Here is a 127,277-nt window from a genome sequence, read left to right on the forward strand (position 1 = left end):
CCATGGTCAAGGCCGGGGGAGTGGCCTGGTTGATCAGACCCGCGCGTCAGTGAGATAGGGTAGGGCGAGGGTGAGTAGATCTATGGTTTTGTAGGGCGAGGGTGAGTAGATCTAAGCTTTTCCTAGCAGGTTTCAGGAGAAATAAATTAGGATGTTTTAGAAATTAGTTTTAAATCCAGTTTTCATCTTTAATTCATTATAATTTGTAGAAGTGTCGAAAATCAGTGAAACTAATTTTTTTAGGTTTTTTATTTTTATTTTATGTATTAAAATTCTTAAACCCTAAGAAAAATAATAAAAATTAGGTGTTTATTTAATGCCTTGTATTTAAGGTATTTAATTAAATACTTTGTCTTTATTAAAGGTATAAAAATTCTAAATAATGTTTTATTATTCACAAATGCCTATTAATTTATAGGAATTAAGTTTTAAGATTAGCATTTCATATTAATGCTTTTCTAATTAAAAGAAAAGGCTTAAGGGTAGGTTAGCTAAGAAATAAATTGAGGCTTATCATGAAGATAAGTTGCATAGTCAGTATTTTCAAATAAGTTGCATAGTCAGTATTTTCAAAGTTTAGTTTTGCATGTTCTAACCATGACTTCTATCATATCATAGAATCTGAACCTCCTGAGGTGGAATTTGTGGAGTTATCTGAAGAACCTCAAGAATTCGAAGAGGTTATTGAGGTTGCTGGTCTTCTGAAGATACTAACTTTTTTTGACCCAAGGCAAACCCCAAAGCATCTACACCTGTTACTTTTAGAAATTCATATTCATGTGTCCAAATTACTGGTTATTTCCTGATGAGGACATCACCTATTTAGATACAATCACATTAGCAACTTTTGATTCAAAGGTGAAATAATTCTTTATCATGATTGTATTTGATACATTTGATGAATTGATGCTACACCATGACGTGTGTTCATTGTCATTTTCAGAAATACATACATGGATAAAAAGAGTGTTAAACATAAATGGAAGGCATAGAGGTCCAAAGAAGTTGATTGGGGATCAAGTCCAAGAATTCCCAGCGTTCCCCACCAGGCGACCACATCACTTTTTGGTCTGAGGAAAGAAAGAGATCAAATCCAACACGTTTCAGAGTTAGATTCGGACTGCAAAACAATACTAATTTGTGACAGTCACCACGGTCGCATATGGACTCGGATTGGAGCGTTCAAGTACTTCATGGAAACCTTCTATTTTCATATGGATTCGGACTCATGTCCATAGCTTTTCTAAGGTGGCCGCAATCATCGATTTACTACAGAGGCCTTTTTTGTCTATGGTGTTGTATTACCTTATTTTGATCCAATGGATCGTGTATCAAGTTGGATCCATTAGGGATGCGTTCTAGGGTTGGAGCATGACTCCAACACCCTTGTGGTCATCCTCCCATGTTCATATACCCCTTAGCCGCCACCAAGAATAGTTAGGTACGAAAGTTTAGCTACTGCAACTTCCTTGTAAACGTGTGTGTCGATTAGACCACCTGATTTACTTGATTCAAAACCCCAAATTTGAGTGTATCAGATTCATCTCTTGGCAAGATTTGTACACTATTTGCTTGTCCACTTGTTCTTGCTTGTTCTTTGATTTGCTTGCAGGTTCAAGATTGTTCTTGGCATAACAAGAACAACAATAAATTGAAGCCGGTGTAACTGTCGCTAAGGCGCATCACCCCTGTTGGTTGTTGTAGTTGGGTAGCACAATATTGGATCCACCCCAAATCGAGTTATCCCCCACTCAACAAAAGATCGGGAACAAACCCTAGCGGGTTCATATCATTTCCTACTTATGCATTAAGTCTAGGAGTTGATTGAAAACTTACTTCCTCACATACATGTATAAATGGTCTACGTGGTGACCCTCTCATGTGTATATACCTTAACTTAGTAGTTATATATTAACAATGACATAAATAGGTAATTTAGATAACTTAGTATTTTTATATTAACAATGATATAAATAGGTAATTTAGAATCATATATTAGTTTAGTTTTGGATATTTTTGTATGATGCACGTAAAGATAATTAGACTAAGATGTTTACTTCAAGATATTTTTAAGAAATGACATATGTGGTAGCTTAGATATAAATTTAGAATGGTCTTTTAAGTTATGCTTTATAATGATATGCATGAGTAAATTGGATGAAGATTATAGATTATTTTTATAATGGCAAAGGTGAGGCACTCACAAAACTGCTAAATCTGTGGAAAAGATTGACGTGCTTAGATAGTTTTGGTTGCAAGGTGTAGTATGCACTGACTCCTATTGTCCATATGTGCATATATAAGGAAATGATTTAAGATAGTCAAGCTAAGGTAGAGCAATCTATTAAGAAAATATTGGAAGCGGTTAGTAAATTTGGGGTGACATGTGTTCTCTTTTCCTATGTGATCAAGTGTTTCCAACAGCAGCACAACTAACTGTGAGAGGAAGCAGTGCGCTACATCACGAAATTAAGGGGGGAAAATTAGAGAGTAGACAAAATGCTACAATGGAACAGGGTCAGGTATGACCGTATGAATAAAAGAACTGACAGTGAAACTCAAATTCGTATCAACTTCCAGTGAAAAATCTTAAATTAGATTATATGGTCATAACAATTTGCTTCACAAATTGAATAACATTAGGAAAAGCTTTAACTCTGCGAATTAAAAATCACATGGAGCTTCGTTCCTTACCCACGAAACTTGATTCTGTTGCAGACATATGACATAATCTGGATAAGAAACGAAAATTACTGACTATAGAAGCTCTCGACAGTTATCGCTACAATGACTAACTGCAGTTACAAAACAAAAATAACGGAAAATAAGAGCATTCAGGGTGCGATTAGACGTCGCTACATTATGACAAAATCCCATATATTACCTTTTTTTTTGAACCGAACAGCAGGGGAGGCTCCTACTGGATTTTTTTTCTATATATAAAAGGGATATTTACAAATTACAAGACCATAGGTCCAAAGAAGATCCTAACTAGTAGAGGGGAGAGCACTATGTTAGATTACATAACCAAATGTTCAACTCCTGCTTCAAAGAAGGTTTAGCCCTGTGCATAACCAGAGAAAGTTCCTCCTTGAAAACCATCTTCCATCTATCCAGAGAGAGGGTGGCACCATCAAAATAATGCCGTTTCTGTGCAGCCATATGCACCTGCAAGCGACCATCGAGATTTCTCTGAAGATTTTTGATCCAAACTTCTGACGAGCATCAATGATCAAATCCACCATCGAGAGGGATGATCCTATGCAACCCCAAGCCAGTTGCAACAAATAAGACTGAAAGGGCAAGTGAAGAAGAGGTGGTGCAGAGTTTCTTCAAGTCCAGAAGTGCAGAGCGCACAAGTATAATCATTCAGAACCATGTGTTTCCAATGGAGGAGATTGCGAGTGTTCAAACGATCTTTGAGTAGCAGCCAAAAGAACTTGTGTTTGCCTTGTGTACTCGATTTCCACATCCATTTAAAAATCGGTGAGACAGTAGCATTTCCTTTGAGCACAGCATAAGCTTTTCTGGAGAAATAGTTGTCATTACCCCGGATATAGGACCAGGAGTCAGACCCATTCTCATTAACATCCACACCTAGAACTCTAAGACTGAGTTCTTGTAATTGTTCAGAAGCAATCCTTGAGAGGGGAGTGTAGAAATTTTGATGAGCATCCTGCCTCAAGAACAGCGCGGCTGAGATGTTTTGATTCCTGACAAAGGAAAAAGAGCTGAGGATAAGGAATCTGAAATTTAAAAAATCATAAATCTCAAACCGATTATCCAAATTAAATTCTGATTGCATTATTGTGTTTATTGCAATAAAATCTTCAAAATAAGACCACAATTGACTATGTTTGGACGATATATTTTTACAAACAATTTTCTAAAAAGCTTGAACATTTTTTGCTAAGACATACGAATATTTGAACCGTAGGAACAAATGACTGATTTCTGTGAACAAAATATCAAATAGAGCGCACAAATAATTTAACATTCCGAACAAATTAGTCGACAAACTGAACAATTGACTCAGTCCTTGCACTTGGAAAACAAATAGGTCCATGCTGCGTACAATTTCAGCCTTCAACACCAAAAAAACAATTTAACACCATGAACAAATGAGTCTACAAGTAAACAAATCATTTCACATTACGAACAAGTTATTCTACAGAACAAAATACATCTGCATCGCGAATAAATTACTGCGAGCGAACAAAACATGTACACATGGCAAACAAGTTTGTAGAATCAAAACAAAACTTAAAAAAGAAAATAAAGAAAAATAAAAAGAAAAAAAGAAAATATAAATTAGAGAAATTAAGGAGAAAATAAAAAAAACTAGTTCATAATATCATAGGAAAAGATAACAATTTGTGGAAGAAAAGGAATTTAAAGGAAAATAAGCAAAGAGGATCGGATAAAGGAAAATTTTAAAAACCGTTGCATCCATAGGATCAGATGAAAAGAAAAAAAACAAAAAGAGAAAGGGAATAAGGTAGTAAAAAATAATTTGTTGGGTCTAAATCGGTTATGGGCCGATTGAAGGAAAAACCCGCGTGAAGTCGTCACGTCACAAACACGCATGCCAGATGATGGGTGAAAAAATCAGTCAAATAGTGGGGCCTGAATCAGTTATGGGCCGAATTGAAGGAAAAGCCCACGCAAAAATTGTTTCAGGCGATAGATGATGTGTACTACTCCGTATCACGTATGCCATATATATACATAGCGTTCACCGCATTAGCGTGCTATGTGTCTCGGCCTCTCGGGGTTGGCCCAAGTCGGAGGACCACAAGTAGGAAAAACAATATTGAGGTATACGTCTTCCTACACCGTTTACGTAAAACTATGGCCTGCGTCTTTTCATCAGTCGTGCGCGCTGGTGCCTTGTCTTCCGCCTCCGCAGTCCTCGGCACTGTGTGGGTGTGGGTGTGGCCGTTTCCCATCGCCGCACCGCCTCGGCGCCTCCACCCCTCCCTTTACCGCCGCACCGCCAATGGCTTCGCGCCTCCGCCTCTTCGCCGCCGGTCCGACCCCAGGCGCGGACGGAAACTCCGACCCTAACCCCGGCATCTCCGGCAAGGCGGCGGCGGGGGAACGAGAGGGGGGGGCGAAGCGGCCGGAGCCGCCGCGGCGGGAGGTGACTGACCTGGGCGGCGGCAGCGAGGTCGTGCACGTCCAGCGGTTCGTGGACCGCGAGAAGGCGTGGGAATGGTTCGACTACCTCGACAAGACCATCCCCTGGAACCGCCCCGAACTCCGCGTCTTCGGCCGCACCGCACAGGTCCGCGCCGTCTCGATTAGCCATTTCCTCAGTTCAGTTCATCCGCGTTCGGTTAGGGTGACTAAGCATTGGGGATTATCGGAGTTGTGCTACCCGATACGCATGTTCCTTCTAGGCAAATCGGTAGCCCTGCTGTTGTTTTGGCAAAATGATCAGGTGCTAATCTTGCGAGTCCCGTAGCTGTGGTACCCGATTGAGATTTTTTTTTATTTTCCTTTAGGCATTGCCGCACTGTTCCGTCTTTGGATAAGCAATGTATGTCGTTTTGGTAAAGCATCACGTTCCAGTGGGTTTAGCAATCTAGCAAAACCTGATCATACAAGGGGCTCGAGGTTGTGCCGCATGGTTAGATATGCCTTCCTGGGTTGGGTAATTGGAACATTTTTCTTCATAAATTATCTTAGCTATATGTGAACTTGCAATTGATGTAAAATGGATGAAAACGATGGGCTTTTGGGTAAGCAAACTAGGATAACCCAAAATCTTTGAAAAACAGCATAATGCATGGCTATGTCATAGTTCAATGGACCAAACTTTACATCAAATTGCGAGCAGGGACTCATGAATTGTAAACACCAGTGTCAAGCAGTAGTGGGCGCGCTAAGCTGTGGTTGAGGACAGGCTAAGGGTGGAGCCATATGTCGGGTCACTGCAACAAAAGTCTCCAGTGATACAGTTTAGGAGTGTGGGACTCCTTGCCAATTGTATTACATCATTTTGATATTTTGTTATAGAAACTGGTAGATACACTGGCAGAAGAAAGGAAAACTAGTCGAGTAGAAAAAGAGATGTGTGATTCTTCGAATGCTGGAGTGATAATAGGGTTGCGACTAGTTGTTGAAGTAAATGTGTATTTTGGTAGAGAGCCGCTAATCCAATTATCTTTTCCTCTTCTTTTTCTGCAGCCTAGAGATGTTTGTTATGTTGCAGATGAAGGGCTACCAGATTTGAAATATAGTGGTCATCAGCCTCATGCCCATTCTTGGGATGAATTCCCCGTGCTCAAGGACATCCTGAAAGCAGTAAGGAGTGTTCCATAGATACCCATTGTATTGTTAGCTTGTATTTGTCAAGACAGTAGGAACGTTACAAAATATATCAGCATTCATCATTTCTAGTGATTCGCTGATTCATTAACGTTCATTAGGTGCATGAAGCCCTTCCCGGGAGCTGTTTTAACAGCTTGCTCCTGAACAGATACAAGACCGGTGCAGACTATGTTTCATGGCATGCTGACGATGAGCCACTCTATGGACCAACTCCAGAAATAGCATCTGTGAGCTTTGGTTGTGAACGCGACTTCGTACTTAGGAAAAAGCCTACCAAATCACAAGGTACCTCCTGTTTTGTTTTGTCGCTCATTACCTGTCCGGTATTGATCGCTCCCAACATCTTACCAGCCGCTTCTGGATCCGGAGAAGCTGCTCGAAAGCGGCTCAAGCTCGCTGCTCCTCAACAGCAGCATTCTTTCTTCCTGAAGCATGGCTCGCTGCTTGTGATGAGAGGCTACACCCAGCGGGATTGGCAGCACTCAGTTCCGAAGCGAGCCAAGGCAAGCTCACCAAGGATCAACCTGACTTTCCGGCATGTACTGACCTAAACATCCTGCTGCGTCCAAGTTTTGTGGTGTTGCCCAGCGTAACTTTTATGGCAATGTTAAACGTATGATCTACATTACCCATTTCGTTTAGTTTTCTTGCGCTTGCTCAGTGTAACTTGTGGCAATGTATACGGTGCACATCACCCCATTTCGTTTCTGGGCGTGATTGTTTAGTGTTGTATGAGGCTCAGCTAGCTTTAGCAGTAAGCTCACTGGACATGCCTAACAAGCTAACACGTTGCGCAAAATTTTCTTCCTACACAGTTAACTGGCTGTGGAAATACGCACGACTCAGTTCGAGGTTATAAAATAAAAATGTTGCATCCGTGAGATCGTGCTCATCAGATAGATGCCAACTTCTCGGGTGACGATGTATTGCTTCCTAGGTTCAAAATGCCGTTGCCCCAACAAAAGCCAAGACTATAGAATAACAATGAGCAAAGAATATGTTGTGAACCAAACAGTACAACAGTTTCTGAATCATTTTATATTAACTGTGTTGAATTTAAGCTCTAAATTCAAGCGACAGCTTCGTACCAAAAAAATACGAGTAACCATACTGCAGAATTATATGCTAACAGTATAAAACAAAACTATACTAACACACCTTATCAAATCCAATTACTACATCTCCAGCGTCAGATTATACATCCAAAGTACGGTTCTTTAGAACGAGGACCACAAATTGGATGCCCACAGCTAGTTTTACAACACGTGCCACTAGTTTATTGCCTACGACATTTCCGCATCAGTTCAACAACAAGGCACTATCTCCTGCAAAAGAACTAACAGATATGTTACATAGCCTCTGACCCCTCTCCTCTTAAGGATATACAAGACAACCCGGGGATGCCATGCCATAGCTTAATGGGCAAACAAGTGCCCGCATCTAATAACATTACAAGCAAATCCTATTCCACTGTTCTTCTATACTAACGTGTTGCTATTGAAACGAACATTTTCTACATTACAACTGTCAATTGCGAAAGGTCAATCAATGAGATATCCACATTCCCGAACTGCTGCCTGTGAAATCTGCATCCTACTATGAATGGTCAGCTGAGAAAGCAAGACTATGTTGCTTTTGCTGTGCGTTTTTTCCACACGCTCTGCACATTCAAAACAAAGCAAATTGGTAAGAAACATAAATAGCAAGATGAGAAGATTAGGTCCAGTATGGAGACATAGGCTAGCACATAGGAGTGCACTCACAAGGGTTTCATTGTCCGATTCCTCCTTGTTGCTCAAACTATGGTCATCCTGCTGTTCTGCCTCTTCCATTTCTGCATCTTTGGACTCTTTCCCTGCCTTTTGTTTCATTTTTACATCTTTGGACTCCTTTCCAGCCTTCTCTTTCATCTCCACATCTTTCGAGTCCTTCCCTGCCCTCTCTTTCACTTCCACATCTTTGGGCTCTTTCGTTGACTTGTCTTTCATTTTTACATCTTTTGAGTCCTTCCCTGCCTCCTCTTTCCCTTCCACATCTTTGGACTCTTTCACTGCCTTCTCTTTTATTTTTACAGTTTTGGAGTCCTTACCTTCCTTCTCTTTCATTTCCACATCTTTGGAATCCTTTCCCACTTTCTCTTTCATTTCCGCGTCTTTGGAATCCTTCCCTGCCTTCTCTTTCATTTCCACATCTTTGGACCCCTTCCGTGCCTTCTCTTTTATTTTCACATCTTTGGAGTCTTTCCCAGCCTTCTCTTTCTCAGCTGAGCTGATTACTACTTCTTCATCCATTTGGCCATCTGTTGTATAAATGAACACATTAGGCTCATCTATGAAAGAAAAGGCATGCATTCAAGAAACAACGGGTCCATATAATCAAAGCTAACTCATTAAGCAATCGTACCAGATTCTACATCTTTATCCACATCTGAGTGGGCAAGGGAATTGTATGAATCTGAATCATTACCACCAGCTCCACTGCTCCCTACAACAGACTTGATTCCTCCTGCAGTCTTTCTACGTTTGTTCTTTGGCTGCCCTTTCCTCTTTGGAGGCAAGGACCTAGAAAGATGAATTAAACAGATGAATTACACCATGGTTTCGACTCTGAATCATTACAGCATTTCATTCCATTTGGGCTTACCTCTTTTTTGACTTCTGTTGGCTAGGCGGAGACTTGCTAATGCTGGTTGTTCTCTCCTGTGCTCTGCAAGTTGATTAGAGACCAATGATTTATAAATGACACCATAGGTTAATATAATTACAAATGACTTCAATACTTCTGGTAATTCCATGATATAGGCATAAAAGAAAAATCTATCTTTAATTATTTAAGTTGAATCCGATGCTTGAGCCTGTTTCCTTAGATCCCAACAGTTGCACAGCACAGCAGTTTACTAAAGTGTACTCCCTCCGTTCTTAATTATAGGTCGTTTTAACTTTTCTAGATATATATATATTTGGCTACGTATGTAGACATAATCTATATCTAGATGCATAGCAAAAATCATGTATCTACAGAAGTCAAAACGACCTACAATTTGAAACGGAGGGAGTAGATTCTAGGGAAAGAAAAATATCAGCTTACCTTCCTTGGTTTGTCACAAGATGGTCTTTCTTTTGCTTCTGCCATATTGAGCAAACTAAAGTGAATCAAACAGTTTCTTCTACATTGAAAAGACAATGAAAGAACTAGAAATATTCTACCTTAACTGATGAATCATTACTTTCAACTGGCATCCATTTCTCTTTAGCCAAGTTAAGCACTTCAACATCTCCGTCATCGTATAGCACCTATTTAAGTATTTAGGGAAGTAAAATCATATAAGCACATCTGATGCACCTACAAATTTCTACCGGTCTGGACTTAAATTATCATTTCTACAACTTCAACGTGTTGAGATGGCAACTAGCTCATACTACACATAATTGAAAGTTGCTACTGTGAGCACCAAGCACTCTGTACAATCCAGTGGAATATAGCAGGCATTACTGCAGTTATACCAGTGTTACAGAATTGTTCACCTTTTGGAAAGTAAACCTATAGCTTAAATAAACCTATAGTAAACCTATAACATTTTAACTGAGACAAATTGAAGCTACTTAAGTGTTGAATAAACAACAAAGTAAGAAGACACTGCATATCAAACATTAAAAAGGAACCACATATTCACAACAGCTTTAGATGCCATGTCCATGGCTTTACAATTTACAATAATTGTGACTTAAAACATCAGTATAAACAAATCTTTTTTTTCTGAGGCAGTAAAGTTTTTAAGCAACAACAGTATTTCCTTCTTAATCAATAACAGTCCACAAACAATCCGAGGCAGACTGGAAAACATACATCATAAAAACCTTCAATTACATCCATAGAAATAGACAAGGTGTCCAAACACAAAGCAAATTGCTGCTCTTTATGGTGGTACTTGCAGCAGTAAAAATGGATTAATCATTACAGATAATGAATTATTAATGCATTGTTCAAATTTTGGGGAGCTTACCGTATGTTTTTTCTTGGATGAATCATATGATTGAACAAGACCTTGATAAAATCTAATAAAAAAACAAACTCTTAAAATTAGCCCCACCTTCAGGAATCAACTAATTGCAATAACAGCATATGTTCAGATAATGTTAACTAGAGAATATACCTCTTATCCAACGGCCACCAAACTTTTATTCGGTGTCCTACCAAGTCTGTGCTGCTTGAATCATGCGTTGAGCACTACAGGTATAAACAAACTCTTAGCAGACACAAGACACTAGAAGGTAACTTGCTTGCACAAATTTTTCTCGAACACGCAGGAGAGCTGCGTATCTTTGATTAAGAGAGAATAAAGGTCCAAATTACAGGACATCACCCCACCTTGGACCAGGATGAGGGATGTAAACCATTGGCACTAATCTTTCGTATCAAAAAAATGCACACAAGAACCTGACCGGACTAAACCCCTGTTTTAAACTCTAGATCACCACCCTTTCTAGGTGCAGGGCAGCAAGCCCCTTGGCTCCAGCTACCTGCCACAAATGTGCTTCATCTATGACCAAGAACATATATGCTTCCTTCCAGTGATTGGTATGATTTGTACAAAAACTGCGACTAATTCAATTTGTGTCGTGGTTGGCCAGCACTACAGGCACCAGCCCAAGCAGGTTGGCTAGCTGGGCCCCACCTAGGGCCCATAAGGATTTTTCTTAATTCAAATTGTAATTGGGACATTGTAGATATGATTGTAACTAGGTTTGATTCTCTACAAGGTCCAATCTAGGTAGTTGGCTTAGGGGACAAGTAACTTCCTCCATGAATAGAGGAGGGCTACCAGTAAAGATTAAGCAGATAGAAGGAATTTCCCTTTCTCCATCTCTCTCCCTGATACTGTCCATGCGGTACTGTTCAGATAAAGAGTGCCTCCACTGCCTTCCCTCTCTTTGTCCAACAAATCTAAGCCCATAACAATGTGGCTTACAGAATAAAAGACTACTTTGTCCATACAAAATATGCAACTCTCCTTCATGTCTGAGAAAAAAATATAATTGAATAATAACTATTACCTTTACTAAACCAGAAACTGGTTTTGGTTTCTGTCTTTTGAGTGACCCATTTAGACTTCTCGGTTCAACAGTTCTCTTAGTACTGTCTGCATCAGCAGACTTCTGAAAAAGATGAAAAAGAATGGACAAATCAGAAACTAAACTTCATAAGTTTTACAAATATATAAATACGATAGAGATGGAAGAAATTACCTTTAGACCACTATTCAAAATGTCAGTATGGGATTTCTTAGCACCCTTATTTCCTTTAGATACAGGGGTTTTACTACTAGGAGAAACTAACAGCTCTGTATCATTTGAATCATGTCTGCCTTTCTTCTCCTTCAACTTAGTTTCCAATGAGTTATCAGTCCTACCTTTGTTGGGAGTATGCAATAGACGCTCATCACTGTTTTTACTACCTTTTGCTGAATGTGGTCTATTATTAGAAATCGATCTTTTGCGTTTAGGTGAGGAAAAATCAAGTGGCTTCTCGTTACTCTCTTTTGACTCAGTCTGACGCTTCTTAGGCTTACTCTTTTGTGATTCCCCCAAATCTCCTTGGTTGTCCAAGTTAATTTCTCTTACTAAACCCAGGACATCATCATCATTCCCTGCATTTACTGAACTTGATGGTGTCTTCTGCTTTCTCCCCGCCTTCTTTTCTCCTTGTGATTTAAGAAGTTTGACAATTTTCCCAAGAGGAACTTCATTTCCAAATTCATCAGTCTCATCAATAAGCATCTTATGTTTGGGAGATTTAACCTGGAAACACATAAAAAGAAAGAAACTAGTGCAGTTGAGACATAACAGGCAAAGGTGAGCTATATTCATTACGGCGCTGCAAGCGCCCGGACATCCGATGGGAAATTTCCCATCGGACGCTCCGACGAAACATTAAAAATTACCTAGTGCAACATTAGCGGTCGTAATTTGCAACATGATAAAATAATGTGTAAAAATGACTACGTCATTCGACTCTAGGATAGAAAATTCCCACCGCAACATGAACACTATGTTTATGCAACATTCACTGTCCAAAAACATGCAGAAACAATAGTTGAAACATCGATGCTTAACTATTGCAACATATGTCGAGCCGTCCGATTTTTTTAAGATTCCGGACATCTGTTCCATAGCATTACTGTATTCATTATCCATTTCATACCTTATCAACGTTTGCTGTCATTACAGCCTCGAAATGTGCCAGTACTTTCTCACATCCCAACCACATCTTCTCGTCATTTTCCTGCAAATTATTAGATAACTATCAATAATGGAAGCCTTATTAACTATCAAGCAACTCTTTCATGCTTTGTTGGAGCACATACCACAGAATTTTCATTTTGGTTATCCTGAAGTGGTGTGTAAAGTTGAGCAGGCAATGGAACTGTTTGAGCTTCTGATAAATCTGTTTGATCATTGCACAACCTCTTTGCAATAAGGGTACCAAGATCACATATAGCATGCAGAGTCTGTGAACAGCATGCAGAACATTAAGTCGTACTGAGTAGCCACGAATATGTACATCAACCCAAATGAAGGAAAAAAAAAAGTCAAACACATCGCTACCTTGGTCTTATTTCCATCAACCACATCTTGTGAATGTTTGATACTTTTGAATATAGATATTAATGTAGTGAAGCTCTCCTTTTTCATGCCTGGAACACCATGTTGCAAACCCTTTTCTCCCAGGAGAATTGAAAGAATCAGATGCAATCGCCTGGAAAAAAAAGCTTCTTGATAAATATTTGCACGTACAAGCACACGACTATTTCAGCTAGAAGGGTTAAGATAAGCACATTGTCTTTTTATTCATGTAGCCCAATAATTCCAAGCTATACAAAATAAACTAGACCGGACCTTAGATTATAACATCTAAAGGTGCATCATTGGGAATAAACCACTTAAAACCTAACCATTTAACCAATATGTGAGGCCTGGTTGGCCTATGTCAAGAAAATTCTTCACAACCTTGAAGCCCATTTTTTGGCCAATAATCTACGGTTTCAAGAGTATAGCAGACTGCAAAGCCGTGAACATGACAAAGGCATGCAACATTCAAGCAATGCTATCAAGTAAAATAGAATAGAGCAACGTTACAATGGTAAAAACTAGAACATATGTTAAGAATTATATCACATATTATTGCATCCAATATATGATATTCTAATACATTTCACTGCAAGGGTGCAGATTATGAAATAATATTTTGTGGACAAGTAAAATCGTGATAACAAGAGAGCAGCATAGAAAGAGCTATATTAGATACCAGTAGATTGGACCAAATGCTTTGACATTCTCATGTTCCTCAATGTCTGGGGATGAAGGATCATGAGCAAGCCCATGAACCAAAAAGGAAATTATATATTCTGGGTAAGCCGTCGGCAAATTCATATCTGCTTGGACCGAAAGTTGGCGCATCTTAACTTGTTGGCATATCTGAACTACTTCAATCAGATTGTGCTTGAACTGAGAAATGCATGGAAACAAGAGAAACTCAGTGAGACATAATTGATTATCTTTCAAAAAAAACCAAGAATGAATTTGTAGCGTGTTTAGAATATGAACCTCTTCGTACTGAGGGGCATGATAATCATTAACGCCAAACAAGAAGGCACAAGCATATTTTGCATCCAATGTCCTCTCCTTGATATATTGATGTACTTTACAAAGAAATAATTTCCTCACCTGAGGAAAATCATCCTGAAAATGAATAGAAATATGAATCTCCAAAGTTGATGACCTAACACACAGAACAACGAAGGCCTGCAAGCAGCATTGTGCCCAATGAAATACCTGTGAAATCCTGAGGGTCAAATAAAATACATCAACAGGTACTTTGTGGTCCCATTGTCTTGATAAGCGGAGAACAGCTTTCGCTGCTGCAAGCCTCAAGTGGGCCTTATCAGCAGCACTGCATGTAGAGCAGCAAGATAAAATGTTATACAGGGCAGAATGTTCTACAATGCAATTGAAGGGTGTGTATCTACAAGTACCTTGAGACCATATTTGGAGAAATATCACCATAGGTAAGAATATTCTTCAGAATATCAAATAACTTTTCTATTCCAGGGTGTGCATGAGCATCTTTGCAAGGTAGATAGCTCTTCACCAAAGTTTTGATGCCATAAATCTGCAAAAAAAAAAAAGAACTAACAGTCAAGGAGCATTGATGATTGGACTGTAAGTCAGACCTTGAATACCATAACTTCACCAACCTTCAGCAAGCAATTCTGTGTACTATCACCCCATTCAGATTTATGAGAAGAATTTTCAACCATATCCTGCTGACACTTGGAATTGTGATGACAACGGTATAAAAGATAGAATAGAAATGATAATTCAAAGAGAAAAGGTCTTACATCATTGCACTCAAGAATATTTTTAGTTATGAAATTTATTATCTCTTCTTCCCGCGTTTCAAAAATTGGCATGGATATCTGAGCTATACACCCCAAAGATTGCAAGATGGATGGTAAATGCACTTTCTTCTCTTCCAACAAATCCACAAGCCTCTACAAGGTTACAAATGCAACATTTAATTTTCCCAATATGCCAATTATACACTGTAGCACAAGAAATAACTAACAGGAGAGAATTAAATTTGTAACTGATACCTTGTAAAGAACAGATAGTGACATAAGACCATCATCTTTTGTAATTGCAGCAAGTGCATGAACAGAGTATTTAGCTTGTCTCCGCGTGCCCTCTAAGCATAAACGCTCTAATAAAAGATCAAGGGAACTGAAATAGAGCCACATCAATTTACTTCCATAACCTTAGTAGTTAATATTAAGATAGATCGCAAAATTAAGAGGCTCCCAAGAAACTGCACCTTGATGAGGCTAGCTGTTCACGAATATTGCCACCAGCCTTCGATAAGACATGAGCAATGCCCTCTTTAAGCACTTCATTATCCTCCTTCAGGAGTTCAATAATGTCTTCTTCAAGTCCAGACAAAAGGGATGGAAAGAAACTAGAAATTGCCTGCACACAAAAAGGATTAAGACATAAGCTTTAAAATAATATTTGAACGAAGGGAAGTCAGACTATACATAGGAGACAGAAGTATTCCACTAAGAAACATCATTATACCTGTTGTTACAGAATTTTTTTTTACATAAACATGAGTAATTTAGTCACTGGTGTTAGGAGATGCTAAGAGTACAGTGTTATGTTCTTGGGATTTGGTTACAGTGAGCGAGATAACCACTGGCGCTGGGTACAAGATCCCACGGGCAGCAAGGACTTCTCGTTCTATTCATTATTGAACTTTATTGAACGTCCTACCTAAATATAGAGACATTACTTGAAATCCAAGTAACTCATAGTTGGATCTAATCTAATCTAGCTCCAAGCAATTCATAAATTGGATCTAATATAACCTGGCCAATGTTTTGTCTGCCAGGGACCCATGCATCATAACATCTCAATAACATGTTTGACCATTCATCAGCAGCTGCCAATACCAAATTATTCATCCATGTATATTATTAGAGGTTGTGATGAATTGTCATGAGACACTTCAATTAATTCCAGTCCTCAGTAAACCAAATAGCAGGAAAACAAGCCACATCTTAAACTCAAGACAAAGGCCATTAGCCTGGGCTGGCAATGGCATATGCATCATTAAGATTGCACAGTAGAAACAGAACAATTGTTTTTGGATCATGAATCCATATGTGCAGATTTTATAAATGATTTGACACCCTAGGCCTTTGTCATCAGTCATCGCAAAAGAATAAAGGCCTTTGTTTATTGGTAACCATGCCGCACCACTGCATTTTTCTTCCTGCAGTGCTGCCACGAGTTATCGGACCATGGAAAGCTACAAGTGTGGTTAATTCTAAACTTCAGTGACTTGTCTCACTGTACCCTATCTTTCTACTCTAAATTTCTGATGGATGTACAAGCTAGTAAGTGTCCAATAAATCAATTGCCTGCTTTTAGCTACATTATATCCAAAGCATCAGATTACAACAAATGAACAGACCTAAGAAATTTCAAACATTCAAAGAAAATCCTCTGACATACAAGCAACTCCTGAAATTGCTCAGTACGTTTATGCCAAAATATGAACAAAATAATAATTCATCAAGGATACAACATGGCCGATAAATGATCTATTAAAAAAATGAACAGTGATTCAGGAAATTGAGTTACCGTTAGAAGATTCATGCATGCCGAGATGAGCTTTGTATTCCCAGAAGTCTTCTGTTCAGAAGCTTCTGACAGGATCTCTTTGGCATACTCCTTGTTTACAAGTAAATATGAACATTTCATTGCTAATGCGCCCACAAAATCATAAAGTGCATGTTTTTCACCAAGTATCTTAAGCAAATCTGCCTGCAGATTACACATAAATTCAAATTGTTTAACTAGGGCATATTCAGAAAACAAGTCAAGCAGGTTTAATCATTGCAAACATTTTCAACCACTGGCAGGCAAACATCTCGTCTTTATGTAGCAATTGATGAAACAAATGGAATGAAAAGTGGCAAAAGCTTGGATCAGGAACAGGACAGAGGCATTTATTTCTCACTTCTCCTTTCTATTTTACATCTAACTTACAAAAAGAAAATGAAATGGAATGTACCCGAAGAGACCAAGCTTTCTCGAATGTACTTGAGCAATCCAGCAGGCTAGTGAATATTTTCCAGATATTGCCATCTTTTAGCTGATGAAGCATGTTGAAGTTCTCCTCACACTTTGCAGGGTCACTGAATAAGCGAGACATGCTTCGGAAACATCCAACGATTCTTTTTTGCAGATCAGGGGCATCTTCCTGCATTACAAAAGGAATTAACAAGGTAACCTAATCGATCACACAGTCACTTTATAATACATTCAAGATTCACACTAACCTGGCTTAGTTGCCGAAGGGACATGTATTTCAGCATTTCTTGTTGCACTCTGATAATTTCAGGGGGAGACACACATATCAAAACCACTTTCAGAAAGAGCTCAACATCAATTTAAGCAATCTATAGACGGAAAATCACACCTTTGCTTTTGCAGAAGAATCGATTCGAGAGCTTTCATATCATTTTTATCGAAGTACGTAACAGCTGTAACCCAGTGCTTCACTCTTCCCTTCGTTGGAAACTCCGGTGGAAACAAGGAAGCACACAAAATGGATTCGATTGACTCTTGCCTGCACCAAATAATAAAGCCATCATATGGGCGATCTCATAGGCTCACACCCCATGACCCAAATAACCCAATAAACAGTAGGGGCTTCCCTTACTTCATTTATATTAAAAAAACACCTGACAAAAACTCACTTCACCTCAAGGAAAAAAGCTATACCATTTGACAAAGTAACAGGAAAGAAACTAAGAATGCACACATCTGATGTCCACACTGGGCTAAAAATGAATATACGCACAACAGAACTTGCACATAAAACACTACATAACTATGCAGGGAGAAAGTACTCACTCCTGTTAGGCAGATCCCAAGAGACATGGGAAACCAAAACCAGCAATAAACTTACAAAGAAATTACAGAACGAGCATGTCTTACTGGTAAGAAAGGATAAGTAGGACTTTTGGCATATGTAAGCATATATGCTGTAGTACAAGTGTATAACTGCACTTTTACCACACTTTGGATGACCATCACACTTCGCCGCACTAGGCATGTCAAGCGTGGGAGCCACACACGCACATAATTGGATATTTTTAAAAGCATAATTGAACAAGTGCAGCTAGGCACACAAATTGAATACATTGTCCTGTTTGAATGCCTATCATGATTTGCTGGCTGCTGCACAAAGTTGTAGCAAACGCGCAGACGCAACTTTTGAGGTGACCAAATCAGACACCACCAGTTAGGCAGAGTTTAGCAAGAAAATGTGTCTATCATGACACAATTCAATGGGGCCAAATGATACGGCAAGAGAAAATATAAGCCAAGAATAGTCATGCTCTTACCTAAAATCTTTGTCATAAATGCATCTTAATATTTTTCCAGGTATCCACTCAAAATCATCAGAACTTGCTGAGTTATCAGGACCCCTCTGGCAATATAGCTTATAAATATCTGCCAACCTCTCCACAGTATAGCACTTCACAGACAGCTGCAATTTTTTCAAGAATACACATACTTTAAAGTAAATCATACAGATAAAAATAAATGGAAAAAATTGAAGTGTGTGAAGAAGAGCAAAGGAAAACTAACCGATTTATCACGGACACGCTCTGCTACTACTTTAATTGTGTCGATTGGAATAGCATCAGGTGAATGGCAAGCTACATCACAAAGTGCGGTCACCACTCCCTTCCGCACATTTTCTTCATAATCACGCAATCTGTCACAAAGTGCCTCTGCCAGGAAGACAACCATCAGGGATAAGCAAAATTTATTGATCAGTCAAAATTAAATGAGCGCAACTAGGGGGGGGGGGGGGAGGAAGATGATTCTTACTAATGATTTCAGGAGCTTCAGCTCGGGAAGGATCCGATATTAAACATCTCTTCAAATGCTCAACCATAGAAATACGGATTTCAACTACTCTATCAGTCAGTCTCTTCAGAAACTCAGCGAAGAGAGTCTTGAAATGTTCCACAATAGGGACTCCAGGTAAAGAAAAAATTTCCCCAAGTAATTCAACTGACTTAGACCGAACATCTACTTCATCTGCCTAGAAAATATTAAATATGACTTTAATCAACAAAGTATGACAATCCAAAAGAAACCAGTCGCTTAAACTCAGAACTATAGCATTTTATTATGAATCGATTTGAGAAAAATGTGGACAGTTTCTGTTCCCAACATTTATTCCAAGTGATTGCTCCAGAGTAAGATCGTACCAGCAATTCCCCAGTAATATAAGGCACGATCACCTTAAGAACCTTCGGAGCGCACTGATAAACATCAAATACGATTCCATGGTGATCAATTTGATCATTCAAAGAACTGCCATCCCCAGTCCATGATGATGTCAGAAACTTCTTTATGTATGGTTCAAGTTTTCCAGCAGAATGCGCGATGACACTGCGAGCAAGCTTACGTCCGGACATTGCAGCCCCCTAGTTATCAGAAGTCGCAGAAATAATAATTCAGAGAAGTAAATCAAACATAAGAATAGGTGAAACAGTAGATGAAGCTAACAGCGATCCTCTGAAATTTGTAAAATATCCCTGAAACACCTTAAAAGGAAAGGTACTCACAGTTTTCTTCTGCCCCAATGCTGACAACAGCACACGCAGAAGACTCTCCTGTATATCTTCACTCTCATCTATAATAAGGGTCATTATTGTCTGCATTGACTTTACAATGTTTTCTTCATGACTGTCACTGCATCACATAAGAAAACTGAAGTCAAACAAGGGAAAATAAAATATAACCTAATATGTGGTGTATGCACTTCTATCAAGAATGACAGGGCTAACAGAAATGTTGCATGAAGAAAGTTATCTGGCATTGTTCACAATAATATTTAATCATATGCAAGGAAATAAACCTTTGAGTTTCTGCTTAGGCACAGAACAATATTCCAACCGTTTGTTAACCAAGTTTCACAAAAAAGTATGATACTAGTAAAATTATATGGAACCGCGAGAAATTATGTTCCAGCTCTAGATCAATATTACTGCAACCTCTTTGGCCAGCTAAAGTGTTCAAAAAGATCAGCAGTTATGGATATCAAGGCTGCTAACCTACATACTTAATACATATGTTGTTAAGCAGTATATCTTTTGAGGATTTTGAAATGCTACTGGACTGAAAATACTACAGCCATTTATTTAGCAATAAGGACTTTGAAATTCAGGCCTCAGTACACACTTCTAAGTTTAAAAATAAACACGGACAAAAGACCAAAAGGAAATCATATTCATTGTGAAGTTGCAGAAATCATGTTCAAAGAAGAACAAGTATAGATTTTATTGGAATACATTTTGTTGGATTTCTTTACAACACAACCAACAGTGAGAAAATAAAGCAGCAATAAATGAATGAACATTCATGCTCTACCACAAGGCACTGACCTAGTTGACAAAGTTGAATTATTAAATTACCTGACAACTTCTAAGAATGTTCGAAACATGTCTGTGATAAGATCGTCGCATTCAAGATCTAACATCACAACACATGCTCGGTATCTAGCAACTGTTTCGAGAATAGCAACTCTCCTGCCAAAGGTTTGACTATTAACATCACTGAGTCCGCGAAATGTACCTACAATTAGATAGAATATGTCCTGCACAAGGAAAAAAATCTCAAATGCCAAAGAAACGTTGTAAACTCAATACAAGTTATCTAAACCAGTCATTTGGTGCCTTAAAGGATATGATAGTTACCCTTAAAACATCATCGTCGTAGGGAGCATCAGGTGCAGTTATTCTTGTAATTTCACAAAAGCAGGTCGCCAAGAGAACTTTGACATCTTCATCCTCATGTTTCAGAAATTCTTCTCTGGTGACAGCCTTTAAACTTGGTTGAATAGCTTCCATCACCGAGAGCCCCGGCGACTGCTCTATTCCATGTAAGCATTCCGCAGCTTTCTGCAGTAATATTAGCATCAATAGAGTATCTAGGGCATAGTTGCCATGAAGAAAAAGATCCCAATTTAAGTATCAAACCAGTATGTATGACTAACCAATTTCATACTTAAAAACAACATAACAGTGCCTGCTTTTGAGAGATTGTATCATCACGCAGTTAATTCCTGGTGCCATAGTGGTACACTAACTCTGGTGACAGTTATCTTGGTGGCATAGTGACTTCGATTAGGATAGTTATTATGTATGTGTGCAACTGCACACACCTTTTTAATCGTAATCACAAGATACCACAATAGCTACAAATTATACTATTTACCACCAAAATGTCGAACCCATGGTCCTCTCCATATGAGAACACACATGTAGTACCTCACCCATGGCTGTTTTCAGAGCTATGCATGCTGCAGGCATGTCCTGGGTAGCTGGCCTTCAGGGCCTTTCCACAGTCCTGCAGCTCGAGAAAATTTCTTCTTACTGCAATACCTTGGGAGAGTTTCTCCCTAGGACTGAGTTTTTATGGACCTCTTCACATCCAAAACTCTAACAGAGAGCAGTCGACACCAGAACACACAAGACCCAAATGTGTGACCCTAAGAGTACAAGATTCAGTTTCCTTCTCTGACAAGTTGAATATCATTTGCTGTTTACTCGGACAAGCATAGGTGCGTTTGTGTTCCAACACATGCACAGGTGGCCTGTCCATGTGGTTCTAAAAGGCATGATTCGAGGGCAAACCGAATAAAATAGTCTCCTGCGATAAATAGTATAAAGAAATTACCAAAATAAAACTGTCATATAACCACAGCATTCAAGGTACTGCTAGACAAAGCGGTACCCTGATCACAGCATTTCCATGAAGCATGCCCTAGGTTTAACAAAACGTATTGACATAAACTGCCACCAAAATGATTCATGGAACAAATCTGCAGCTTCCCTTAGCTACTGTCCCTCCTCTAGTGTAATGGAAACAACTAGCATAACTGAAACAACCACCAGCCGCCAGAAAGAAAGGTGAGGCCTCTTGTCCGCTAAAACCCCATAAACCCTAACCAATCGCAATAACACAGCAGAAATTAAAACTTTGGGTGCCTAGCTGCAACAGTGCAATTCAGCATAACGATCAAGCTGCACTCTTGTTCCACTCGTGCCATTCACTCCTCTAGTGTAACGGTAACAACTAGTGTAACTGAAACAACCGCCAACCACCAGAAAGCTGAGGCCTCTTGTTACGCTAAAACCCCATGAACCCTAACCAACATTAATCCTCTCTTCAACACAGCAGAAACTAAAACTTTGGTAGCTGAACTGCAACAGTGCAATTCAGCATCCAAAACTCACCAAATTGCCCAAGCTGCACCCGGTGCTTCCCCCAACCAAAGCAACAATCCCTGCCAGAACAAGTAAAACCCACCTCGAATCTCGCGAATTCACGAGGCACGACAGCATCTACAGCACAATCTTGCCAAAACCTAACCTTTTGCCACCTAAATTAACCAGCCCTCCCCGCAAAAGCTCACTCCCCGAAAACCCTCCCCAACGCTGAATTGACGCCCAACCATCCAAACCGCGGACCCGCCGCCCCCAATTCGCAAGCGAAACCCTACGGCCAGCACCGTACCTTCCAGCGCTCTAAACCCTAAACCTGCCGAATTCCCTCGCCTTGCGCACAGATCCACCCGAACCCCACCCGGCGCCACCCGCCGCCACGGCTCGGGGGCGCGAGGAGCCACCCCCCGAGCACGAGAGCTTCCGAAGAGTCTCCACGGTCTCACCTCGAGGAGCTTGGCGAGCTCGTCCGCGGGCGCCGGCGCCGCCGCCTGCAGCTTCTCCCCCAGCTCCTTGAGCTGCTCCGCGGCCGCCATCCCCGGCCGCCGCGCCGGATCGACGCCCAATTCGCGCTCGAAGCTCCCGCCTTGCGCCCTCTCCTCTCTGGGTGTCGTTCTAATCTGAGGCGGAAGGGCTCCCTCGGCTTTTGGCTGCTCTCGCGCTGTTTCGAAATTGGCGTGGGAGGGGGTGGGGTGGTGGAAGAGAGAGAAGAGAGAGGCGGAGAGCTCGTGAGCGGAATGCCAAGGCCCCGCCTGGGTTGGGATCGAGTTTGTTCTCGGTTGGCTTGGGTCTCGGAGTCCAGCCCACAGCCAGTGTGCTGTCCGGGCGTGCTGCCACGCTGCCTGCCGATTTAGAAATCGCGGCGCCCATCTGTCACGCGGCACCTGCGCTTCGGGTGCGGCTGAGGTGTGGCGCCGACGCCGCGCGGGACCCGTGTGTCGGGGGCTGGTGCGGGTCCGCAGACGATGGGGGAGGGGGTTTCCGGGGCAGGTTTAGGACACTGTTCACTGATTCCGGTGGAGGCGTGCGCCGATGGGGTTTCAGTTTTAACTGCGACGATGCCATTTGTTGTCTTGCTAGGAGTGTTGGAGTTTAGCATCACTGAGGCAGAGGCATCTATGGCTCTAGTTGGGTCCCGCTAACTAAACAAAGTTTAGGTCACTAAATTTTACTAGTTGAGAAGTTGTTGAATGCTTAGGCAACTCGTTGAATCCTTAAGCACGTCAGCGTCAGCGGGTTTATAGGTCGTCTCATACAGTGCCATGCTACATAGGATTTTTGATGATGTGGAAGAAAGAGAGAGGAGAGAGAAAGAGGTTGTTGTTTCGCGAAAAAACCGCCTCATGAGCTAAATTGTAGGACTTCGAGATAACTTAACAACCATTGTAGAAACTATTGGCGCCATGCAACTCATAATTTTTCCTTTTTCATATGCACAAATTGAAAAATTATATAGCTCTACCAGACAACTTATAAAACAACCCATTGTACGGTTTGCCTATTGAGTTGTCTTAAGATTACGTGTAAATACATGAGACCGTCTATTAAACAACACCAATGTACTTGCTCTAACTAAAATTTACCCAGCTAAAATTTAGCTATTTAGCTTAGTGCTCCAAGCTAAACAGCTAAACTTAAGGAAATAAGGAAATGTAAACATTCTATTTGATTATATCATGAATCGGAACTCAAGGACACATGTCATTAGGTGACTCTTGCAGGTGGAGTTGCAAATGAACCCTTTGATTTAATTGGATCTGAGAATATTCTCAATGTGCCATATGATTAGTCTTTGATTTATTGTTGTTACTTTTTCATGGTATCAATTGAACCTGAATGTCCATGATATATGTTTTTTACTAATTTTTCAATGATTTTTCTGCTGATCTATTGGCTAATCCATGCACTAGAAATGCACATCCCCCTAAATAGCAATAATAGCACCGGTAGTTTTGCATCAGTAAAAATAGTTGGAGTTTTTCACGTGCAGAAACAGTCCCGTGAGAGATATGAGCAAATAAATATAATCTCAATCAAGATTAAGTTAATATTTTCTTATAGTATGAGATCAAATATAGAAAGGTTTAGACATATGCTTCAAAAGTTCTTGAGAATATAGGAAGAAAGTTTAGATGTGCATCTTTAAAAGTTGATGATGCGAAAGTTCGTAATATCTATATGCAAAAAATTTGCATTTATGTTTTTAAAAGCTATCAGTTTAGAGATTTTTCAACAATGGTTACAAAGATTCTAGCTAACATTTATGCATGAAAGTTTTGCATATGTGATTTGGAGATTTAAAAACATGCAAAGTTTTTTCAATGCTGGCTACATGGTTTTTAATATGAATTTTTAATGATTTATTAAAATATTTTAGATGGTTGATTTAAAAGTTTTTTGAATTTCAAAAGCAAATCTTTTTCAATGGTGTGTTTTGTTTTAGAAAAAAATTGTGTGCCCGAATATACAAAGGTTTTCATATGGGGATTAGAAAGATGAAGATGTAGAAAGTTATGAATTTTTTATTTGAAAGTTTATTTTTAAATTTTCAAGTGTAATGGTTTAGTTTGCTACTTCAAAATAGAGAAGTAAGAAAGTTTTGAATATGTGATTTCTAGAGAAATTTTAATCTATCCACCAAAAGTTCTCATACTATAAGATATAGGAAGTTCAAAATATGTCATTTGAAGGTTTATGAATTGTGGGTACAATGATTTTCGTGACGTATGACTTTGAAAGCTAGAGATGTAGGAAGTTTTAAATAGATGACTTAAAAGCTTTTAACTCCTTGTTACAAAGAAATAGCATATATTTCTTTTTGTTCAAGCTGACACATTTATTTCTTTGTCACTTCATTTAAGATGTTTTCATTGTCTTACTATGAGGATAAAGAAACATGTTTAAACCACCACTTATGCATTCACATATATTAAAAAAAATCCACCCATCTGTTTCACTACCCTCACACTCATTATTCTAGATATGCATGCCAAATTGTAAGAGGTCAATGTTGTACTTAAACTGGTTGAAGCTAGATAGGGAACTGCGAAAAGATAACAGGTGGTAATTAATTGGTGTCGATTGCTTGCTTCATGCGTTGCAACAGGCATCACGTAGGTTGCAGCGTGTGCTCACGTAGTTTTGCATGGATCGGTGATAATCTGGTTAATAAATGTTGATAATGGGGAAATACAATAGTGGGAAATCAGTTCAGTAGTCACCCCTACGAATGCATATATGCACACTCTATCTATATGAGAACCTTCAAAAGACACGACTAGCGGAGTGATAAAGTCACTAAAGACATTCTGTTTGCCGAGTTCATGTACGGATAGATTTTCTATCCACGATAAGAAAACTGACCAATTGAGCTAAGTTTAGTTCATGATTCAATACTTAGACCATAAGAGTGCGTATGCCTCAAGGGTTAGTGCGTTTACTTAACCTCATTCAAAATATAAGTTGTTCTCGATTACTTTAGATAAAGGTAATTATTTAATATCCATTTAGATAAAGAATAAATACATCGTTGGACAATCCTTTTAAGCTTTGACCTTAATACAGAAGAATAAGATTTCTTAAGATAAACAAAATTGTTCCTATCTCCTTAGTGTGAGATGCACAAAGTCCATAAAAACATGTAACACCCCGTCCTCCAAAGCCGCACCGCCCAACCCTTCTGAGGGGTGGGCACGCGTACACATAGCACCCTGCTTACACTTTCGTCCTCGCTTCGTGTAAAAGGGTTAACCCGAAGGTGCTATGGCTGGTTGACGAAGGTTTATAAGTTGCCTCCACCCTTGCTAAACTAGCAATGTGGTACTAAACACGCGCACCTGCGCTAATGGGCCACACTGGGCCAACCAAATTGGGCCGGGTGTCACATTCATCCCCCCTCAAAGAACCCGACGTCCTCGTCGGTCCAACTCACCCACGCATGGGCAAATGTCCAGGAACGTTCCCTCTAAGCGCACGACCATACGTCCAGTGCCGGCGCAATATGCCATGCCGTGTGTCCCATCTCAGGCCCACACGCGCCATGCGCCATATGCCCGCACACTAACCCGTACGCGCAAACGTGAGGGTCGGCTCTGATACCATTTGTAACACCCCGTCCTCCAAAGCCGCACCGCCCAACCCTTCCGAGGGGTGGGCACGCGTACACATAGCACCCTGCTTACACTTTCGTCCTCGCTTCGTGTAAAAGGGTTAACCCGAAGGTGCTATGGCTGGTTGACGAAGGTTCATAAGTTGCCTCCCTTGCTAAACTAGCAATGTGGTACTAAACACGCGCACCTGCGCTAATGGGCCACACTGGGCCAACCAAATTGGGCCGGGTGTCACAAAACACTTCAAGAAAATTGACATTACTAGATAACAAGTAAATTCGTCATGAAAGTGCTTCCACTATATGTTGTTTTATTTTAAAAGACATACTCTTATAAAAAAATCTAGGCAATTCTTCGTACATTAGAGGACATATATCTGCTGCTTAAGAGACTCTACACATAGACCCACCCAGCACTCAACAAATTATTTAATTTTTTTCTTTCTTTTCATTTCTCCATTGTAGTAGCCAGCGATTGTAATATGAACCTTCAGAATAATGCTACTATATATTTCTAGAATAATTTTGTTATTCTGAAATTTATTTTTTGACCAAAATGTTTTGTTTTTTTCAGCAGTTATTGCAATAGCTTGTCAGTGAGATCATTTTCGTTCAAATGACCTATGAGGTTGGAGAGGCGAAGAGGCAACCAGAGTAGCTTCCAAAGTGATTGTTTTTTTTTCTACCGACGGTTATTTTCCTCCCACCCAAGCTAAAACCAGGACCCCTAAAGACAGTCCCCAAGCGTGACAAGCCATAGCTTCTATCTTTTTTATTTATTAATCCCTTGATATCGCTTTATGTAATTAGTGAAGATTTCTACTTTGTAGCTTGCTACGCACGTTCAACTATTTACAAAAAAAACATTTTTGTTGCAACAATTTGTGAGATACAACCCAACGATTGGAGAAAATCTTAATCAACACATTTTAGCATTTGCAATATTTTTTTTTGTCAAACAACATATGCAACAATTAGTGACATTTAATTCAAGAATTTTCCAAGGTGTACGTGTACCCATCATTTATAAGTACGAGCTTCTGCAGATAGTATTCTTTTATTTGTGCAAAAATTGTAAACTTTAATTATCTACTCTCCCCCGTCCCTAAAAGAAAGTCAGTCTAGAAAAGCTCGGATAAATCAGTAAAAGTATGGAATGACCATGCTTGTCCTACCTATTAGCTAAATCTGGCGCTACTTGACTGTCAAATGCATATGCACATACTAAATGGGTAAGAAGGACAAGAGTTGTGGGATGAATTTTCAATCACATAATGACCAATTTTTAGGGTCGGAGGGTATTTTAAAAAAAAAGAAAACTCAATAAGCAACTAAACCATGTGTAGGCAGTATATGCATTTGTTTTGTTCAATTAGTTGGGACTTGGGACTATATCGCGGTTGAATCTCTATTGCCAAATCGTGCATTCAGTTTAAAAGATAAACGCATCTCAATCACACTAGATTTCCTTTCATGGCAAGCCAAATGGTAAGAAACATACTATACGAGGTCTTAGTTTTATGCGAGTCATTAATGCACTGTGACAAAAAACTATTTGACAATCGACACTAGCGCCGCTTTATCTACGCATCTTGCAGCGAGTGATAGGCTCCATCTCATACCAATCGTCCTCTGCCATCCCGTCGCCTTTCGACGACGAATGGAGAGGGGAACCGAAGGATCCGAAGAGGAGAATCACTGATGAGGTGCAATGCTCTTTTGTTTGGTTTACGTTGCTGTGCAGCCAGGCTGACAAGAGCTTCACTAGCACACCAGCCGCTTTTGTCTGTCTGCACGGTGGCCCAAGGGCTCGCACCTGCATTGCGCCCGCCAGGCTATGAGGAAACGAAGGTTTCCTGCGTATCTCGGGAGCCAGGCACTGGATGGCCTTTTGCACCCCGCGGGACAGGCTCCATGGCTGGCTCAGGTAACCAATCAGACGGACATTGCATCCGGAGAGCCCCCTTAAATCTCCATGCACAACGTGTTTTACTTGTAGTAGCTAGCTTCGTTCCTTTCTTCTCACCGTTTCTCATACAGGCACTGGTCCTTGGCAGAAGGCATCTTGTGGTCATGTCTTGGAAGCCTATGAGGATTACGAGCTGTGGCCCCTGTAGAGTCTGGGCGACGGGCTTCCTCTCCGGTGTCTGTATCGTGTATCTGTTCGGCGTCGTCCTCCTGCCGCCCGGATTCACGCAGAGCCGAAGCGGACCAGCAGACTACCCACTGCGGCGGCTAGTGAGCACTGGTTGATCCTGGTAATCTCAGTGAGCTGCTTCTAGTCTTGGAATTTATACATACATTAACATTACCTCTTCAATTCCTTTTGCTTTTAAAAATAATTTTTCAAAATTCAGGTTCTGTTTGTATTTCGTTTAGTCGTCCCTGCGTTAAGCATTACACGAGTTCTTAATTTTGGAGCAGAGCGGGCAGCATCAACAAAAGAGTTAACTCCTCGTGTACAAGAAAAGATACAAAGACCTAACGAGAATGTGGGGATCACCGAAGCAAGGACACAACACACCTATTCAACGCCTGGACCGCCTTGCTGAACACCACCAGCGACGATGCCCTGAAACGTCCTGATGTGCCGCGGCCGCCTCATCTGGAGAACTGCAGGCTCAACGTGGAAAAGAACAAGAAATTTGACGGTCGCGGTGACGACGGCGCATTCCCTCCTTGGACGCTGTGGAAGGGGTCACTTGGGCTTGAACTCTTAAAACAAGGCTAGCTTACGTGCCAAGAAGAGAGCTGCAAATGCAAATCCCGATGGACAGTATCCTCCTTGGGTATGCAAACTTGCCTGCATTCATCCGAAACTGTTTCTTTTCCTTGTACAGTATGCCACACATTTTGTATGCAGACTGAATTATCTTTGGAACGACAACGTTATCACAGATCGCAGGATCAGATGAGGAGAACTATCCACAGACCAGGCGAGTGCAGAGGGATATATGGGTTCACCAGCATCCTCCAGACTGCAGCGATCCAAGCTTGCAGTTCCTGGTTGCAGACTGGGAGAGGATACCCAGGCTCCGCATCGGTGCGCAGGTCGTTGCAATGTCGGGGCTCCTCGCCATTGCCATGAAAGAGAAGAGGATCCTGGTTACGGGATACTACAACCGGGCTGATCACGACGGTTGCAAAGGTGTCGTCTGCTAGTCTTGTTTGCCTCGAAGATTTGTACGGCTATATGAATGAGTTGCTGTTTTTTTTGTACACAAAAATAAAAAAAATGTAAGATCTGTTGAGAGTTCATCTTTTATCTTGTGATTATTAGGTGCTTCAGGACCCAGCTGGTCCTGCTACTTCTTTCCGGAGACATCACTGGATTGCCAGAGGCGAGCTTTCGAGCTCATGCGAAGCAATGCTTTTTGGCAAATGGCGCTGTGCGAGTGAAAGAGAGCTATAACTCCAGGAAGATGTGGGCTGCAGGTGTACCTAGGTGCCATTTCAGTGTGGTCATTATTCTTCTTCTCTGAATATATGTATTCTTCAATCTTCATTGGCAGCATACATGGTCTCTGCTCGTCCTGCGAAGTTTCTCTTTCTACGCTCGTCAGAGTTGCCCTGTTCTTTCAGTAAGGACCTGTTTGTGCTGCAGGCTATGGGGGGAGCCTTGGAAATACATGCAGCCAACAACAGAGGTAAATGGCAGCTTAATCAGACATCACCGTAGAAAGGATACGAGATGGTGGATTGCACAGGTGAGTAGAAGTATCAAGATTGTCTTAGCAAAAACTTTGTCATAATATTTAATAACTAATAGAAATGCATTTTCTTTTTTTTTTGAGAACATAGAAATGCATTTTCCTTAGCCATGCTCAACGCCAGTTCATCAAAACTAACGATGTCGTTCCGTAACTTTCGGAAGGCGACGTTACTGGCGATCCTGAAGGTTATTTCGATCCCCTGCTAGATTTGGCCAACTCCGGCCCGATCTTCTCTGCTCCGTCGCCGGCCACCGTGGCTGCGACGTCCACGCCATCCGCCGTCGACACTCCAGTTGCCGGCGCCCACCGCAAACCACCACCGGTTAGCCTGTTCCTGCGCTGGTGTCCACAAAGCCCTAGGTTTTCCCTCTTGGGTTGTAGAAGAGCCGCTTAGGAACCCTAGATTGGGATCGATTGCTTGTGAACGATCGGTTTTCCCGGTCGGTGTCACGCACTTGTTTTTTTGTTTCGTGATCGTCCTTCCTCCATGGCGGCGACTGGACGATCCGGAACCCGCCCTGGTCCGGCCGGATCCGGAAATGGCGATGGTGTTGCTGAAATCCTGGAGAGGTTGAACTTGACCAGACATGAGGAAGTGGTCGCGGCCTTCAGCGACGACGAAGAGGAGATTACTCGGGGGGATGCGGAGTGGGCGATCATCGGCAAGGTTCTGTCACCTTCCGTCCTCCACATCACCACGATCAGGAGTGCGATGAAGTCGGCATTGGGCAACCCGTTCGGCCTCAAGATGCGATCGGTGGGTGACAAGCCTGAAAACTTGTTCATCGCTGAGTTTGGGGGATTACAGGATAAAAACCGTGCTCTGGACGGCTCGCCATGGATGGTAGGCAGGCATGCAGTGATCTTAAGGGAGTACGATGAACACTTAAAGCCGTCTGATGTTAGTTTTGCAAAAATGGAGTTATGGGTGAGGATCCTAAACCTTCCCTTTGGCTGGATGAATGAGAAGCGAGGCCTTAGGGCAGCGGCGCTTATTGGTGATGTGATCAAGCTAGATGTTGATGAAGATGGTAAAGCTACTGGAGCATTCCTGCGGGCGCGAGTGGCCGTGGAGATCGACACGCTCCGCCGGCTGGGATAGAGATGAATTTGGCTCGGTAAAAAAAGAGCTGAATACGCTGAGGCGACGGCTGGAGGCGTTGAGAGGCCGTGCACTTAATTCTGGGCCAACGCGCGAGGAGGGGTCTGTCATGAGGTGTATGTCCGAGCTGCTAGCCCGCGAGGAAGAGATGGACCGGCAGCGATCCAGAGTTAATTTGGTTGAAGGAGGGGGGACAGGAATACTGGTTTCTTCCAAGCCAAGATGAGAACCAGATCACGTACAAATAGGATAGTGTCTCTCCGTCGCGCCGACGGCGCTGCCTGTTCCAATCAAGAAGAACTGGAGGAGCTGGCCACAAGTTTTTACAAGACGTGGTATGAGGCTCAAGATAATACAGAACCAGAGGAGGTGCTGCAGCATGTGCCACAAAAGTTAACTGACGAGATGAATGAATTGCTGTGTGCCCCTTTTTCTGATGATGAAATAGAGAAGGCATTGTCTATGATAGGACCGGACAAATCCCCGGGTCCGGATGGCTTCACTGCTGGTTTCTATCAGCGACATTAGCACTTGTTGAAGAAAGATGTCTGTACAGCGGTCCTCAACTTTCTAAATGGTGGCGATCTGCCTTTTGTGGTTAACAACGCTGTCTTGGTACTTATTCCCAAGATAAAAAAAAAACACCACAGGAGCTGTCTCAGTTTAGACCGATTGCATTATGCAATCTGTACAAGATTAAGACTGTGGAGCAAACAGATTAAGACTCATTCTGGATGAGATTATTTTAGAGGAGCAGTCAGCCTTTGTGCCAGGGAGACTCATCACAGACAATGTCCTCGTGGCTTATGAAAGCATCCATTATCTGAAGAAAAAGAAGGGGAAGGTTGGTGCTTGCGCAGTAAAACTCGACATGGCAAAAGCCTACGATCGGGTTGAATGGAACTACCTGCAGGGAATCATGCTCAAACTTGGCTTCCGTCAGGAATGGGTGGAGCTGATCATGAGGTGTGTAGAAATAGTATCTCTTTCTGTTCAAGTCAATGGTCAGGTGTTTGAAACTTTTCACCCATCGAGAGAAATTCGACAGGATGACCCGATTTCCCCCTACCTCTTTCTTTTGTGCAATGAAGGTCTGTCCTGCCTTCTCAAATTCTCTGAGCCTCATTTTCTTGCAAAGGGGGTAAGGGTGGGGATCCATGCTCCATGGGTGTCACATTTACTCTTTGCTGACGATTGTATTATTTTTACCCAAGCTTCAGGTGGAGGAGGGGAAATATTGGTGAATGTACTTCAAAGGTACCAGAGGTGCTCTTGTCAAATGGTTAACATAGCCAGATCAGCTATCTTCTTCAGTGCCAATTGCAAGGAGGGCGTCAAAGAGGAGATGAAACAAATTACTGGTATAAATTCAGAAGCTCTTTGTGAGAAATATTTGGGACTACCGACTGCGGTTGGCTGATCAGCCAAAGATGCTTTTGAACATATTCTTACCAGAATTTGAAGCCTCATGGGAGGATGGGGAGAAAGGCTCCTGGGTTGTGCTGGGAGAGAAACTCTGATTAAATCTGTTGCTTAGGCGATACCAACATACTCAATGAGCTATTTTTTGTTGGCCCCTGATAGATGCAAGAAAATCACCAGTTCCGTTTTGAATTATTGGTGGAGCAGTGGTGTTGACAAGAGGAGTATTCGCTGGAGAAGTTGGTCGGAGTTGAATCAGCTAAAATCTGCTAGAGGCATTGGTTTCAAGGATTTCAAGCATTTTAACATTGCTATGTTGGGCAAACAAGGTTGGAGAATGCTCACTACTCCAAGATCCCTATGTGAAAAAGTCTTGAAAGGGAAATATTTTCCCAACTTTGATTTTATGGGTGCAAAAATAAAATGAAATTGCTCCTGGACCTGGAGAGCAATCGTGGCTGGGAAGAAAGCCCTAGAGTATGGCTTGATCAGACGTATTGGCAACGGTGAGACAATCAGTGTTTGGAATGATCCCTAGATTCCGGATGGAATTGGAAATAAGCCGGTTTGCCGGTAGGATGGTGCTACTGCTATAACGGTTGTCGATCTGCTATCCTCTGATGGCAGATCATGGAACCACAGTTATTGGGACCGGATCGGACCGGCGGTCCGACCAGTAAAAGACCGAACCAGAGCCTCGGCCGGTTCGGTCCGCCAAAAAGATTGGATAAGCAATCAAACCGGGAAAAACTGGTTGAACCGGCGGTTTCTAGCAAGAAACCGGTATAAAACCAGACAAGAAACTGGTACAGACCGGAGAAAACCGAGCGCAAGGAGAAAAAACAACATGCAGGGAAGAAAATGGGAGGAAAAATGGCTTGGCTGGGGTTTGAACCCCCACCCTTGCCTTCGGCAATGTGGATAGCAACCATCAGGCTGCAGTTGTGTTTGTGATTTTAGTTGATAAGTTACCATATTTGAACCGTGTTGAACCGGTGGTTCAACCGGTTGAACCAATCAAACCGCGAACCAAGAGCTCGACCGGTTCATTGTCCGGTCCGGTCCTAATGACTATGCATGGAACGAGGATGCCCTCAAGGATAATCTCGTGTATTTTGATGTCGAGGCAGTGAAGCGTATTTCGCTGGGAAGGATGCAGGAGGATATGTGGGCATGGACTCAGGAGAAAACTGGGATCTATGTAGTACGATCAACTTATAGGTTGATCTCATCTCGGGAACATCAAGCCAGGGACTTTACACAGTCCCGTGCGTCCTTGTCTGAAGGAGAAAACTAGCTCTGGAAGAGACTATGGCATCTGCCTGTTCCACCAAAGGTTCGTGTATTTTGGTAGCATTTCCTGCATGAGTATATCGAATCTGCATAGGAGGTATATTGATCCGATAGCCACTTGTGAGATATGCGGTGCTGCTGCTGAAACTATATGCCATGCTCTTGTTTTTCCGAAACGAACCAGGTAGGAGAGCTGTCGATTATATTAAAAAGAGGATACACCCAGACTGGGCACAACAACAAACAGTAGAACAACAACACCGTCCGGTTGGATTGGGACATCAACACAGTCGCACAACTCCACGCGAAACACCAACTCAAAACAACAACCAGTTGGATTGAGACATCAACACGACTACAACTCAACTCAACTCCACCCAACTCACCACACCGCACCACCACAACCCGGGAGAAAAGCCGATAAGTGACACTCATCGCAAGCGTCGTCATTCCTGACGATGTCCCACGCCAACCAGCCGCTGCCATGAAGAACTGGTCGCCGCAGTCCGCTGCAAGCCATGTAGCTACCACGACTGTTCCACCATGCCACTGTCATCTTTAGGCCACACACACGATCGTTGATCTCCCAACCACAATCTTGCATTGGTAGAAGTCAGAAGAGAAGCCCGCCACACCTCACCGAAGAGGCCACCGCCATGCAGGACCCCTTGCCGAAGTACCGCTGTTGCGCCTTACACGCCAAAATGACCAAAGCACTGCACCGGATCCTGAACCTCAAAGGCAACGCAGAATGCATGTGGGCCTCACCACATCCATCACCGCACACCACTCATCGGACACACCACCTTAAAGCGCATGGGGGCCTCGCCTCTCCCGCTGCTGGACTCTCCGAGGATCCGGGTTTGCTTCGTTGTCAGGGGTGACTTGGTACCACCGAGCCGCTCCAGAAACTTCACCTTTGCCTTACCATCACTGGGATCACAGCTGCACCACACATGCGGACCCAAAGCTTCCAGCGAGCATGAGCCCTCCGCTCCTTCTCACTGACACGGTCCCTTCCCGCACCTCCTCACTTGCAGCCGCCTCCTCTCGCATGTCGCCCAAGCAACCGCCGGCGCGGGTAACCTCGTTGCAGTTCGCAGCCGCTTTGCCGTGCGCGGGCATCCACCGTCACTACCACCACCACCATCAACCACCTCCACCCTTGACTGCCTTCCCCCACCACCGGCGCCACAAGCACTGCCGCAAGCCAAGTCGGGTCTCAAGAAGCGACGCCTCTAAGGAGGGCGTGACGCCAAAAGCGCCGCCGTCGCTCGTACGTGCTGGATAGGGTTTTCACCTAAAGACACCCTATGCAGCAGGCGTGGAAGCCCCACAATGACGCCCCTAACGGGGAGAATGACGCCCGAGGGCGCCACCGGCAAGAACACCGGCATAGGCTTTCGCTCGGAGCACCACCCCATGCTTGCTTCACATACACAGCCTACCCTCGGTGGACGCCTCACGACTTGTCACCGGGTATCGCTTGCGGCAGCTTCTCACTCCCGACGCCTGTGCCAGAAGGATGGCCCGGCACATCCCGCATCACCACCATGATGCCACGAGCGTACCCTGCACTGATGCCAGCACAGGCCACCCTGGCCCCACCACCACGGCGGTGCTGCAAAAGTGCAGACCTGCATCGCCAACAAGGAGAGGAGAAGGGGAGCACCGAGGTGGTGTCTGGCACCATTCCAGCCACCTCGCCTCCGCTTCCACCACCAGCTGTCTCGGCGCCGACCCGCACGCAGCCACAGTCGCGCGGCCGGGCCACCCAGCACCCGCCACGCTGGCCGGGGACCAACTTGCCGCAACCATTGTACATCGCGTTCACAACTTCCCGCCACGCGTTGGCCGCCGCACACCGTAGATCCCGCAGCCGGAGGGCCGGATCTGGTCCTCAGGACCCCGGATCCGCCGCCCCGCGCCGCCACTGTCACCCCGGCCGGCGGAGCCGCTCTTCACCGCTCACCCGCCCGGAACCGACACGCGCTACCGAAAATGCCCTGCTGACACCGTCCTAGGGGCCCGTGTGGACTTTCGGCATGCCCCTCCGACGACGGCAGGGGAGGGGGAGGGAGGGGCGGCGGAGGCCGGCGGCGCGGTCGCCGCTCGAGCGGAGGCGACACGGGCGTCTCTATAGGCAAAGCGTTCTTCGCTTCTTCTCTGCTCTTCCACTACCATGCTCTTGTTGAACGTACGTTTGCGAGACAGTTTTGGCACTGTCTGAAACTCTCTGAAGGAATAAAGCTCCCAGCACTGTCCCCGGTTTCATGGGCAGCGGACTTGATCAGAGGTGACCTGATTGAAGAAGACAAGCTAGGAATTATTTTGTGCGGCATGTGGTCGTTGTGGTGCTCCAGGAATGATCGACGCCACGGCAAGGATGCAATTGAACATCGACTAGCTATCAAGTGGGCAGTTGATGCTTGCGCTCTACTAAAGCCTGACCGTAAGATACCATTGGGTGCAAATCGACTGGCATCGCTGATACGGTGATCCCCTCCTGCAGGAACAATTAAAGTAAACACAGATGGTGCTTTTGTTTGCTCAAGCCACCAAGGGGCAACGGGTGTGGTCATCAGGGGAGCAGAAGATGACTTCTATGTGGCAGCAGCTAGGTGGCTCCCTGCGGTAGCCTCAGCGCTTGTGGCAGAGGCGGAGGCATGCCGCGATGGCCTGCTTCTCCTTCAAGGCGACGGCAGGTGCCATGTCATCATCGAGGTGGACTCGAAGGAGCTGGTCAATCTCTGGGCGAACAGGAACTCCAGGTCGGAGATTGGGACGATCTTAGAGGACATTAGGGAGCTGAGTCGTCACCTGCAATCTTTTGAACTAGTGCTTGTAAATCGTAGCGCGAATTGTGTAGCTCATGCTTGTGCTCAGCAGGCTGTTGTTAGCAGGGCTAGCAATGTGTGGTCTGGCGATGCGCCTGCTTTCTTACTGCAGGCTCTGCACAACGATTGTAATCATGTTGATTAATCAATGAGAAGCTGAGTTATCCCAAAGAAAAAACTAATAGAAATGCATGAAAGACCTATTTTGTAACAATATATTGTTGTTGTTGTTTAACCTTTCCTCGGCTTGTCCTCAACTTGCACGCAGGCCACGAGATACCTAATGAGGTTCCCAACAGCGTACATGTGCGGACTACTGAATTCGGCCAGGCACTGTGCTTTCGGAATGAAGCAGCAAAGCTAGTTCTTGAAAGCATCCAGGCCTTGTTTACTTCACCCCCAACTCCTAACTTTGGCACTATGCAAAAAGAAGATTCCCCGTCACATCAAACTTGCGGTACACGCATGGAGTACTAAATGTAGATGAAATTAAAAACTAATTGCACAGTTTTGTTGTACTTTGCGAGACGAATCTTTTAAGCCTAATTAGTCAATGTTTGGACAATAATTCACAAATACAAACGAAACGCTACAGTGTGCTACAGTGCCGGAACAGTAATTTTGGCACTCCCAATTTTGGCAACTAAACAAGGGCCAGAATGACTCACCAAAGGTTCTCGCAACCCCAAAAATCTGGTCACCTGACCATTCCTCGAAAATCTATCCAAGGCCTTGTTTAGTTGCCCAAAGTACTGTAGCAACACTGTAGCGTTTCGTTTGTATTTGTGAATTATTGTCCAAATATTGACTAATTAGGCTCAAAAGATTCGTCTCGCAAAGTACAACAAAACTGTTCAATTAGTTTTTGATTTCGTATACATTCAGTACTCCATGCATGTACTGCAAGTTTGATGTGATGGGGAATCTTCTTTTTGCATAGTGCTAAAGTTGGGATTTGGGAGTGAACTAAACAAAGTCCAAGAAAGAACAAGCATACGAATGATTTCGTGATTTCGAGGTGTTTCAAAACTTTAGCACCTATCATATCGGATGTTTGATACTAATTAGGAGTATGAAACATAGTCTAATTACAAACTAATTGCATAGATGGAGTCTAATTCACGAGACGAATCTATTAAACCTAACTAGTCCATGATTTTGACAATGTGGTGCTATAGTAACCATTTGTTAATGATGCATTAATTAGTCTTAATAGATTCGTCTCGTGAATTAGACTCTGTAATTACCTTATATTTAGCATTCGAACGTTCGACGTGATCCTCCTAGAATTTATGGGATCGCTGGTACCAACTCCGACGACAACGACATCGAACGGCTAGTGTGGTCAGACCGCAGACCATACCTGCCGAGGCCGCTCCTCAGCGTGCACGTGAGGATGGGCGACAAGGCCTGCGAGATGGCAGTGGTCGGCTTCGACTAGGGCCATGTTTAGTTCCTCAAAACTCCCAATTTTGACACTATGCGAAAAGAAGATTCCCCATCACATCAAACTTGCGGTACATGCATGGAGTACTAAATGTAGACGAAATCAAAAACTAATTGCACAGTTTTGTTGTACTTTGTGAGGCGAATCTTTTGAGCCTAATTAGTCAATATTTGGACAATAATTCACAAATATAAACGAAACGCTACAGTGTACTATAGTGCTATAACAGTAATTTTGCACCTCCAAACTTTGAGCAACTAAAGGAGCTGGCCGGCCGCCTCCGCAGGCGGGGTTCCCAAGCCTCAGGAGCATCTGGCTCTCCACTGAAATGCAGGCAAGCCAACTTTTCCTGCAGATTTTCAGTTGGTTTAATTTCTTCAGCAGATTCAGGCGTTCAGCCTAACATTATAGCATCACATGATGGAATCATCTGAAAACTAACCATGTTTTTGATGAAATCCGATTCAATTTCTCCTGACACTTGTTGCCGCAGGAGGTCGTCGACGGGGCTGGACTTTACCCTGACTGGAGATTCTACTTCGCGCGTGGCGCGCCAGAGCGGCAACTCGTCCATGGCCGCCTACGAGGCCAGCCTGGGGCGTGAGGCCAGCACGAGCCACGCCCTGGTCAATTTCATGATGGCCACGGAAGCGGACTTCGTCGTCGGGGCGCTGGGGTCGACATGTTGCTATCTCATTGATGGGATGAGGAACACCGAAGGGAAGGTCATGTCTTGGTACCTGTCCGTGAACAAGGATCGGTTCTGGTGAGGAATTTGACAGCGAGATCCATGTAAGAGAAACTTCATCTACGCTCAGGAATTGTTTAGGGGCTTGTTAGCGACCGGAAGGAAGATGTGGATAGAATTGTGAAACTGGGGAGAAGCAGGAACGAGGAGAGGAGAACAGAGCGGAGGCAGGCACTGAATCTTCTTCCTCCCAAAACGGAAAATGGTTGGTACACCTCGCACTCATGCAGGTTTTTATCCTGGTTGATATTTTATCGATTCCCGTGCAATCTTGTTCTTTCTATATGTATTTGCTTTGTATTGTAATTTTTTCTCAAAAACGTATGTACTGGCGTCAGGAATCTTAACTGAAGCTCCATAACCGAGCACACTAGAGCGATCGAACCGTGACTGCTAGAACTAAAATCGAACTCCATAGACGCGTCGAACTCAGCTCGCATCTGTTCTTATGCAGTTGAATAAAATATGCTCTTTTACAGTCCATTTTAAGTCTCCTGCAGCAAGGATAAAGAATGGGCAGAAGGAGAGAGTATCTTTATTAGCTCGTGGGACCTATACACAGTAGCCACTGAACAAACTTTACGCTGTTACGAGTGTTGGGTCACACGGAAGTTTAGTCCCACGCTATCAAATATTTAGATACTATTAAATATAGATTATTTACAAAACTAACTATATATAAATGAAGGTTAATTCACGGGACAAATTTATTAAGCTTAATTAATTCATGATTAGCACATATTTACTGTAGCATCACATGATCAAATCATGGACTAATTAGATTTAATAGATTCATCTCGCGAATTAACTTTCATTTATGCAATTATTTTTATAATTAACCTATATTTAATACTCCTAAACATTCGATGTGACAGAAACTGGACTTTAGTCCATGTACCAAACACTCCTTTAGTTTGGTTCGAACCAGCACTTGAGGTGCTCTCAGACATAACATAAAGCTGCATAGTACATATGAGAAAGAAGACAGATGGAGTAAGGCCCCACCTATGACCCGTGTGATTTATCAACTGCAATGATCATCGAGGGGATTTTTCACATCCATGACTAATTCAAAATTCAAAATATTACCATTGCACATAGAACCTTCTATATCATTTACAATGTTGTACAGTCATGGTACACAAGTGCACACTCAAATAAATCAATCTCGATTGCCTTAGCACATGCTACCTTCTATATTATTTACAGTATTGTACAGTCACAGTACATCAGCATACACTCAAATAATTCAAGTTGCATGTTGAGATGAATGGGACCAAGAAAGAGCAACAGGTCGAGATGCACATATTAAAAAAAAAGAACCAAGCTCTATACATCTCTATACACATGCTCTGTACCTAGTAGAAGGGCAGGCTGCAGACCAGCAGCACAGCAAGACCGTCGACGGGGATTCCAACCACGACGGGTGGTGCTATACACAAATGCACAACCTGATGATCATGAGTGCTTAGCCTCTCCCAAGAACAAGGTGAAAAGGTGAAAACCAGCATGTACATTAATATGTACGACAAATATGTTCCAAATTACAACCAGCATAAAAAAATTAGTTCGGCGGCACTTCAATCTCGTTATCCTGCGCGGTTGAGGAGCAGCTAAGGAGAACGGCCGGTGACGCGGCGTCCTGGTGCTGCTTCCACTACCTGCGGCGGGAGAGTCCATCAGCAGCACCCCCTCCTCGTCGTGCCGAGCCCGCCGTCGTTGCTCCGCGTAGGGAAGACGAGGCGAGCGGGGAGCCCCAGCCTCCTACCGCACCACGACAGATGCCTGAGCTTGCCCATGTCGCTGTCGTAGGTTATGCCATGGCCCTTGCCACGCCATATCCGGCCACGGAGGGTGAGGATCGGCTCACGCCGGAACTGAGCCCGGTCGCTAGGTCTCCGCCACCTCGTTGCTCCTCCGCCGGCGGGCGTCGAGGCTCGGGCCAGGCCCCATCGCAGCTGCTTTACTTGAGCTGACCACCCTGGTAAGCCCATGATGATCGGGGGCTGGTGCGCGCGCTCTTAGCTGTATCGACCGCCTTGGAACTAGCTGCCACGCCATGGGACCCCCGCCTAGGCTCCGTGCCCTGGCGCAAACCTCGCGAAACCTATTTTCATCGGCTGTCGTGCCCTGGCGCCACCCTCATTGACCGGCACCAGCACGTCCCGAGCGCCGTTGTTATCCCACCCGTGGGGTCAACGGCCAAGGCCAGTGCCGCGCTGCCGCTGCCCACGGGTGGCCCCGCACCCTGGGGTTGATGACGGCTACTGCTGCAATGAGTGAGCGTCGGGCACTGCGCGCCATAGGGTGGATAGGCCGTCATGGATATGTGCCAAGACAAGCTTCAGGATGAGGAAGAGCTCCCTCATGGCCGTGGTCGTTTAGGTTGGGTGCTTGGAGTTTGGCCTGTGGGACAGATGACCGTCGCGCATCCAACGGTGGGGTCACGTCATGCCGACCCCGCGCCTCATGGTTCGGGCAGGAGCTGCCGTGCTATTGCTGGGAAGAGAGGATTTTGGATCTAGATCTCAGAAGGAGAGAGATGGGGATGGGAAGAGAGAGAGGAGGATCTTTTCAAGTGATTTTGAATCGGAGAGAGGGGGGAAGGGGTGGTTTTATTACGTATGCAATCTGTGCAGTACATGGATCCCATGGTACAAAATACTTGATGGGACATAATTCAGAGCAACATGTACACTGACAGTGGTCAAGCACCAAGAGCGGGGATCCGATGGGATCCCCTTTTAGAGATTTGGCCTGGGGGTTAGTATGTGTGAAGGGATTCAAGATGCGTTGAGGGGATTTTTTGGATGATTGCTCTCAAAGGGGTTTTTAGAAGGGTTCAAGCAGCTCGAAAGCGTAATACCCTACACGTCCTGTGTGTTGTGTTGCTTAGAATTCCCTATCTCTATTCGTATAAGGGTCGACCTTTTATAGGCCAGGCCCATGGGAAGACTGATCGGGGCAAGCCTTGTGCCCCAATCCTTTCCTCTGCCTCGTGTGTGAATGCGGCGGCCCAACGGCTGACCTCCTTGCTACAGTCTCCTGACATATCGTCCATTTGCTCTGACAGCCCTCGCCTTGACGTGCACGGCTTCGGGGTGTTCGGACCGGGTCCTTTGTATGTTAATCCCGTTTTTTACCATCTTATACTGGTAATCTTTGTTCTTCTCAGTCGGGCCCTACCATCTTGGGGAAGGGGGCGTTGAATCTGGCTCCCAGGATCCTTCCTGAGAGACCGTCACCGCTTCCCGGGTCGCGGTGTGGGCGCCCCAGTCGGGAACCAGGCGAGCACTGTTGACACGAGGGTGGCACCCACCGCCTGTTGAACGGGACGCATGAGGTTGTTAGTCCCCGAGGAGCCCAGGCGCGTCCCCATCAATCGTAATGATGGTGTTTTTACGAGGACGGGGCGCATGCTGACAACCTGCCTCGACTGTCATGCCCTCTTGTGCCGGGATACGCCACTATTTGCTTCACCTTGAAGCGAGCCTTCCTGGGAGGCCCTTCCGGGTGCGTCCGGCTCTCTGCTGCGTGGGCCCTGTGGATCCCGCTGTGCGGGCGTGATATTTTCCTTTTCTTCCTAGGGCCTTGGATTTTTCGACCCATCTCCTTATTTGGGCTCCATGAGGAGGGAGCCCTTTTCTGCAGGCGGGCTCTACTTATAAGGGCCTCCTCGGGGGACCCCGCTCCCATGGTGCGTACACCTTGCACATCTCGAGATGGTAATGGAACAATTGATGTACATGTTTGTTTCTATCATAGTTCTAGGAAGCATATAATCTTAGTCCCTCCCAAAAGCCAACCCAATCATCTGCTCTTGTATGGCTCTATAGAAATATGTAGGACCTGTAATTGCTCCTGATACATTTGGGTTGCGAAAATCTTCTCTGAAAATAGTTCAATTCTCTCTGGAGACAAAATCTTTATTTAGTAAACTGTTTTGAAATACTGCTTAGGAGCAAGGGTTGTGAAAATACTTCACAAGGATCTTTTTCCAATATCCGTCCATAAATATATGACATTTAAAACTGCTTAGGAGCAAGGTTGTGAAAATACTTCACAAGGATCTTTTTTCCAATGTCCGTCCATAAATTGACATTTAGTATAGGGAGTAGTTGTCATGGCTAAATAAGTTGCAATTTAAGCGCAAAACTTTTTCTAAAGCTACGTGAGCTAATACAAAGGTCCCTCAAAATTTCTGAACCTCAACTCCTTGAAAACCTGCCTGAGCATGAGCATGGGGTGGTAGTGGTGCATTTCTGAATGCTGCTGCCACGTCACTTGTGCAGTTTGGACCGCACTTGGGTGTTGGGCCGGGCCCATCAACTCAAATTCTCTTCTCCGCGAGTACTCCCGTACGTGGCAGCTGCACCGGGACGCCAAGTGGGATCGGTGTCGCTGCTACTGACCGAGCCCAAGCGCGAGAAGAAAGCAGACAGCGCCAGCTGCGTCCAGCGAGGCACCGTGTACCAATTCAAAGGGCTCGATCCGTCGCCCCCAGTTGAGACGGGGTGACGTGGACGTAGCTGCCCAGTAACCGAGAGAAGTCAACCGTCAAAAGCTAGCTGCAACCACAAGCTTTTACACTCACCTCCCTCAGTACACCACACATTCGCACAATGTGCCGTCTGCTTTACTCCAGGCCTGACGGGCGCGGGCCAATAATCTTAAGCCCTGCCAAGTTGGCGACTGACATGAACGGGTGTGAACGGGACGGGCAGTGTAAACGCGCGACGGTGGACGTACGTGCTGGGATTTTTTTTACATTGTCACGTCGTAGGTTCGGATGCTAATTAGAAGCATCAAATATGAGCTAATTATAAAATTAATTGTAGAACCATGTGCTAATTCGCGAGACGAATCTATTAAACCTAATTAATCTATTATTAGCAAATGATTACTGTAGCACCACATTGTCAAATCATAATTAGTGTTAATAGATTCGTCTCGCGAATTAGACTTCAGTGCAATTAATTTTGTAATTAGCCTATATTTAATACTCCTGATTAGCATCCAAACATTCAATATGACAGGTGTTAAACTTTAGTGGGTGTATCCAAACACCATTAATCGCGGCCGGAGCTTTGTCCGGTTTCGAGCACGACTGGTAGAGTGTTTTCTTTTTCTCGGGAGACATATGGGAGCTGTCATATCATATCCTGCCATACGCGGTTGACATTCGACGGATCGGCGCACGGGCATCAGGAGGAGGAGGGAAATGGACCGACGCTTCGGCAGCGGCCAGCTCGGATCCGATGCCCAGAAAGGATAAACAACCGCCAGGAGTAGTAGCACGCCACCTAACGGAGAGCCGCGAAACTGGAACCAAATGCAAAAGTTCAGCTGTTAAGATGCTGGTGAGGATTATAAAATCTGTTTTTTTTAAGTTTGTGGGATTGTAAAAGATGAGTAGTAAAAGTTAAATGAAAAGCTAGCCTATTTTAACAAGCAAAGTTAATAAAAAGCTAGATAACCAGTTTGTGGGGTTCTAAAACTTGGGTTCTGTTCGGCTGGACTTATAAGCTAGCTGAAAAGCTGAAACGGCTGATTTGTTGTGAGAGAAAAATACTGTTCGGTGACTGATAAGCTGAAGCGAACAGGCTGTTGGATTATAAAAGTAGATGAAAGTAGAGTAAAAGCTAGCATGTTTGGGTCACAAGCTGAATTGCAAAGGTTGGTGGATCCAAATCGCTGTAGAATCTTCTAGAAGCAAACTAAATTATCTTCTGGCGAGCTCCTGAAAATGGATCTTTTACAATGAATTCGTTGCAAATTCAGAGCATAGCCACGAACACAATCAAACCAGAACAAAAAAAAGAGGTGATTTTTTTTTTCGTCTCCCCAAGTAGGAGTAAACAACCCCCTCCACTCCACCGCAGCCTACAGATTCCCGAGCGCCAGCGAAGCGCTTGCTTCACCACCGACGTGCGCCCCTGCCCTTGCGTTTCCACGCTGTCCCCGTCGCCGCTCGCCCACTCCCACTCCCACCGCCGGTCAAACCCCCGGCTGCCCCGCCGCTCGCCACACGGCCACCCCATACTCGCCCCCACTGCCCGCCGGACCCCACCCGCGCCCTTCCCGCTCCGGCCTACCGGCCGACCCGGGGGCCCCGCCGGCCGCGCGGCTCACATGCGCGCCGCCCGGGCCCCGAGAACGGCCGGGTAGAGGGGATTTTTAGGCGCCTTTTCCCTTTTCTTTTCTCTTATTTTTTTTTACGGGGAGGAGAGAAATACTCCCTCCACTCGAGGTAGTACAAGTTCTCTCTCCATCAACCGCTTCTCTTTTCCACCTCGATTCGCCGTCTCCGCTCTTATCCCCGCTGTGCCCTGTGCCTTTCCTCTCCGTCGTCGTCTTCGTCGTCTCCTCCCACCCGCAACCGCAGGACTTTTCCCAGCGGATCGGGACCTCTGCTCCGCGCAATCCATCCATGGCGGTAAGTGCCGCTGCTCTTCGCTGGCTTTGGCTTCTTTTTTTCTTTTGTCGCCCGGTGATGCTAGCTTGTGGAGTTGGTGTTTGTCGTCTGGATCGAGGCGGGCTCGCCGTGTGCTGAATTTCGGGATAGGTAGTTTGGAGCAAAGATTAGTTTGTTCTGTTTGTTGGCATGCAACTTGTGTGGCGGAGTGGGGAAGGCTTGCGCAGGATGCGATGGGACTACTAGTTCGATGATTCTTCTTTCTCGTGTGGTTGTCTTAGGTTCAGATGATCAATGACTCCTTCAAGTGTTGGGAGACCTATGTGTAGGGAGGAGTTCAGTTCCACCGGATGGGTGGGCGTTCTTCATTTTGCTTTGGATGAAAGCGATTGATAGGGAATGCAAGGTTCACCATAACAGAAACAAAATCATTTAAAGGCCCAGAAGTTAAATTGTCGTGTATATGCAGAGAAGGAAATTCAGCTTAAGCGGATTGAATTATTTGTTTGTCACAGTTGTTGCTAATACCATCGGCTGGAGTTCTGTTGATCAAACATTAGAGTACCATGTTAAAAGTTATGTGAAGTTTGCGACACCAATGCAGATGCTGAGATGTGAATTGGAATGGATGGAGATGGGTACATGACTTTGGGGGGACCTTCTGTTCATCGAATATGTGCAGAGCTGGCTTTTTAATTTTTACTCCCACATACTGAACAGCTAATTGTCGTTCAAGAGGCCTGATGCCTTACTAGGTTAAATAGAAAAATAGTTTAGTTAGTAAAACTTACATTGGTTGCTTCTTGTTTTTCTGAATAGCATGCTTGGCGAGTGTGGTTTACACCATCATGGAACTTGATTATTGGTTTCGTAATGGAGTAGTAGGTTGTCCTTAGGGAAGGTACTGGTGGATCTTGTTTTGTATTATAGCTCAGTGATCAATTTATCAGTTACAAGTACAAATAATGACACGGCACTTGATTATTGGTTTCGTAATGGAGCGGTTGGTTGTCCTTAAAGAAGATACCGGTGGACCTTGTTTTTGTATTGTAGCTCAGTGATCAATGTTACAAATACAAATAGTGACACTACAGCCTATCCTTCATATCAAAGATGAACTTTGTTACTGTTTGAAGGGGCTGTCAATAGAATCATGCCTGGAAATATCAGCATGACAGCTGGATCTTCCCATGAAGCTGTTCAACAGCTCAATGTTACCGAATCAATTTTGGAAACTAGATATACTACTACTTATTGTTGTCAGTTGGATCTCTCTCTTTCTGGTTGGATATGAACTGTCAGCTATCAAGATGTGCTCGTGCCACAAGCCCATAACTTCGTACACAGTGTATTTGGTGCAAATGAAATTTGAGCCGCAAATACTTCCCCATGCTGGCATGCTATATTCGTGATCAGAATACATAATTCATGGGTGCTGCAAGGCTATTCTCTGCCCTTTTCTGAATAATTTGTTTTGTCCGCATCATCATTCCCAGCATCAATATGCTGCATATGATGGATGGAGGACAGACATTATTAGATGCATCTGCCCAGCATTAGGACACCTGCATATTTAGTGGAGCCCAATCACCAAAGTCTTGTATGGTATTTGACGTTTCTGTCTTTTCCTCAATGGTCTCCTTTTGTACCATGTCTGCATTTTGCTGCTTGCAAAAGCCGGTGTTTACTTTATTACTAGATACATATATTTTGCATGCTGACACAAGTTCAGCATCTCTGATTTCTAATAACAGCAGTTGCTTGGGCACCAGCAACATAATGCAGTATTTCACCATTATGCTACTCTCAATACAGAATTACAAGTAGATTCACTCTTTTAACATGGATAATGGTGTTGTTTCCCAGGAGGAATCAGGTCGCCCCTTGCCTAAGTTTGGTGAATGGGATGTGAACGACCCAGCTTCTGCTGATGGATTCACAGTGATATTCAACAAAGCCAGAGATGAGAAGAAGGGTGGGAATGGACAAGAGACCGAGTCTCCTTCGAAGGACACCAGGACCGAGAGGGTGGAATCTTATGCCGCCAAGCCGAACTCGGTACGTTTCTTTGTGACTTGGATCAGTGCTCCTCTTTGAACTCCACTGGATCAGTGCTATTCTTTGATTATTCCAGTTATCACTAACGGTATTCTTTGCGTTTGCAGAAGAAATGGTTTTGCTGCGTGACATCCAGCCCCACACAATCTTGAGGAAGACAACCACCCGCTTGCGGAAATACTGCCCCTTTAATTTTTTCTATACATACTATCCATAAGACAATGTAGGGATACCCAGGGCTCTCCGGGCTCCAGGATGGGTATCTCGTAAAACTCTGGAGTGCGTGTATGTATGTGTGGGTGTTGTCGACACACATTTGCAAAGTGGACTTCCGAGTTATGAATTGTAATTGTAGTCCTCCATCAGTCTTATCCTTGTTGGTCTCGCTACCTCAGTGATGTGGTCTGTGGATTGGTAGAAAACAGTAGCGATGCAGTAGGGAGCGTTAGTTCTACCAGTATATGCACTCAATCTTGTCTGGGTGTTATTTTTACATTTCACGGTGGGGACTTGTAGTGGCCACTGGCCAGCTGCTGATACCTCGTGTCTATGGCATAGCAGGCACGGGCACCCAAGATCGGCAGATAGCCATACATTGCAGTTCAGAAAGGTGAATGCTTGTAGTGATGAACCGTTGCTATCTGTCTATACCCCACGAGGAATCACACAAAATGTTACGTAAAATGTTTGATCTGTGATGTGACGTCTCTAGTTTAGCTAATATCAACAGAAAAATCTTTCGCAAAAAAATAACAGGAAAAATGTTTTTCCAAATAAACGATCGGTGAAAGAGAAATGGCCAAACAAGAACAAATACTCTCTCGAGCCGGGGAGCTCCTATATGGCTTCCACGAGCCAGATAAGCATGTTAACTTTAAAGCCCATTAAACCTAAATTAGAATTTTATTTCAATATTTTAACATGGCATATTCAACATTTTTTGGAAATTACACCAACATTTACGAGCAGCTGATTCAACATTTTCTAAGAATATATCAACATTTGCCCAAAAAAACCACATTCAACATTTTCTAACATCTATTTCAACATTTTCAAAAATTAGATTCAACATTTTTTAAATCTAATTCAACATTTCAAAAAAATTGTCCAGTTGTTTCTTCTTTGTCGAAGCGCATCACTGGCGGCGGCACGCATGGCATCATCGGCGGCGGCGGCAGCAGCGACGGCACGCACGGCAGCGGCGGCGGTGGAAGTAGCAGCAGCACTGACGGCGACGCGCACAGCAACGGCCGCGGCGGTGGCGTTTTCCGCTCGAGCCGTGCCTCCTGGGCCATCAACATTCGTGGCCCTCGCTTTCCTCCGGCCCGCAGGCCCACGCTCTCGCGGTCGGTCTCGCCCGTTAGTCCATTTTGACAGGAAATTAATTCATTTTCTAAACATCCCGTTAACACGAAGCATCTCCGCTCCCGGCCACGAAGATTTTTCTCGGTGCAGTGAGTTCACGCGCTAGTCCATTCCTCTGCGCGCGTGCTTCCGAGCTCGACTGCTCGGCTGCTCCGATCGCGAGCGCGGGCGTCGACCGGCCGATGGCGGAGACGGTGGTGAGCATGGCGCGGGCGCTGGTGGGCATTGCCGTCAGCAAGGCCGCCTCCGCCGCCGCCGACGAGGCGAGCCTCCTGCTCGGCGTCCAGAAGGAGATCTGGTACGTGCGCCCCCGTCCATCTCGATCCTCCTGCACAGCGTGACCTCCCCCGCTCCTGCACGCCGCCGTCCTAGTCCTAACCGGGCGGCCGCTGCGTCGTGCTGCCCCCACCGGCCACCGTGGATTGGTGTAGAGGGTAGTGGAATAGGACCGCAGAGCCAACGCCTGAACAATTTAGAGAAATTGCAAACAAATTAAGATGGAAATTACGAATTGACCCGACGAGGCCTCGTTACGGCTTCATCCGGCCTTGGCCCACCGCGTGTCGGAGCTAAACTTGTTAATGTGGGATCAGTTGAACGGGCACAATTTTTCACTCTCGAAAATGTACACTATCGGTACTAGTTCCCGACTAGTATGCGCACGCCTGTATGATTCTTCTGTGCTCGATTATAATAAAAAGGCCAGGGATTCATCGTGCGTAGCAATTCCACAGTCTCAGATTCTATTCATGATCTTTGGCAGCTAGAAGGTATCATTGCTTATTTGCTGTATTTGATTATCATGGGATTCATGGACAAGGTGTTTGATTATGCAATCTCCATGTGATGCACAGCCACCACCACCACATCTGTTTCGCGGTTACTGCTGAGTTGAGAGACAAACCGATGGCCTCGTATGCTTGACACAGTTTGCCAGTGAACTTCAGCACACATAATGTTCATTTGCTGGGCCACCTTTTTAGAGATGGGTTTGTAGGCAGCTATGTTATTAATTATGACTTTTTTTTGATAAAAAGGCGAGGGCCCTTCTGGGACCAAGCACCAATGCTGTGGACAAATCAACTAATATAGTTTATTACCTATTCCTGCTTCTGTAGGCAGTAGGCACAGATAGAAAGGGTGTTTATGTGCGGAGACTTAGGGCCAGTTTGGCAGGGCTCCGGCTCCGGCTCCGTGCGCTTACCGAAGCACGGAGGAGCCGGAGCCGCACCAAACGGCATTGACCGCGGAGCCATTTTTTGGCACATTTGGGAGGAGCCGGAGCCGTTTTAGGCCTGCATGGAGGAGCTCAAAAAAGTGGCTCCACGGCTCCGGCTCCGGCTCCGGCTCCGCACGAGGAGCCCCTCGCGAGGAGCCCTGCCAAACTCGCCCTTAGGAAGAGGAAGAGTCGAGAGATATGGTCCAAGATAATTGTGTCCGTTCATGGAAAGTAGCAGTTGAATTTCACTGAGATACACTGATGTCGTAACTACTGCAAGGGCAGAGGATACGTGTCCATTAGTGATGCTTCTTGTTAGTTGAGCTAGGCAGCCCCAATACAATATTGTGAATCACTTGCACTAGTTCAACTGAAAATAAGTATCGGTGATCAACACAAAAGAGTTATAAATTAAGTACTGTCATAATATATCTGTATAAATAGATAAAATGAATGCTATTATGCTATTATAAAACTTTTTGGGTTATAAAATATACTCATTTCTTTTATTGTTTTTGGCATTGAAAGTTTAATTCTTGTGCCACTTACTGTGGGTTTCTCAAAGGCAATTCTGAATGGATTTTGGACTTACGTTAAAAGGCTTCTTTAATTTTCTATGAACCTATGTATTGTAGGTACATCAAGGACGAGTTAAAAACAATTCAGGCATTCCTGAGAGCTGCTGAAGTAGAGAAGAACAAAGATGAGTTACTAAAGGTATGGGCAGAGCAAGTACAAGATCTGTCATATGACATTGAAGATTGTCTAGACGAGTTTAAAATTCATGTGAAAAGCCAAAGCCTGTCTGGCCAACTGCTGAAGCTTGGTGATCGCCATCGGATTGCTGTTCGGATTCGCAACCTCAAATCAAGAGTTGAAGAAGTGAGCAACAGGAACACACGGTACAGCCTAATAAAGACCACTTCCTCTAGCAGCGCAGATGAGAGGGATTCTTACATGGAAGACATTTGCAACCAATCAGCTAACAACATAGATGAGTCAGAACTTGTAGGCTTTGCCACTCCTAAAATGGAGTTGCTTAAGCTGATAGATATCAGCTGTGATGATGGTCCAACTAAGGTAATCTGTGTTGTTGGTATGGGTGGTTTAGGCAAGACTACTCTGGCAAGGAAGACCTACGAAAGCAAGGAAGATATTCCAAGCTACTTCTCTTGCTGTGCTTGGGTGACTGTATCCCAGTCATTTGACAGGAAGGAGATTCTAAAAGATATGATCAGGCAACTTTTGGGTGCTGATTCATTGGACAAACTCTTGAAAGAGCTCCAGGGGAAACTGCTGGTTGAAGTGCAACATCTTGCTGATTGCTTGGTATATGGTTTAAAGGATAAAAGGTACTTTGTTGTGCTTGATGACCTATGGAGCATAGATGCATGGAACTGGATTAATGATATTGCTTTTCCAAAGATTAACAACAGAGGTAGTCGCATATTAGTAACAACACGAGATGCTGGCTTAGCTGAGAGATGTACTTCTGAACCACTGATTTACCACCTTGAACCCCTTCAGATAGATGATGCTGTACATTTGCTACTAAGGAAGACAAGCAAAGGACAAAAGGTCATGGAAACAGGTGAGAACATGAAGAACATAGTTACAAAACTAGTAAAAAGGTGTGGTTGTTTACCACTGGCTATACTCACTGTAGGAGGCATTCTTGCCACTAAAAAGATAGCAGAGTGGGGAAAGTTTTATGAAGAACTCCCTTCAGAACTTGAGAGCAATACAAACCTCGAAGCAATGAGGAGGATAGTTATCCTAAGCTTTGCCATCTCATCTTAAGCCATGTTTTCTATACCTTAGCATCTTCCCTGAGGATTTTGTAATTCAAAGGAAACGTCTGGTGGATCTGTGGATAGCAGAGGGGTTTGTTAAAGCCAGGGATGTGGTGAACATTGAGGATGTTGGAAATAGTTACTTCAATGAGCTCATCAACCGAAGTATGATTCAACCATCAGCAGTCAATATAGAAGGAGTGGTTAAAAAATGTAGAGTCCATGATATCATGCGTGATATCATGGTTTCAGTTTCTAGAGAGCAAAATTTTGTACTCTTGATTAAGGATAATGTTACTAGCGTAGAAGAGGAGACCATCCGCCATGTTGCATTCCATGGTAACCAGTTCTCAGAAATATGCTTGGACTGGAGCAGTGTTCGTTCAGTATCTGTATTTGGTGACAGGCCCATGGAGCCGGTGCCTTCATTTTGTTCACCACAGTTGAGAATGTTGAGGGTCTTGGATTTGGAAGATGTGAAATTTAGACTGACCCAAAAGGATGTCAAGAATATAGGATTATTGCACCACATGAAATATCTGAACATTGCAGGAGGTTCCTATGATTTTGCACTTCTGAGATCCATAGGGAAACTGAAATGCCTACAAACCTTGGACATGAGGGAAGCAAATATTTCAGCACTGACAACTGCGATAGTGGAGCTCAGGAATCTCCGTAGCCTCCGTTGCAGCAAAAGGTTGGATTATGGTTATTTTAATTTAATAGACAACCCAAAAGGATGCCTGACTATCACGATGTGCTTTCCCATGATATTTACAACTCTTGTTGGTTTTAGCGATCGGGCCAATTTAATTGCTGAGATACAGATGGCCTGTTCTACCCGTTGGTCTGATACAAAAGGTGTAAGGTTGCCAAGAGGAATCAAGTCCCTCAAAAAGTTACAGATACTAGAGGTTGTGGACATGAAAGGAACTAGTAGGGAAGTGATCGAGGAGCTCGGTGAACTCAGTCAGCTAAGAAAATTAAGTGTGACATCAAAAGGTGCCAGTGAGAACAAATACAAGATATTTTGTGCAGCTATTGAAAAGCTTTCTTCACTCCAATCTCTCTATGTGGATGCTGAGGGATCCTCAGATGTTGGAACACTAGAGTGGCTGGACTCTATTTGCTCTCCTCCACCCCTCATAAGGAATCTAAAGTTGAATGGATCTCTTTTGGATCTGCCAAAGTGGTTTGGTAACCTTAAGCAGCTGGTGAAGATGCACTTATCAAGGAGTAGGCTAAAGGAAGGTAAAACAATGGAGGTTCTTGGGACGCTGCCCAATCTCATGCTCCTTCGTCTTTATCGGAATGCTTATGTTGGGGAGAAATTAGTATTCAGAAGGGAGGCATTTCCAAATCTGAAGGAAATTGATATTTACTTCTTGAAGCAGTTGAGAGAGATGAGATTTGAGGAGGGCACTGCACCCCAGATGGGAAGTATTGAAATCTATGGTTGCAGGTTGAAATCAGGGATTGTTGGTACGAAACATCTTCCAAGGCTTAAGACTATTGCAGTTCAAGACGGTGGTGATGTGGCAAACTTTGATTTGCTACGCGCGGAAGTGGTTGCACACCCAAATCATCCTTTATTGCAAGTGTCAAAGGACCGAGGCCACAATGATTTGGGAGGCATTGAAGGATCCAATGTAGCAGCTGAAGCAACGGAATCCCTTCCTGATGATGAAGTTGACGGTTCATAATCCTGACCTGGCTTTCATGGACGATGTGCCACAAGCCCACAACCACAACAATGCACCCATGAACTGTCAAGTTATCATGTTGATAACGAGAGACCTACAAGTTTGTGTAATCATCAACTGAGATGACCTTATGTTTGCTGTTCTTCTACCAGTTTTCAGTAATCTGGAGATAGCTTAAATATTGTCAACAGTAGAATGGTGATTCTTTCTTGTTTCAAAGTAACCTGTGCTCTCTAAAAAAAACTCGACCAATCTAGGAGGAGCTAAGTGGCATTGTAAATAAGAAGAAATAAGCACTCAATTTGAGTCGGAGAGAACTCAAACTTCAGATGAACTAAGTGGTATTATAAATAAGAAGAAATAGGCACTTAAATTTGAGTCCGAGAGGATATACACAGTGGCGGAACCAGGAGGGGCGCTGGGGCCACGGCCCCTCCTATCACGGTGAAAATGAACATACCTACAGGAGGGTGCGGGAATTGGTCATAATCATATTTTAGTGCATGGAACAATGCGGGAATTGGTCATAATCATATTTTAGTGCATGGAACAACACATTGGTGTCATGCATAGATCCAGGCTATCCAATAGATGCATATGTGTATCGCAAGTCAAAATCAATAACAGCAAGAACATTTAGTGTCGCTTTGCCACTTTGGCCAATATATCTTATGAGGTCATGAGGAGGTGGTGTTGCCAAAATATGAGTACCATCTAGTGCACCAATGCAATCTTTGAAATGTGGCATCATCCTACGAGCATTACTGATCCTTGAGTGTGTAGTATTGAAGTGAAGTTAGGATGAATAGACCTTATGTAGTCCTTACACATACCCACTACACAATTCAAAACCTCCTCGAATTTTCTACTGATGGTCTCTAAAGAATGGTTGAATATACCATCAATAGCATAGATCGACATACCTTGGCCACACACAAGTAGGAACATAGCAAGTGATTCTATAAAATTAATGTGAACAGATGACTCGAGACCATATGAACTCGCTAGCAAATCATGCAGCTGGTAGAATAGGTGTGGGTCCATCTTGAACATCTTGAGGCTCTATCCTAGAGTCTGAAGTTTTTCCATAGTCCAACCAAAGCCACTTTGTGATGGAGGTCTATTCTTATTTTTGTCATGATATATGAAGAAATATTTGGAAGCAAAAACAACAGTCATAAATTGAATATTTTGAGCACCCCTCAATAATGCAAGAGTTTTCACAGTCCATTCATGACTATCAGAAGCACTATCATCAGTCTCATGAGAAGAATTATCAGATCTGTTCATTACACAAAGAACAATCATTAAAATAGTATCATTATTACAAGTCCAAATACTAGCAGTGGAAAGTCATACAGAGCCTACAAATCATACAAACTATTAAACTAGAACCAATCGAAGCAACAAATAAATAGTACTAATTGCAAGGACACAGTGGTTGCTAACACCTAGAAATGCTCTACTTAGACACATCATTTCTAATCATCCAATCATGCTTTCTAGTCAACCAATCAAATCTCTCTTCAGGTGTATCCAATGTCATGAACATCTCTCTTTCAACCTTTTTTTGGTAAAAACAAGAGATGCAATGAAATGTTCATTTGTTCCTGGAACAGCACCACATTCCTTCACCAATTCCATAACATCCTAGATGGAACAACCAGATTTATCCTCCCTCCTTGCAATGGACTCATAAGATGCAGTTGTTCGCTCATTCATCTCCACAATCTTGCCCATTTGTTCTTGAAACCAAAGATCTGCACTTGTCTTAGGTTTCTTTCCCTTCTTGTTATCAGCCCCTCTACCTCTCTTCCCTCTCACACTAGTAGGTGTCACCTCCTCCGATTCACTGTCATCGTCATTGTCAGCTTCATCTTCATCATCAAGGTTAATGGGAGAAGCATCACAATCCAAATTTGTTTGACAAGGTCTTGCACCACTAGAAGCACACCAATGATCATCCCCGGTGTTACGAAGATCTTCGAACATAATTCCCAAGCTTTCCTCATTTTGGAGCCCTCTGTGCTTGAATCTAGTACTGTAACAACTCTGCCTTAATTAGGTGTAATTGAACATAAACAAGTCCTTGGTCACTAAGCAAAAGAGGTGAAATGTCCTTTTTGACCCTAAGAAGCTCCTTTTGGAGTTAAATATAAAACTTGAGATTTTATATACAAACTTAAAATTTTTCCCAAATAAGAGTTGTAAAACTTTTAATTTCAAATAACTTTTGTTAAAGATACTTTGGCTAATTCGGAGTGGGAGAAGGTCAAAAAGAAGAATCAAAATAGGAGTGTTATAGAACCCTACAAACAACCTAAGTCCTGAAATTCAAGTTTTTCTTCGACTTTGCAACCTGTTATCTCACAAGTTCACATCTAACCTCGAGTCAGACCTTCAATAAAAGTTGTAGTCCCTTGAGTATGTTCCCAACTTTGCTACACTGACCCATGTCTAAATCGTAATCGAACCTGCTCAAAATCTTGGTTAAAGTCGGGTAAAATAGTCAACTCAGCCCTCTGGGCGTTCCAGCTCTAAGTCTGGAAGACCGTCCAGAGTGCGCCTCTTGGCGAGGGTGTTCCTCCAAATTTTTGAACTAAACTCGAGAAAAGCCCTTACTAGAAGTTGAAGTCCTAAGACCGAAGAGCAACTCCTTCAATAACACCTTGGTCCTTTTCAAACCAAAAACTGCCCTAAAGTCGAGTCAAGTCAAATTCCTGAAAGTTCACCAACATGGCTAAAATGCCAAAGTCCAAAAACTCTGGTTTTTGGCAGACCTTGGCTCAAGTTTTCTCCAAATCCTTTCAAAATCTAAGCAAACCCTTTAAATAAAGTTGAACTACGACCACAGTACTACAAGTTTGACAGTACTACAATTGTTTAAGGGTCTTTTGAATGTTTAGTTTGAAAATTATGAGTGGAAGGTCCCTAAAGCCGGCTGGGTTTTCTGCCTGAGGTTGCCTCGACGCCAGCTGTGTTGGCCAATCGCCGTCGAGGTTGTTCCCCTCCCCCTGCGCGTGAGCCGCTCCGCCCAACCAGCGCCCGCGTCTTCCTTCCCCTCGCATGCCATGCCACCGCTGGGTACCAGTCGTGCCGCCCCCCCAATCCGGCGCTTGACGCGTCCAGACGCACGCCCGGCCTCACCAATCCTTCCGCCCAGCAAAACCGCACTTGCCAGACGCTATCTCCTTTGCCCAATGCCCGAAGGATCTTGTCCCCGGAACTCCGCTTCTCCAGCCAATGGAGGCGCCAACCAATCTCCGCCGCGACAGAGCACTTCCTTCTCCCTCGATCTTATCCTCTCGCCCACTCGAGCTCGTTTCCTTCCTCCGAACACTTCCACGCATCTATAAAACGGTACCAAAGCCTCTTACCGGAGTTCCTTTCGCCATCACCACCTTTGCCACTCTACTTGCTCTGTTTTTCTCCACCGCACTCACCGCCGCACTTGGAGCTGCCACTCCGGCCAGCCCTGTGCAGCGACTCCTTCATCGTCAGCTTCTCCTTAGTCGCCTAGAGCTCGTCGACCTGCTCAAGGAGCCTCTGAGGCCCCTGTCTCGCCGGATCGCCGCCGCCAGTTTCCGCGACACCGACCTGAGCCGCCGCTGTTCCTCGTTCCACCCCGGCTTGTTTCTTCCCGACCCCAAGACCTCGTCCGTAGGACCGGAGGTGAGCTGCCGACCCCTTTCCAGCTCTTCCCGACATTGATTTGTCTGTGAAAGCGACCGGACCTTGTCCGCCTCGCCTGAGTGGTGTCCGCCTCACCCGAGTGCTGTCCGCCTCGCCCGAGGGCTCGGTTGAGTTTTTTTTCTTTTGACCGAGGGTATCTGTGTTAAATTCCGAGGACTTCTCTGTATTAAATCTGAGGATCCCGGTACAATTTTTGCTTAAGTCTAAGGGTCAGATCGTAAGTTTTCCCCGATCCAACTCTTTTAACTCATTTTAAATCGACAGGAACTTGGAAATTACATCTTAAATCAAGAAAAAATTAGAAAAATACCAAATCACTTTTGTTGGAATCCTTATTCTGTCTAGTTTCTTACAAAATAAGTTTGCTCATGTTACTATTGTAAATAATATCTTATGGTTTTATTCCTTATTTAGGCCTTTAAAATCATAGTAAATAGAAGAAAAATGCTAAATAGGTAAATCCAACTCTGTAGTGAATGTTTCTGTGAGTTAAAGCTCAGAGAAATGTTTAGAACCCTGGAGAAGAACTTAAAGTTACTGTTTTAGCTTTACATTTGAAATCTAGAGTGAAATCTTACTTTTTGCATAAGTATTAATCCAGAGCTGAGAAAAATAAGAAATTTTGGGGAAGAGGACGTAAAAACTTTCAGAAGTAAATAACTCTCCTATTGCACTTGAACCATCCCAAACACAACCTCCCTCTCTCTTTGTGGAAATTCTAAGTTGCAAGCATCTAAATGTGTACATAGTCACCATCAAAGTCAACCACAAGTTTAAACCCGACCTCACCTTCCTTTGTGAAGTTAAGAGAAGTTAAAAACCTTGTTTAGGTGAATGTGGCTTTTAGGCAACTTCCTTTCTACCGTAATCCATGCCGTGCATCGTCCGTGTTCGCGCCTGGTTGAAACTAAACTCCTGCATGTGCATGTCGTGTAGAAGCAAATCTCACCGACGGAACCTACGAGCTCCACCCCGCACCGGAGGAAGAACCTGCCGCGGAGCTTCATCACTTGGAAGGAGAGCCCGAGCTAGATCAAGACCTCGAAGAACCTCTATCCCTTCTTGAAGGCAAGCCCCAGTACATGTTTCCCTATTTTAAATTATGCAATATGTTGATGCTTAGGATTGTGCATTTACGTTCATAGGAGTTGGATGACACCTTAGATGCATGAACTTAGTACCCTTCTGATCTGAACACTAGCATGATAAGTCGCGTAGATGCAATGCTAAATAGGACTCGGTAAAAGTCGAGTGATTGACTGTCACTCGAGAGTTATAGGAGTTGTTTGTTTACTCTCGCTGCAACTATAAGAATGATGGACGGGGCCGGGCTTATGTTCGGTTCTTGGTGGTTTGTCCCATCTGTCTACACGAAAATGGACTAAGGTCGAAATGTGTCGGTGTTCGTGATCAAGTGTTTGAAAGTACTAATCTCATACCTAGTATGGGATAGGGAAGCCTAGTACTTGATTGAACTAGGGCGTGGCATACCCTCCAGCTGTCCTTGGAACGTCGTTCCCATGGTGCATCATGTGGGTGCAAGTGCGGTCATAGTACGGCAGAGGTCGGGATTATGGAGCATTGCATGCTAAAGGAAGTTGGCTCTGACACGTTCCTAAGGGATCGACGGGGCCGACTGACAAATGAAGCATCCCTTCGTGGTACGCGGATGTCGTGAGATTAGGTTCGCCATGCATGGTTAATAAATTCGAATTGATTCATCTGCCTCTCACAGTTTGGGATTGCTTGATCGCTATTCTGCACTGAGTAAAGATGGAACATGATGATGATATTAATCTTGATGCTTGTTCCATAATTGTTTGGAAAATTATGCTTGCTTAGCATAAGTTGCTAATCTAGACTGGTTAATGAACGTAGAACCTGAGTTAAAACATTGAAAGTAAGGACCGACTATAGGTGCTTTTGGCAAAACAAACCCAAAGCCAAAAAGGCCTTGCATGTAGAAGTTGGTGATAGTATTTATCACTGGACGGGTCAGTCTTGCTGAGTATTAATTGCTCAGTCTTGTTGTGGCTTAACTTTTCAGGTGATGTCAATAGTTTAGCTGCTGGCACCACTTGACCAACCCAGCTCCCTCCAGGCTGGACAGTCGAGTGAGATCCCTCCTCGGATGACGAGGGCAGGGATTATTGATGTCATGATCGGCTTCATCATGATATTGTGTACCGACGTTTAGCTTCCGCTTGTTTACTTCGTCTGGTTGAACCTTACAAACTTGTTTGAATTTCGGAAACTCTGATGTAATAAATGTTGAACTATGTTAATATGATGGGAGTGTTGTAACCTCTGTGCTACTCACCTTCGTGTGAGCAATGCTTCTCGATCCTGTAAGTGGTTTATCGGAGAAAATCTGACGGTCGACCAAGTTGACTTGCTTAAAGTGCATGATCGCGTGTCCGGCGATTTAAGTGCATTTTAGTCAAGTTAATTTGGGTGGTTCCGCTACAGCTACATCCCTTTATTTTCTGTAATGCAAGGAATAATTATCAGTATGAAAATAAAGCATTCACCAACACAATGGAGCATTGTTAAGCATGAAAAATAACTTGCACTTACTCTTGCTGTTTCCTTCCACCAACTCTCTAGCATAACTATATTTTTTCGTGATTCATCCCATCCTATGGCAGTCTCTTTATTGGTCAGTTGCTTCCAAATTCCATAATCAATTTTCAATTTGTCCCATTTATTCTTGAACTATTTTCTAGTATACATAGTACCGGTCCTCTCATGAAACCTTTGTATCACATTCTTGTAACCGATCTTATTCAAATGAGTGCTTGACCGATTTCCTTTTTGAACTTCGTCTGCAAAAATCTCACAGACTATTCTAGTGTTCTCATCACACCAAGCGGCATCTCTGTTGCAAATCAGTACCATAAGTACCAAATATCAAGTAAGATATACTATTTTCACCTAGAGATGTATGACATTCTACAAGCACCAAATAATCAGCATCACATTCCAAGCATACTACTAACGTCGACGGTTCCGTTCTCACATATAGGTGTATCACACAATTCCAAATAATCACCATCACAAAATCCATTTTCACACCCAATTTCACATTCCATTTATGCTCAATGAATTGCTAGCATCAGAAATAATTCTTACCTTGGATCGTCGACGGTTGCAAGGGCAGCAGGGATCGGAGCTGTTGTTCTAGGTGCCCGGCCACCGTCCTCCTCCACGACGAGCAGAGGCTCCTCGAACTGGCACTGACATTGCCTCCTCGAACTCATTCCTGGCCGATGCCGGCGGTGATGATGATGCCAATATGTTAGACAGCCACTCCGGCCCAAGAGCCACGGCCGCTGCTGCGCTGCTCCACCAATCCCGCCCCATTCCGCCGCCCGCCGTGGAACCAGCACCTGCAAGCAGGTCGCCGCCGACAGCAAGGGGGGCCGCCGCCAGGCCACGCTCCTTCACCCGCGGTTGAAGCCTGGTGAGCCGCTGGGCCATGCTCCTTCTCACCCGCTAACTGGCCAGCCGCTTGCTGCGCTCGACGTTGGCTGACCGCTGCCGGTCCGGGAAGGGCCGCCGCCGGCCTAGATGCGGCGCCTCCGCCTCCCCCAACCCCCGGATCGAGGTCAGCCAGGCTTGATCCGCTGGTTTCCCCGCTCGGAGGACCTTCCTTGCGCGCCGCCGTTGCCCACCGACCCTGGTTCATGGCGCCGCCTGCCCTGCTGTGCGACGCGAGGCGAGGAAAAGAAACGGCGCCAGGAACGCATGCGGAGAAGGGCAGAATGCGTGCGGTTGTATGCGGTGGCATTTTGGGTATAAATTTGAGCAACTCCGGGGGCAATCTCGTAACAGTAGGCCTGCGCGCCGGAACCAAAAATACTGGCTCCGTCCGCCCAGTAAAAAATGGCTCCGGCTCCAGGGGGCTCCTTGCTAGGAGCCGTTTCATTTTGAGCCAAGGCTCCGGCTCCAGGGAGCTCCTTGCTAGGAGCCGTTTCATTTTGACCCCTTTGGCTCAGCTCCGGCAAAAACGGCAAAAAGGGCAAAAACGGCTTGCTAGGAGCTGCCAAAGGGCCCTAAGAGCAAGTACATTGGTGTCGTCTAATAGACGGTCTCATGCATTGACACGTAATCTTGAGACGATTTAACAGGCAACCTGTACAATGAGTTGTCCTATAAGTTGTCTGGTAGTGGTATATAATTCCTTAATTTGTGCATAAGAAAAATAAAATATTATGGGTTGCATGGCAACAATAACTCGTACAATGGTTGTTAAGTTATCTCGTAGTCCTACAATTTAGCTCATGAGGTGGTTGTTTCGCGAAGCAACGACCTCTTTCTCTCTCCTCGCTCTCTCTCCTCCACATCATCAAAAATCCTACGTGGCACTGCATGAGACGACCTATGAGACCGCTGACGTGTAGCAATGTACTTGCCCTAAGCCTTTTATTTCCACCCAAGTTGGTAATCGTGCTCAGGCTCAGAGTCGCAGGTGACCAGATCCGTCTTATCCGCTGAGGCACAACCGATTCATCAGTTAGAGCTACCAGGCAACGACCAACTGGTTTGTTTATCATCTCTGTGCATATGGATAATGATAAAGCAGAAGAGGTAGTTGACTAGGCAGCCAGAGATTAGATGCATGCAAATTGTGAACTTTAACGACTAAACTTTGCCAACCAAGTTAATAATTAAAACAAGGGGTTCAGCCACGGTTTTGCAGAAACAGCTCAAACGTATCGAGGTATTCCTATATAAGAATAGGAATATTTCAAACAGGTCCATGGCTCAAACAGCACATGTCTTGTATGCAAATCATCAAAACTATTGGGACCTGAACGACCTTCGGACAGGTCCTTGTCTTGTCCGCAGAATTCCCTCTGTATCTTATACGATACATGTGGACCAAATAATGAAATTACTCCCTCGTCTGTTCCAAATTGTAGGTCGTTTTGAATTTTCTAGATTCATAGATATTATTATGCTTCTATTCATAAACTATATCTAGATGTATAATAATATCTATAAACCTTAAAAACCTAAAATGATCTACAATTTGGAATGGATGGAGTAATATATATCGGCTTTGTATCGATGTAACAAGGATCACTCTCTTTTCCTAGTCACTGGGTTATCGGCACAAAGCCATGCAACAGGCGCAGTTAAGTTTGGTCCCATATAACCATGACTAATTCAATTGTTAGAGTCTTCTCTCAAAGGCAAGAAACATGTTCCAAATGAACACCAGGTTGCCAAAAGTTGTGCGAACAATGCTTTGATCTATATATGGTGTTGCAATGGTACGGTAATCATTTGGAATTTTAGATCAACTGTCTAAATAATTACGGTATTCACTTATTAGGATGTCAGAAATTCAGAAGCTAAGCGATTAATAAGGGCAGTCCCAATGGGACATTGATGATAGTTTCTATCCATCTTAATTATCATGCCAACTAAGCAATTTGCTGATGTGGCAGTAGATTTATTATGGAGAGAGAGAAACCATTTCTTAGAGAGGAAACCAAGTCCTCACGCGCACCATGAGCCAAGAAACCAGCGAATCTGCATTGGGGAGACCCAAGTAGTTTATTCTTACTTACTGCCGGATCCTTTGCGCTTACACTGCTGCTACCCATCACTCGAGCTCCTTTACATGATGCACAGAGGATCTGGTACTAGAAGGGAGAATGATTGGTTGGATTTTTGTTTAGACTCTAGATAAAAAGGTTGCTGTGAAGGATGATTTCTTGATACAATATCCTAAACTATGGAAACTAGGTTGGTTTCTCCCATTGGGACTGTCCTAATCTCGCTTGGAACCCTTCCGAAAGTTGGCTATAAATGCAACCCACTGCAGCCTAGCTTGGTTCACCAAACCAGAAGTCCCACTCCTGAACGACCTGCTACCGCGAGAGCCTGGTTGTTCCAGGAGCAACCGCCCGAGATGCTGGAGACAGTGCTCAGCATGGCGAGGTCCATGCTGGGCAGCGCCATCAGCAAGGCGGCCGCTGCCGCCGCCGAAGAGATGAGCTTGCTGATCGGCGTGCAGAAGGAGATCTGGTATGTGCGCGCGGTTACGGACTTCCTTTTTTCTCATTTTTAAAGAAAACATCACAATTTTTTTTAAAACGAGACAAAAAAACATCACAAATATACAACTTGCATGATTACTCTTGAAAAACGCCATAATTGTTCTTGAAATTTCGTGTTTGCTCCCTCATTTCAAACTAGCAAATTTACAAAAAATAATAACCGCTTTGGTGTCACTCTGCTTCTATGGGTGTGTATGAAATCTACATCATTTTCACAATTAGTTCTCACTCCTTTGTGTAAATAACATCAAACCAAACGGAAAAATGGAGGAGTAAATAAAGCTATGTGGGCTGCTGTTTTCTCTTGTATCAATTCCGTTTATTATAAAACATTGGAATCCGAATACCAATGCATTTTTTTAAGACTTACTCCTCAACTGAGGAGCATAAGTATTTGAATCATTTGATGCAAATCTCTATTAGAAATTGAAATACGTATTTGGGGTTACCTGTGGCCTGTGGGACAAGAGGGAGCTCCGAGTTGCTCGCGCGGACAGCAGTGAAAGTGGGAGACACAGCAGAAGAGCGGAGGTGGGCCAGGCGGTGGGGGACCATTGCTGGGGGGTGGGGATGGGGCGTTTGCCCGACGGTGCGTGGGGCAGCTGTGGAGGTGGAGGCAACTTGGGCTACAGATCTGGTCAAGACAATGACATGGTGGGCTGGGTAGGTTGCGAAGTTGATAAAGATGGCAACACGGTGAACACAGAGGACAAGGGTGAGGAGAGATGGGAGGCCGAGGGGCTACACCAGCAAGTTGTGCCACTGCCAAGGTGGTTGTTGGGTGAGGAAAAGCATCGTATGGATGGAGTAGAAGGTATCGGCATGGTTGGTGAATAGAGAGGCCAAATGATAGGGGTGCAGATCCGAGCTGTTGAATCGAGATCTAACGGTAAAAAGAGTGTGATCGATGGAAAAGGAATTTGAGTTGATTGATTATGGGATTAGCAAAGCAGGATTGTAAGTTCATAGAACAATGCAATCCCACAAGTTAACAGTCCTAAATTTTTTTAACACTTTGGTTGACAGGTTCATGAAGGACGAGCTAGAAACCATGCAAGCATTCTTGGTGGCCCCTGAAGTGACGAAGAAGAAAGACAAATTAGTGAAGGTCTGGGCAAAGCAAGTACGGGATCTATCATATGACATTGAAGATTGCCTTGATGAGTTCACAGTCCATGTGGGAAGCCAAAGGCTGTCACGTCAGTTAATGAAGCTCAAAGATCGTCATCGAATTGCTGTTCAGATTCGAAACCTCAAATCAAGAGTTGAAGAAGTGAGCAGGAGGAACGCACGCTACAACCTAATCAGGATGGACGCCTCCAACAACACCACTGATGAGACAGAATCCTACATGGAAGATATTCGCAATCACTCGGCTAGCAACACAGATGAAGCACAGCTTGTCGGCTTTGCTGCCACCAAGCAAAAGTTAATTGAGATGATAAACATGCATGGCGATGGTGGTGGTCATGCTCGTGTCATCTGTGTTGTTGGCATGGGCGGATTGGGTAAGACTACTCTGGCAAGGAAGACCTATGAGAGCAAGGAAGACATAGCAAAGCAGTTCTCATGTTGTGCATGGATCACTGTATCACGGTCATTCTCAAAGGCAGAAATGCTCAAAGACATGATCAGGCAATTGTTGGGCAACGAGGTATTGAAGGAATGCTTGAAAGAACTTGAAGGGAAGGGATTACAAATAGAGGACCTTGCTAGCTACCTCAGGAAAAGGCTAAATGAAAAGAGGTATTTTATTGTTCTTGATGACTTGTGGTACATACATGACTGGGAATGGATCAGTAGTATTGCTTTTCCTAGTAATAACAACAAAGGGAGTCGGATAATAGTAACCACTAGAGAAAATGGCTTAGCTGAGGCCTGCACCGCCAAACCATTTATTTACTCCCTTATGTTAGGAACGAACGGCGTATGGAATATGAAGTAAAGAATCAAACCGCAAGAAGACACACGATTTACGTGGAAAACCTCTTCAATGTGAAGAGGAAAAACCACGGGCACCAGCCGGCAACAATCTCACTATATCAAGAGTTTAGGGTTACACGCCTATGGCGGCTTACAAGAGAATCTGATAATCTCTCTCTCTTCTCTCTTCTGTCTGTCGCATGAAACCCTAGCAAGGGTGTCGGTATATATTGTACCGAAACCCCAGACAGGGGGTATTGAGCGGTACGGACTCTTAGTCCCGTGCGAGGATGGAACTCCTCCTCGTCCGACCTTGAGTCCTTCGTCTTGGAGTCGGGTGCGCCTGGGACTTCGCCTCGTCCGACCTCAAGCCTGGGATCGGATGCGCCTGACCCCTTGAGGGTCGATCTCCGACTCGCCCGACCCCGAGTCCTGGGGTCGGGAGATGCTCCGACTCGCCCGACCCCAAAGTCCAGGGATCGGGAGACGCTCCGCCTCGCCCGGCCCCGAGTCCCGGGGTCGGGAGATTCTCCTCCTCGCCCGACCCTAAGTGTAAAGGGTCGGGAAGGTCGGCCTTTATCCTGGAGTGAATTTGGAACAACTCCAACAAACTCCACCTTGAGACAAATTCATCTTGTATCATCATCCCTTCATCCTGAACAGAACAAAGATAAGGAAAACCACTGGTGCCAACAATAGTCTCTTGGACTATCCGATTAAACCAACTAAGCCCGAGCACAGCTCAAACTTAGTAACAGGAACAGGCTTTGTCATCATATCAGCAGGATTATCATGAGTACTGATCTTGCATACCTTCAGCTTACCTTCTTCAATTACATCACGCACAAAATGATACTTGATATCAATGTGCTTAGTTCTTTCATGGAACATTTGATCTTTAGTGAGGTAAATTGCACTTTGGCTGTCACAGTGCAAACTTATGCAAGCTTCAACTCCACAAAACTCGGCGTACAAACCTTTCAGCCAAATCAGTTCTTTGCATGCTTCACAAATCGCCATATATTCTGCTTCAGTAGTAGACAAAGCAACAACCGACTGTAAAGTAGCCTTCCAACTCACAGCACAACTGCCAACAGTAAACACATAGCCTGTGAGTGATCTTCGCCTGTCCAGATCAGCAGCATAATCTGAGTCCACATAGCCAACGAGACCCTCATCAGTTCTTCCAAACTTTAAACAGGAATTTGCTGTGCCTTTGAGGTATCTGAAAATCCACTGAACTGCCCTCCAATGTTCTTTGCCGGGATTAGACATATATCTACTAACAAGACTCATAGCATATGACAAATCTGGGCGAGAGCAAACCATGGCATACATCAAGGACCCAACAGCACTAGAATAAGGAATCTTTGACATGTCTTTGACCTCTGCATCTGTACTAGGACACTGAGCAGCTGACAACTTGAAGTGAGGTGCAATAGGAGTACTTACAGCCTTAGCATCTTGCATGTTGAAACGCTGAAGAACTTTCTTGATATAATTCTGTTGACTAAGAAATAGCAAACCAGAATTTCGGTCTCTACTAATTTCCATACCAAGAATTTTCTTAGCACTACCAAGATCTTTCATATCAAAACCACTACTCAATAGTTTCTTTAACTTATTGATTTCATTCTTACTCTTGGCAGCAATCAGCATATCATCAACATATATCAGCAAGTATATAGGTGATCCATTAACATGCTTGATATAAACACAGCTATCATACTTAGATCTTTTAAAACTGTGTGATAACATAAATGAATCAAACCTCTTGTTCCACTGTCGAGGGGACTGTTTCAAACCATACAAGGATCTCTTCAACTTGCACACATATTTCTCCTTGCCAGGCACTGTGAAGCCTTCTGGTTGGTCCATGTATATGTCCTCCTCGAGCTCTCCATGCAAAAACGCAGTCTTCACATCTAACTGCTCAAGCTCAAGATCATGTGAAGCAACAACACTAAGGAAAGTGCGAATTGAACTGTGTTTTACCACTGGAGAGAAAACATCATTGTAGTCAACACCCGGAATTTGGCTGTAGCCTTTAGCAACTAACCTTGCCTTATACTTTGGAGGCTCTCTTGGAGATAAACCCTCCTTTCTCTTGAAGATCCACTTGCAGCGGATGGCCTTCTTATTCTTAGGCAAAGGTACAAGTTCCCATGTACTGTTCTTCTCAAGAGATTGCATCTCCTCATGCATAGCCGAAATCCAGTTTTCAGTATCATCACAATGAATAGCTTCTTTATAGGTTGCTGGCTCATGAACATTCTCCACCTGTTCAGCACAACTCAAAGCATGGTAAGACAAGTTACATTCTTCAATAAGACGGTTAGGAGGGACAACAGTCCTTTTGGACTTGCGTTTAGCAATGGGTAGATCCTCCTCTGGAGTTTGCTGGACATCATCATGAGCATCAGCCGACCCCGAGACTGAGGGGTCTGGCGCATCAGCAACAGCCGACCCCAGAGCCAAGGGGTCTGGCGCAGCAACATCCGACCCCGGAGACAAGGGGTCTGGTGCTTGAGCATCAGCCGACCCTGGAGCCAAGGGGTCTGGCGCATCCGACCCCGAGACCAAGGGGTCGGGGTTATCAGCATCATCACGTGCGTTCTCCACCTGCATGCGCATACGCTGCAGTTCTTTGTCTGGAACTTGGTCTGAGGGCAAGCTGTCAGTAAACATCACAGATTCATTGAAAATAACACTTCTGCTCAGAAAGGTCTTTCCTGTTTCCGGGTTCCACAATTTATAGCCTTTGACACCCGAACCATAACCAAGGAAAAGACATTTAACAGCTCTAGGCTCCAATTTTCCATTATCAACATGAGCATATGCAGTGCATCCAAAAACTTTCAACTGTGAGTAATCAGCAGGCGTACCAGACCATACCTCAATGGGAGTTCTTTTATTTAGTGGAATAGAAGGCGACCTGTTGATCAAGTAACAGGCAGTATTAGCAGCTTCAGCCCAAAAACGCTTGCTCATCCTGGCATTGGACAGCATGCAACGGGCCTTGGATATGATGGATCTGTTCATGCGTTCAGCCACACCATTCTGTTGTGGAGTATGGGGTATGGTGTGATGCCTTACAATGCCTTCTGATCTGCAATAATCATTAAATTCACGCGAACAAAACTCTCCACCATTATCAGTGCGAAGCAATTTCACCTTCCTTTCAGTTTGTCTTTCAATCATGACTTTCCAGTCCTTAAAGGCGGCAAAAGTATCATCTTTCTGTTTCAGAAAATAAGGCCAAACCCTTCTAGAGTAATCATCAATAATTGTGAGCATGTAACGAGCACCACCAAGCGAGGGCTTACGAGAAGGTCCCCATAAGTCAGCATGTATATAATCAAGAGTACCTTTTGTGGTGTGAACAGAAGTGTTGAAACGTACCCTTTTATGCTTCCCGAAAACACAGTGCTCACAAAACTTCATTTTACTCGAAGTGCAGCCATCCAGTAGGTTTCTCCTCATCAATTCAGCCATACCAAGGTGACTCATATGTCCCAGACGCATATGCCAAAGGTTAGTTTTACTAGGTTCCTCATTAGTAACAGCAGCAACAGCGGAATCAGAACCAGGTAAAGTACACCCTCTAAGGACATATAATTTTGCAGAATTGAGATCACCTTTTAAGCAGACGAGATTACCTCTTGATACCTTCAGAATACCATCTGAACCGGAATATTTGTAACCTTTTGCATCAAGCGTGCTCAATGAAATAAGATTTCTGGACATCCCTGGTATGTACCTGACGTTTTTCAGAGTGCGTGTCATGCCATCATGAGTCTTGATCTGAACTGATCCAATCCCCACAATATCACACGGGCTATTATCTCCCATCCGCACAACATCCCCTTTCGGCATAGCCTTGTAAGAGCTAAACCAATTTCTGTTAATGCAAATATGAAATGAACATGCGGAATCAAGGATCCACTCATCATGACCAGCAACACAACCGGCAAATACAACCAGATTATCTCCAGATTCTTCATCAGACACGGCAGCAGCAACAGAGACCTTACCAGCCGACTTGTTTTTCTTCTTCTCCTTATTCTGTACTTTTCTGCAATCCTCAACATTGTGATTTGTTAGCTTGCAATAAACACAGAATTTTTTGTTACCATGCGGCTTGGACTTTGAACGGCCTCGTCTTTCATAGTTTTTTCTTCCATCATCATTGGAGGATCTGTTATCAGTTCTGCCTCTCACAAGCAAAGCATCGCCTCTGGAGGACGACGTCCTGTCATTCTGCACCATACCTTTCATCTTCTCCCTTGATTGGAGAGCCTCATAAACTTCCTTTAAGGTTAGTTCATCACGGCTCAAGAGTATGGTGTCACGAAAATTTGTATACGAAGTTGGCAAAGAACATAACAGTAAAAGACCTAAGTCCTCATCATCATACTTCACCTCCATTGATACTAGATCGGCGACGATCTTCTTGAATTCAGCGATGTGGTTTATCACTGAATCTTCTTCCTTCATCTTCAAGGTGAACAGCTTCATCTTCATCTGCATCTTACTGGTTAGATCCTTGGACATACAGATCGATTCCAGTTTCAGCCATAATTCTGCAGCAGTTTTTTCTTTCAGACACTCCTGCAAAATGTCATTATGAAGATGCAACTGTATTAAGGCGAGAGCCTTCTGATCCTTGCGGATCTCTTCTGGAGTCCACTCGGCCTTCGTCTTCTTCCCGAAGCTTTCCAGCGCCTCATCATAATCATGAGTTTGCGCCAGAATTCCCCTCATCTTGACTTGCCATAGCGAGAACCGCGTGTCGTAGTTCAGTAGCGGTAGATCAAACTTCATCGACGTCGACATGAAATCCAAACAGCAACCAAAGCTCTGGTACCACTTGTTAGGAACGAACGGCGTATGGAATATGAAGTAAAGAATCAAACCGCAAGAAGACACACGATTTACGTGGAAAACCTCTTCAATGTGAAGAGGAAAAACCACGGGCACCAGCCGGCAACAATCTCACTATATCAAGAGTTTAGGGTTACACGCCTATGGCGGCTTACAAGAGAATCTGATAATCTCTCTCTCTTCTCTCTTCTGTCTGTCGCATGAAACCCTAGCAAGGGTGTCGGTATATATTGTACCGAAACCCCAGACAGGGGGTATTGAGCGGTACGGACTCTTAGTCCCGTGCGAGGATGGAACTCCTCCTCGTCCGACCTTGAGTCCTTCGTCTTGGAGTCGGGTGCGCCTGGGACTTCGCCTCGTCCGACCTCAAGCCTGGGATCGGATGCGCCTGACCCCTTGAGGGTCGATCTCCGACTCGCCCGACCCCGAGTCCTGGGGTCGGGAGATGCTCCGACTCGCCCGACCCCAAAGTCCAGGGATCGGGAGACGCTCCGCCTCGCCCGGCCCCGAGTCCCGGGGTCGGGAGATTCTCCGCCTCGCCCGACCCTAAGTGTAAAGGGTCGGGAAGGTCGGCCTTTATCCTGGAGTGAATTTGGAACAACTCCAACACCTTAAACCACTAGAAGAGGAATGTGCCATAGATTTACTCCTAAGGAAGATGAAGAAAAGTAAAGAAGACATGGAAAGTGATAAAGCCCTGAAGACCACAGTTACAAAACTAGTAAAAAAGTGTGGTGGTTTACCACTAGCCATACTCACAATAGGAGCTATGTTTGCTAGCACACAAATATCAGAATGGGAAAAGCTATTTAAGCAACTTCCATCGGAGCTTGAGAGCAATCCAAACCTTGAAGCAATGCGAAGGATAGTGACCCTTAGCTACAGCCACTTGCCGTCTCATATTAAACCATGTTTTCTATACCTCAGCATTTTTCCTGAGGATTTTGAGATTAAGAGAAGGAGTTTGGTTGACAGATGGATAGCAGAGGGGTTTGTTAGAGCCAGGATTGGGATGACCATTGAGGATGTTGGAGAATGTTACTTTAATGAGTTAGTTAAACGAAGTATGGTTCAACCATCAAGAGTGAATCTAGAAGGACATGTTAAGAGCTGTCGGGTCCATGATATTATGCGTGATATTATAGTTTCAATTTCTAGAGAGGAGAATTTTGTTTACTCATCAGAAGATAACATACCAAGAACAGTAGAGGAGAACTTCCACCATGTAGTGTTCCATGGAAGCAACTACCCAACATTAAAGATGGATTGGAGCCGTGTCCGATCATTAACTTTCTTTGGTGAGAGACCCATGGGGCCTGCACGTTCATTTTGTTTTGCCCAGTTGAGGATGCTAAGAGCGTTGGATCTTGGGAGTGCAGAATTTGCATTCACACAAAAGGAGATAAACAACATAGGATTGTTACCGCACTTGAAATATGTAAATGTTCGGTGTGGTCAAGGCTATTCAAATATTTATGCACTTCCAAGATCCATAGGAAAATTACAGGGATTACAAACATTGGACATAAGATACAGCCATATCTCAGCACTGCCAACTGAGATATGTAAACTCCAAAGTCTCCGTAGTCTCCGATGCAGGAAGATTGCATGCTATGAGTGTTGCGACCTCCCAAAGGTTTGCATGACGGAGGCGTTGTGCATTCCCAAGATATTCACAGCTTTAGCATATTCTGAAGAGCGGGAGGAAATTATTGCTGATCTACACATGGCCTACTCTAGCCGTTGGTCAAGAACATATGGAGTGAGGATTCCAATAGGAATCAGCAAATTAAGAGAGCTGCAGATCCTAGAGGTTGTGGACATCAAAAGAACGGATACCAAATCGATTGAAGAGTTGGGTGAGCTGTGTCAGCTACGGAAATTAAGTGTATCAACAAAAGGGGCCACGGACAAAAAGTGCAAGAATTTTTGTAAAGCCATTCAGAAGCTATCCTCCCTCCGTTCTCTCTCCGTTGATGGTACGGACGATTCAGTTGCTGGAACACTTGAGTGGATGGGTTCTGCTTTCTCCCCTCCACCCCTGCTGACAAGCCTAAGGTTGTATGGATATATTGGTGAGATGCCAAACTGGTTTAGGAACCTTGCACAGCTGGTGAAGATTTTATTATTCGGAAGCAAACTAGAGGAAGGTAAAGCAATGGAGATACTTGGGGCGCTGCCCAACCTCATAGTCCTTTGTCTCTATGAGGAGGCGTACGTTGGGGAGAAATTAGTGTTTGCAGAGGGAGCGTTCCTCAGTCTCAGGAAACTTGACATAAGGAGTCTGGACCAGCTGAGAGAGATGAGATTTGAGGAAGGCGGCTCCCCCCAGATGGAAAGCATAGAAATATGGTCTTGCAGATTGGAATCAGGGATAACTGGTATCAATCACCTTCCAAGGCTCAAGGGCATCTCTCTCGGTTACAGATCTAAGGTGGCGAGGCTTGGTACGCTGCAAGAGGAAGTGAATGCACACGGCAATCAACCCGTGCTGCGACTGCAGGAAGACCGAAGCTACCATGGTCTGAGAGAAGTCGAAGGATTCGATGTGCTAGTGCAAGCAACAGAACCCGTTCCTGACCACGCCCAAGTGGACTAGCAAGTGATCACTGAGAGCGAATCAGGTGGGTCCTGCGTAGCAGCAAATTCTCATCTTTTTCCTGCGCTTGTCATCAACTGAGATGTCCTATGCTTACTGTTTTAGCATGTCTCACTTTCTTGTCCACAGTTGAACCCAACAACGAGGGTGCTTGATGCCTGCGTTTCTGATCACCACCCCAAATCTGTGCTGCTCGTCAAGTGATCGGAGATATTTAACAGGTGAGTCCTGCTCCTGTACTGTTAAGTCATCCAAATCATCAGCATGCATGTGAGCTGGATGATAGTACGCTACACACCCACCCTCTGATTTGGGCAGGAGATGCATAATATCCGATCAAATGGGGGCGCACTGATCCACTGCAATGCTTCGTCGTTCGTCCCATCAAATCCACTGCAATCTTTCATGCGGATTATGCTACACGTGCTACAACAGCCAATTTTTGTGGTGGTTTCCAGCCTTCCAGGTGTTTTAACATGAGGTATAACCTTCTACAGTAGCAGATTGGTGATGACTTAAGCTAGCCAAATTGTTCAGGACGCCTCAGGCTGCAATTTTTGTTTGGTTTATTTAGCTGGCGTGTTTGTAGTGGATCTAGCTGCCTGCCCTTTTAGTTTGTGCATGTACAAGCATCTCCTGCGTCGATGCTCAGCCACTGCGAAGTGTTTGCTTGGAAGCTGCACAGCGTCAGTAAAAACTAAACCGTTTGCCTCGCCCATCAACAAAGCTGTTTATTTTCACTAAAGAGCAACGTAACCCTGGTGAAGAGTAAAAGCGCGCGGTTCAGAAATGACTAGAAAACGTTGGGCGCGGCATTGCCGCGCCATCTTTGATATGGCCAGCCATATCTTGGAGAACTTTCTATAGCCATTTATGTGTTGCCTTTTTTAATAGGAATAATTGCTCCATTTATAGAACCATAGATATAAAACTACTAGCCGGTTCGTAGGGTGCATATCTTCCGAAAATGCATCCGGGATTAATCCGTCGAGATATAAAACCCCCTTTTAGTCCTGGTTGAACAAAGCGGTCGCCAAATATCGGGGGTCCCAAGGAGGCCTCCCACACGCGCAAGCCGCAAGTCACAAGTCACGCGATTTTTCACGCAAAATATGCACGTCGCAGTCCATGGGATTCGAACCCATGACCTTAAGCCTTACGCGTAGCTTCCTAGCCATCCCACCTACACATCACATCTGTCTATATAGGGGATGCTATCCTTTTGTATTAACTCATGGAGGACCCTTTAATCCGGGTTGGTAACACCAACCGGGATTAAAGACCTCATTTAATCCCGGTTGGTAATACCAACCGGGATAAAAAGGTTCGAGGGATTTAGTCCTTTCCCAGCCACACATGGGGGACCCTTTTTATCCCGGTTGGAAACACCAACCGGGATAAAAAGGGCCCGAGGGCTTTATTCTTTTTCAGCCACCCGTTGGGGACCCTTTTATCCCGGTTGGAGTTTCCAACCGGGATTAAAGGATCCCCTTTTATCCCGGTTGCTTAGTCCCGGGTGGTAATACCAACCAGGACTAAAGGGTGACCTTTTAGTCCCGGTTGATCTTACCAACCGGGATTAAAGGGTCCCCACGTGTGTCTGAATTTTTCAATCGGGACTAAAGGATCCCTACGGGTGGCTGATTTTTGAACCGGGACTAAAAGGTCCCCTTTAGTTCCGATTGCAAATACCAACCTGGAGTAAATTGTAGCGCACCCCCTTTTCTCCCAGGCCGAAATTAAATCAAGACTAAATGTGTGGTATCTAAAGTCAGTTCTCTAATCCTCGAAGCCATGTTAACAATCTTCAATATTACTTCCCTCAAAAAAATCTTCAATATTACTACCCCACAAAGGTGCTAACAATCAAGTGACCAGAAGAAAATTAGATTGTATTTCATTGCAGTGAGAAGTTGTTAGAATAATTGCGCTGAAGCAACGATTGATGTACCGAGATAATATATGCGAAATCACAGACGACACCGGAGGCACGATATTTATTGACGAGGTTTAGCCGAAGCCTTCCCCAGGGCATGACTACGGGCGCTCCTCCAAACCGCAACACCGGTCACTCTGGGATCCCGGCAATACACCGCCTCCCCCTACAAGACTGTCGCTATATCGTATGGTTACAACAGCGGTCCTCCTCTCATATTTACGAGGAACCCGGGTTACAAGAGTCCAACACATACTCTACACTCTACCGCTAATACAACTCCAAGTCCATACGTAACCAACTAGTACACAATATTCGACACAATTCTAACAAACTCCACCTTGGCGAACCTCCGTGTACACCGAACTTGGGTTGTTGACTTTGTAGCTCAAGGTGAGCCACCCGACGAGTCTGAACTGGCCTCAGATCCGCTGCCTTCAGAAGACACCGTTATCCCAGCAACTCCATCTTCCATGACTCCACCTGCAACTGTGCACCCTTGCAGCTTGTACAGATGAGACACCGTCCTCTCTCCTATCATCATAGCTTATCTCCCTTCATGATCTTCCCATCCGGCTCAGCCCAGAATAACATACCATCACCATGTGGAGCTCCAAGCGAAATTGGATTCCTACACAGTCCCGACACATGCCTAACACCTTAAAGCACCTGCTCAACTCCATCATGTGTCTTGATCTTGATGTTGCCTACTCCAATAGCACGGTAACCTGTGTCATCACCCAAATAGGATAAGCCAAAATCACCAGACTTGTACGAAGTGAACCACTCCTTATGCGTTGCATGAAAAGAGCTAGCTGAATCTAACACCCACGCTTCAGTTGACTGCACATTGTCTGATACTGAAAGAACATCACCATCGCTATCCGAATCACTCTTAGAAATTGCAACATTAGCACTTGCCTTCTTATTCTTGTCTGTACAGTCCCTCCTCAGATGTCCTAACTCACCGCAATCATAGCAACACACTTTCTTCTTCTTTTCCTTCACCTTCTCCTTGCTATGCTCACCTTTGACCAGCAACACATCACCCAGAGGTCCATCCACTGCATTGTTGTTTCTCCTTTGTTCCCGAGCCAATAATGTTGCAATAATATCCTTAACTTTGATGCTTTCCTTGCCGTACGTCAAAGTCGTGATCACGTGCTCATAAGATGATGGAAGTGAACACAGAAGAATAATTGCCCTTGTCTTCATCATCAACTATCACACCTAGTTGCTCCGTGACCATCTGATTGAAAACGTTGATGTGCCCTGCAAGATCCGATCCCTCCAACATCTTCAGCCCATACAACTTCTACTTCGAATACAGCTTGGTCGTCACAGTTTTTGACATGAATTGAGTTTCCAGCTTGTTCCAGATTTGCTTCGGTGTCTTTAGTCCTATGACATGGTGCATAACCTGATCTGCTAGACATAGCCGTATGGTTGCGGTCGCTAGCATCTGCTTCTCCTCCTAGTCATCCTCCTCCATCTTCTCTAGCTTCTTCTCCTTCATGCCCGCCAAGTTTCCCTGTTCAACACATACTCTACACTCTACCGCTAATACAACTCCAAGTCCAAACGTAACCAATTAGTACACAATATTCGACACAATTCTAACAGAAGTGATGTAATCTAGAGAACAAAAAAAGTCTCTAGCCCTGGTTCTTATACATTAAGGTGAATGCCAATGGCCCAATGCCAAGATGAAGCAAAATCCTCCAATAGTGACTTGCAGCTTTCTCCAATGTAGGAAGTGGTGCAGTTCGCATCTACTAGTAAGGTTCTCTTGGTCAGTAAACTGCTCAGGAGAAAAGCATGCCACTAACTTCCGGGGCAAAAAGTATCTTTATCTTAATCAATCTAAGACAAATTCATTAGGAGTCACTGAATCTTTAAATTGGATAATCGACCATATATGCAATAATTGGATGATATAAATCCACATGGACCTTCTTGGTGTACCCATGTTAGAGATTATAAGCTGCATAGATGGTTGACCCCTTTCAGAATTTGTATTCGTGTGACCACAGATCAACACTCAACAGATTGCTCCTTGAGTGGAGCTAAATCATGTGGTTGGATGGAACTTGCCATCTGTTTGCAGGAGAGCTTACTTAGGCCTGGTTTGGTTCACTAACTTAAATTTAAGCACCCGTCACATCGAATGTTTAGATACTAATTAGGAGTATTAAACGTAGACTATTTACAAAACCGATTACATAAGTGGAGACTAAACAGCGAGATGAATCTATTAAGTCTAATTAGTTCATGATTTGACAATGTGTTGCTACAGTAAACATTTGCTAATGATGGATTAATTAGGCTTAATAGATTCGTCTCGCCGTTTAACCTCCACTTATGTAATGGGTTTTGTAAATAGTCTACGTTTAATACCCCTAATTAGTATCTAAATATTCGATGTGACACGTGCTAAAAATAAGCAAAAGGAACCCAACGCCACCTTAGCTTGTTGAGAAAATGAGCTAATTGAAGTCGATGTTGTTGATGGGAAACATCATGGCTTGCCCATCTGTGATCTGTCGCACAGCAACTGCTGATCTTCTTGGCACTTCAGGAACCACTTCAGTCGCAGTCGCAGTTGCTAGGTCCCCGTCCCTCGCCCAGCTCCTCTTCGCGGCCACCGCCGGCACTGGAAAGTGGAGCAATAGCCGAACTGCCGAAGCGCCTCCGCCCCTATGCTTCCACTGCAGTTCCCACCGCGTCGCCGACGCCCGTCGCCCCGGGGCCGCTCTTGTCTCTGCGGCTGCGACTGCAAGGAGGGAGGTGGCGACGCTTGCTGTTTCGTTAGGGAGGCTTGAGCGCTCCGCGCTGGGGGATTTAGCGAGCTCAGGCCGAGAGCGTCCCAAAGAGACCGACGTTGTTTTGGTCTTGTGGAGGCGAAAGACGATGCAGCTGTCGTCGTCGTCGGAGATGTCGGAGAGAGATAAGCTGCGGCCTCCACCAAATCGGCAGCAAGCTCGAGCGCCTTCTCAACCGCGGACGGCGAGCAGAGGGAGGCGAGCCGTGGGTGGGGGATGCGGGCGGCGGAGGCCGAAGGCCAGAGCGCGGGGCGGCTGGCGGAGGGGACGAGTGGTTTCGCGATGATTCGGGAGTGCCTAATGCCGGACGGACGGCTTGATCTCACGCAAGTACCAATCAGACGGCTAGGAATTGCCAGCGACGTGGCCCAATCCCATGGCCAAGCTTGGATGCATAATTAAAGATGACTGGACTGAGTTCAAATTACTTTTAAAGTGCGCGGTTCAAATGTTGAGACGATATATTACAAATATTGAAACAGTCAGTAATCTCAAAATGTTGAGATGGTTTCGAAATGCTAAAAAAATAAAACAATATTCGTATTGAATATCATTTCGTTCTGTTATTCTAAAATACATCGTGGTTTAAATGGATAAACGGTTTTATTTATAAGCTAGATGATTTTGGATCTTGAAATCCAAACTAACATCACTCACGTGTCCTCCAACAGCAAGTAGGCCACCTGTGAGGCTCCTGTGTTAGAGCGACTGCACGGCTGCATGCTAGCTGTGCCTCTTCACTCACATGCACATGGATCCTGAATTGTCCAAGCCTCTAATACAAGTCTTAAACATTTGAAGATGAACAAACTTTTTCCTTCCCAAAGATGTACAGGATATCCGAATAACTTATAAGGTTGTTATAGAAAAAAAATGTGGTGTGTACATTCCGCATGTTCTATAGCAATGAAAATGGAAAAAGTCCATTTACTACTTTCACCAATCGGTTTTGTCTGCTTAATTACCTAAATTTCGTATTTAGGCTCAACTTAATTGCTTCCCTTAACTATTGCGATGGGCTCAACCTACTCCTTATGAGATTTTTTATTTCTACATGTAAAAATTTAGTTTTAATTGTAAATTTTGTGTGCAGATAAAGGACGTGATGCCAAATATTAAAAAATGCATTCAGAATTTTTCATGGTTATTTCCATAGATTAGAAACATTTAACACAAATTGTTCTCAGAGATACAAACCTGCATGAAAAAAATTATGAAAAATTTCTAATGTATTGTTTTCTAATATAGGACATCAAGGATCGGATCAGCTAGTCTTGGACTCTTGGACCCCAATACCTGTAGCCGCCTCCTAGGCTGTTTCGCGGTTCCTCTCTGCGACAGCGATTCTTGAGCGACTTTGTTTGACCTACCAGTTTCTGTATTCTTGGCTGTCGTTACGTTTCTACAAGTCTTTGTAACTGAAGACTGAAGAGTGGGGGACTGGGGAACAGGCAGCAACTGTGGTAGCGCCTGCACCTCTGCAATCGATGCCGCATTTCCTCTTATCTCGTGCTTGATTGACCAAGAGAGAGAGGTTTCTGCGTCTGAATGTTGATGAAAAGCACCTGCTATGACTTTTTCCACATGTAATGTATTCTGTTGATGCTATGAGCGCGAGGATGTCTGATCGTTTTGAACATTATCAGCTGACGCGCGCGGCATATCAGTTGGATGGCCTGAAACGAAAATTAAAGTCATTTGAAGCAGCACCCTGCATCTGGCAGTCACGCTGTTCAGACTAACTTATAATACGAAAATAAGAGCAAGTATTATATTTGCCATAACATCAGAGATCACACGGTCGTTGAATCATTCGCAGATTCCTTACGAGTCAGCCACCATACATTTCATACTTATCAGTACGTGAGCGGTATCTGTTTGCCGTCTGAAAAAACAAGGCTCTTCCATAACTGCTACATTTTATTCGTTGGTGTTGGCAACTAGGCGTAGGATCATTCTGCTGGTAAATCGTTGGAATCTCTCAAGATATAAAGGACCATATATACATCCATTCGAAAGATGGCAACTCGCAAGCATCACGGCACACTGATAGTGCAAAGTGTGCGCTGAGTTCCTTTTCATTTCTTTTCCAGATCTTTCATGCTAGGATTGGGTCGCAGGCCCAATGTTGGAGAATAATTGAAATTGGAATATTTTTATTTTTTATAGTGTATTTATTTATACGCTTCAGTTATGAATATACTGCAAGTTTAAAATATATTGTAAAAAATTCGAATAAAGCCAAGCAAATGCTCTGTTGGTGCAGCTTCTATTATACAAAAATTCAAGTGTTAGGAAAGTTTCAGAGATTTAAGTAGTGTTTAACTAAAGATTGATATATGTTTCAATGGCTTACCAAATTTGACTTTGATTAAATGTACCGATTTGGCACTAATTCGCTGATTGTTTTATGTCATTATATGCGCCTCAATGTTCAATCTAAGACACTAATTCTAACAATCCAGCTAATAAGTGTATGTATATGCGCCTGGCAATTCATCTATTGCTAATTTGGAATTTGTCGAATGATAATAACATACGTGAGATAGATTGTTGGAATCTACGAAGAAAAGATAGACAGGACATACTGAAGCAAAGATTCATGCTCGGATCACATCGGATGTTTGGATATCAATTAGAAGAACTAAATATGAACTAATTATAAAACTAATTGCATAAGCCGTTGCTAATTCGCGAGATGAATCTATCAAACCTAATTAATCCATAATTAGCACATATTTACTGTAGCATCATATAGTCAAATTATGAACTAATTAGGCTTAATAGATTCATCTCGCGAATTAGCCTTCATTTATACAATTGGTTTTGTAATTAATCTATATTTGATACTACTAATTAGTATCTAAACATTCGACGTGACTCGCGAATTAACCTTCATTTATATAATTAGTTTGTAATTAATCTATATTTAATACTTCTAATTAGTATTTAAACACAGATTCCTATCTTCAAACGGCACCCGAAGCTCCAGTCCCGCGAGCTTTCAAGTAATGAAAAACAGAAAGAAACGCGATATACACCCGCCCGGCCGGTCCTAGTCCAGCGCGTGCGCTGACTTCTCTTTCGTATTTTTTCTGTCCTGATCCAACATGCTTTAAATGCCCAGTCCTAGTCTGCCGGCCCCACCTGTGACAGTTGACGCGACGACTTGACCCAGCACTAGCAAGATTCCACAATATGGCCATATTTTCCACACGCACACTGAATTATTGCGTAGTTTCTCAAGCAATTCGACGACTAGTTGTTGATCTGCGACAGCATGCACCGAACGTCCTTGGCGCTTGGCCGCTCCTTGGGGTCGTCTTGGGTGCAGAAGACGGCGATGCGTAGCACGAGCACGATCTGCTCGTCGTACCCAGCGCCGGCGATGGCCGGGTCGATGGCCTCGGCGTGGTTCCCCGACTGCACCACGCGGCGGAGCCACCTGACGATCCCCACCTCGTCCACCTCCTTGAAGTAGTCGTCCGACGGCTCCTTCCCCGTCGCCAGCACAGCCAGGATCACCCCGAAGCTGTACACGTCGCACTTGGCCGTGAACTTGAGCGTCTGGTGGTACTCCGGCGCGATGTAACCCCACGTCCCGGCGAGGTTCGACGCCGTCACGTGCGTGTGCTGTTCGGGCATCGCCTTGGCGAGCCCGAAGTCCGCGATCCGGGGCTCCAGGTCGTCGTCGAGGAGGATGTTCGCCGGCTTCAGGTCCCGGTGGATGATCTGCGGCCGGTGCGAGACGTGGAGGTACTCGAGACCCTCGGCAACGCCCACCGCCACGCGGAGCCGCGCCGGCCACGAGAGCCCAACGGCGCCGCTGCTGCTGCCGTCTCCGGCGGCGTCGGCCTTGAGCGCGTGGTGCAGGCTGCCGTTCTTCATGTACTCGTAGACGAGGTAGTGGCAATCGGGGCGGGGGACGTGCGCCGCCAGCGGGAGCAGGTTGCGGTGTCGGATGTGGCCGACGGTGCGGATCTCCGACTGGATCTGCCGGGACCACTTGTCCAGCTGCCGGCTCTCCTCGTCGCTCAGGTTGTTGGGGGTGTCGCTGTTCTGCTTCTTGATCTTCTTGATGGCAATGAACCGGGGCTCCACCCCCTCGCGCTCCACGGGGAGCTGCGCCTTGTAGACCTCTCCGCAGCCGCCGCGGCCGATCACCGCCAGCGACGCCAGCCCGTCCTCCTTCTCCAGGAACGCCAGGTGCTCGGCGCGCCGGATCAGCTTCGGGGTGAAGATCGTTACGCCGGACCGCGACCGGTACCGCCCGCGGATGCAGTTGAGCGTGAGACGGAACAGCACGGACAGCACCAGGCCGGAGATGACGCCGGCGAGGGAGCCAACGACGAAGCCGATGATCCAGTTGCGGACACGGTGCTTGTGGCTGCGGTGGTGCTTGCTCGGCGCGGCCGGCGGCGCCGGCGTCTGCGACGTGGCGTTGGACGTCGCCGGCGCGCTGCGGTTCTTGGCGCCGCCATCGGTCCTGTTGCTCTTCTCCGCGAGGACGTACCTGTGCGGCGTCGCGGTCCGGCGGTGGTGCACGTGCCGGGTTATCCCCAGGCGGGAGCGCCGCGCCACGGCCGAGTGCGCGGCGGCATGGCGGCCGTTGTATCCCTCCACGGCGGAGACGAGGACGAGGAGCAGCGTGGCGAGGGAAACGAGGACGAGGACGAGGACGGACTTGACCGGCGTGCTCGCCGCTGGAGCCATGGCTCGAACGGAGGGAGGCTTCTAAGGGTGGGTGGAAGCAGAGCCATTTAATAAGGGCAGGAGGCTGTGCAATGGTGTTGAACGGATCAACGGCTCTGATGCGTTTTCTTGACCCCTCTGGGCTCTGCGTGAGAGAGACATGCGTCGACTCGCCTCGCCGTCGGTTCCGACCGGCGAGAGACCTGGATGCTTGGTAAGTCAAGAAACGGCGTGCCCAAGCTTTGTAGACTAGTAGGATTATTTGACGGTTTAAGTGATAGATCTAGTAGACTAGTACTAGTTATTTGTTACACTGATGAACTAGTTGTAGTTATTTATATTCATGATGATCAACTAGTAGTAATACTGCTGTTTCATAAAAAAAAGCTAGTAGTAATACGGATAAACTTAAACAATTCGCAATGAATGAATTATGTTTAATTCTTTTTGTTATTTGGTCACAAACTCACAATGCATTTTTGTTATAAAGTAATGATGAATGTTTGAGATCGGTCCAGTTTTTTCAATTTGCATTGCATTCCTGACTGGACATGTGCTGGATTGGCATTGCATCGACGGATGCATGTAGTTATGGTCACTTTAGTTTTACCTTAAGTTAAACATCTCTAATTTTGATTAAATTTATGAAAAACATAACTAGCTCTTACTAATTGGAGGCTCTTTTTAGACCTCCATATGAAGCCATCTAGACTCTTAGATGCACACTCTAAAAAATAGAAAAAGTCCTAGAAATTCTCTCAAAAAACAAACCATCTAACTATCAAATCGGTAGACTCAAATTATTGTAGCTATTGGTTCCGTTATGTTTTCTAAAAATATTAGCCAAGTCTGCCATTATGAAAATAGCCTAAAATAACTTCTTAAATCTATATCTAAATTACTCACATCTGCCATTATATAAAATAAACTAAACTAGCCCCCTAATCTTTATCTAAATTACCTACATATGCCATTATAATGTTTTAATAGTACCTTAAATTTGAATCTAAATTTTCCACCACTAACATTATAATCTCTTAAATTTGCATCTAAATTATCCACATATGTCATTATTAAAAATAACATGATGTAACCTTAAATTTGAATTCAAATCACCTTCATTATAAATATGCCCTAGGTACACTAATATTTGATTTTAATTTGTCTATTTCTTACACTATTGGTATGAAAAATAACAATTAAGTTATATGTGCATGATGTGTGTCACAATTTTTAAATATATAGTTAAAAATATAGCTAAAATTTAGGATCCAATAAGTAAATTGAAGCGCATATATGCGATGCAAAGTGAAAATAAAATATTATAAATATAAATGAAAATATAACTAAAACTTATCAAGATTGGATGGAAGTAATAAGTATATATCAATATAAGTATTGTGTTAGAATATTTAATAAATGAGACAGAGCTAATTCTCATTTTGATGTTAGCTATTTGCCCTCATTTTTTAAGTTAGAGATTCCGCATTAATTCTCATGACATGCGTTGGGAAAAAAGATAAATCCTAAAAATTCTCACAAAAATTCGTAACATCCAGACATAAATCTTGTAGACTCTAATAATCATAGTCATTAGTCTGCTATATTTTCTAAAACATTACCCACAATTGTCATTATAAAAATATTCTAGAGTAAACTTCTAAACCTATATCTAAATTACTCATCCCTACCATTATTAAAAATATTCTAAATTAGCTGAATAATTTTCATCTATATTACCCATAAATGTCATTATAAAAAATAACTTAGCATACCCTTCAAAATTTGTATCTAAATTATCCATAAATATCGTTATGCAAAATAACCTAAAGAAGCAAAAAAGCATCTAACCTAGTGGCTAGAGCACTTGATAAACATTTCGCAGGCCGCGATTCGATTGCTAGTGTGGGAGCAAAGTAAAATGGATCTGGTTCAGAACATATATATAAAAAATAATTTGGGCTTCTCCTACCGACTTCGGTAAAAAATATAAAGTAAAAACCTAAATCTTAATTTAATTATTTGCAATTCATTATTCAGGAATGTCCAACTATGATTTGTCATTGTTAATAAAAAAATACTAAGTTGAGGTAGACCATTTATACATATATGGGAAGAAGTGATAAAAAAATATTGATGTTCATGTTAAACACAATGTATAGAGGTACGATGCAACGTGTGAAAATAGTATGAATGTGGAAGGAAAATGTATAGAGTAATTACTAGTAATGTCAATCACAACTAAATAAAAATAAGGACACATCTATACGAGTATTGTGTAAGAATTTAAAATAAATGAGAGAGTTGTAGGTAAGTATTTTGATTATTAGTTATTAATTTTTAAATAACTTTCTAATATAATGATACTTAAAATTATTAGTCTGTGCGGAGCACGAGTTGATGAACTAGTTGGCCTCATCAACGATATGTTATTATCGTGATGACAACACAACCTGCATGGATAACCAACCCTTTATCCGTGTTGCTAAGAGAATTGTTAAGATGCTCTGCAGCAGTGATTTTAGTAAGATTATTGGGTTAGTGACAAGTCGATACTAGAAAGTACTACCTCTATTTTTCGTTAAAAATTTATAAGAGGTTTTAATTTTTTTTCTATGTAACTACTGCCAAGTTTATAGAGAAAAATATATTGATATTTACAATACCAAATATACACTATCAAGATATACTATGGTGGATTTAATAAAACTCCTTCGACATTATAGATGTTGTTGCACTCTTTTTATAAACTTAGTCTAGAGAAGTTTGATTTCGGAAAAACTAAAACCTCTTATATTTTAGAACGGCATGAGTACAAATCTTTTTCTAGGTCAGGCAGAACTTGAGCTGCCATTGTAGACCGCAACGACAAATTTTCAGGCACCCAATTAACGAAGGTGATGTATCAAACTGCAGCAATATTTCCATAGCGTGGAGCAATGTTTACAAGTGGGAGTAGGCCTTGAATTCCTCTATACACTAGATCACCGTTAAACAACACCCAACAAGAGCAAGGACAAAGAATCACTGAATCAGCTAGTCTTGGACTCACTACTTCCACATCTAGTGATCTAGAGACACCATAGAATAGAATAGCATCGGCTAGCTAGATTTTTCCACAAAAAGTTCGGAATCTTCGGAGAAATGGGTACAAATGACCACGTGAAAAATTACGGGTATATATCCATCCTGATTCCTGAAGCTCGCAAATCGCAAGCATCACGGAACACACATAGAGCAAAGCAATAATGCACTGGTGGAAAACCGAGCATTAGTCCCGGTTGGTAAATCTCATAGCTCTCGAAAAATCAACCGAGACTAAAGGTCCCCCTCTTTAGTCCCGGGTCATTCACTCGATACTAAAGATATTTTTTCTTTTTACCGTGAATTCTTTTCCATATTAATGCTATTTGTTGCTTCACACACACACATACACACACATACATATAGATATACATCCTTAACGTACACTACTTTATACCCTCGTATTGTATGTATGTCGTATATATAATTCTTAGTATATTATACACATCAAACTAGTATTTATATAATTACTATATATACAATAATTTTTTCTCTTCATTCTTAGGATCCTCTCGTTGTGGTGTTGCTCTGTTCGGCTACTGAATGTCCATCATAATAAAATTCTTCTTTGGGATTTATCACCTCGTCTACTAGAATTCCTATGAGAGCTTCTTGGATTAACAAAAGACTCTCCTTCTCCCAGAGTTCTTCTCTAATCCACAACATCTATAATTTGAAAATATGTGAATGTTACACGAACAGTTAAATATAAGAAGCTAGAAAATAATTAATAATTAATAGATTTATTTTACGTACAGTTATATTGTCTAATATCACCTTATCCCTCACAAAATAATACATGTGCTCACAGACGTAGTATACACATAAATTATTACCTTGTTCTTGTCTCAAGCACTTTAGTGGAAAAAAACAAGTTATGAAATATTCGTGTTGTAGAATGTACAAAATGTGCAAACTTCATATGTACCGGGAATGTTGTACTGAATGTAAGTTTTTGTTTGAATTCACCATGGTGTGTCTTACAGAATTGTTTTCATGCGCTGCAAATTAAAATAATGAAGAATACAATGTTAGGTGAAAATTTAGGAAACAAACTTTTGCATAGAGATAAAGGTCTAGATTTATTACAAGTTTAGCATGTCTTGAATGTCATGGTACTCGATCTTTGGTTCCCTCAACGAATCAAACACAATAACATTGCTTTTATCAATCATAATTACAAGGAGAATCTAGTGGAAACTGCGTACATAAATGTTCATATTAGAACTAACTAACATTAGTTAGGCAAGGAAAAGGAAAACGAAAATAGATGGTACCCACACTTACTTAAAGTTGTATGGTAGTAGTATGTATTGCTTATAATTTTTTCGCTCCAAAAATTTGTATATTGCGTCCAATGTAGACTTTGGTTGATCCCGCATCTGATCTTGGTTAACAAGTGATGGATCCATGAAGCCAATGTTGAAGTAGGATTCTCAGTGGCACCTCTGAATTAGCATCCTGCATAAAATGAAAGGCAAAGAACACCACCAGTGGTGCGCGCGGTCTAGTCGAGTCCAGTTGTGCAGTCCCTGTCGTCGGAAACCTCGCCGCAGGCAAGCTGCCACGCTTTTCCGCCAGCCGGCCCTCGGTCAAGGCCAGGGTTGGGTGTGTTGACCTGGGCCCGTGTGTTAGTGAGTGGGGGGGGGGGGGTAGAGCATGGGCGCGTGGGAAAGGTCTAGAAGGGAAGGGGGTTTTCGGGATAATGTTAGATTTTGGTTTTCGAAAATAGTTTAAATCCTAGTTTTCATATTTAATTCATTGTAATTTATAGAATTGTCCAAATGTGGTGAAACCAATTTTATTAGGTATGTTTTATTTTCCTTTATGCACTAAAATTTCTTAAACCCTAGGGTAAATAAGAAAATTTAAGTATTTATTAATTCTCTGAAGAACCTCAGGAATTCGAAGAGGTTGTTGAATTGATCCCTTGTGTGGAAGGATCTTCCGAGGATACCAACTTTTTTGTGAATCAAGGCAAGCCCCGAAGCATCTACACCGTTTAATTTTCAGAAATTACTATCCATGTGTGCAAAGTATTTGTTATTTCTTATGAATGCATTAAGTCTAGGAGTTGATTGCAACCTACTCTTGTGCATGATCCTACCTTGTTTATAGGACATCTTTGCCACCTATTCAAATAATTAGTAACTATCCTATGCTTAGCAATGCTTAGATACCTTTTAAGTAACTTTTGTTACGTAACCACTTAAGGCTAAAATTGTCATACAAGTTAATCAAGAATAATAGCTGGAATTTTGAAAGATGTGGACAGAAGCTAGAGTTGGTAGTTCTGTCTACTAAAGTTTAAATTTGGTTAAGGCCCGTTCATTGTCTTAACCTTTCATGAAGTGATATTACCATGTTGCTTACTGCCATTAGGAACTAGCAAGCCGGTAGGTTAGTTGGCTCTTTGATTGGAAATATTTCATACCTGTGCTTGCCTTGCTGGAGAATGGCAGGGGCGTAGCCTGAAACTCACATGGAGATCAGGCCAGACGTGGGGTCCCATGTGGAGGTGCATCCCTGGGTTTGGGTAGTTATATTTCCGATCTTTGGGCATGACTAATTGAAAGGTTATTATGTGCAACCCGATCAGTTGTGCATTGCGGGTGATTAGGTATCTTCTGTAGGATGTAAATCGGTCCGGATCGCTGCAATTCTTGGTTATGAATGCACTTGATCATTGCTTAAGCATCGTAGAGTAATCAAGTTATATATAAAGTTTTCCTGGAATTTTAATATGTTGTATGACTTAGTTCCACCTGGTTGCTCAAAAATGTGAAATAACTAACGTGAAATAACTAAGGTGAAATAAAATGATAAAACTAAGGTTCCACGAGTAGTAAGCCTTTCGCAAAGATGTGAGTCAGCCAGTACACTATAAAGCTATCATATTCCTTGAAACATTATTTTTAAATCTACCTATGTTGGTTAGTCGGGTCAGTCTTGCTGAGTACCCTCGTACTCAAGGGATCCCTTGTTTTTGTTTTTAGAAGCTCAGCAGGGGACAACCAAAGAAGAAGTCCCAAACAACTAGGGTATTTACGGGTTTCACAGTACCCTAGAATAAAACTTAGCTGTATAATTACTTTCCTTTGGACTGGTTTCATGTTCAAAACTCCTAGCAATGATCTAACTTGCACGGTTGAGTTTATTTCAATATATACCTGCTGTATATATGTAAAATTGTAATATTTGCTGATGCTTTTCCATTGTGGATGCGATCCTGAGGTATGGCTATGAAACTCATCGTGGATGGTTCAAGACGTCCTAAGGACACTCGACGGACTACCGGGCTTACACTGTTTTAAGTGTGTTTCATATAATTGCTATTCCGACAGCGATTAAGCGCACTTAAGCCAATTTAAGTTAGACGGTTCCACCACACCTTTCCTCCATTATCTTTGTACGACCTTGTGACTTCTTTCGGCTCATCGATCCTGAGGGCTAAAAGTTCAAGATTCGTTAATTAGTACATAGTAATAACGAATATGAAGTTATAGATGGGGTCAAACAATGAAAATGATATATACCTCGCTAGAACCTTCCATCACGGCAATGTCTTGTTCCGCCATGTCATCCACACCATGCTCGGGCTCATAGTTGCCATCATCGAAAATGTTGAAAAACATGTCCGCCTAGCTACCCTCATCCTTAATATAGGTTCTTGGAACGTTTGAGCCACTGCTACCAGCAATAATCGGCTCCATATCTACCTCTTTCATCCTCTTCGTCTCCCATCCCAACTAATAATGATATTAGTTATACACACATGTAATCATAGATACATTAAATTAAAAATTGTATATACATGAAGTCATAGAACAACGATGAAATAAATGAAACTTATACAAAACTTATCCTAACTGCTTGCACATTAAAACAACTCTTGGTTAGTAGGAAAATAAAAATGACAATCTAGTAAATAAACACATGATTGAAAATATACACTTGTACAATTTATTACATGAAATTATAAATATGTATACATGGAATCATATATACAATAAAACTTGTACAATTTATTACATGAAACTTACATAAAGTAATTTGCATGAAAGAAATACATATGAAACCATACATTATAATAATTTTCTATAATTTCTAGTAGCATTTATACTAATTTCCTAAAGCATTTCTACTAATCTACTAAATTAAACTAAATTATATGACTTTCTACTAAATTATACTAAATTATACTACTTTAAACTAATTTCCTACGCATTTATACTAATTTCTACTAATTTCCTAATTTAATCTAATAATTTCCTAAGCATTTATAGTAATTTCTACTAATTTTCTAATTTAATCTACTAATTTTCTAAGCATTTATACTAATTTCTACTAATTTCCTAATAAAAAAACCTGGCTTGCGTCAGCAAGCTGGGCGCTTGTATCAGCACCCTCTGTGCTGCGCGGTACGTACCGGATGGCGGCACATGGGGTCGGGCATCGGTGGACGACGGCGCAGGGGACCCAGTGTCGGGGAGGGGGCCGGGCGAGGGTGGACGGCGGTGGTGCTGCTGTAGTGGCGCTAGTGTCCGAGTGCTCGACGGTGGAGAAGCCGGCGTGCTGGGGGAGGAGGAGGGCACCGGGACGGGAGGGCGCTGCGCCGCAGAGCCAGGCATGGAGGCGAAGGAGCGGCCGGTGGAGGAGGATAACAGGGCGTCGATGGGGGCACCACGGAGGAGCTGCTAGCCGACGGCACGACGGCCAGGAGGATGATGACGACGCACGGTGAGGCGGTAGTGGGGCCGGCTAGGCGAGCGGGGGCCACGGTACGGCCGGGGAGGAGGATGGAGAAGCGCGGGGAATGTCGGCGCTGAACGTCAATGGGGAGGCGCGGCGGCGGTGGCCGAGGAGGAGAATAGGCAGCGTGACGATGAGGGCCAGTGATGGATGCAGCCGCCGGGGAGGAGGACGCAACGGTTGGGACGGAGCAGATGAGAGGCGGTGGATCGGGGGAGTGAAGTGAGGAGGAGGAAGGGGATAGAGAAGAGGTAATTATACCCCCCTTAGTCTTGGGTGGACTTTGCACCCGGGACTAAAGGATGCTTTAAGAACGGGAGATGAAAAAGGCGCCTTTAGTACCAGCTGGTATTACGAGTCGGGACTAAAGGCCCCTCCTTTTGGTTTCTCACTGGTTTTGTAGTTTAATTTATATATGTTTTAAGTTGTTTTGTACTGATGTTGTTAAAGAAATATAAAAAATTTACATATTTTGGACATGCAAAATATATTAAATTAGTAAGTATATTTAAAATAAGGTTAAATCAGTCATTAATTCTATACTAGTTTATTAAGTTTCTAAAATAATTATTATAATGCATCAATTGATCAAACAAACTCTTCAATTAAATAATTTCAACGCGCAAAAATGCAATTGATGTATGTGGTTAAGTTAATATTGTTTATATTGATCGAAAAAAGGTTCACCATAGGGCATTACAATATAATTGAAAGGTTGTGATGGCAATAGAGCATTACATAAAGGTGCACCATATTTTCTGCATTACTGTGTAACGTTAAACAACTTTTTCTTGATGAAAGTTCCTTGGTCATGATCGCGACGTAAGTACGGAGCCTCTTCTTTGGCTAGCATGATGCTTGGATCAACTTCAACAGCGAATGGGCATGCCATCAAACTGATCATAATCATCTGATTGGTCTGTTTTGTTCTTGACTTCCTTGATTTTTCTTTTACCTGGAAGAACTATGTGGCGCTTTGGCTCCCATGGTTTTTCTTTTATCTTCTGAATTTTTCTTGGGTTTGCTAGACATGTCCTTCACATAGAAAACCTGATGCACATCACTGGCATGATGCACATCACTGGCATGATGCACATCACTGGCAAGGACGAATGGTTTATCATTGTACCCAGTCTTGGTTAGGTCCTCTATTGTCATTTCATACTAATCTTTCATTACGCCACCTCCAATTGGCTTCACCCATTGGCAACGAAATAGAGGGATGTTCAACGATCCATATTCGAGTTTCTAGATCTCCTCTATGAAACCATAATATGAGTCCTTGCTCCTGTTGCTATCTATGACATCTATACGGACACCACTATTTTGGTTTTACTTTTTTGGTCTTAGGCTCTTGTGTAAAATGTATAACAATTTACTCGTAACCTTGGATTTCACGATTGTGCTAGTAGGTCCCCTATCTAACCAAGCGAGTTGTTTGTGAATCGCGGAGTTACCCATAAGGTGTTGATGCAACCAAGAGGGAAAAGTATCCATGTGATGACGTATAATCCAAACATCGGATTTCGTCGGGTATTGGGAAAATAGAATCTGATTGTATTCCTCGATATACGGAGCCACAAGGAATGATTGTTGTAGAACCATGAAGTGTGCTTTATGGAACAAATCACTATCATTGCTCAAACTTTATTTCCTTCCTAGGGTGCCCATTCCCCATAGCCTCCCCTCATGGTGTGATGTTGAACCCCAATCGAATTAATTGAGTCAATAAAATCAACACAAAACTCATTGACCTCGTTTGTTGCATATCCCTTGGTGATGCTTCCTTCTGGATCGGCATGATTAAGAACATAGTTTTTTAGACTTACATGAACCTCCCGAAAGACAACATACTGTGCAGGAATACTGGACCGAGAATAGTAATCTCTTTGACTAGGTGAACCAGGAAGTACGTCATAATATTGAAGAAGGATGATGGAAATACCAACTCAAAGCTGACAAAATATTGTACCACATCATTCTATAGCTTTAGTAGCTTGGTTGGATCTATTACCTTCTACGAAATTGCATTGAGAAACATGCATAGCTTTACGAGTGCCAATCGTACATTCTCTGGTAGAATACCTCTCAGTGCAACTGGAAGCAGCTGAGTCATCAACATGTTGCAATCATGGGCCTTTAGATTTGTGAACTTCTTTTCTTTCATATTTGTTATTCCCTTTACAGTCGAGGAGTACCCAGACAGAACCTTGATACTATTCATGCAGTCAAACATGCTATCCTTCTCTTCCTTGATGAGAGTGTAACTAGCAGGACGTAAGTAGTGCTATCCTTTATCTCTCTTTTCTGGATGCAGGTCATCTCATTGCTTCATATGTTTTAGGTCCTGTCGTGCTTCCAATGTATCTTTTGAGTTCCCATAACAACCCATGAAGCCTAACATGTTCACGCAAAGATTCTTCGTCAGGTGCATCACGTCTATTGCGTTGCGGACCTCTACAATTTCCCAATAAGGTAGCTCACAAAATATAGAGTTCTTCTTCCGCATGGGTGCACGTCCATTATCATCGTTCGGAACAGGTTTGCTACGAAGACTCTTTCCAAAGACTACCCTTACATCCTTTATTATCTCAAATACACGCTTTCCATTACGATGTGCAGATTTTTTACGACAGTCTGGTGCCCCTTTGAAATGCATTTCTTTCTTTCTTAATGGGTGGTTAGCAAGAAGAAATCAACAATGGCCCATATACACAACCTTCCTATAGTGTTTCAAATATATGCTATCCGTGTCGTCTAAACAGTGGGTGCAAATCCGATATCCCTTATTTGTCTATCCTGAAAGGTTACTCAGCGCATGCCAATCATTGATGGTTATTGTAAAAACTAGGTTTTTAAAGGTTTCAAAATGATTCTTAAAGTGTTAATGGTGAAATGGGATGAAAAGAAGATATTTTGGCAAAAGTCAAAATTGGGTGAAAAATTGACCAAAAATGCAAATTTGAGATTCAAAATTGAAGAAATGTGACAAAAATTTGAAGCTAAGCCTCGGAGGTATTTAGAACTCAAGGGAAGCAAATTGGAGATCAAACTCAAGTTAGAAGCATCAAAAATTCAGAAATCAAAGTGGTGGATTGAAGTTACTGTTCTCCATGTAAGAAACTTCCAAGTCTGAAAACAGTAACATCTAGCCAACTTTGAATTGAAATTCTGAAAGATTTTGCATTGAAGCTAGGAGATATTTTGAAACCCAAGTGGACTCTGATCTACAGTGAATCTATTGGGTATGTTGTTGGCTAGAGAAAACAAAGAATCCATATTTTATATGGGGTTCCAAGTTTGAAAGTGGTACAGTTTTCAGCTCAGTTGCTGAAACTGAATAAAGTCTGAAAACAGTGTAGAGTATGCCACTTTGAAATTCAATTCTGGCGAATGTTTCATTTACACTCTGAAAAACTTTGGATCCCAAGTGAGCTATGATGACCAGTAAACACCTTGAGCATGTTGTTAGACAAGGAAACAGAAGGATTCAATTTTTTTTGGGAGCTTAATGTTTGGAATCCTTCACTGTCAGTTTAATTGAAACTGAAAGGTTGTCGCCATTCAGTCTTAAGGACAATGCAAAATGGCGATTTTTAGCTTGAGATTTTGGAAGAAATTGTAAGTAAGAGTTGGGATTTCATATGCAAAATGGAACCCCTGTCATATGGTTAACAAGATCCAGTAGATGTTTGGCAAAATAAATTGAGTTTGGACACTTGATTTGGACTTAAAGTGAAGCATCGGGCTGGTTTTGAAGTTTCTGATGAAACTGAATGAAGGGGGCAATTCAGTTCTAGACTAACATAACCCTAGCTTGAGTTTGAGGCTTAAATTAAAGGTGATGGAGTGATGTTTTGATCTCTATGCAAATCAACCAAATGTAGAACACATGATCATCTACAACTTTGGTTAAAGCAATTCTTGGAGCTTGAATTGAGTTTTGGCCGCAATTTTAAGTTAAACTTTTGGATAATTTGGGGGGAAGAAGAAGGGAAGAACAGGGTCGTCCGGTGCCACACAACTATTCGCCATTGATGTGAAGAGTGGTGCCACCGTGCCACACGCCAACACCGGCAATGGACACGAAAGCAAGTAGGTAGGCAGGATGTGGCACTCGAGAGAGGGCGATAAGTTTTTGTATAAATTACTTCCCGCACTGACAAGTTATCCTTTCATCGTCAGTTTCATTGAGCTCCTTTGTTCGTTCACCTACTCCGGTCGCCGTCCTACTCCGCAGCCGTCCTACCACCACCAGCCCGTTAACCTCGCCAAGAACTGCCGCCTTGAGATCTTGAGCCCGTCCGTTTAGCCACTGTCCCCACATCCTTAGTCACCGCCACCTTCTTCCTCGGGTCCATCTGCCGCCAAGTCTGGTAAGGGTGCTGCCATGGAGGTCTAGGTTGTCAGAGTTTCGGGTGTGGTCCAATGGTCTGGGTAGGTCACGTATGAGCTAGGGATGGTTTCGGTTGTGCTTATTGGCTTGGAGTTCTGCCAGCTTGGCCGCAACGTGTGTGCCGCCGTGCGCCACGCTTCAACCATGGCCACCGCCGTGGAGCCTTCTGCTCCAGCTGTGCGGTGTTTCTGTTTGGGGGTGTGCTACGCTGCTTAGGTCGTAGAAGAGCTGCCAGTGCCGCTTGTTGCCTTAACGCTACCGCCGGCGAGTTTTGCACCGCCGTCCATCTAGCGCCGTTGCGCCACCATACGTCTTGCGACGTTCGCCGTCGATGTGAAGCCAACCACCCCTAGAGTACCATCCTTGGATGCAGAAAGTTGTAGCGAGTCGTGTGGAGGTGTTCCCGCCACTGGGAACCTCTCCGCCGGTGAGCTGCTGTGCATACCCGCCGGCTAGCTCTCGGTTAAGGCCGAGGGTTGGGTCTGTTGACCTGGGGCTACATGTCCCTGGGGCCGCATGTTAGTGAGTGGAAGGTAGACCCAGGGCGCGTGAGAAAAGTCCAGGGAGGGGGTTTTCGGATAATGTTAGGTTTTTAGATTTAGAAAATAGATTTAAATTCCTCTTTTCATATTTAATTCATTATAATTTATAGAATTGTCCAAAAATAGTGAAACCAATCTTATTAGGTGTATTTTATTTTCCTTTATGCATTAAAATTATTAAACCCTAGGATAAAATAATAAAATTTAAGTATTTATGAAATACCTTTGATTAAGGTATTTAAATAAATACTTAATCTTTATAAAATGAATAAAATTCTGAATAATGTTTTATTATTCACAAATAATTATTAATCCATAGGAATTATGTTTTTCAGATTAGAAATTAATTATAATACTTTTCTAAATAAAAGAAAATGCTTAGGTTAGGGTAGTTAAAGAAATTAAAATTGTGGGTTAATCTTTTTGGGTAGGTTGATGTTGGCTTGCAACTTTATCATGAAGATAAGTTGTATAGTCTCTAATTTCAAAAAGTTTGCATCTCTAACTAATGCATGCATTCTATCGAAGACACAGAAGCCCAAGAAGTATATTTCTTGGAAGTATATGAAGGGCCTCAGGAATTTGCAGAGGTTATTGAATTGATCCCTTGTGGGGGAGGATCTTCTAAGGATACTAACCTTTTTCTGGATCAAGGCAAGCTCCGATGCATCTAAGCCTATCTAGTTTAGAAATTATTATTTATGAGTCCATCTATTGGCTATTTCTTTATGAATGCATTAAGTGTAGGAGTTGATTGCAAACCACTCTTGTGCATGATCCTACCTTGTTTAGAGGACATCTTTGCCATCTGTTCAATTATTTAGTAACAATCCTATGCTTAGCAATGCTTAGATACCTTCTAAGTAACCTTTGTTACTCAACTCTAAGGTTAATTTTGTCATACATGTTAATCAAGGAAAATAGCCTGAAATTTTGGAAATGTGGACAGAAGCTAAAGATGATAGTTCTGTCTGCTAAGTTTAATCGGGTTAGCTTAATATCTTTGGGGACTAGTAAAGCCCGATAGGTTAGTTGGCTCTCTGATTGGAAATATTTGCTACCCGTGCTTGGCATGGAGTGGAAAGGCAGAGGCATAGCCTGTAACTCACATGGAGATCAGGCCAGACGTGGGGTCCCATGTGGGGGTGCGTCCCTAGGTTCAAGTAGTTATATTTCCAATCTGTTGGTACGGCTAATCAAAAGGTTGTTATGTGCAGCTCATACAATTGTGCATGGCTGGTAATTGGGTATCTCTTGTAGGATGTAAATCGGTCTGGATCACTACAATTCTTGATTATGAATGCACTTGATCATCGCTTAAGTATTATAGTGTAATCAAGTTGAATATAATATTTTTCTTGGAATTAATATGCTGTATGACTTAGTTCCACCTGTTTGCTCAAAAAGGTTTTATTCACCTAGACTGGTTAGGTAAAACTAATCTGAAATAAAATGACAAAACTAAGGTCCCACTAATAGTAAGCTTTTCCATAAAATGTGAGTCAGCTAGTGTTGGGGGGAAATATTAACGACCCCCTAACACGCAGCTTAAGGAAACAAACATGAAGGCCCAGGCCCACCGAAGCGTGATCAAGTCTCCGCCTCGCCCGACCCCAGCGTCAGGATCGGGAACGCCCGACCTCCCTCCGCAAGGTCTCCGCCTCGACCGACCGCGCCCCCAGGGTCGGGAGCCCCCGACCCTGTACCATGAAGGTTCCGCCTCGCCCGACCCCGAGCGAAGGAGTCGGGCACGTTGAGGCCCACGGGTCAGAATCCTCCTCGGATACGTTCCGCACAGACAAGACAAATCCGATGGGGCCCCCCGTCGGACTCACCATAAATGCGCCGCAGGGAAGGCAGGGCGCAGGGCGACCGCGCCCCCCACGCAACCCGGCGCAAGTACCCGCGCACGGCCATCCTGTACGAGCTACAGTACTGACGGCCAGCTCCTATTCGTCGCAAAGCACTCATGACCTGCGGCGACCGGAGCGAAGCAAGGAGCGGCCCCGTCCTCGGGTCCCGCACGCCCTCGGGTCCCGCGCCAACGGCAGTACAGGCGTGAAGCTCCCCCTCTCTACAAGCTATCGCCAGAGCGGTGGTATCCACCGTCCTCCCTAACGGACAGCAGGGTGACGACGAAACCCCCTCATCATGATCTATCCTGATACCTACGAACGTCGAAGTAGCTACCTGCGAGGAGCTGCAACACTTGGCATCCGGCGGCCACCCCTTCGAGCATGCACGACGGCACGCGTTCAGGGTCGGCAGGACGTCGGGCGCCATGGGCCCCTGCCCTCCTTCCCACCCGACCTTTTTTACCATCTCACTCTTTACCTTTTATCTGGTCCCAATTGTAACTCCGGCCGGCCCCTTGCGATATAAAAGGGGAACCTAGAACCGGGGGGAAGGGGGATCGATCGATAGACCAAGAGATCAACACTTCTCCTAAGAACACGAAAAAGAAAAAGAGACCTGGGACCAGTCCCTCTCTCGCCTGTCTGTAACCCCCTACTACAGAATCCCCGCGTGGGCAACACGAACATCCCCGATACTGGACGTAGGGCTCCCTTTGCCCGAACCAGTCTAATCCGTGTCTCCCGTGCAACCATCTGAGGCTCACGCACATAAAAGAAATTTACTAGTCTAAGTCCTGATCCGCTGATCTTGACAACGACAGCTAGTACACCACAAAAGTATCATACATTATTTTAAATCTATCTATATTGGTTAGTCGGGTTAATCTTACTGAGTACCCTCGTACTCATGGGATCCTTTGTTGTTGTTGTCAGGAGCACAGTAGGGGACAACGGAAGAAGAAATCTTGGAGAACTAAGGTATTGTATGTGTCTCATGATACCCTAGAATAAAACTTAGTTGTTTACTTACTTGCCTTAGACTGGTTTTATGTTCAAAACTCCTAGTAATGGTCTAACTTGCACTGTTAAGTTTATTTCAATCTATGGTTCGTAATAATTCGTATCCCCTGTATGTATGTAAAAATATAATATCTGTTGATGCGTTTCCTTCGTGGAAGCGATCCTAATATATGGTTATGAAACACGTCGTGGATGTTTTGAGGCATCCTAGGGACACTCGACAGACTACCGGGCTTACACTAATGTAAGTGCATTTTGGATAATTACTATTTTGACAGCGATTAGACGCACTTAAGCCTGTTTAAGTCGGATAGTTCCGCTACAGTTATGAACAACAATGCTTGTAGGTCAAAACTCTCTTATTTATGCTCATCCCACACATGTATACCTTCTTCCTTCCATAGTAGTAAAAGTTCATCAACCAATGGTCTTAGATACACGTCAATGTCGTTGCCAGATTGTTTTGGGTCTTGGATAAGCATCGACATCATAATGAACTTTCGCTTCATAAACAGCTAAGGAGGAAGGTTGAACATACATAAGGTCACAGGTCAAGTACTATGACCACTACTCAACTCACCGAATGGATTGAATCTATCAGTACTTAAACCAAACCTTATGTTCCTTGCATCACTTTCAAAGTCTGGGAATGGTCTATGAATTGATCTCCACTAGGCCCCACCTGCGGGGTGTCTAAGCATCTCATCTTGCTTACATTCTACGTTATGCCATCGCATCAACTTAGCATTCACCTTGTTTCTGAACAAACATTTCAAACGTGGTATTATAGGGAAATACCACATCACCTTCGTGGGAACTCTTTTCTTGGGAGGCTGCCCCTCAATATCACAGGATCATCTCGCCTAATTTTATACCACAGTGCTCCGCACAAAGGACAAGCATCCAATTTCTCGTATTCATCACCACAATAGATGATACAGTCATTAGGGCATGCGTGTATCTTTTGAACCTCCAATCCTAGAAGGCAAACAATCTGCTTAGTTTCATATGTTGTGGACGGCAATTCATTATTCTCGGGAAGGATGTTCTTTACAATTTGCAATATCTCTTAAAATGCCTTATTGGACACACCATTTTTTGCTTTCCATTGCAGCATTTCTAATGTGGTACCCAGTTTTTTATGCCCCTGCTTGCAATCTAGGTACAACAATTTTTTCTGATCATCTATCATGTGCTGCAACTTTTCTAATTCCTTCTCAGTTTCACAGTCTTTCTGTGCATCCTGTAGCACCTGACCAAGATTATCAATAGAGCCGTCTTCTGCAAACTGTTATTGATCAGCCTCACCCATTGTAGTATCGGCAAAAGCTTGACCTACAACCCAGTCGAGAATGTAGTTATTATCCTCCTCCTCTTCATCGTCTTCCATTATAACCCCTCTTTAGCCGTGCTTGGTCCAAACCAAATAATTAGGCACGAAACCGTATATAAATAAGAGGCTGTGAAGAGTCCCCCAGGAAGAGTAGTCCTTCTTGTTATTGCATTGGAAGCATGGACAACATATGAATCCCTTCTCTGGGTTGTTGGCTTTGGCCACTTCGAGAAAATAATGCAAGCCATCAACAAACTCCTTGGTCTGTCTGTCCGCGTTATACATCCATTGTCAGTCCATCTGCATCGTATTACGTGAAAAATGGACATAAGTCTTTGTATTAGATAAATAATTTGATCAATATTGTTAATTTATACCAATTAACCTTCATAAATATAAAAATAATTCACATGAAAATTGCATCCATCAACATTCATATCATTCACTAGGTCCACACAAAAGAAAAATGCTAGAATTCTGAAACAAGACAATAAAAATATATATATACTAAAGATTACAGACATTCCATAGTGGACTCATGTAGTTAATAATCCTAAAATAATGGTACAATATAGTAGAATGTTCGCCCTCCAAGCCATCTCTGCATGTGACTCAATCTTCTACGAAGTCTATGGAGAGTCACCTCCGCTCCTCCAGTACCAGAAAATAATGGTACAATAGAAAATCTTCGAGTCCACGTACTCAGGCTAAATATCATAATAGAATCTTGAAATAATTGTCCAAACGTCTTTTACTCAGGCTGAATATCATAATAGAATCTTGAAATAATTGTCCAAACGTCTTTTAGAGCAAGTGCCACATTTTCATAATAGAAATATGGTGGCACACAATAGCCTCTCCAGGCAAAAGATCTGTTCACTGAGCATGACCCATTTTGGCAAGCCAAAACCAACCAAAAGCCGATGGGTCAATGTCACTGAACAAATCTCTGCCTGAACAAGCTATTGGGCCCCATACTTCTTATTATGAGAATGTGGCTCCAAAAGATGTTTGGAATACTATTTCAAGATTCTTTTATGATATTCAACCTAAGTTTGTGGACTCGAAGTTCTTCTGTTCAACCATTATTTTTGGATTCTTAACTCCCTGAAGTTCATTATGGAGCGTCTGTAGTCTTTATTGTATATTTGTTGTCTTGTTCCACTATTGTAGCATTAAGTTGACTAGTGTAATTTTCATGTCACACTAATTTAACATGCAAACTATCCAAAAAATTGTAGCAATGACCAAATTCTATTTCTTACGCCTACAATTTATGTACATTAATTTTATTGTAATGACTAAATTTTAAAAACACATTTACTCTATTTTTCCCATACATAATATTGATCAAGATATTTATCTAATACGAATGATATATATCAAGCAAGCTATCCATCAAATTCTAGCTCAAAAAACATGTATAAATAAAAAATCCTCTTCATTCTTCCTCATTCGAAAAAACTCATTTTTCTCTATCTTTAAGCATAAAACAAAGTATAATAACAATAAATGAAGGGATGATGAAGTAGCTAACTTTTACAGCATTTTGGATGAGTGAAATCCCCACGAAAATGAGGAAAAAAGTCGGGCAGGACCTCGCTAAGCTTGCTTACTCGCCATGGAGGAGCCCGAAGCTCTCGGTCTGAGTGGCTCAGGCTTGTGGAGGAAGAAGCTGACTTTATAGGTGAGGGTTTTAGTCCCTACCATCCATTTAGTCCCGGTTTGTAATTCCAACCGGCCTTTAGTACCAGCTGGTGTTTTCAACCGGGACTAAACGTCCCACCAGATTCCCTTATCCCACTAGCCGTTACAATCGAGATAAAAGTTCCCGTCGTCGGTGGCCATCGGTGGTAGCTGTTTGACCCGGGACTATGACCCTTTAGTCCAGGGTCAAAAGACGATCCGGATTAAAAACACTGGAGGGAAGGTATGAATATCGATACTTTCCACAAGCACAATTATTGCTTGGTTTGTAATAGTGCTAATTTTATACTAGTTCCAATCCTGATGAATCTTGATCTGCGACAGCATGCAGCGGACTTCCTTGGCGCTGGGCCGCTCCTTAGGCTCGTCGGCGGTGCAGAACACGGCGATGCGCAGCACCAGCACGATTGACTCCTCGTTCTGGGCGCCGGCAATGGCCGGGTCGATGGCCTCGGCGTGCTTCCCGGCCAGCATCACTCGCCGCAGCCACTTGACCAGCCCGACCACCTCGTCGGTCTGCGTGAAGAACGGGTCCGACGGCTCCTTCCCCGTCGCCAGCACGGCCAGGATCACCCCGAAGCTGTACACGTCGCACTTGGCCGTGAACTTGAACGTCTGGTGGTACTCGGGCGCGATGTACCCCAGCGTGCCGGCGACATGGGACGACGTGACGTGCGTCTGCGCGTCGGGCATCGCCTTGGCCAGACCGAAGTCAGCGATGCGCGGCTCCAGGTCGTCGTCGAGGAGGATGTTGGCGGGCTTGAGGTCCCGGTGGATGATCTGCGGGACGTGGGAGACGTGCAGGTACTCGAGCCCCGCCGCAACGCCCACCGCCACGCGGAGCCGCGCGGGCCACGAGAGCCCGGCGACGCCGCTGCCGCTGCCGTCGGCTTTGAGCGCGTGGTGCAGGCTGCCGTTCTTCATGTACTCGTAGACGAGGTAGTGGCAGTCAGGGCGGGGGACGTGCGCCGCCAGCGGCAGCAGGTTGCGGTGGCGGATGTGGCCGACGGTGCGGATCTCCGACTGGATCTGACGGGACCACTTGTCCAGCTGCCGGCTCTCCTCGTCGCTCAGGTTGTTGGGGGTGTCGCTGTTCTGCTTCTTGATCTTCTTGATGGCGATGAACCGGGGTTCCACCCCCTCGCGCTCCACGGGGAGCTGCGCCTTGTACACCTCGCCGCAGCCGCCGCGCCCGATCACGGCCAGCGACGCCAGCCCGTCCTCCTTCTCCAGGAACGCCAGGTGCTCGGCGCGCCTGATCAACTTCGGGGTGAAGATCGTGACGCCGGACCGCGACCGGTACCGGCCGCGGATGCAGTTGAGGGTCAGCCGGAACAGCACGGAGAGGACCAGGCCCGATATGACGCCGGCGAGGGAGCCAACGACGAAGCCGATGATCCAGTTGCGGACGCGGTGCTTGTGGCTGCGGTGGTGCTTGCTCGGCACGGCCGGACGCGCCGGCGCCTGCGTCGGCGAGGTGGCGTTGGACGTCGCCGGCGAGCTGCGGTTCTTGGCACCGCTGCCGGTCGCGTTGCTCTTCTCCGCCAGGACGTATCGGTGCGGCGTCGCGGTCCGGCGGTGGTGCACGTGACGCGTCCCCATCCCAAGGCGGGAGCGCCGCGCCATGGCCGGGTGCGTGACGGCATGGCGGCCGTCGTAGCACTCCACGGCGGAGACGAGGACGAGGAGCAGCGTGGCGAGGAAGACGAGGACGAGGAGGGGCTTGCCCAGCGTTCTGCTCGCCGCTGACGCCATGGCCATCGATTACGGGGCCGCTCGATAACTCTGTTGGAGGCTTCTGTGAGGTGAGGGACGACACGGTGGGTGGAAGCGGTGGTGTTTAATAATGGCGGGGGTGGTGGAATGCCGCGTGGAACCGATCGACAGCTCCGGAGCGTTTCATGACCGAATGGACGGGTCAGATTCGTGAGAAGGACGTGCGTGGAGTCGCCTCCCAGCTGCTGCTTGCCCTGGTCCGTCCGGCGGGAGACGACTAGGACTAGAATGCTTGGTGAGTCAAGAACCGGCGTGCACGGCGAGTGTGAGTGTGGAAAAAATGGAGGGACGGCTATGCGCCGGAGACTCTGCACCAACGACTTTGCTTTCGTATGCAACCACATATTTATAGTAAAATCACGGATGTTTGCATCTTTAGTCCAGGACTAAAATTCATATTACGTCGAATATTCGAAGGCTAATTAGAAGAATTAAATATGAGCTAATTATAAAACTAATTACGTAGATGGAGGCTAATTCGCGAGACGAATCTATTAAACCTAATTAATCCATCATTAGCTTACTGTAGCATCACATTGTCAAATTATGGAGTAATAGGCTTAATAGATTCGTCTCGCAAATTAGCCTCCATCTGTGCAATTGGTTTTGTAATTAATCTATATTTAATACTCTTAATTAGTACCTAAACATTCGATATACATTCGATATGACAGGAATTTTAGGAGGTTTTAAGAACAAATACCCCTCAGTATCATGCTATAACCATAATTCATTCCTGCAATTTTAGATATACTTGCATTCTTAGAATCACGTATGCGAACTGCACATTGGCTCGGTGGTAGGAAGTTTATTAGTTGACCACTGCACCCATCCAAAGCACGAATTTAGACGTCGCACGTCTCATCTTACATGGGCCATTGCTCTTGATAATATTTAAAAGAGCATACATAGGTTAAAATTTTACTACAACATATAATAAATGGAGGTCCTTCTCCACTTCCGGGCAGACAGACACATGGGCGAATTACTCAAATTTGGCCATAATGTGAACATATGATTTTCTCGAAGTACATGAGGTTGGCTGCTCAACGGGAACTATAAGTTCTTAATAACTCTGCTCCTACACAAGATTGTTTGGCAGCATAGGATCACTGCCAACATCTTCATCTTATTCAATGAAACTAGTAAAGTAAAATTATTGGACCAGAGGGCTACAATCCCCAAAAATTGCATCTGCCGGTGTTGATGGCAGTTAATGCACCAGTTTGTGAACCGCAAGCGTACGGATCATCGTAGCTTTTCCCTTAGAGTATTCATTCAAGATTTATCAATCCGTGGATTGGTAGCGAACTTACTAGGAATTTCTATCTAATCTAACAAATCGATACTAACATGAAGCATTGATTGCATATGAAGGCAAACTTGCTGTAAAGAATTAATATCATGAATAAGTGTAGATCACATCCACAGATATATATGATAAAACACCACCAAGGACATCAAGAGCCTATCATCTTCTAGTTGTAGTTCTAGCCAACGAGCAAGCACGTCATGCATCTGATCCAAAGTAATCTTTAAACTACTATCACTAGTCAACCTCCCGAAAACCCCCACCCTACACGAAAGCAGACCTCGTCACGATCCCCCCTATCGGCTCCAACAGTTTAAGCGCACGACCACAAGTGAACAAGTCTTTACTAGATCTAATCACCATTATCACATAAAGCATGCTATGAAGTCTAACTGTGAATTAGACTAAGGAACAAACATATTCATGATCAGTAGAAAAGATGACATGAAGAACATTGCTCACATAATATATGTATTAGATCATCACCTCCGAGTACATACCATCGATGATCCACTACTAGCTCCTAAACTCCACCATGGCACAACCGCGCAGGAAGACCATGGCGGCTAGGATTTTGCCTAAGCCATCTCCTAGACAACTCCGAAGACTTGCGGTGCCCTCAGCTCCTTCTGGTGAATTTCCCTAGGTTTCTTCGAGTTCTGGTGGATGGATACACGTGCCGATGGAGATTGGGCATATTTATAGCTTGGAGATGCTGTGGGGCGAAGGGCATGTCAATCGGGGCCAGAAATAGGCCAGGCCGATCGGCCTAGGAGCTTTTGCCACCTTGCGAGCCTCAAATGCCAAAACTTTCTGTACGAAAGTTGTAGATCTTTTTGAGCCATGCAGTCTAGACATCAAATTCACCCCAATCGAAGTTTGAACGAGGGAGGTATGCCTTATGCAAGATTTGCTGCTTCTACGGGCTTTCTAACCTTCCAATCTTGAGTTTTCCTTAGCTTGACCATGAGATCGACTTGCCAAATCACCACGTACTTTGCCTATAAGTCATTTGGAATGATGGTTTGTCGAATGTGGACATATTTGGATGACGAATTGGGCCAGGCTAATCGGCCTATGGGTCCTAGGCCGATTGGTCTACCCTCTTTTGGGCTCCGCTGGTCCTCATCTTTCTCGTGTAGACTCCTTATGATGTCCCAAGTCCAGGTCCAAATCAAGCCCGTACAAAAGTCGCATGTTTATGTCGTATTTCCTGCCATTTTGCAATATAGTCCAAAATACAATACATATGCGAACATGGGGTTATTTCAGGTGCCAAATGACAGGTTAGTATAAGATTTAGTCCAAAAACACCACTTAGATAGCACTAAAAAGGTAGCAATAACGAGCTTCAACAGCCGACAATATAACCAAGTAGAGCCACCATCCTCATAGCCCCAAAATATGCGGTGGCGCAATTGGACCAGCATTTGTAACCTTTTGTGGATGGACCTCTTGTAGGCGCTATCTTTGGGTTTGTGCTCTTTGTGCTATTTTAGGTCGTTTTAAACTACATACAAGCATGTAAGCTATAGTTTTTTTTTGGGGTGGGGGGGTGGGGGGGGGACACAAGCCCCACCACTATAAATACTAAACCACTATAAATACTAAATTTGCATAGTTGTCCAAAGTGTGGACAAGGGATGTTGGTTTGACAAAATATTTAGTGATCCTATTTTCTTGCATAAAATACTCTAGACAATTATAAAAATTTAAAGTGATTCGTTGATGTGAGACAACTTAGACTGGATGCATGGTAAGTCAAGAATCAGTGTGCACGACGAGGATGGAAACAATGAAGGGGACGACAATGTACCAGAGATGTTGCGTTGATGACTTGTTTTCATTTGCTACCGCATAATTTTTCTGTAAAATCATTGTCATGATACAAACATAACTTAATCTACAACTTAAGATTATGGTATTCTTATACACAAGTATTCGAACTGCATCCTGGCTTAGTGATAGGAAGGGTCATCAAGCACTGCAACCGCCCGAGCTTGAACCCAGATGTAGCACCCCCATCTTACATGATAGGCTGACACATTCATGGAAGTCTTCAAAAAGATATACATAGATCATATTTTACTGTAGCATATACGAAATAGAGTGTATAAAAGCCCCCAACACACACACACACACATTTTGGGACATAGGAATTATAATTAAAGTAGTGTAGCATCATGTCTAAGAAAATAGAAAGAGACATTAAATTTTGTGTAGAAATAAAAGATATCATGTGTTAGAAAAATAACTAAGAAGGACGATTGAATGTAGTTTCTTTTTCCAAGATTATATATTTGGAAGCCCTGTTTCAAAACCAGGGAGTGGAATATGCCACCCAAAAAAAATCACATGGATCGAAAAGTAGCTGCTTGGATGGGACATAATAACTCAAATTTTTCCAGATTTGCCCTATTCGTCACCTGTAAAAGAAAACAATCGTTGTTCGGGTTTGCTCATGTGGTCCTGTTGCAATGGATCATCACCCTGCCCCCTTCACATTAATTTAATTCAACGTTTACTAATTTCTAGCTAAAATCATGTAAAATTTTAGCTCATTTTTTTAGTCCTATGCTTAAAATTTGTAGGAAAAAAAAAATTTATGCCCTCCGCCACCTGCTTCTCGTCCTATCCCACCGGCTTCCAGTCCTCCCTCCTGCTCCCTCCCCTGCACACCACAGCCAGGGTCGCCACCTGAACACCGCAGCTACCTCCACCTAAATCAGAGCCCGCTATTTCACCTTGATGTTACAGTAGTTGCTATCTGTCGCTTTCTACCAACGGTGCTTATGTCGGATGGGAACTGCATGCACCTATCTACTCTTATTTAGCCCACAAAGTCTAGTTTTACCGGGTGACAACCATGCAGGGAGAAGAAAAGATTCTACGTGCATGCAAGCAAAGATAAGATTGATGACATTATCCACATGCAAATTAATTTTAAAAAAATTCTAAATCTTAAACCGTATATCCAAATTAAATCCTTACAAAAAATGTGTTAATCTATGATGAAAATTTTATGACACATTTGTTCTCATCATAAATCTATGACATTTCTAGTTGAAAACGTCATAAAGTTTCATATCCGAACAAATTTAGTGACAAAGTTACGGAACGTCATAAAAGTTGCCATTGTAGCCAAAAAGAAATCATCACTCGCTGTTACATGGTGATTTTGTGATGATATAAGGTCCACGAAAACATCATAAATCAACCAGGGTTCCACATGTAAGTTTAAGATGATAAATAGGATGGTAAAATAAAATGGAAAACGTGCTCCTCCTATTGGTCGAACCTGTTACCGATTGAATGGGAAGTCTTCACCGCGACTGGATCCCACATGTAAGGTAAGTTTCAGGTGAGTGTGGTTTTTGGCGGCAGAAAAGCCCGCGTTGCAGCCAAAAAATAAGTTACCCATTGCCATGCTCCCGCGATAGGGAAAAAAGAAGAACAGAGAGAAGGCGGCCAGGACGGAGCACTCCGGCGGAGATCTGCGCCTTCCCGTGATAGCTCAGTCCTACGACAACACAAGTCTGGTGCTTCCTACAGCGTTGCGTCAATCTGGTCAGTAATTTTGAGTTGCATTCACCAAAATTTCCCAGATGGATAGACGTTGGATACACGGTTGTCGACTATTTACCCCTGAGCATGAGAAATGGGTTAATGATTTCATGGAATTTGTTAAGAGTAGTGTTGACGCCGGATTTTGACACGTGTTTTGAATCAGCGTCAAGGGAAGAAAAGATTGGCCGATGCGGCAAGCTAAAAGCTATAGTTGGGAATCAACCGATTGAAGCTACAGTGTTTCGGCCGATTGACAAAAGGGGTCAGTAAGGATTGGCCGATTGGGAGCTAGAGTGGCTTGGCCAGTATGGGCCTAAAGTGGACCGGAGAAAAGATTAGCTAAAGAAGAAGGTTGGCCCGTGGGATATGATAACGAACTCTGATATGAGTTGTGTTTGTAAATATTTATTATCATTTAAAATTAGAGATAGATCCTAGTCGGTTAGGAAATCATTTGTAACAGGCTATAAATAGCCACCTCTAGAGGTTTGTGAAAACAACACATCAATCAATACAACCAATTTACCTTTTCCTCGTACTTTACTTTCAAGTTGGCAACTTCACCAAAATACCTTTTTCTTTCACGAGTTCGTACGGGTTGGTAGGGCTGCATTGACACGATCTCTGGCCTATTCTGTAAGTTCCGCTATCGAGTAATATCTAAGCTTTAACTTCAGGCGCATCGCTGTTGTTTCATTTAGATTTATCACCAGTTACCGATATCAACTAGAATCGTAGGTTATACCTGTTGTTTTAGTTTTTATCACTAGTTATCCAGCTTGAGATATGAACTGTCGGCTTTTATTGCTTTCGTTCTTTGTTATCATACAGCCGATTAGATCTATCCCAAGTGTTATTTTTCTAGCGTTGTTTAGTTTGCTCTAGTAGCTTTTCTTCATAATCATCACGTGGTATCGACCGTTTTATAGCTGGTTATCTCTACAGTGAATCGGCCGATTCGCCGATACGCTTTTGAAGACAGATCGGAACTCTAGCCGATCGCAACCCCTGGAATTTAATATTTTTATTTTCTTGTCAATCAACGGGTCAGATTGACTGGCACACCGCACAAACCGCACCAGGGTGATAACCCGAACAGGAGTTAAGCAGATTCTCCCAGGTCGTGTGTCCGACGCTAAGGATCATCGGCCGATTTTTAGCGCCAACACACTTTTGGCACGCCTGGTGGGACAGAAACAACATCCAGCATGTCGAAGGCTGCCGAGATCTCCGAAGACAACGTCATCGAAATTACTGAAGCAGATCTCAAGGACGACGAGAAGGAAGAATTGACAAGACACCTAGTAGAGTACAGGAAGACATGCTTGCAATCCTTTAGTCGTACCAGAAGCGGGGAAACCGTCAAGAAAGCTCCTCTTCCAGCTCCCTGCTACATCACCATCGTTGAGGACTCGGGGAAGATGTCTGACATGATTCAACAGTCTGTTTACCAGGCTATGATCGACCAGTCCACAGTAATGACCAACACGGTATACAATGCCGTCATCAGTTCCTTGCTCACTAGCACAACTCAGGGGTATCAGGGACTAGCTTACGCCCCACCCATTGTAGCTCCAATCAGAGGGTTATCAACGGTACCGAGTGCGTCTTGCTCGGATCCTCAGCTGATACCAATGCAACATGGAGGGTATAACGCTTCGATACCCCTGGGATACAACGGCGCGCCATGCTACCAATCGCAAGCGCTATCTCAGCCCGCTCAAACTTCCTCCGTGCAACTGCTGCTCTCAAACTTGGTGCCGTGGGGAACACCAGCAACGATGGCTGGGCTGGATCCATCAGCCAATTACGAGAACTCTCCAGCCCAAACATCATTCCAATCGGCCATCCGGCCGACGGCCTCACAATATCAGCCGGCTACGCTAGAAATTGGCAGGGGGGCAGACACTGCGGAAACACTCAGGGGTGCAACGCCAATGGTACTATCCGATGGAGCGGCAGATTCCCTACGCCATCAACAATCGGTTGCTCAGTCGACTACACAATCGCAAAATCTGCAGCACGCTCTGATCCATCACCCAGCCATGGCACCGCTGGCCCAGCAACAAGTACTGATTCCTCAATTGGTCATACATCAGCAGCAGGTGGATTGGACCGCAAAGATAGCAGAAGTAATTCAAGATCAGTTTGGGTTGAAACCAAAGGTACAAACCTACATGTACAAGACACCATACCCACCTGCCTACGACCTGTTGCTGTTTTGCCATCGGTATAAGGTTCCCGATTTCACCAAATTTTCGAGACTAGATGACACATCAACAGTAGAGCATGTAAACAGATTCATTATCCAGTGCGGGGAAGCCGCTACGCAAGATGCTCTACGAGTATGATTGTTCTCGTCATCCCTGTCCGGATTGGCCTTCCAGTGGTTCACTACGTTGCCGCCCAGTTCTATCATTACTTGAGCCGATTTGGAGAAATAGTTCCATAAGTACTTCTACGCGGGAGTCCACGAGATGAAGCTCTCAGATCTGACCAGCCTCAAGCAGAGGAGCAACAATTTAGGGACCAATTACGTACAGAGGTTCAGAGAGATCAGAAACAAGTGTTACACCCTGGTCCTAACCGACGCCCAGCTGGCCGATATCTCCTTCCAAGGTCTCTTGCCACACATCAAAGAGAAGTACGCCTTCTAGGAGTTCAAAAGCTTAAGTCAGATCGTCCACCGTTTGTCTGGCCAGGAGGTGCGCCCCTTTGACCAACGAAGGAATTTTTAGAAGAAGGTGGCGTATCTAGAGGGGTCCGAATCGGAGGAAGAGGCAGAAATCGGCCTAGCAGAATGGGTAAAAGGGAAAAAGCCGTATGCCTGATCTTTTAGTGAGAGGGATAACTTCGATTTGTGGAGGAGGTGACTCTTGCGATCCGACTACGAGCGAACAGGTCGTGGCACCTTAGCAATCGCTGAACCAACTCCAAATGGTTATTGACCTTGCTGATGACAAGACTACTTCTCGTGTTGGGTCAGTCCTAGCACATGTCTCTACATATGCCTACATTATTAGTTTGACATCTCCATGTCCATGACTTGTGAAACATAGTCATCAACTAATACATGTATTAGTCTAATATTCATGTGTGTCCATATATGAACTCCGACTAGGGACAACTTTTAGAATAACCATACAAGTAAAGAGTTCCACATACAATTCACATAATTGTAGATCAATTCAAGTAGCCTTTAATGGATATTCAATGAACACAATATACAAATCATGGATACAATCAGATATCATCATCTCTATGATTGCCTCTAGGGCATACCTCCAACAGTCTCCCACTTGCACTAGAGTCAATCTAGAATATATCTAATACCCATAGCTCTTATGTGCGCATCATGCTTAGACTGCGGGAGAGGCTTTGTCAACGGATCAGAAATATTCAAATCCGTCTGTATTTTGCATATCTTGATCTCACCCCAATTAACGAAGTCTCTATTGAGATGAAATCGCCGCATAACGTGTTTGTTCTTTTGGTGGTTCCTTGGCTCCTTTGCTTGCGCAATTGCCCCATTGTTATCACAGTAGAGATTCAATGGGCTGGATGCATTTGGTAACACACCAAGCTCAATAAGGAAATTCCTTATCCAAACACCCTCCTTCCCGGCTTCCGAAGCCGCGATGTACTTAGCTTCTATCGTAGAATCAGCCACCGTCTCCTGCTTGGAACTCTTCCAACTAACAGCACCACCGTTTAGCGTGAACACAAATCCTGATTATGACTTTGACTCATCTCTATCGGTTTGGAAACTAGCATCGGTGTAACCTGTTACAACGAGCTGCTCCTCACCTCCATAGACGAGGAACATATCTTTAGTCCTTCTTAAGTACTTAAGAATGTTTTTCACCGCTGTCCAGTGACTCTCACCTGGATTAGACTGGTGTCTGCTTATCATACTTAGCGCATATGAAACATCTGGGAGAGTACTTATCATTGCATACATGATAGATCCGATAGCCAAAGCATATGGCACTCTACTCATGCAATCCCGCTCATCAGCAGTCGAAGGACACTGAGTCTTGCTGAGATGTATGCCATGTGACATAGGCAAGAATCCTTTCTTTGCTTCTTCCATGTTGGACCGCTTCAATACTTTGTCAATATAAGTATCTTGGCTTAATCCTATAAGCCTTCTCGATCTATCTCTATAGATCTTAATGCCCAGAATATATGCCGCTTCCCCTAAATCCTTCATCAAAAAAATTATTTTTCAGTGAAGTCTTTACGGACTCAAGCATAGGAATGTTATTTCCAATCAGCAATATGTCATCCACATATAAGATTAGAAATACTACAGAGCTCCCACTAACCTTCTTATAAACACAAGACTCTTCTTCGTTCTTTGTGAAGCCAAACCCTTTGACCACTTCATCAAAATGAATGTTCCAACTCCTAGATGCTTGCTTCAATCCATAAATGGATCTCTGAAGCTTGCATACTTTTCCAGCTTTTTTCGGATTGACAAAACCCTCGGGCTATATCATATACACATCCTCAGTTAGGTTTCCATTCAGGAAAGTTGTTGTTGGCGCTAAAAATCGGTCGAGGACCCTTAGCGTCAGACACACAACCCAGGAGAATCTGCTTAACTCCTGTTCGGGTTATTGCCCTGGTGTGGTTCGCGTGGCGTGCCAGTCAATCTGACCTGTTGATTAACAAGGAAAGAAAAGTATTAAATTCCAGGGGTTTCGATCGGCTGAAGTTCTGATCTGTCTCGAAAAGCCTATCAGCGAATCGGTCGATTTACTGTAGAGATGATCGGCTATAGAGCAGCCGATGATCACGTAGCGATTGCAAAGAAATTATTAGAGCAAATTAATAACACTACAAATACAACACTTCAAACAGATCTAATCGGCTATATGATGATGAATAAGAATAACAATAATGAAGCTGACAGTTTGAATCTCAAGCTGGATAATTGGTGATAAAACTAAAGCAATAGATAAAACCTATAACTCTAGTTAATATTGATAACTAGTGAATAAATCTAAACGAAACGACAGCGATGCGCCCGAAGTTAAAGCTTAGATATTACTCGATAAATGGAACTTACAAATCAGCTGGAGATCGTGTCGATGCAGCCCTGCCAACCCGTACGAACTCGTGAAAAGAAAAGGTTTTTGGCGAAGTCACCTACTTGAAGTAGATTTGTTGTATTGATTGATGTGTTATTTCAAAATCTCTAGATACGGCTATTTATAGCCTGTTACAACTGATTTCCTAACCGACTAGGATCTATCTCTAATTTTAAATGATAACAAATATTTACAAATACAACTCGTATCGGAGTTGGTTATCATATTCCACGGGCCAACCTTCTTATTTAACTAATCTTCTTCTCCGGCCCATTTGAGGCCAACACTGGCCAAGCCACTCTAACTTCCAATCGGCCGACCTTCATCAACTGCGTTCGCCAATCGGCCGAAACACTATAGCACCAATCGACCGATTCCCAACTGTAGCTTTTAGCCTGCCGCGTCGGTCAATCTTTTCCTCCCTTGACGCCGATTCAAAACACATGTCAAAATCTGGTGTCAACACATGCCCCCCAATTTTGGTGTAAAACATAACTTTTACTTCGAAATTCTTTTTAATTTTCTCTCCGAGACAAGCGCGGCAAAAACTCCTTTCTGTTTTGCAGTCTTCTACCTGATGATTGCAATCTTTTTGAAATGGGCGCCTAAGATAACCGCTCCTCCGAAAATCGTGTAGATGACGCGGTAAAAATCCACCCTTTATCCTTTCTCTCGAACCGTCCTTAAATACCAGCACTCCCCACCGCTTCTTCTCCTCGAGCTTAGAAATTTCTCTTCCCCCGGCGAATCATCTTCCATCACTTCTCCGACACCCTTTCACCTCCTAGTCGTATCTTTCTGGCAATCTTTCTCTCGTCTTAATCCCGCTTCACTTTTTCCAATGGCGGCTCCATCGGCAACCATGAGCTTCATTCAAGAGGTAAACATCCGAAACCTTACTTTTTATTTTTTACTGCTCATGCATCTATTTAGATCTTTTTCTTATTTTTCCCTTTTTATCTTCCTTAGGCGGTCAGACAGCAAATCACCATCCGCATTTCTGATGCACCCGGCCTCATCGGTCTAGGCCCTATGGGGAATCCAGACCCTACTAATCTGATCAATCTAGAAACCCATAGAATTCCCTTTAAGCAGTCGCCCATGGATCTGAATCAGTGGATAGGCGCTTTTAGATCTTGGCCGAACAAAACTATTGGCTGGAAAGAATGGTTTCAAAGAATGTCCAACTCCAAAAGAGTTCTCTGGGACGAACTGAAAATCGGCCAATGCATAAATCTGTCCTTGTCCCAGATGGAGAAGAATGAGCCTCTGGTGATGGTGGCTTCTTATTTCTAGTCCGACGCGCTCAATGCATTTGTTTTTGGACATGGACCTATTACTCCGACTCTGGTAGATGTTCTAATGCTGACCAGCCTCAACATTTCCTCCCCCGATACACCTTTTAATTTTCTGATCAAACCGACCCATCAGCTGGAGACGAAAGGAATCGGTGGGTGGAAAGGATATATCAATAAAAACATGAAGAGCGGGCCGATTGGAGATAGAGAATATACAACCTTCTTAACGATATGGTTAGAGAAGCACTTCTTTTGCGGCAAGGCAGTCGGTCCGTCTTCTAATACACAAGCTTTGGCCGAGGCCCTGGCAACAGGATCCACTGTCCCTCTAGGGAAACACCTGCTAGGATCGGCTTACCATATGATGCATCAGATCGCCATCAAACTGTCAACCGGAGAGCCGATTGGTAATCCTGGTGGCCCCTGGTGGTTCATTACTCTCTGGCTCAACCTATAAATGAGTAAGGTTTTCCGACAGCAAATAGAGACCAAAACATTTCCAAACATTGAGTTAGAGGAAAACCCAATAGTACGATGACGATGCACTTCTTTTTGTGAAGCGGCATCAGCTTTTCCTGGCAGCCAGTTTACTCCTACTAAGACAGCCGAATATTTCAGATGCTTCTACAAGGACTTTAGCGAAGAAACCACAAGTTGGTACCCATACCAAAGAGTTGAACCACTTTTTGAGCATCCCTTCTGCTTCGACTCGAGTCCAACTCCTTGGACAATGAGCTCACATATGCCTTGATCAAACCAGGGATCTTACCAGCGAACTTCTTTTCCGGGAAGGATTCTCCAACTTATGAGTTTTATAATCCGTCGGTTACAGCACGGCAGTTCGGCCTCGGTCAATTGCCAATTCAGATTTACTTTGCCGGCCGCGCAAAATTTCGGGATGAGCTCACCAAAGGCCTTGGTTATAATCGGCTATGCGGTTTGGTGCCAGACTCCAATACCATTGACTTAAACAACTGGATGGTGGCTCCTTTTGCTGCTCAGCAATTCAAACTATGGTGGGTAGAATGGAAGCAGCATCTCTTCTGTGTATCCCCCGCAACATATTGCAATGACGTGGATCCTGAGAACATTGATCCAAATGTAGCGGTACTACCCTCCTCTTAGCCGATTTCAATGTCATTTCTTTTGTGCTATGGGTTTATCGCTAACTTTTATTTTTCCCTTACAGTCTGGAAGTCAACTTCCTCCAACGCACAGCCGAAGCGGTAGGCCGATAGAAAATCATCATCCGTATACATCATTTCCGCTTATCGGCTTTCAGGCCCCAACCATCGAAGACATCACCACCGGCTGATTGAAACAGAAGCTGAAGATAACTTCCTCAAAGAATACGAGCCGCCGGGTGCGTGCCCGTATAGAATCGGTCGATCAATCAGCGGTGGCATCGGCTGAATCCTTAGCTGCCCCGACTCCGCCGACTATCGAAGAAGTCGACCCCCAGGTCGCTACAGAAGCTGGAGCAGCAGCTGCGTCATTGCTGCTAGAAGCTGTTCAGGTAACTTCATATGCCTAGCTTTTTTCTAAGTATTCTGTCAGTATTAACTCCTTTCTGTTAGGCTGCGCAAATCATTCCAGAACAATCTCTGCAGCAATCGGCCACACTCCAGTCAGAGACCGAGACTCCAGCAATCCCTCCTACTAAGGTAGAAAATACTTGTTTAACTCAACTTTCTTAATCCTTAATCCAAATCTAACCGATTTCTGATGCAGGCTACTCTAGGTACGTCAATTGTGCCCTTCCAACAACCATCGGCCGGACGACTCACAGAGGTATAACAACCATTTTCTTAATACTTAACCATTGCTTCATACTTATGGAGACCCATTTTATAACCTTCCAAGAGGCTGGTCCGAGCACGGCGCCAATAATCGTCGAATCTTCTTCTTCTGATGAGCCAGTCACGCCGATTCTTGAAATGAGGGTAGCGCTCCCACCAACACAGGCAGAAGAAATCCGTTTTAAAGAGGTAAGAAACCTAACACCCGAATCGGCCGATTTTCTATTACCATTGGCTAATCCGTCCCTTCATTACTTATTCTCCCTTAGGAGCAGGATACTCCCAACAACAGCCTCTTCTCTTTTACGGTCGCAATCTCTGATGATGAGGAGGTCACCTCGTGCCAGGTTGCTTTGAGCTCACTTCCCGATGAATTCCGTACCAGGCTCCAAAGTATACGGATCCTCCTCCAGGATGACATCGGCCGATTGGTGGAAGATGCTTCACCGATTCGGCAGCTCTTCAGCGAAATTAGAGGCCGAGTTCCTGAAGAAGTAGCAGAAGCTCTAGCACCCACAGCATATATCGAGTCAATGCAAATCCCGATGTTCAGAGCTTTACGGCATATGACTGATCATGCCAAACTAGCAAAGGCACATGAAGAGGAGGACTCATACAAACAACAAGCTCAAGAGGTACACCAGCGGATCGGCATTCTTGAAAACTCTCGCCTAGACATAGTCGGTGCCATAGACCGCCTCAAATGGCGAAGGGCAGAGCTTGCCAAGGAAATGGAGTAGGTGACCAAATCCATAGCCGCCAAAGAGAAGAAGCTTCATGATCTCCCATCTATAATCGCTAATCTAATGTAGGAGAGGTAGAACCTTGCCCATGAAGCTATCCGTCTTCACCGCAATATACCAGAAGTCCCTGGATCAGCCAACGAGGACCAAAGGATTTTAGAATCGGCCGATCAGGTTCGGCAGCGAGCGATTGTGGCCATTAATGCTCTCCTAAGGTGAATTGTAAAAAACATTGAATGCTTTTGTACAAACATTTAATGTTCCTTAGCCGTTGTCGTGCGAATTCAAACTTGGACCGTCCTCTATGGTAGCTTTTCATTTAATGATCTTTTACTCCGATCGGACGCGTTTTACCAACCGTTACCATTCAACCTTTTCCTTCTATAAGTATGAGATCCCCGTATCACTTCTAAGAGCACTCACATCTCCCCCAGCCTCCCTTCCTCAAGTTGTCTTATTTCCATTCTCTTAGGCCAGACATCGAGATGTCTTCCTCTTCCTCCATCAATGAGGTACGACATCTCCCTTCATTCTTCCACCTGACGCTCATCAATCTGACGACGGACGATTGTTTGTTACCTCTTAGCCAAGACACCTTAGCCCTGGCTTGGAACGAGCCATTGAGATTATGCACTCTGAGGAACTGCTAATGCAGGCGGACAGAGATCTGATCACAGCCCATCGCGAAGAACTCGAGGATCATATCCCCGCTCATGTCCAGAAGATCATGGATCACATGGAAGCCAACTGCTCCAGGCGGCCACCAACTGAGAAGAGCCACCAGCTACCTCGTCAGATCGTACTTGAGGACGCCTTGGCAGGAACATCCCAACCACCTCTCGACAGAAGCCATCAAATCCCTCGTCAAGTCGCTGTTGAAGCCGCCACGGAGGATTTGGAGGAAAAGAGCATCCACCTCCTAATAGAACTAGGCCGGGTCGAGAGAGAAATCAACAAGAATAAAGCCTAGCTGAAGCATGATTAATGAATGTATTGGTACTTTTGGTCTAAGGGCGACTTGTACCGTGTCCGCCATGTATCCTATTGCTGTACCGAATAATAAATTGGCCAGACTTGGTCAAGATTCCGTCCTCAAGGCGATGTCTTCTTGCATCGGCTATTTGAACACAAGTCAATAGGAGTCAGCCATAGCGTCTCGATACGCTATATCATAGGCTACGCGTCCACCCATATGCTAGGGTAATACCTCTTCAGATATCCCACATTTAAAGCTCTTGTGAATTCCTCTCCTTCGATAGTTTCTAGTATGTATGCATTTTCTGGAGCGCATCGGCCGATTCTATACGGCCCTTCCCAAGTAGGTGACCATTTACCAAATTTGGGATCTTTAGACCCTATCGGCAGCACCAACTTCCATACCAGATCTCCTTGGGAGAATTGCTTGACCTTGACCTTCTTGTCGTACCACCTGGCCACCCTTTTCTTATTTTCTTCGATGCTGATCAGGGCCCTTAATCACTGATCCGCCAAATCGTTGAGCTCCCCCTTCATGAGGAGGGAGTAATCATCGGCCATCAACTAATCTTGAAGTGATGTGCGTCTGGACCCCATCCTTAATTCCTAGGGCAATACTGCCTCGTGACCGTACACCAATTGATAAGGAGATATTTTAGTAGCTCTATGACAGGCCATCCTGTGTGCCCATAAAGATTCAGTCAAGGATGCGTGCCACCTCTTGGGATGCTCTTCTATTTTTCTCTTAATCAGCTTGATTATCCCCTTATTGGATGATTCGGCCTGACCATTAGCTTGAGCATAATACGGAGAAGAATTTAACAATTTAATTCCCAATTCGGCGGTGAACTCTTCAAACTCTCCCGAAGTGAACATTGTGCCTTGATCAGTTTTGATAGTTTGAGGGATACCGAACTGATAAACTATGTGGTCTCTCACGAAATCGACCACGGCGGCTGATGTCACGATCTTCAAGGGAACTGCCTCCACCCACTTGGTAAAGTAGTCAGTGGCTACTAATATGAACTTGTGTCCCTTGCTTGATGGAGGATAAATCTATCCGATGAGGTCTATTCCTCAACCTCTAAATGGCCCTGGCTAGATTATTGGGTTCATAGCCGAGGCTGGTGCACGCTGCACGTTGCCAAACTTCTTACAATCTTGACATCCTTTATAATATTTAAAGCAATCCTCGAGTATCGTTGGCCAATAATAACCGTTGTTCCTGATCATCTATTTCATTTTATGACCCGATTGATGAGCCCCGCACACATATTTCCGGTAAAACAAATCATCCTCAAGTAACACATATTTTGTGGCCTAAAAACGTACTCGCCGATCCACTTTCTTGGACGGATCTTTTAAGTAATCGGCGATCTCCTTTCGCTAATCGTCGGCCGCAAGCTCCAGAGTCATGGCACCTTGAATTGGCCAATACCCGGAAGCATGTTGAGCAAGCTTGTTGGATTCTTCACTGTAATTTCTAGGAATATGCTCAATAACTGTAGACTTGAATTCTTTTAACAACCGAAGGCAATCTTCGTAGTAAATCCTTAAGACATCATCTTTACATTCGGATTTCCCCGTCAATTGATCGACAATGAGCATGGAATCCCCAAAAATCTCCACTGCATCGGCCTTGATCTCTCTCAATAATTGGATACCTTTTAGGACAGCCCGGTACTCTGCCTGATTATTGGTAGCAGACGCTTCTATTGGCAGAGAGAAATCATAACTTGCCCCCCAAGGCAATATGAGGACGATGTCGATTCCTGATCTAGTCCCACATGAAGACCCATCGAAGTACAGTGTCCATGGAGCTGGCTCGACGATGGCGATTTCCGGCCCACAATGCTGGGTCATGAAATTGGCCATAACTTGGCCTCTGATAACTTTTGCCAATTCGTACCTTAGGTCGAACTCTGATAGAGCCATAATCCATTTTCCAATTCTTCCTTTCAAAATCAGCAGCGACAGCATGTACTTTACCACGTCATCTTTGCACACGACTATGCACTCCGCCGATAACAGGTACTGCCTAAGTTTGGTACATGAAAAATACAGATAAAGGCACAACCATTCTACTGGGGAGTATCTAGTCTCAGCATCTAGGAGCCTTCTGCTGACATAATAGATTATCCTTTCTTTTCCTTCAAACTCTTGTACTAGCGCCGATCCGATAGCTTGTTCTTCGGCCGACAAGTATAGTCTGAACGACTTGTCAGCCTGTGGCGGGACCAACACCGGTGGTGAGATCAGGTACTGCTTGATGTCTTCCAATGCTTTTTGTTGCTCTTCTCCCCACACGAATTCTTGGTCGGGTTTTAATTTCAACAAAGGGGTGAAGGCTCGAACACATCCGGACAAGTTGGATATGAACCTTCTGATGAAGTTAATTTTGCCAATTAGGGACTGTAGCTCAGTTTTGTTCTGCGAGGCCACAACTTTATTGATGGCAGTTATAATCTTTCGGTTGATCTCTATCCCGCGCTCGTGGACCATGAATCCTAGAAATTGTCCAGCCGAAACAACGAAGGCGCATTTATTTGGGTTCATTTTCAACCCATGTTTCCTCGTGCACTTCAATACTTCTTGCAAATCGGCCAGATCCTCCTGATGCCCTCTCAACTTGACTACGATGTCGTCGATGTAGATCTCCACCAGGACACCAATAAGCTTGTGGAAAATATAATTCATAGCCCGTTGATATGTAGCTCCGGCATTTTTCAAACCAAAGGTCATTACTACCCACTCGAACAAACCGAGGTGGCCTGGACATCTGAAAGCTATCTTTGAAATATCTTCTTCGGCCATTAATATTTGATTGTACCCAGCATTACCGTCCATGAAACTAATGACTTTATATCCTGCGGCGGCGTCTATCAAAACATCGGCTGTTGGCATTGGATACCCATCCATCGGCGTAGCCTGATTAAGATTCCTGAAGTCAATGCACACGCGGAGCTTTCCATTTTTCTTGTATATGGGTACAATATTGGAAATCCACTCGGCATTTTGGCACTGCTGAATAAATCCTGCTTCAATCAATCTTGTAATCTCGGCCTTTATATCAGGTAGGATTTTAGGGTTGCACTGTCGTGCGGGTTGCTGATACGGCCGATATCCTAGTTTTATAGGCAACCGGTGTTCAACAATGGACTAGTCTAGACCAAGCATCTCATGGTATTCCCAAGCAAAACAATCTTTAAACTCTTTTAATAAACTTGTCAATTTATGCTTGTACTCGGAGTCTAAACTAGCACTAATATATGTCGGCCTTGGCTTGCTACCATCTCCCAAGTCCACCATTTCCAACGAATTGGCTGACGTGAATCCGTGCCCAAGCTTCCCGTCTTCTCGGACGAACTGGTCCATCTAGTCTGATTCTTTAGAGCCGACTGCTTGGATTGGCTGTAGACCAAAATCGGACACCCTTAGGAAATCGGTGTCCCAGGTTCTGCCAGATATGCACCTGATGTGCTCGCAGCTCCACTGTTGTGCATCGACCGTGGCAACACTGTACGCGGAATCGGCGGTGACTATCTCAATGTTGTCGCTGACCCACTGGATGAGGCACTGGTGCATTGTAGACGGGATGCCCCAATTTGTGTGTATCCAATCGTGCCCGAGCAACATGTTGTAGGACCCCTTCCATTAATGATAAAGAAAGTAGTAGGTAGGGTCTTACTACCGATGGTGAGGTCAACGCAGAGTGCTCTGTGGGCCGGGGACACGTTGCCTTCAAAATCCTTGAGCATCATGTCGGTCTTGATCAGATCTTCATCACTTTTGCCTAGCTTTCGGAACATAGCATATGGCATGATATTGACCGCAGCGCCTCCATCCACCAGCAGTCTAGTAACTGGTCATCCATTGACATGTCCTTTGAGGAACAGAGCTTTGAGATGTTGTCATTTTTCATCCTCGGGTTTCTGAAAAGTGGCTGTCATTGGCTCCAAAGCCAATTGTGCCATTTGCTCCTCTATTTCTGTTGCGTCGTCCCAATCGGTGGGAGCCATGAACTCCATCGGCAAGATGAACACCATGCTGACGTCAGCTGCTGACCCTTGATTGTCATCTTCCTCGTCGAGTTTTCTTCTGGGGTGCCAGACTCGAGATCTATCTTCCTTTTTGTCCATCGTCTGCCTCTGTTCTTCTTTTTGTTGTTCCCATTGGTGCAGACACTGGATTCTTCGTTTCTGGGATTTGGTCAAGCCGTTCGGGCACCATCTGGGGTTTACTGGTTTGATCGGTGGTTTTAGACGCTCCCAGTCCGGTTCTCGTCCTAGGGGGTTTTCGTCGGACACCCTGGCATCAGCCATCTTCTCCAGCCGATCATGTGCGCTAGCCCTGCCCCCCAGTCGATCACGCTGGCCAGCTCTGCCCCCCGACCGATCATACTATTCAACTGTGCCCCCCGGCTGATCGCGTACTAACACGCGCTGATTCTCCGGTTCATGCCAGTATCTGCGGATCGGCTCTGATCCTCGATCCCTGGAGCGTGACCTCTTGAACGGGCGACCACTGCGACACTAATCGTTGCACTCAGGGAAATTATCAGTTGATGGTAACCTGAGGTTGTTTTCCCAGCAGTGGATGAAGAACGGGCACCGCAAGTGATCTTCGTGTCGGCGCATCATCTCTTCGTGGTGTCTCGAACTTTCTTGCTGCCACTGATATTTGTCGAGTAAGTATTGGGACGTGATAGGTCTACGTGATCTCTCTGATCCTTCTCCCTCATCTTCGACCTATCCTTTTCCTTTGACGTCCTTGACCGTAGCTTGATTTCTGGGGTCCACGGCACTGCTTCTCTTAGCCGATTCTGACATCAGCACCTTGGTCTGGAGCGCGTTTCTTCCCGCATCAACCATGTTAGTAGGAAAAGGATGCTGATCAATCTTCATTGGCTTTACTGGCTTTGCCGGAACTTTGAGCTTGAGTCTGCCTTGCTCGATGGCCGATTGTATCTGCTGTCGGAAGATCTTGCACTCGTTCATGTCGTGGGACGTGGCATTGTGCCATTTGTAATACTTCATCTTTTTGAGCTGCTCGGCTGATGGAATTGTGTGATAAGGTGAAAGCTTAATTTGCCCCTCTTGGAGAAGTAAATTGAAGATTTTATCGGCCTTTGTCATGTCAAAGCCGAATGCTTCTGGTTCTTTCTTTCCAAACGGGCACGATATCGGCTTCTTCCCTTTTACCCATTCTGCTACGCCGATTTCTGCCTCTTCCTCCGATTCGGACCCCTCCAAGTATGCCACCTTTTTCTGAAAATTCCTCCGTTGGTCGAAAGGGTGCACCTCCTGACCTGACAACCAGTGGACAATCTGACTTAAGCTTTTGAACTCTTGAGAGGCGTACTTTTCTTTGATGTGTGGGAGGAGACCTTGGAAGGCGATATCGGCCAGCTAAGCGTCAGTCAGGACTAGGGTGTAGCACTTGTTCCTGATCTCTCTGAACCTCTATACGTAACTGGTCACTGGTTTGTTGCTCCTCTGCCTGAGGCTGGTCAGATCCGAGAGCTTCATCTCGTGGACTCCTGCGTAGAAGTACTTATGGAACTGCTTCTCCAGATCGGCCCAAGTGACGATGGAATTGGGCGACAACGTAGTGAACCACTGGAAGGCCAACCCAGACAGGGATGACGAGAATAACTGTACACGCAGAGCATCTTGCATGGCGGCTTCCCCGCACTGGATAATGAATCTATTCACATGTTCCACAGTTGATGTGTCATCCAATCCTGAGAACTTGGTGAAATCGGGAACCTTGTACCGATGGGGAAACGGCAACAGGTCGTAGGCAGGCGGGTATGGCGTTTTGCATGTATAGGTTTGCACCTTTGGTTTCAACCCGAATTGATCTTGGATTACTTCTGCTATTCTTGTGGTTCAATCTACCTATTGCTGATGTGTGACCGTTTGAGGAATCGGCACATCTTGCTGGTTTGGCAGTGCCATGGCTAGGTGATGGATCAGAGCGTGTTGCAGATGTTGTGGTTGCGTGGCCGGCTGAGCAGCCGATGGTTGATGGCATAGGAGATCTGGCATCCCATCAAATAGTATCATCGGCGTCGCACCCCTGAGTGTTTCTGCAGTGTCCGCCCCCTGCCGATTTCTAGCGTAGCCGGCTGATATTGTGGGCCCGTCGGCTGGATGGTCGATTGGAATGATGCTTGGATCGGAGAGTTCCCGTAACTGGTTGACTGATCCAGCCCGACCGTCGTTGCTGGTGCCCCTCAAGGCACTGAGTTTGACGGCAGCGATTGCATGGAGGAAATTTGAGCGGACTGGGACAGTGCTTGCGATCGGTAGCATGGCGCACCGTTGTACCCCAGGGGTATTGAAGCACCGTATCCTCCATGTTGCATCGGTGTCGGCTGAGGAGCCGAGTGAGACGCGCTCGGTACCGTTGAGAAGCCTCTGATTGGAGCTACGATGGGCGGGGTGTAAGCTGGTCCTTGATACCCCTGAGCTACTCTGCTGACCAAGGAACTAATGACGGCGTTATATACCGTGTTGGTCATTACTGTGGACTGATCAATCATAGCCTGGTAAACAGACTGTTGAATCATGTCAAACATCTTTCCCGAGTCCTCAGCGAGGGTGATGTGGCAGGGAGTTGGAAGAGGAGCTTTCTTGACCGTCTCCCCGCTTCTGGTACGACTACAATACTATAAACATGTCTTCCTCTTCTCTTCCAGATGTTTTGCCAATTCTTCCTTCTGGTCATCCTTTAGATCTGCTTTAGTAACTTCGATGACGTTGTCTTCAGAGATTTCGGCAGCCTTCGACATGCTGGATTTTGTTTTTTGTCCCATCGGGCATGCCAAAAGTGTGTTGGCACTAAAAATCGACCGATGACCCTTAGCATCGAACACATGACCCGGAAGAATCTGCTTAACTCCTGTTCGGTTATTGCCCTGCTGCGGTTCACGCGGCATGCCAGTCAATCTGACCTGTTGATTGACAAGGAAAAGAAAACTATTAAATTCCAGGGGTTTCGATCGGCTGAAGTTCCGATCTGTCTCGAAAAGCCTATCAGCGAATCGGCCGATTTACTGTAGAGATGATCTGCTATAGAGCAGCCGATGATCACGTAGCGATTGCAAAGAAATTGTTAGAGCAAATTAAATAACGCTACAAATACAACACTTGAAACAGATCTAATCGGCTATATGACGATGAACAAGAAAAACAATGATGAAGCCGACAGTTCGAATCTCAAGCTGGATAACTGGTGATAAAACTAAAGCAATAGATAAAACCTATAACTCTAGTTAATATCGATAACTAGTGAATAAATCTAAACGAAACAACAGCGATGCGTCCGAAGTTAAAGCTTAGATATTACTCGATAAACGAAACTTACAAATCGGCTGGAGATCGTGTCGATGCAGCCCTGCCAACCCGTACGAACTCGTGAAAATAAAAGGTTTGTGGTGAAGTCACCTACTTGAAAGTAAAGTACGAGGAATAAGTAGATTTGCTGTATTGATTGATGTGTTATTTACAAATCCCTAGATATGGCTATTTATAGCCTGTTACAACTGATTTCCTAACCGACTAGGATCTATCTCTAATTTTAAATGATAACAAATATTTACAAATACAACTCGTATCGGAGTTGGTTATCATATTCCATGGGCCAACCTTCATCTTTAACTAATCTTCTTCTCCGGCCCATTTTAGGCCAACACTGGCCAAGCCACTCCAACTTCCAATCGGCCGACCTTCATCAACTCCGTTCGCCAATCGGCCGAAACACTGTAGCACCAATCGGCCGATTCCCAACTGTAGCTTTTAGCCTGCCGCATCGGCCAATCTTTTCCTCCCTTGATGCCGATTCAAAACACGTGTCAAAATCTGGCGTCAACAGCTGTCTTGACATCCATCTGTCATATCTCATAATCGAAATATGCAACTATAGCTAGAATAATCCGAATGGACTTAAGCATCACTACGGGTGAGAAGGTCTCGTCGTAGTCAACTCCTTGAACTTGTTGAAAACCTTTTGTGACAAGTCATGCTTTATAGATGTGAACATTTCCATCCATGTCCTTTTTCTTCTTATAGATCCACTTGTACTCTATGGCTTTAACACCATCAGGCGGGTCAAGCAAGTTCCAAACTTGATTGTCTCCTATTGACTCTATTTTAGATTGCATGGCACTCTGCCATTTTTCGGAGTCTGGGTCCATTATTGCTTCTGCATATGTCGTAGGCTCATCATTGTCCAACAATAATATTTCCCGCATTTCGTGGAGCCTTGCCAACCTTCGTGGTTGTGGTGGTGCTTCTCTTGCCATGGGTGTCTCAACTTGTTCTGCTACGTTAGCATCAATCGTTGATTCTTGCCTGATCGGGTCACTCGAACTTCTTCAAGATGCACTATCTTTCCACTCTTTTCTCCTTTGAGAAACTCTTTCTCTAGGAAAAACCCGTTCCGAGCGGCAAACACTTTGCCCTCTGACCGGTTGTAGAAATAATATCCTAAAGTTTCCTTTGGATATCCCACGAAAATGCACTTATCCGACTTGGGTGTGATCTTATCCGATTGAAGTCGCTTGACAAACACTTCACATCCCCAAATCTTTAGAAAAGACAAACTGGAAGTCTTTCCAGTCCACATCTCATATGGTGTCTTAACTACGGATTTAGACGGTACCCTATTAAGTGTGAAAGCTGTTGTTTCTAGAATGTATCCCCAAAATGATAACGGTAGGTCTGACTGGCTCATCATTGATCGAACCATGTCTAACAAAGTTTGATTACGTCGCTCAGATACACCATTTCTCTGAGGTGTTCCAGCCGGTGTAAATTGTGGAATAATTCCGCAACTCTTTAGATGATTGCTAAATTCATGACTCAAATACTCACCTCCATGATCAGATCGCAAGGTCTTAATTTTCTTGCCACGCTGATTTTCAACTTCATTCTGAAATTCCGTGAACTTTTCAGACTTGTACCTCATCAAGTAGACATATCCATATCTACTAAAATCATCAGTAAAAGTTATGAAGTATTGGTACCCTCCTCTAGCTATCGTGCTCATTGGTATGCATACATCGGTATGTACAAGTTCTAACAAGTCTAATGCTCTCTCAGGAAAACCTGTGAAAGGTGCCTTGGTCATCTTGCCTAGTAAGCAAGCTTCACATGTCTCGTATGATTCAAAATCAAACGAAGTTAAAAGTCCATCAGTATGGAGCTTCTTCATGCGTTTCTCACTTATATGACCCAAACGACAATGCCACATGTAGGTAGTACTCAAATCATTAGGCCGAGGCCTTTTAGCATTTATGTTACAAACAGGTGAACCATCAAGATTTAAAACAAACAATCCATTCACAATGGTTGCAAAAGCTATAAACATATCATTCTTAGAGATCACACAACCATTGTTTTCACTTGCAAATGAATAACCATCCTTCATTAAGCATGAAGGAGACAAAATGTTTCGACTTAAACTAGGAACAAAATAACAATTATTCAATTCCATAATAAATCCTAACGGGAGGTGGAGTTGCATCATCCCGACGGTCAACGCAGCAACTCTTGTATTATTGCCCACGCGGAAATCAACTTCTCCCCTTTCAATGCTTCTACTTCTTATCATTCCCTACATCGAATTGCAAATATGAGCAACCGATCCGGTATCAAATACCCAAGAATTAATTATTGTATCAGCGAGAAATATGTTGTCTATAACATTAACAACAAGCGTACCTGAGGTGGAAGTACTCTTACTTTCGCCATTCTTCAACGAAGCTAGGTACTGCTTGCAATTTCTCTTCCAGTGACCAAGTTCGTGACAATAAAAGCACTCTTTATCAAGAGTAGGTCCAGGTCCAGCTTTAACCTTGGGCGCTAGGTTTGGCTTGGCAGCCTTGCCATTCTTCTTCCAAGAATTGCCCTTCTTCTTAAAGCTAGGCTTGTTCTGTATAGCCATCATGTGGCTGCTACTAGAAC

The 127,277-nt window shown here is 44.1% G+C and overlaps 6 protein-coding genes and 3 pseudogenes across 7 annotated transcripts; 5 read left to right on the forward strand and 4 right to left on the reverse strand.

Annotated features, from left to right (window-relative positions):
- Positions 1-4,738: 4,738 nt before the first annotated feature.
- On the forward strand, positions 4,739-7,077 carry LOC117853448 (DNA oxidative demethylase ALKBH2). Its single transcript, XM_034735807.2, has 4 exons — positions 4,739-5,287; positions 6,193-6,309; positions 6,435-6,621; positions 6,688-7,077. Exons 1-4 carry the CDS (start codon positions 4,754-4,756, stop codon positions 6,885-6,887), a joined length of 1,038 nt encoding a protein of 345 aa, XP_034591698.1. The 5' UTR covers positions 4,739-4,753; the 3' UTR covers positions 6,888-7,077.
- A 393-nt stretch (positions 7,078-7,470) lies between these two features.
- Positions 7,471-22,953, reverse strand: LOC117853328 (sister chromatid cohesion protein PDS5 homolog A). Of its 2 annotated transcripts, XM_034735719.2 has the most exons (33): positions 22,654-22,953; positions 20,678-20,881; positions 20,396-20,577; positions 19,547-19,673; positions 19,187-19,405; positions 18,801-19,017; positions 18,555-18,700; positions 18,308-18,453; positions 17,377-17,526; positions 17,237-17,285; positions 16,969-17,157; positions 16,536-16,718; positions 15,208-15,359; positions 14,990-15,116; positions 14,735-14,887; positions 14,591-14,659; positions 14,369-14,505; positions 14,169-14,286; positions 13,941-14,075; positions 13,642-13,841; positions 12,942-13,092; positions 12,701-12,844; positions 12,538-12,618; positions 11,583-12,134; positions 11,391-11,492; positions 10,490-10,563; positions 10,340-10,391; positions 9,543-9,629; positions 9,424-9,461; positions 8,980-9,042; positions 8,740-8,897; positions 8,100-8,635; positions 7,471-7,996 (listed from the first exon to the last, which is right to left on the reverse strand). In XM_034735719.2, exons 1-33 carry the CDS (start codon positions 22,741-22,743, stop codon positions 7,961-7,963), a joined length of 5,067 nt encoding a protein of 1,688 aa, XP_034591610.1. In that variant the 5' UTR covers positions 22,744-22,953; the 3' UTR covers positions 7,471-7,960. The 2 variants fall into 2 exon arrangements, with proteins under 2 accessions (XP_034591610.1, XP_072149233.1); XM_072293132.1 differs by having other exon boundaries at positions 14,591-14,887.
- Positions 22,954-28,152: 5,199 nt separating this feature from the next.
- LOC117853449 (uncharacterized) lies at positions 28,153-39,310 on the forward strand (annotated as a pseudogene).
- A 5,787-nt stretch (positions 39,311-45,097) lies between these two features.
- LOC117853975 (protein NOI4) lies at positions 45,098-47,739 on the forward strand. Its single transcript, XM_034736253.2, has 3 exons — positions 45,098-45,313; positions 47,159-47,350; positions 47,458-47,739. The coding sequence occupies exons 1-3, from the start codon at positions 45,308-45,310 to the stop codon at positions 47,500-47,502; spliced, it is 243 nt and encodes an 80-aa protein (XP_034592144.1). The 5' UTR covers positions 45,098-45,307; the 3' UTR covers positions 47,503-47,739.
- Positions 47,740-48,768: 1,029 nt separating this feature from the next.
- LOC117852807 (putative disease resistance RPP13-like protein 3) lies at positions 48,769-53,618 on the forward strand (annotated as a pseudogene).
- Positions 53,619-54,344: 726 nt separating this feature from the next.
- Positions 54,345-60,603, reverse strand: LOC140222573 (uncharacterized; annotated as a pseudogene).
- A 2,353-nt stretch (positions 60,604-62,956) lies between these two features.
- Positions 62,957-78,941, forward strand: LOC117851365 (putative disease resistance protein At1g59780). The gene is made up of 6 exons (XM_034733168.1): positions 62,957-63,162; positions 64,221-64,940; positions 70,977-72,625; positions 72,730-72,821; positions 72,919-73,081; positions 78,607-78,941. The coding sequence occupies exons 1-3, from the start codon at positions 63,047-63,049 to the stop codon at positions 72,598-72,600; spliced, it is 2,460 nt and encodes an 819-aa protein (XP_034589059.1). The 5' UTR covers positions 62,957-63,046; the 3' UTR covers positions 72,601-72,625; positions 72,730-72,821; positions 72,919-73,081; positions 78,607-78,941.
- A 1,294-nt stretch (positions 78,942-80,235) lies between these two features.
- Positions 80,236-82,211, reverse strand: LOC117851273 (leucine-rich repeat receptor-like serine/threonine/tyrosine-protein kinase SOBIR1). Its single transcript, XM_034733061.2, has one exon. It carries the CDS (start codon positions 82,069-82,071, stop codon positions 80,617-80,619), a length of 1,455 nt encoding a protein of 484 aa, XP_034588952.1. The 5' UTR covers positions 82,072-82,211; the 3' UTR covers positions 80,236-80,616.
- An 18,242-nt stretch (positions 82,212-100,453) lies between these two features.
- On the reverse strand, positions 100,454-102,642 carry LOC117851758 (leucine-rich repeat receptor-like serine/threonine/tyrosine-protein kinase SOBIR1). Its single transcript, XM_034733656.2, has one exon. It carries the CDS (start codon positions 102,499-102,501, stop codon positions 101,029-101,031), a length of 1,473 nt encoding a protein of 490 aa, XP_034589547.1. The 5' UTR covers positions 102,502-102,642; the 3' UTR covers positions 100,454-101,028.
- Between the last annotated feature and the right edge of the window lie 24,635 nt (positions 102,643-127,277).

Source organism: Setaria viridis, chromosome 4 (genome assembly GCF_005286985.2).
Source record: "Setaria viridis chromosome 4, Setaria_viridis_v4.0, whole genome shotgun sequence".
Taxonomy (NCBI): domain Eukaryota; kingdom Viridiplantae; phylum Streptophyta; class Magnoliopsida; order Poales; family Poaceae; genus Setaria; species Setaria viridis.

Coding starts and splice junctions, on each gene's coding strand:
- LOC117853448 (XM_034735807.2), top strand. CDS start 4,754: ATGTGTCTCGGCCTCTCGGGGTTGGCCCAAGTCGGAGGACCACAAGTA. Junction 6,310..6,434: donor TCAAGGACATCCTGAAAGCA/GTAAGGAGTGTT, acceptor AACGTTCATTAG/GTGCATGAAGCCCTTCCCGG. Junction 6,622..6,687: donor AAAGCCTACCAAATCACAAG/GTACCTCCTGTT, acceptor ACATCTTACCAG/CCGCTTCTGGATCCGGAGAA.
- LOC117853328 (XM_072293132.1), bottom strand. CDS start 22,743: ATGGCGGCCGCGGAGCAGCTCAAGGAGCTGGGGGAGAAGCTGCAGGCG. Junction 19,018..19,186: donor ATATTACTGGGGAATTGCTG/GTACGATCTTAC, acceptor AATATTTTCTAG/GCAGATGAAGTAGATGTTCG. Junction 12,619..12,700: donor ACCAAAATGAAAATTCTGTG/GTATGTGCTCCA, acceptor AATAATTTGCAG/GAAAATGACGAGAAGATGTG.
- LOC117853975 (XM_034736253.2), top strand. Junction 47,351..47,457: donor ATGCCGCCAAGCCGAACTCG/GTACGTTTCTTT, acceptor TTGCGTTTGCAG/AAGAAATGGTTTTGCTGCGT.
- LOC117851365 (XM_034733168.1), top strand. CDS start 63,047: ATGCTGGAGACAGTGCTCAGCATGGCGAGGTCCATGCTGGGCAGCGCC. Junction 63,163..64,220: donor GGCGTGCAGAAGGAGATCTG/GTATGTGCGCGC, acceptor TTTGGTTGACAG/GTTCATGAAGGACGAGCTAG. Junction 64,941..70,976: donor AAAAGGCTAAATGAAAAGAG/GTATTTTATTGT, acceptor TTTGGTTGACAG/ATGGATAGCAGAGGGGTTTG.
- LOC117851273 (XM_034733061.2), bottom strand. CDS start 82,071: ATGGCTCCAGCGGCGAGCACGCCGGTCAAGTCCGTCCTCGTCCTCGTC.
- LOC117851758 (XM_034733656.2), bottom strand. CDS start 102,501: ATGGCCATGGCGTCAGCGGCGAGCAGAACGCTGGGCAAGCCCCTCCTC.